Source organism: Balaenoptera ricei, chromosome 8 (genome assembly GCF_028023285.1).
Source record: "Balaenoptera ricei isolate mBalRic1 chromosome 8, mBalRic1.hap2, whole genome shotgun sequence".
NCBI classification, from domain to species: domain Eukaryota; kingdom Metazoa; phylum Chordata; class Mammalia; order Artiodactyla; family Balaenopteridae; genus Balaenoptera; species Balaenoptera ricei.
The window spans coordinates 82,633,256-82,755,151 of NC_082646.1; the positions used below are offsets into that span (position 1 = coordinate 82,633,256).

Below are 121,896 nucleotides of genomic sequence, written 5' to 3' on the forward strand. Positions count from 1 at the left end.
GCTTCTTCCTAAGAAAATGCTCTGGCCGCCCTATTACAGTGAGTAGAGTGGCCACCAATATCAGGAATTTAAAGACCACTATTGATTTGGAATGAGAAAGAGTTACCACAGGGGAAAGAGAGACTAAGGCATTACCATCCATAAACTCCTTAAACCAAATGATTTCTGATGTGTGTTTATGTGTGTGTGTGTGTGTGTGTGTGTGTGTGTGTGTGTATTTTTTTTTAATAGAGGGACCCTTTCTGGGTGATTGAGCAATGAGTGATGTTTTCCTTCTTTATATTTTTCTGAACTTTATAGATTTTTATAATGATCAATAATCTTTTGGCGTTGAGGAAATATGCATAATGAGACAGAGATAGATGCTGTGAGGTTTAAGGGCACTCAGGACAGGTAAGCTTTGGTACAGGTCAGGAGAAGGAAGAGGAGGTCTGGAAATGAAATCAGTGGCTCTGGTAGGGACAGTGTGATGTCATTACCTGAGGCCAGAGAAAAGGTCAAAGGAAAAGGGGAATTAAAAAAAAAAAAACTTTACCTGTTTCACATCTTTTTCCTAAAAATAAGCTGCATAGAAAAACAGTGTCAGAACCATTCAAAAGAAAGAAACCACAGACTTAGAAAACGAGACACAAACATGTTTTTAAGCCCTCTGAGTGATAAGATAGAAGGGGTTTGATTCTGCCAGTTGTATGTACAGAACATCTCCTAATCCCTATTTCTGTGAGAAAGCCAGGTTCTTTAATATAAAGCACTGAATTTTATGAGAGGAATGTAAGTAAAGCCTTTGTCTAAATGTATGTTTTTCATTATAAATGAGAAAGCCACATATTTCAAGATAGAGAAGAAAATTTGCTCATAACATAATTTTGCATTGTGCTCTTGCCATTTACCATATATCACATAGCAGAATCATTATTCTATGTTGCGACATAGTCTGCAAAACCACCATTTAAATGACCACCTACTATTGTGTATCATAATTTATAACTTTCCTTTCAAATATGTTCAGTGTGTGAAGTAGGCAATGCGTCCAGCTGGAAATGTTACCTAGACAGCTATAGACAGATTTTGTTTCTTAGTTGAAGCATTTAACTCTTGGCTTTCTATTTAATGGAAATGTCTCTAATTTTTTCCATGGGCTCATTAAGTTATTAATGCCTGAAGAAAGGGCTCTCCCTAAGGACAGTCAACATACTTTCTTAGCTAGCATATTTATCAAATGTGTGAATGGCCCAGGAGGTGGCAAGCATAGCCACTATGGTAGATGACAGGTTCTGAATCCAAAAAGAATTTGATAGGCTGAAAGAACAATAAGATGCATCAAAGAAGATAGCACATTATAGGGTAAGAATTGAAAGAACTAGGGATTTTTTTTTTCTATGGTAGTGTGCATCTGTTAAACCCTTATCCTCAATTTATCCCTAGCCCCCTTCCCCTTTGGTAAAGTTTGTTTTCTATGTCTGTGAGTCTATTTCTGTTTTGTAAATAAGTTCATTTGTACTATTTTTTAGATTCCACATATAAGTGATATCATATAATCGTCTTTGTCTGACTTACTTCACTTAGTATGATAACCTCTAAGTCCATCCATGTTGCTGCAAATGGCATTATTTCATTCTTTTTTATGGCTGAGTAATATTGCATTGTATATATGTACCACATCTTCTTTATCCATTCATCTTTTGATGAACACTTAGGTTACTTCCATGTCTTGGCTATTGTGAATAGTGGTGCTGTGAACATTGCGGTGCCTGTATCTTTTTGAATTAGACCTTTTGTCTTTTTTCAGATATATGCCCAGGAGTGGGATTGCTGGCTCGTATGGTAACTTCAGATCTAGGGATTTTCTGAAGAGAGAAAAGAAACCTTAGAATGGACAAGACAATGGTCTTCAAATATGGGGGCAGGAAGGGGCTTCATTAGGAAAAGGGAATTCTAAAGAGAACTGTAATCAAAGGTAACCATGAATATAAGGTTCTAATAAGAAATTACTTCGTTTTTAAAAAAGAAAGAAATTACTTCATAGCAAATGGAGCTGTTAAACAAAAAGTAATCCACTGTCATTTGTTCATTTATTCCACAAATATTTACTGAGCACACCTACTACATGCTAGCACCGTGCTGGGTACTGAGGATACAGCCGTGAACAAGGCAGTCGTGGTCCCTGCCCTCAGAGACAGGCTGAAGCAAAACAAACAATGAAACTAACAAAAAATTACAAGTTGTATGTCATAAACAATAAAAGGACAAAGATGAGTAAGAGGGACCTGCTATAAGCAAACAGCCAGGAGAAACCTTTCCATGTAGGTGCCGTTTCGTGGAGGCCTAAGGAATAAGGAGCCAGTTTCATAGTCATGGAAAGAGTGTTCCAGGCAACAGCTCTGGGGCAAAAAAACGAGTTTGTGTGTCTGAAAAAACGAAAGAAGGCATTGGGGCTGGAACACAGTGTGTGAGGGGGATAACAATGAGAGAGAAGTTTGGAGAAATAGGTAGAAAGCAGAGCTTTGTGGGGAGAATAAGAAGAGTGGATTTTAATCAGAAGGCAATGAGAAGCTGTTAAGAGGCTTAAACAGGGACCAACCTGACTGATGTTTGTTTTTAAAAGAGCCCTCTGGCCACGGTGTGGAGAATAGATCGGAGAGAGGCTGCAGCAGAAGCAGGGAGACCAGTGGAGGCCACTGCAGTGGTCCAGGTGAGAGAAGATGGCAGCTCAGGCTGGAAGGGTGGAAATGGAGAGAGAGGGGAGTGAGCAAAGCCAGGCCAGCATCCTAGGAGGGGACACGCTCCAGGTCCCCAGAAGAGCTCAGTCAGAGCTGGAACAACCACTCCCCAGTGAGCCTAAGAAGGAATTCAGATCTCTTAAATCCCCCTTTAATTCTGCCACTCTACAAAAGACAGAGAAGAAATTCAAGAAGAGACGTCCGCATGTGAATAAAGCCCCTTGTGGGTTCAAGACATTGTTCCCATTGATTTACATGCACAGGCCCCATTTTTCTGAAACTTTTAGCCATGAAAAGACACTAGGTTGGACCAAATTCTTCCAAAGAGTTAATTACTGGCCTGACCCCAGGAGGGTCAGAATAAAACAGGAGCATGTGGAAGGCATCAAGCTTACAACGTGAACATGAGCAGCCCTAATGGGAGCACTCCATCGCCAGGCACCGTCCACATCATTCTACAAATTAGGCGGGGCCTCTGGAAACCCAGCTTTGCAGCTGCTGCACAGATGTGTGCTGAGCACGGGGATGAGAGCAGAGAAGGGAGGTTGGAGCATCAAGATTTATCCAAATCAAACCAGGACTCTTGGTAATTAAGGAAATGACCGCCATTCCTGTCCTGACCATGTAACCTGGAAGATCTTTTCGAAATGCGATCCTGCCCTCATTCTCATCCCCAAACTTAAACCCTGTTTAACACTGCTTTTGGGATGACGACCAAAATCCCTAGCATGGTCTTTAAGTAAGAGGAGCATATGTCCTGGTTTGCCCAGAATAGTTGGAATTTATGCCTATTCGGGTCATTATCAATAGCCCTTCATGTTACGTTCACGAGTGTTTTGGTCTAGACAATAAATCACGGGGTCCCCATGCCTATAAGGTCCCGTGTGGTCTCTCCATTGCTGGTGTCTCCATCCTCATTTCCTGCCATGCTCTGAGCAGCAACCACGCTGTACTTCTTTCTGTTCTTCCAATGCTCCATCATCTCTCCTGCTGTGGGAGGTGTACATAAGCTGTCCTCTACCTGGAAAGCTCCTACACTCCCCTCCCCTTCACCAAATCACTGCCCCTCCTCCTTCAGATCCTTCCTGTCTAGGCACGTTCTCCTTTAGACTATCTTTAGCTCCATGTATGTTCCTCTCCTCCACAACACTTATCACAGTGGGTCTTATTTTATTTACATTTATTTGGGTGATTCTTTCATTAATGTTCAACTGTCTCTCCTATTGGAATCAGGTCAGTGACCATGTCTTTTTGTGCTATTGAAAGTTGAATGCCAAGCAGATTTTGACTGACTGACTGAATCAATGAATAAATAATGAATGAGTTAATGAACAAGTTACTGATTACTTTCTGGCTACTCTTGCCCAAACAAAACAAAACAAGACAAATAACAAATAATTGTATATTAATACACTAGGGAAATGGTAAGAGGTGACATGATTAAGATCTTTGTAATATATTTATTGGTCTGTGAGTGTGTGTGTGTGTGTGTGTGTCTGTGTGTGTTCCAAATAAGTATTGACTTCCACACTGGTCATCTCTTAAAGCTGGACCCTTGTCCCAAAGACATAGCTTAAAATTCAGTGAATTTCTGAAACTCCCCTTTGGAACTTGCCTGAAAAGTCTTAGTAATACTCTATTAAATCTCCTCAATAATGGCAAGACTCCAACCTATGGAGGGAAGTTTTGATTTCTGCAAAAGCCAACTGACATCTTGTACCAAGTCTGATGAATGAGCGTGGAGACCAAGCCAGACAGGGGTGTTTAGGTCAAAAATGAGGTAAAACTTAACGGGAACCAAATCTCTCATGTGTCTCCAAAACTGGCTCTAAAGGTAATTCCAAATGCTCTCTGAGCCCTTGCATTTGCAGCAAATGTTGAGAAAGGAGACAAGCCTCCAATGGGACTGTTTTGAAAGATAAGTTTAGTTGGTTATTCAAAAACATTTGTGGAAAATCAACCTCCACAAACAAATTCCTCAGAATGACAATCCCACCTCCCAACAAGGTGGTGCTTTTGAGTTTGTAAAGGGCTTCCCTCTAATTGATCAAGAGACATCCCTTTCAACAAGTACCCACTCTAAGAGATTTTGCTATTTTCATTTTGAAGAGCAAGGCAAATGGGGTTGAGAAGGTGAGGAAATGAAATCCAAGCTCTCCTGGGGTCATGAGTCATGAAGGCTTTAATGAAATCTAACACCTCCCAGCACTAAGCATGACTGGAAAAATAAATACCAACTCCCCGAGACAGCATCACAATGTGTTCCAGCCAAGAGTAGACGTCCCTCAGAGCCCACCTGTTTGTGCTTCCTCATCTCGGATCTGCCGGGGCCTGCCCCAGGATTGAGAAACAAAACTCAGCTCTGAAATTCCATTGGCACCACCAGAATGTTCGCCTAGTGGCTTCTGGGTGGGACGGGAAGAGAAAAAGTATTTTCTGAGCCCCACCTTAAATATGCAGGAGCCAAGTGCAAGGAGCTTCAGAGCCTAGAGCACTGGATCATGTGATCTGCTTTATGGCCCTTCAAATGCATCAGGAAGAATCGAAAATGAATACGCTGGGGAGTCCTGGGAAGCTTGTGTCTTGAGGGCTCTCCATCTTACCACTCATAACCATCTGGTGTCGAATCTAGTTTCCGTTTCAGAATTTCAGTGCCATAAATTGGTCTAAACATGTTTTGCCTCCTTGCTAGCACTTATAAATTAGCTTTTGACTCCCAATCTAGAGTGTAAAGCATTTCAGCTCTTTGGAGCACTCTCTCCTCTATTGTTAGTGTGAATCAGGAGACACAAAGACCAAAGAAGCCATCTAAGATTCACAGAAATGCGTTCTTCGCTGTGGTGGCAACAGAAGTTCAAGGGAGTCAAAAACATGGTGTGGTCCTAGGTGGAGGCAGCCTAGCCAGAAAGACAACCAAACCAGGAGAAGTCAGAAGTTAGACCAAGATGATAAAGCAAAATCTTAGAAGTAGCATTAATCTGGGAATTGCTCAAAACACTCCAACTAACCAAAACGCCCTCAAATGTCTAGTATCAGGGCCATTGACTGAAGGGAAATCTTTTTTCTGGTCTTGGGCCTTGGCAACCAATAGAATCAGGGGTGTTTCTCTCTCCCATTTGTTAGATTCATTTTTACCCTGTCCCTTAGAGAGGTCTGCTTCCTTCTGGAATCTATTATAACTGGTGTGACCACAATTTATTGGAGACACATTGGAACATAAAAGTGGCCACTATTAATAATTTTTTTCTGGGAAGTGGGTGTCAACCTGCGACCGTCCCAAGAAATCTAGGACTTGCCACCCTCCTTGTAACAGATGCATCCTCAGTGGATGCATCTGTTGTTCCATGTTTCCCAGGGAAGGAAAACAAGTAGAATGATACCCCTTTCTGAGCCAAATGAAACCAACTACCATGTGCTCAGGCTGGTGTCTAACATACAACAGGTCGTGAAATCACAAACCACGTCACCCACCATGCCTTGACAAACAAGAAAAGACTTGATATTTATCAAGACAGCCAGACGTTTGCCTCCATAAGTAAACATCCTTTGTCCAGAGGCCCAGGGAAAGCCACCACCTTCCCTATGTAGACATCCAAACCCCCATTTCTCCACACCTGCCCCACCCCTAAACCCATCTATTTTCCAAGGGAGTGGAGCACCTTCCGTGACCATGATGATGGGAAGCATCTGTGGATAATTGGGTTTAAGGATGTGATGACAGATTTTCTGATGTTCGTTTAGTTTAACAAGATGGTCAATGCTATAGCAGTGTTTCTCATACTTGAATGTTCATAAGACTCACAGTGTTTTGTGAAAATGCAGATTCTATTGCAGGGAGTCTGGGGCAGGACCTGAGGTACTGCCTTCTAACAGGCTCCCAGGAGATGCTGAGGCAGCTGGCCAATGGCCCACACTGAGTAGAAAGGGTCTGCAGCATTTATTGTAAAGGCTTAACTATATCTTAGATGTCTTTAGTGCTGACATGAGGGAAAGCATGTCAATGAAATCTGTACCCACAAGGCAACATGGTGGAAGGAAAGGGGGGGGGGGAATAGAGGAGAAATAGAGGGGGAAAGAAAGAAGGAAGAGAGGGAAGAGGGAAACAGAAGAGAGAAAAAAGAAGAGAATAAAAATATACAAAATTAAGTTAGGCTAGAGAAGAAGAAATAACTGAGGGTTAAGTGGGTTCCTTTGGCATAAGTGGGAAGAAGCAGCTCGATCCTCATAGCCTATAGCACCAGCGGGCCACAGCTATAAAACTCTCAAAATCTTTTATTTTCACAATTGTTGGCCAATTACTTACACACCTATAGGATAGTGTCCTCTAGTCCAGTGACCTCCAAACTTTCTGATCACGGCTCCCCTGAGAAATACACTTTACGCTGTGACTCACCACACACATACACACACACACACACACACACTCATTCTACAAATACCTTACAGAATAATACTTAACCATTAATATTAGCAAAAGGATATTTCCTATTCAATTCAATGTCATACTCTAACCTATTCATGTTTCAATTGATCAAATTGCAGTCTGATAGAGGGAGACACTTGCCTAAGGTCATAGGGCTGGTTGTGAGCAAGGCGGAGACTGGGACCCAGGCTCCAACCTCACTTTCCATCTGTTTCACAGGCACTGTGCCTTGACTGAGTGCACTTGACAACACAAACTCCAGAAATGGATTTCAAGGCAAGTTAACAAGCTGAGATTTAGGCTATGTGTTAGGATAATATTTTTTTATATTAACAGTTTCTCTTTTTATTTTATGCTTCATTATCCCCAGGCCTCACCACCTAAGTAATAGTAATCTCCATAATCATTGCCTTCTAGAAAGGATGAGATAGTGCAGAAAAGTAGAAATCGTCTTTAGGTCTCTTCTTGGCTTTAGTATGTAAAAACTTAAGCCAATAAGAGAAGATTTAGAGTTTAGCCAGAAAGGATAACTGTATTTGAAGAGAGATCTCCCAGCCCCCAGCCACAAGTCATGAAAAAGATATCCCAGGTGAGGGTGAGGTAGAGGGATGAGATACAAGAAAGGGTTAATGATATAGGAAGTGTCCAATGGAAGGGTCTGTCTCATCTTTCCGGTATAGGTTCTCAAGGGGGCATCCAAACTCTAGACACTTTGGAAGGAGACAGGAATATCCCACGACAGAATGACAACAAGCCATGTGCAGGCAGGAGGACCCCTTCCAGCCTTGCCCTGTGGCCCAGAGAAGCGTGCAAAAGGTGGAAAATAGCACTGACCCAAAAGGGCAAGGCAGATAGGAAAAAGAATGTCTCAACGATAGTCAAGGTGCATGGAAAACCAGCCAATGGCACCAGATGATATAGGTCCCAGTGCCTTGGTACTTTGTAAGCTCACTCAGAATTTAAATACAATGTTGAAGAAAGTGGCAGGTCCCCACATTGGCTGAGATTTTGTTTCTACTCCCTATGCAAAGTGATGGCCCAGAAAAAGTTCAACTAGTGAGCAGAAACTAAGAAAGTCTTATTTCTTGAATGCATGAGTTGATGAACCAAGTCTTTTCTTTTTTTCTGTTTCTATGATGGCATGTGGATACAGTTTTTTTAAGAAAGAAACAATAAACAACAACAGTTACTTCTGAGAAGAGGCTTTGACTTTCACTGAATAAATTTTTATATCATTTGCATTTTCTAAATATGCATAAATCTTAGCTTTGTAGTTTTTAAGTTCTTCTGGAGTTAACATAAGCAATAGAAATTATGTATTAAAATTGGAATTTAAAACAAGGGTAATATTTATGGAATATATATAGTCTCAAGAATGTATGAAAATTTTCTAGAAGAATGCACGAGAAACTGTTAACACCTGTTGAGACAATAGGTTGGTGGTAGGAAAGAGACTTACTATTAATGTACGATTTGAATGTGTTTTACCATGTTATATATTTATTTATTTTTTTTAATTTTTTTAACATCTTTATTGGAGTATAATTGCTTTACAATGGTGTGTTAGTTTCTGCTGTATAACAAAGTGAATCAGCTATACATACACATATATCCCTATTATTTATTACTTTTTCAAATTAAAAACGATGTGCTCCAACATTGGCTTCTTCTTTTGCTGACCTCCCATCATACCACATCTGCACTACACAGATGGGCACTTGTGGTCCTTCGTCACTTCAGAGAGCACAAGCTTCTCCAGTTGGATGGTAATGATGTTGAGAATGAACGTCATCTAAGCCCTCTTGGTAGTTCCCACAGCACTAAGCACAAGGATGAGTATATAGTAAGCATTTAATAGCTACTCGTTGATGGACTTTTTGTCATGGCATTTATATATGTATTTGTGTAAGTATTTGCTTAATGATTTGCCCCCACTCACTGAACAAATTGGGGAATTAATGACCATTTTGCTTACCATTGGATCCCTGGTACTTACCTCGGGACCTGGTATATGGTAGGTGCTCAATAAATATTTCCTGAATTTTCTGCCTTTCCTTCCTGAAGCGCAAGCATGGCGGTAATGCCTTGACTATTCTCAGCAACTAAGCTTGTTCCCGCAGTAGCAAGCGCCCGCAGCCTCTCCGGATGCATGTCATGTTCACAGCGAAGGTACTCCCTGCAGCCCATCTGAGAGAGGAGGATTCCAAACCGATACTTAGGCCAGCCCAGGCCCTTTACACACCCACACCTCCTCAGACCAGGGGAGGTGACGCCAGGACTATCCCAGGTGGAATATACACTTCGTAGACACAAACTAATATCTCTGATCCCCAAGGAAGCACAAGGGCAGAGTGGTACAGACCACACAGTGGTACTGCTGTCCAACCCTACATACTATATGAGCGATGATATCCCCTATACTTTCCACCAAGACAACAATTTCCTGTACCTGTGTGGATTCCAAGAGCCTGATAGCATTCTGGTCCTTCAAAGCCTCCCCGGCAAGCAGTTACCAGCACACAAGGCCATGCTTTTTGTGCCTCAGAGAGATCCCAGTCAAGAACTTTGGGATGGCCCCCGATCTGGTACTGATGGAGCAACAGCTCTAACTGGAGGGGACGAAGCCTATACGCTGGAAGAATTTCAACATCTTGGACCGAAACTGAAAGCTGAGACACTGTGGTATGACTGGATGAGGCCCGCTCACACACAGCTCCACTGTGACTGCATGCAGCGGTTGGCAGAGCGCAAAGCCAGGAGCAAGAACAAGGTTTGGGCTGTGCAGCAGCTGGTACAGCGTCTCAGGCTGATCAAATCTCCTGCAGAGACACAGAGAATGGACTTGAGGACACGGCGAGGGGGAGTGGTAAGCTGGGACGAAGTGAGAGAGTGGCATGGACATATATATACTACCAAGTGTAAAACAGATAGCTAGTGGGAAGCAGCTGCATAGCACAGGGAGATCAGCTCGGTGCTTTGTGACCACCTAGAGGGGTGGGATAGGGAGGATGGGAGAGAGATGCAAGAGGGAGGAGATATGGGGATATATGTTTATGTATAGCTGATTCACTTTGTTATACAGCAGGAACTAACACACCATTGTAAAGCAATTATACTCCAATAAAGATGTTAAATATATATATATATATATATATATATATGAATGCCCCCCCAAAAAAATCTCCTGCAGAAATTTAACGAATGCAGATTGCTAGGAAGCTGACATCACAGGCTTTCATAGAGACCATGTTTGCCAGTAAAGCCCCTGTAGAGGAAGGCTTTCTTTTTTTTTTTTTTTTTTTTTTTGTTAGCTTCTGCTTTATAACAAAGTGAATCAGTTATACATATACAATATGTTCCCATTTATCTTCCCTCTTGCATCTCCCTCCCTCCCACCCTCCCCATCCCACCCCTCTAGGTGGTCACAAAGCACCGAGCTGATCTCCCTGTGCTATGCGGCTGCTTCCCACTAGTTATCTATTTTACATTTGGTAGTGTATATATGTCCATGACACTCTCTTACCCTGTCACATCTCACCCCACCCCCTCCCCATATCCTCAAGTCCATTCTCTAGTAGGTCTGTGTCCTTATTCCCGTCTTGCCACTAGGTTCTTCATGGCCTTTTTTTTTTTTTTTTTCCCTTAGATTCCATATATATGTGTTAGCATACTGTATTTGTTTTTCTCTTTCTGACTTACTTCACTCTGTATGACAGACTCTAACTCCATCCACCTCATTACAAATACCTCCATGTCATTTCTTTTTATGGCTGAGTAATATTCCATTGTATATATGTGCCACATCTTCTTTATCCATTCATCTGTCGATGGACATTTAGGTTGCTTCCATGTCCTGGCTATTGTAAATAGAGCTGCAATGAACATTTTGGTACATGACTCTTTTTGACCTATGGTTTTCTCAGGGTATATGCCCAGTAGTGGGATTGCTGGGTCGTATGGTAGTTCTATTTGTAGTTTTTTAAGGAACCTCCATACTGTTCTCCATAGTGGCTGTATCAATTTACATTCCCACCAACAGTGCAAGAGTGTTCCCTTTCCTCCACACCCTCTCCAGCATTTATTGTTTCTAGATTTTTTGATGAACTACAATGAGATATCTCACACCAGTCAGAGGAAGGCTTTCTTTATGCTAAGTTTGAATTTGAATGCCGGGCCCGTGGTGCAGACATCTTAGCCTACCCACCTGTGGTTGCTGGAGGTAATGGGTCAAACACTCTGCACCATGTGAAGAACAATCAACGCATCGAGGATGGGGAAATGGTGCTGCTGGATGGAGGTTGTGAGTCTTCTTGATATGTGAGTGACATCACTCGTACCTGGCCTGTCAATGGCAGGTTCACGGCACCTCAGGCAGAACGTTATGAAGCTGTTCTAGAAGTCCAGAGAGATTGTCTGACCCTCCGCTCCCCTGGAACAAGCTTGGATAACGTCTACAGCATGATGCTAACACTGATAGGACAGAAGCTTAAAGAGTTGGGGATCATGAAGAACATTAAGAAAAATAATGCCTTCAAGGCTGCTCGAAAATACTGCCCGCATCACGTTGGCCATTACCTCGGGATGGATGTCCACGACACCCCAGATGTGCCCCGCTCCCTCCCTCTGCAGCCTGGTATGGTAATCACAGTGGAGCCAGGTATTTATATTCCGGAGGATGACAAAGATGCCCCTGAGAAGTTCCATGGTCTTGGTGTACGAATTGAGGATGATGTAGTGGTAACTGAGGACTCGCCTCTCATCCTTTCTGCAGATTGTCCCAAAGAGATGAATGACATCGAACAGATATGCAGTAGGGCGACCTACTTCATGGCGACCCACATGCATACCAGGTTCAGGAGGGGTGGACATTGGCCTCTGTGCACGTGTGCTTTCTGGGGGTCTCTGTGTGGACATTTATATATGTGTTCCACTGGGGAGTGCAGCAGCTATATGAGTGTATGTAATTGTGTATATGGTCTTTTCTGTTTTATGTAGCTAGAAAGCTGGGAAAATGAATTTTTGGATTGTATATTACTGCAACTTTAGTAACATTAATTCTGTAGAATTAGTGACTCAGACAAGTTTAGTTTTAAGATGTAAAGAAAGATCTTGGTTACATATGTCCATGCATTCCAGTTAACACATGGATAAATTCTCTCCTTCTCTCCAGGTCCTTCCCCTTCTGCACTTTTCCTGAGATCCATGTAATATCATAAGATTTTTGGATAATGCTTATGTATTTTGAGCCAATCACCAAGGTCTTTGCCTACACTGAAAACCACCCATCAGTGATTGTGGGTGGCCAGTACGTACTTTCCATAACACCTGCCTACGTATCCAGGAGCCCACATATCTACCGGAGCCACGTGAGCCCTCAGGGCATTGGTGTCCTACAGTCACACCATTCAGCCACAGTCCAGATTCCAGCAACACTAGCTATTGAACAAAACATCTTTGAGCCTTTCTTACTATTTGGTTGCCTGGGACCTGGAAGGTGTTTAGATTCTTGATAAGGAAGGAAATGAAAGAAAGAAAAGTATATCTGTGTCTGCTATAGATCCAGACCGCCATCCATCTGTTCTCAATCTAAAGATGATTCCTTTCCCAGACATCCATGCTTTCTTTATAGATTCTTAATGCATTGACCCTCAGAGCACACCCTTGAAGCTGCTTCCCTGGCCAAGGGCAGATCCTCTACTTACCCTATTAAAGTCAGAGGAATGGCATCCAGTATTCAGACAGACACCCTGGTTATCATTCTGTGATTTCCTCTAGTGCCAATAAAAACAAAATATGCAACCTACCCAGTACCTGTAAACACCCTGTGATCCTTTTCTTCCTTGGACGTTAGCACTAGAAAGACAATGGTAAAGACTCATGTTTCCCTCAACACAGCACTGGATGCAATTATATAAAACTCACTTTGCAAAGTGAACAGGGCTAGACTACTGCAGATAGGTTATTTGGGAGCTTCTGTCATAAGGGGAAGCTTTAAGAACTAGTGTGTTCCCCTCCTTTAAACCTGAATATGAGCCCAAGATGTATAAAACATGCTGATTGTTAGAACATAAATTCGAAAATTTTTAAGAGAATATTTGCTTTAGGGAAGAACGGGCTAGGAGATTAATACTCCTTGCAGAAAGAGAAAAGCAAATACAGTATGCTAACACATATATATGGAATCTAAGGAAGAAAAAAAAAAAGAGGTTATGAAGAACCTAGGGGCAAGACGGGAATAAAGACACAGACCTACTAGAGAATGGACTTGAGGATATGGGGAGGGGGAAGGGTAAGCTGGGACAAAGTGAGAGAGTGGCATGGACATATATACACTACCAAACGTAAAATAGATAGCTAGTGGGAAGCAGCCGCATAGCACAGGGAGATCAGCTAGGTGGTTTGTGACCACCTAGAGGGGTGGGATAGGGAGGGCGGGAGGGAGGGAGATGCAAGAGGGAAGAGATATGGGAACATATGTATATGTATAACTGATTCACTTTGTTATAAAGCAGAAACTAACACACCATTGTAAAGCAATTATACTCCAATAAAGATGTTAAAAAAAACAAAACAAAACACTCCTTGCAGTGCTAGAGGTTTGCCCGTCTTGTCAGAGAAACCCAAGGTACAGAGCCCAAAGCAGACAGGCAGTGACTTCATCAGGAGACAAAGATAATGTTAGTGACCAAAGTGATGCAAATTGTGTCCTGACAGCGCTCACCCGCAAATGCTCGGCTTTGCTCAGCAGCTGTGGGGATGGCTGGCTGCACAGCTGGAGTCATCATCCCTGCGCCCGCCCCCCTCACCCCCCTCCAACTTCTCAGTCCTGGGCTTGTGACTTTCTAAGAGGGGACTGAAAAGAAACCCACAACTCTGGCTTCTCACTCCCTCGGCCTCTATGGCCTCAACAACCTTTCTCTGGAATTGGGTTTCCTTTGTTCACTTATAATCCTGGAATAAGGAATTTCCTCTTCTTCCTATAAATCATCTTCTGTAGTCTTCAACTTTCTAGCTAAAAGCTTAGGTGGCTCTTATGAACAGCAGCCTACTTGGACATGAAACAGACTTCTTCCGGCTGGATTCCTGGCAAGTTCTACAGGTGTTGCAAGTCACACGTAGGACGACCGTTGTGGAATTCTTCTGGTGATTTATAGTCCCTGACCCAGACATACTGTCCTTTGAGTCCCCAATTCACCGCAGCAGCTAACGTTTGCATCAGACGATCAGGACCTTCAAGAAATGACACAGTGAACGTCTCAGAGCAGTGGTTTAGGGACTGTCTGATCGATTCAGGATCGGTTGAGCAGATAATTGTGCACAGTGCCGGAATCTTGTTCATTCTTAGCCTTACCACAGACATGCCACACATTTCCCTCCATGTTTCAGTATAATAAATACTTCATATATACACCAAGCTCTTCTAATGAAAACCTTAATTTTTAAAAACATGCTTCAAATGTTACATTGGAATTTTTCTCCCTGAATTGAAGAGATACAGCTGAAATATTAACAAAAATATTAACAATAATCTAAAGGAAAGAAGTATATCTAGATGGCCTCTGCCACATAATTTTATGGTTTTACTTCAGGAATTGTTGTTTTTCTCTACAATTAAACTGGGACTGGGTTTTTTATTTGAAACACAGCAGTAGAAATAGAATAATAGCTCTCCTCTTCCCATAGTCATACCCAAGTTAGGAAGGTGCTTCTCATGGTGACTTAAAATTCTCTTTGTGTGTCTTCTTTCAAAATATTGTTATCTTTTTTATTAATTTTTGTAAGGTCAGAAAAGGAAAACTCCTACTATAGACATTATATCTTAATTGGGTTTAAGATCCATAAAATTAGTTAAATCCCCAGATAAAGACATTGCAACTCATTAAAATAGAAAAATTGGGCTTTGTTATGTTTTTCAAAACAGACATAACCAACATCCTCCTTAGCTTTCTTAATAATAGAAAGATTGCAAATATGATGCATGAGTGCTGCCTTTCCCTGTCCTGTGTCCATGTCACATAAGTACAGCATAGTGGCTGTCCCACCAGTTTCAGCTGTGACCTCAGAGTCCTTTGTAACACAGTGTTTCCAGTAACTGCTATCCATAAAACAAGAGCTGGGATTTGAGTGAGACTCTGTCTACCATCCCTCAACTGGCATATGATCAATGATAAGGTAACTTATTTGTGTGTGTATGTTAGAAACTAAGTGAGGGCCCAGGATGGTGGCCCAAGAGGTTTCCAAGCAACCTCTTGCTTGGAAGAGGTTTTTACGGTGTGTTTTTTGTTTTGTTTTGTTTTTTTTAACTTTAGTTTCCTGAAGTGGGATCTGTATCCCAAAACTTAAGCTGATAGGGTTAAGTTTTAAGCCTGGACAAATATACTTCCAGCTGAAGTGTTTACTAATCCTAATATGAGAAGGTGAATACATCATTAAACCCTAATTGTAGAGCAGAATTCCACTGTCACAAAGCACATGTGTCTTCCTGGCTCCTCTCACCTCTGCCTATGTGTCACTGGGGAACTTGGGGTAAGCATCAGTATTATGCAGATCAGGGGTCCCCACTGAAACCAAGGCCTCTTGGGGTGTGCTTCATGAGAAGCTGAGAAAACTGCAGTCTTTGTGAGCATTTCTTAATGCTTTGTATGACTTTTGTGCAATTATGTAAGTTCAATTTGGACAAAATGCTGTTACTTTTTAAGGCCCTATTGACTGAAAGTAGATATGTCATTCCCCAACAAGGGAAGACCATTTGTTACTGTCATTTTAAAAATAAACTATAAAACAATGTAAAAAATTAAATAAATATTTCCTGAAGAATAAAATAATAAATGAAGGAATAAATAGACCATAGCACACCAGAGATTCATACCACTTCCCTGAGTGTCTCCAAGTGCATTTTACTCTTTCCATTTGGACTGTGTAGACAAATCATTACCCAGTGAATTTAGTTTCTTGTAAGCACTGAAAGCATAACCTCATCTGCCCCTTGAGTCACAGGCCAGGAATTCTGTCACAGGGATGAATGTCCAGGATTTCCCTGAAGACTTAGCCCTGGTGGAAACAGTAAGTTGTTTTTCCAAAACAAATAATTCCCAACAGCAACATTTATTTCATTTATTTTTATTTGAAATTTTACAGAAGGAAGCCAGAGTTACCGTTAGAGGTTCATGTTAGATTTTTTCGGTCCAAGATCTTGAGTTAAATAAATCCTCTCCAGAAAGGTTGCCAGATTGGTATGTTTTAGGATAGTTGGGGGAAAATTGCTCCGGCAATTCTATAAGAAACAAAGAACAAACAACGCTAAAGGGAACTACAATAAATAAAGGGAATGGTTATGTCTATGTGGTAGTATTCAAGTGATTTTTTATTATCTATTAATTCTAAAATTGATATATATTATTAGGATAATCATGAAAAACATTTATTTCTTCCTGCCCTCCCATTCCCAAACTGCTCCTCCTCCTAGTCTTCCCAGTTTGGTGAGTAGGACCATGGGCCCCACACTCGTTTTTGTTTTTTTTAATTTTTTTTTTTAACAGTTTTACTGGAGTATAATTGCTTTACAATAGTATGTTAGTTTCTGCTTTATAACAAAGTGAATCAGTTATTCATATACATATATTCCCATACCTCTTCCCTCTTGCGTCTCCCTCCCTTCTAGCTGGTCACAAAACACCGAGTTGATCTCCCTGTGCTATGCGACGGCTTCCCACTAGCTATCTGTTTTACATTTGGTAGTGTATATATGTCCAAATATACACTACCACTCTCTGACTTTGTCCCAGCTTACCCTTCCCCCTCCCTGTGTCTTCAAGTCCATTCTCTAGTAGGTCTGTGTCTTTATTCTCATCTTGCCCCTAGGTTCTTCATGATCACTTTTTTTTTTTTTTAGATTCCATATATACGTGTTAGCATACGGTATTTGTTTTTCTCTTTTGGACTTACTTCACTCTGTATGACAGACTCTAGGTCCATCCACCTCACTACAAATAACTCAATTTCGTTTCTTTTTATGGCTGAGTAATATTCCATCATATATATGTGCCACATCTCCTTTATCCATTCATCTGTCGATGGACACTTAGGTTGCTTCCATGTCCTGGCTATTGTAAATAGAGCTGCAATGAACATTGTGGTACATGACTCTTTTTGAATTATGGTTTTCTCAGTGTATATGCCCAGTAGTGGGATTGCTGGGTCATATGGTAGTTCTATATTTGGTTTTTTAAGGAACCTCCATAATGTTCTCCATAGTGGCTGTATTAATTTACTTGCCACCAACAGTGCAAGAGGGTTCCCTTTTCTCCACACCCTCTCCAGCATTTATTGTTTGTAGATTTTTTGATGATGGCCTTTCTGACTGGTGTGAGGTGATACCTCATTGTAGTTTTGATTTGCATTTCTCTAATGATTAATGATGTTGAGCATTCTTTCATGTGTTTGTTGGCAATCTGTTTATCTTCTTTGGAGAAATGTCTATTTAGGTCTTCTGCCTATTTTTGGATTGGGTTATTTGTTTTTTTAATATTGAGCTGCATGAGCTGCTTGTAAATTTTGGAGATTAATCCTTTGTCAGTTGCTTCGTTTGCAAATATTTTCTCCCATTCTGAGGGTTGTCTTTTCGTCTTGTTTATGGTTTCCTTTGCTGTGCAAAAGTTTTTAAATTTCATTAGCTCCCATTTGTTTATTTTTGTTTTTACATCCATTTCTCTAGGAGGTGGGTCAAAAAGGATCTTGCTGTGATTTATGTCATAGAGTGTTCTGCCTATGTCTTCCTCGAAGAGTTTGATAGTGTCTGGCCTTACATTTAGGTCTTTAATCCACTTTGAGTTTATTTTTGTGTATGGCATTAGGAGTGTTCTAATTTCATTCTTTTACATGTAGTTGTCCAGTTTTCCCAGCACCATTTATTGAAGAGGCTGTCTTTTCTCCATTGTATATTCTTGCCTCCTTTATCAAAGATAAGGTGACTGTATGTGCGTGGGTTTATCTCTGGGCTTTCTATCCTGTTCCATTGATCTATATTTCTGTTTTTGTGCCAGTACCTTACTGTCTTAATTACTGTAGCTTAGTAGTATAGTCTGAATTCCGGGAGCCTGATTCCTCCAGCTCTGTTTTTCTTTCTCAAGATTGCTTTGACTACTCAGGGTCTTTTGTGTTTCCATACAAATTGTGAAATTTTTTTGCAAGGATTCTTCAATATACTCAAATCAATCAATATGATACACCATATTAACAAATTGAAGGAGAAAAACCATATGATCATCTCAATAGATGCAGAGAAAGCTTTCAACAAAATTCAACACCCATTTATGATAAAAACCCTCCAGAAAGTAGGCATACAGGGAACTTACCTCAACATAATAAAGGCCATATATGACAAACCCACAGCCAACATCATCCTCAGTGGTGAAAAACTGAAAACATTTTCACTAAGATGAGGAAAAAGACAAGGTTGCTCACTCTCACCATTATTATTCAACATAGTTTTGGAAGTTTTAGCCACAGCAATCAGAGAAGAAAAAGAAATAAAAAGAATCCAAATCAGAAAAGAAATAAAGCTGTCACTGTTTGCAGATGCCATGATACTATACCTAAAGAATCCTGAAGATGCTCCCAGAAAACTACTAGAGCCAATCAATGAATTTGGTAACATAGCAGGATACAAAATTAATGCACAGAAATCTCTTGCATTCCTATACACTAATGATGAAAAATCTGAAAATGAAATTAAGAAAACACTCCTATTTATCATTGCAACAAAAAGAATAAAATACCTAGGAATAAATCTACCTAAGGAGACAAAAGACCTGTATGCAGAAAATTATAAGACACTGATGAAAGAAATTAAAGATGATACAAATAGATGGAGAGATATACCATGTTCTTGGATTGGAAGAATCAACATTGTGAAAATGACTATACTACCCAAAGCAATCTACAGATTCAATGCAATCCCTATCAAACTACCACTGGCATTTTTCACAGAGCTAGCACACACTCTCTTAAGACCAAAACCTGGGATGATCTTAGTTTCTTCACTTTGCCTCATCTTCCACAGCCAATGGAGCACTGCTTACTGATCTTATTGTTGGTATTTGCCTTCATCAGCTCAGGCTGCTATAACAAAGTGCTGTATGCTAGATGTTAAAGCAGACATTTATTTCTCAAAATTCTGGAGACTGGGAAGGCCAAGATCAAGGTATCAGCAAATTCGGTTCCTGGTGAGAACCTACTTTCTGGCTTGTGCAGCCACCGTCTTGCTGTGTCTTCACATGACAGAGAGAGAGAAGGAGCTCTACTCTCTCTTCCTCTTCTTTTTTTAATTAATTGAAACATAGCTGATTTACAATGTTGTGTTAATTTCTGCTGTACAACAAAGTGATTCAGATTATATATATATACATATTTTTTAGTATTTTTTTCCATTATGGCTTATCACAGGATATTGAATATAGTTCCCTGTGCTATACAGTAAGAGCTTGTTGTTTCTCTTCTCCTTCTTATGAGAACACCAATTCCCTCATGGGAACCACACCCTCATAACCTCATCTCAACCTAATTATAGCTCAAAGGCCCCACCTCCTAATACCATCACATTGGACGTTAGGGCTTCAACATGTGAACTTGGGCAGAGGGGACATTCAGTCCCTAACACTACTTAGCAAATCATTCCAAAACTTAGTGCCTCAAAGCAGTTATTATGAATTCTCTTGGTTCTGTGGTTTAACAGGGATCAGTTGAGTAGTCCACATTGGGGGTCTCTCATGCAGTTGTAGTCATGTGTCAGCTGGATGTCCAAGATGTCTGGACATTCACATGGTGACAGCTAATGACAGCTACCAGCTGGGAGCTCAGCTGGGGCTGTCAACCAAAGTGACTATGAGTAGATTTTCCATGTGACTGGAGCTTCTCCACGCATGGCAGCTGGATTCCAAGACAGACTGACCCAAGAGTAAGCATTCCAAATGGCCCAGGTGACAGTTACGTGACCTCTGTATTACCTGTACCTTGGTAATTAGGTACAGAATCTTGATGAGATTCAGCTCCTGTCTTTTGGTAAGAATATTTCTTGGGTGGGGCTGTGTACTTCTAGTGGAAAGGATATAATTCCTGGTTGTTTGTCTTTTTATAATAACAGTCATTGATGATCAAATGTCTAGATAAAGTAATTCATCAGGAGTTCAAATCTGCACTTTTCAAAGATCATTCTGGCTATAGCATAAGTTATCTTTAAAAAGGAATAAATGTCACAGTTATGTACAGCTTCATGAGGATGGCAATCAAAGTCAAGTCATAATTATATGAAGATTTATTGGGTACTTCATGCTGGTTTGATCATTTTAATAGTCTAAAAATAAGTTCAAAGGGGAGTGGAAAAGAAAGGAATAAATTGTTTTGGCATACTCTTTCACTGATACTGATCAGTTATTTCAAAAAAGATCCTCATTTTTTTAAAAAAAAATTTTCTAATTAAAACATCAGCCCTTAAAGGTTAACAAACAATTTATTCACCCCCACAGCCAGGATGGATAACTGTAACCTGAAACATTGGGTTTCCTCAAATGCTTACTTTTTCTTTCCTTTCTCCTCTTTTTTTTCTTCTCTCTTTTCTTTCTCTACTTCCCACCTCCCTCCTCCACCCTACCTTGATTTCTCACTTTTTTTCTCAGGCAAGGAAATATCTTGAGCTTTTTTTTTTTTTTAAAGGCAGCCAATCACAAATGTAACAAAATTATAAACACTGTGGTAAAAGCTGCTTTCCTCCAGGAGTTTCCCGAACTGAGGAGTAGGTACCCCACTGTAGTAGCCACGGTCAGATGTTTTCCCGGAAGGTCCGAAGGCATTTCAGCAAGAAATCAAACCCTATCTGTATCCCTTGAGAGGAAGCAGAGCAGAGGAGAGGATAGAACACAGGCTTTGGAGCCCGATAAACCTTGACTGCGTGGATTCCCAGCTCCACCACAAAGCGCGTCATGGCTGTTACAGTTCCAAGAGAAGATATGCTTCTCAAGCTTTAATGAGCCTTCCAAACACCTGTGGATTTTGTTAGAATGCAGAATCCGAGGCAGTAGTCTTGGAGTCAGGCCTGAGATTCTGCGTTTCTGACAAGCTCCCAAGTGATACCTATGCTCCTAGACTGTGCACCACAGGGGCCAGTGTTTCTGCCCCGAAAGAAAGGCAATCCCGCGTGTTTGCTCTGTGGAACAGGATTCCCGCCACTGGGTCCCGAGCACATCAAGTGACATTGTCACAGCCTTCGTGACCCACACTAGTGGGAAATGTCTCCCACATAACTTTGTAATAAGCAGTAACACTTACCCCTTGACCACAGGGTATGGATGGCAACTTACTCCAAGTAACGCTGTGTGTGAAGAAGACCAGGCACTGCCCTTTCGCAAAGAGAAGACAGCAAGAGGGTTTGGAAGCCCAGCAAGAAGCAATACTCTTGTCTCTGTCCAAGAGAAGCCAAGATTTTACCACAGGGCTGAAGCCTGGGTGGCCCTTTGGGTTTCCAGTCTGCACACAAAAAACGACATTATGATCATTAGTCTCCACAACATGATTTCAAGGGAGGCATTATTAGACCCATGTTATAGGTGGAGAAACTACAGACATGGGGAAGTTATTTTTCCCATCCAAGGCCACCCAAAGTGTCAGGGATGAAAATGAGGTCAAGAACCAAAAACCATGGGCAAGCTGTCCTCAGCATAAGCCATGAGACATTTTCTGCAAGGAATATTTAGGCCCTCGTTAAAAAGTCTATATTAAAAGTGAGGGGTAGAAAAGCACAAAAGAGCTCTAGATAAAATATGTTGTTGTTATAATCTGTTATGATTTTGAATGTATTCGTCGCCACAAATGTTTTTCACAATCACCATTTCTCGAATGTCTTCTATTATTATGTCTGTGTGACTTTGGACATGTTATTTAATCTCTCTGTGCCTCCATTTCCTCACCTGTGGAAAACTGGGATAATAATTTCCTCCCCTGTGAAAAATTGGGATCTCGCCAAGAATGAAATGAGAGCAAGCGTGTAAGGAACTTTAGCAGGGTCTGTTTTGTGGTAGGTATCATGTAAGTGTTAGTTATTCCTACACAGATAGCGTGACACATCTCCTCAACAATAACACAAGTTTGCCTGTGGTGGGAGCCATGAGATTCACTGTTCTCTGTTCTCCATGATGCTGGAGTGGTAGTGAACTTGGAGTAGGCTTTAAAAAGTAATTTTCTGTCTGAATCCCAAAGGACAAGGGTTTCTCTATGTGACTCAATTCCCTTCCCAAGTTTCATATTGTGCAGATATACCCCTCTAACCTTCCCAGAATAAATATTTGTCATTATATACATGAGATGCCCAGTTTCTAAGAATGTTTTTGTTATCATGATTTCCTCATATTTTATAACCTTCAAAGTGATTTCACAAACGTCATCTCACTGAAAACTTATAGCAATTCTATGAAGAAGACAAAATCTTAATGTGTCCATTTTATGGATGGGGAAACTGAGACACTCTGAAATAAAGTAATTCCCTCCAGGTCATATTGATTAATAGTAATAATACTAGTTACTAATACTAACATTTCTGAAAACTCAGTATTAGGTTAAACACATGAAAATGCTGATATTCTACCTCTTTAAAGCTACAAAATAGTAATTTCATATTGTCCTACATAAATGCTAAGTGTATCTGTCATTAATCCTCATATCAACTCTATAAGGTAAGAACAAATCCCCATTTTATCGACAAGGGGAGTGAAGATTTAGAGATAAAAACATTTGCCCAGGAATTCCCTGGCAGTCCAGTGGTTAAGACTCCACGCTGCCAACACACAGGGCACGGGTTCAATCCCTGGTCTGGGAACTAAGATCCCACATACCCTGCGGTGCAGCCAAAAGATAAATTAAAAAAAAAAAAGACATTTGCCCAAGGTCGAACAGTGGAGCCAGGATTCAAACCCAGGCCGGTATGACTCGAAGCCCAAACTTTTTTTTTTTTTTTTTTTTTTAATTTATGGCTGTGCTGGGTCTTCGTTTCTGTGCGAGGGCTTTCTCTAGTTGTGGCAAGTGGGGGCCACTCTTCATCGCAGTGCGCGGGCCTCTCATTATCGCGGCCTCTCTTGTTGCGGAGCGCAGGCTTCAGACGCGCAGGCTCAGTAGTTGTGGCTCACGGGCCTAGTTGCTCCGCGGCATGTGGGATCTTCCCAGACCAGGGCTCGAACCCGTGTCCCCTGCATTGGCAGGCAGATTCTCAACCACTGCGCCACCAGGGAGGCCCCCTCGAAGCCCAAACTATTAACAACTCCACCATATGGCCTAGGAAATGGCAGAGCTTGATGACTCTATTGATGCAACATTTTTAGTATTAAAAACATAACACGTTTATACTCACTCTCCATAACAACCACATAAGGGAGAAAAGATCACCCCCATATTGAAAATGAGAAAGCTGAGATTCAGAAAGTTTTATGGCTTGGTCAAAGTCACATAGCCCTTAAGGCCCTTTTAAAATTGCCAGAGCCCATATGCCTCTGCAGACCAATTGAATCACAACCTCTTGAGGTGGAACACAGGTATGGATAGTTTTTGAAACTCCCCAGGTGACCCCCATGTGCAGACAAGCTTGGGAACCACTGTACTACGCTCCAACCCTTCCCACCCCGCCTACTTCCTTTTCTACTCTATGGCACCTACAGGCAGATAAAATCTGGCCCTGAGGGTTCTGCTGTTAGTTTAACCCCACGGCGGTGATCTTAACTGTGTTTTATACAGCATGATTGCCTATTTCCCAGACACACATTCTGCAGAGAGCTCCCAGCAGCAACTAAACCAAGCCACAGCAATGGGCCAATCTGAGTATCTTCCCACTGACAACAGTCAGCTGTCACTGAGGCTAAAATGGACAACGGTTCATCGAGGGAGGCCCTCCACCCTCCTGAGTGTTTAGCTTTGGTCTCAATAGGTACCCTGAATGGGGACAGCTGAGCATCAGTGGAGTCTGGCTGGGGAGCAAGGATGAGGCTCTGGCCAGCCCTGCGGAGTGGGGCAGCCCCCCACCTTCTCCATCACTCGCATTCACCATATGCAGGGTCAGGGCCACGCTAGGCCACGCTACTGGATGTAAGTGGGGGAGGCACGTATTGCCTCCCACTGGGTCCAGTCACCACCAGTTCAGAATACTTCATCTGTCCGGACTTCGCTTATTGTCAAAAATATGCTTCTTTGATTCCTGCAAGCCAAACCCATGGAAAAATAACAGAAACCAAATGCCAGGGACATGGTGCCAAGGCAAACACATGTGAGCCCTGAAATAACAGGAGATACTGTGGTCACGTCTGACCTTCTGAACTGTGCTATGGGTTGAAGCAAAAACAGCTCTTGCTGCTGCTTACAGGGTGCGTGGTAATACCAGTTTATTTGTAGTGCGAAAGAACCTGGATTTAGAGAGATTGCCTTTTGAAACTTGGACTCGGCCAAGGGGCCAGAAATAATACCATTTTGAGGAATGACTTTTTTTAAAAGAAGACCACTTCACCTCTGTAATCAACATAAGCCCAGAATCTCCTGATTTTTATCTGTCAAATGATTAATATCTAAGACTCCTAGAGCTTCTACAAATGTTTCTCTTCTCATTATAGCAATATTTTGGTGCAGGCTAACGTAGAAGCAATGCAAGTTCACTTGTTGATTTCAGCAGCCTGCAAGAGATAAATGTGGAAGGGCCCAGATGGAAAAGTAAAATGATGATTCAGGGTCAAAAGTGAATACACAGAAGGCTCCTGGATTCCACACTAACCAGTTCGGGCCCCAGTAGTAAGGCCTGCTAGGGGGCTGCCAATACTTGCATTCCCAGTAGCTATATTCTGGGCACACAAAACAAGTTACTGGGAGGAATTTGCTGGACATTAACATTACCAAGAAAAGACCACAAGTTACAGAGTTCACGCAAATGAAGACTGGTTCCCATGGAAGAGATTAAAACAATCGCCAAGCTTGCCTAAAAATGAAATACACATTCTCATATAGTTTTTCGGGTAATATTCTCTTCCTTTAGTTACATCATTTGCTGCATATCCAGAAGATGTGTGTCTTAAAGAGAAAGAAAAATACATGGTAAAACTAGCTTTATTCTAATTATTGTGAGGGGAAATACCCTATAAAAGAAGTAATACTACAAATAATTTGCAGTGCTTACTATGTGTTCAGGTACACGGTAAAACTTAACTACTTTTCTTGTTAATATATTTAATCCTCACAAACAGTGATTGCCAGAAGTTCTATTTTTATTTTAATGGAGTTATATTTATCAATCTTCTCATCTATTCCTTCTCTTGTTTTAGGGATCAAAAAGTCAAAACACTGTTTAAGAATTAAAAAATCCCCCGAATCATAAAAATATTTATCCTGTATTTTCTTCTACAAAGTTCCAATACTCAATTGTCATATTTAGGTTTATAATTTATTGGGATTTTTTTTTTTTTTTTTTTTTTTTTTTTTTTTGGCTGCATTGGGTCTTCGTTGCTGCGCACAGGTTTTCTCTAGTTGCGGTGAGCGGGGGCTACTCTTGGTTGCGGTGTGTGGGCTTCTCATTGTGGTGGCTTCTCTTGTTGCAGAGCATGGCCTCTAGGTGTGTGGGCTTCAGTAGTTGTGACACACTGGCTCAGTATTTGTGGCTCACGGGCTTAGTTGCTCCGTGGCATGTGGGATCTTCCCGGACCAGGGCTCGAACCCATGTCCCCTGCATTGGCAGGCAGACTCTTAACCACCATGCCACCAGGGAAGTCCCCTATCAGGAATTTATTTTGGATGAAGATGTGCGGTAGGAATCAAATATATTTTCTTCCAAATGGATAACCAATTTTCCTAGTATCACTCATCCCCAGTACCACCATCCTTTCCACATCAGTAATGTCACATTCCTCATATGTCAGGTTTACATATCTTGTGTGGGTTGGCTTCTGGGCTTCGTTCTGTCTATTCCTGTCATGACACCACACAATCTTAATTACTACAGCTTTATAGTAAGTTTATATCTGGCAGAAGAATTACAACACCCTCCCCACCCATCTTGTCTATTCTTTTTTGATACTGAACTTTGCCCTTTTCTTTCAATTTTAGGAACACTTGGTTAAGTTTCAGGAAAAACTCTGTTGAGGTTTTTGCTGTAATCTGCAAGTTAATTTGGGAGAATTGGTATCTTCTTGATACTGTCCTTCCATCAATGAACATGGTATGTTTCTCCATTCTGTTGCCTTTTTTTTTTCTATTGACAGAAAGAGTCTTTGTCTTATCCCTGATTTTAAAGAAAAAGATTTTAACATGTCATCCTTAAAAATGTTTGCTGTAGGTTTTTAGTAGATTCCCTTATTAATTGAGCAAGTTTCCTTCTATTCCTATTTGCCTAATAGTTGGCTGACAGTTTTTAATCATGAATAGGTATTGAATTTTATCACACACTGTTGAGACAATCACATGTTTTTCTCCTTTCATCCTCTTAATGTCAACTCATCTTTGCATTCCTATGATAAATCCAACTTTATTTTAATATGTCCATTAATATTCTAGTATTTTGCTTACTTAGGCACATGTATTTATAAATATGGCTGGTTTATAATCTTCCTTTCTTATACTCTCTTTGAGTTGGAAAATGTTCCCTTCCCTGCTATTCTTTGATAAAATTGTCATCAGCATGCAGTTATCTGTTCCTTGAGTGATTAGCCAAACTCTTCTGGTCCTATGGTGGGTTAGGGGGTTAACTTTTAACAACTGATTCCGTTTCTCTAGTGGTGAAGTTCGTACTCTTGTTTCCATTTCTTCTTGACATAGTGTTGATGTCATATTTTTTTAAGACGGTGATCATTTCTATCTTTTCAAATTTATGGGCCTATATCTTCTTTTTATCTTTATGATGTCTGTAGTTATGACTCCTTTTTCATTTCTAATATTGTTTGTGAATGCTGTCTTTCTTTTTTTAAAGTTTTGATAAATTAGTTTTATTTCAAAGCATCAATCGGAGTGGACACTGTGCTCCACCCAGATTCGCTAGCGTCCTGTCACCTCTCTTCCAGATTCAGAGTGGTTTTACTTCCGATGGCTACTCTTCTTCAGAGGACTGTCCTCAGGCTACTGGACCCACTTTGCCCACCTATGCAGAATGACAAAAATGTCTGGGAATTCACATCCACTCCAATTAACCCTTAGCCAATAACTGACAGCTATGGGGATATGGAACCCCTCCTCATACAACCAAGAGGAACAGCTCTGAAGTATAATACATACTTCAGAAGCCCACTGTGGGATCAGGCTGAAGCTCTTTTCTGTGGGACCTGGCCGAGATTGTACCTTGCTTAGCTTCTTTTCCCCAACTGGGCTTCACTACCCCCTCACATGCTTCTCTAGTTGCATTTCTGTAGTTGATCAAGGACACACTCATCTTCATCTCTAAGTTTGTTTTGGAGGCACACAATAAGACAGCAGTTTTATTTTTTCAATTCTCTATATTGTGTTTTGTTTTCTGTGACTTTCATTAATGCATTTCATCTTTATTATTTTCTTTTTTTCTGTTATTTTTGGTATAACTTATTTTCTTGAATGGATGGTTAACTCCTTCATTATTAGTCTCCTTTTTCTAATAGTATCATTTAAGGCTATAAATTTTACTCTAAGTACTCCTTTAGCTACCTCCCACAAGTTTTCATACATTGCATTTTCATTATTTTTTAGGTGTAAATGTTTCCTCATTTTCATGCTTATTTCCTCTTTGTGATAATCATTAGTGCTGGTCACTGACACATCCAGTTCTCCTCTTTTGGTCAGGTCCCCATCCCAAAGTCAGCCATGGCAATAGATGTGCTTTGGCCAACATAAGATGAGTGGAAGTGATGTGTGTAATTTGGGGGCAGAAAACTTTAAAAGCCACATACTCTTCCCTCCACCACTGCAACTAGTTGCCAAGTTGCAGAAGTTCCATCAGCTTGGGTCTCAGAGGGAGGAAAACTGGGAATGGAGCTCCCAACTGACTTACACTAGAAATACACCATATATGGGAAATAAACTTCCATTGCTTTAAGATCTTGAGATATTTTAGGTCTGTGCACTATTGCAGCATAATTTACACTAATCTGACTGTTGCATCTACCATAGTCTGTAGAAATGCTTTTCCTTCTCTATTTCTAATCTTCAACTGTATAGAGTAGTTCCAGGTATTCTTTTCAAGTTTACATTTTATTGGAGGGTGGTCAGAGAATATATCCTATATATTACTAAGTCTTTAGTATTTGATGAGATTTCCTTTGTGGGCTAGCAAGCAGTTATTGAGTCATATATGTGTACACTCGATTAAGCTAATTAATTGGGTTATTCAAACCTTCAATCTCTTTACTAATTTTTGACTTTTTCATCTATCAATTACTAAAAGATGTTTTTAAAAACCTACTACATACAGGTTTTCAAATGTTTCTTTATAAGGCAATTGATTTGTGCATTAAATATATTTGAGGCCGTATTATTAAGTACATACAAGGGGTGAACTGTTTTTGTTTGATTATGAAATGAACTTCTTTATCTCTAATAATGCATTTTGTCTTAAAATCTACTTGTCAGAATGGTTGCTTCTGCCAAGGGCTCTGAAGTTATCCCTGCCTGGGATATCACTGGGTTGAGGGCACTTTTTATAATGATTTCTAAGCTGGGCAGGTGTGGCAGGCCATTCTAGGATCACACACATTGATAAATTCAAGTTCTAACCCCATGTGAGATAGGCCTCTCTTCCTTGTCATCTTGCTGTACTGAGGTTAGATTTTTTTCTAGTCTCCAGTTAGTGATGGTATAACTCTCCAACAGTTCCATCTTTAGGAAGGGGGATAAGTTCTACCTCTTCAGCTCAGGCAGGCCCACCACAGCCCCGTCTCCCATCCCTATATGTAGCCGAAACATCAGCCCATAATCTTTCTCCTTTGGTTTTCATAGCCCCCACCCTTTTTTTTTTTTTTTTTTTTTTTTTTTTGCCCCTGGGGACTTTACTTACTGCAACTAGCACTTTTAAAAGGAGTTTTCCGTTAGGAGGATTTTAGGTTATCTAGTACCAGCAGCACCAGATGTTGTCTCAATTATATTTTATAACTGTGTGTCACTAACACTTTTGCCTATCTAAGGTCAGTGGGCTGAAAGCAAGATTTGTGATAGGATGGAGAAAAGAGCATAATGTTCCTGTTCTTTGGAGGATTTTTTATTTTACCAACTCTGAACAAGAGGATGGTAATCACCCTCACACCCTAATTTTTTTCTCTTTGTTTTATGTTTCCCTGTCCCTCTGTTTTTCCCTGGAGGCAATATCAGGAATAGGAGATTCAGGGAGCTTAGAAGGGTAATCAGTGAAAGAACACGGCTGATGATAATAACAGAATTAATAATGAATTGACATTTATTAACATTTAAATAAGCCAGACCTGAGCAAATGCTTTACACGTGTTCTCTCATTGAAACCTGGAAACCCTATGAACAACTGGACCTTAGGATGCTAAGCAACTTGCTCAGATCCCCACACCTAGGAAGTGGTTGAGATCCCAACCTTAGTCATCCGAAGCTAGAACCCTCAAAGGCCTGCACTCTCCCTCCAACATTCCAGTTTGAATGTTGAAATTGCTATTCTTTACTTAACACCCCTTCATCTCCTTCCCCCAGCACAACATCTCCTTAGCCTTTTCATCCCTTCTCATGTTAGAATGGCAAAGGAATATTATTCAAATATAGATTTCTGGAGGATAACTCCTGACTGTGCAGCAAGACCCAGCTCAGGTGACACCTCCCCCAGGAGGTGTCCGCGGTTGCCTGCAGGGTAGTTCAGTGACCCTCCCAGGGTTCCTGTAAGCACGCTGAACCACAATTATTTCATTCTATGAGTCTCTCCTACTGGTCTATGAGCTTCTTGATTGTCAAGACAGTCTCCTGTTCCTTTCTGTATCTCAAGCACATAGCACAGGTCCTGGCACATAGGAGACACTTGGTAAACATTTGATGAGTGAATGAATGAATGAATGAATGATTGGAAATTGTTTTTCATGGAGATCAGGACCTCAGCTAAATATATTTCCAAGGATGTAGATGTTTCTTTCTTATTCTTAAAAAAATTTATTCTCCTCATGTCTTGAAAACATGCAACAATCTCTCTAGAGATGCATATTTTTCTGATTTATATGTTAAGTCTGTTTCAGAATCGCTAAGGTGTCACAGAACAAGTATGGATGCACCTAGGGTCTATGACCGTATTCAGCGCAGTGTTGTGCTGGGCCTGGGGAGGTCTGCTGCCTCCTGGCTTCAGTCTAACTGTGAGTCTTCCGTCCAGTTCTGAGGAACATTCTGTTTTGCCCTGTGCCCAAGCATTGCTCTCCCCTGTTGTGACAGCATGACGACCAGATGGTGCTTCCTCTGTGGGTGGCCACTCTGGGAAACCCTGGGAGTTTTTGCAAACTGATGCACTTATCCTGAAAGCAGCATTTTGGCATCTTTTTATTCTCTTTGTTCCAAAATACGACTTTCACGTGGATGCCCTTCTTTAACAAATGTAACAAACCCAGGCACAGGTATAAATTCAACTGCCCATGGCTGACCCTGTAGGCAACTTCATTTCCCACTCATTAAAGGTGATGAACCATCTTGCTTTCTCAGAAATAGCATTAGATGTCTCAGTCACCCGACTCTTATTAAACCATGCCAAGCTTCATGTGCCAAAGCTTGACTGGAACTGTTCCTCGTCTGAAAAAAAGAAAAACCACATATACTCAGGAACACAGTTCTTTTTAATTGGCCCCAGATGGGATGTGTTAGTATCCCTCCTCTCGTTCCATAATAAATCCTTGTAATTAAATATCAAATACTTATTACTCTTGTGCACGCAGGAGCCAGAAGAAGCTTTTCTCAGCGTAGGAAAGTGAGGGGTGAGAGCCGAGAAGATAGAGATGAGCAAAGTGGTAGATTTTTCGCACTTAGGTGAAGTAGGAAGGCTACAGTCGAGGTGAGCACAGCAGGGCTTGTCTGAGGAAACTCACTGATCTTAGGCTTCTTCTCCGTTGGTTGATCAGAAAAAAGGAAGCTGCATGGTTAAGAGCATGGGCCTCAGTCAGACAGACCTTGGTTTGAACCCTACCTCTGCCATGCAGTAGCTGTGTGATGCTAGGCAAATTGCCTAACCTCTCTGAACTTCAGTTTGCTCATGAATAGAATGAAAATAATTCTTCCTACATCACAAGGTTGTTATGAACATTAAATGAGAAATCTGTTAAGCCATAGGCACAGTACCTGGAACACAGTAAGTAACTATAATTAGTCATCCCATGCAATAAGAGCTATTGCTATTATTGTTTATGGAAAACAGAACTAGTCCCATATAGTGAGGTGATGGATGATGTGAAGTTGTGCTAGGGAGTCCACAGACCAAAACAGTTTCTCATCCATGATCTTATCATGATGCCTGTCCCTCCCCACTAAAAAACCACCACCTGAGGGCCTTTTGGAGACATGTCTTTGACTGCATTAAGAAATTACGATACCAAGGCAGGCAGACGAAACAAGAGCTATCTTACACATTATCAAGGATTTGTTAAGGGGACCAAAACCCGTTAAACAGCCAGGGTCGCATTGGAGAAAACCAGCTGTTGAGAGACCCAGACAGAGGAAAGGTAAGGTTCCATGAGGGAAAAGGACCAGAAAAAAGTAATCAATGGCCCAAGGCATAGAACAATACTGCAAAGGGGAAACCTTGGGGATCAGGTCACCCATGGAGCATAAAATTAAAAGGGTAGAATGGTGCTGAAAGGGGGGAATGGGAGAGAAGACTGGAGTCCGTCTTTGCCAGTTTAAAAATTTTGCTTTAGGTGAGAACTACAGAAAAGATAAATATTTGGGAAATCAGAGCCATTTCTAAGATTCCTGTTGAATGATCTGATTGTGTAAAAATTCATGAGTAATCATGAATCCTCATCCTGCGTTTCATTTCAGGCTTAAGTCAGGCTGTATTTAAGAAAGAAATGCGGGAAATCTTAAGCCCCTATAATGAAGTGGGCTAAAGTCCTTATAAGCAGTGACTGCCCTGCTTTACCACAGCCCATCCAATCTCTGGCGGCACAGCTCTGGACCTCGCCCCAAGTTTACTCCTCAAGTCAGGAGTTGGAGGCTACTCTTATGCAGGAAGAACTACCGAAGGCACAGAGAACCCCCAAGTCCCAGGCCTTAACAAGTCAGTTGCCCAACAATATGTATTGTGTTCATATTCTATTCAAGACAAAGGAATTATCCACAATGAGTAAAACTGGGCTAGTGGGCAAAAGCCACTGGGAGATGACTTGACCCAATATCAGGAAAGGCATCCTAACGGTCAGAAATGTTCTAAGGATAGACTATAAAGTAGTAAGATCCCCATCATCAAGTGTGTTTCAAGCAGAGGCTGGCTTGTAGAAATTCAGATTTTAAAGAGGAAACTGGACTCAATGAATTTAAAGTTCCCTCCCAATTTCCCAGCCCTATAAAATAGAAGGTATGGCCTCCAATTATAACAAACTTACAGATTAACCAAGAAGACAGAAACTGTGGAAATGATAAGAGATCCAAAGCAATATGCAATAAGCCAAACTGAAGGTCTAAAAACTCAGGACAGCAATTCCTAAAAGCAGGTCTCCTGAGAATATTCAAGACAAACCTGAAATTCCTTCACACCCGAAGAAGAGTCATCCTTTTGCATAAGCAATAATTAGACTGGGCTCCTGGTAGTGAGGATAAAGATGAAGTACATATATGATTTAGAGTCAGAGAAATTAGTTCACAAACTCTTAGGCAGTGCCCACCAGATTCCTATGTAAATGAAGTACAGAGCATAATGCTTGCCAGTAAAAAAACAATAACCTCAAATAAACAGTTGCTTTGTCATCTCATGAGAAAAAGCAGATCTGCTTGGATTCTGTTTTCTGTGTTTGTGCACACTACGAGTCTATTCTCAATATTTTGCTTTGCAAGAAATTAGAATTCAAAGTCATGGCTTTCCAAACAATTATTAATTCAGAAGATGGAATCTGTGACCTCACGAGTTCCCTTGGGCTTTGAAATCATTACTTATTCATTCTTTATTTCTGACAGTGTCTGAGGAGTAGAAAAAGCATCCTTTAACAGCATGAAACAGGAGCTAGAGATAAAAATTAACTAGGGCCTTGTTACTCAGCGTGGTCCACAGACCAGCAGCCTTGGTATCATGAGCTCCTCCTCCCCTCGCCCTGACCTCCAGATCTGCTGAATCAGAATCTGCGTTGTAACACGGTCCAGGTGATTTGTATGGACCTGAAAATTTGAGAAGCCCTCAACTAGGGAACAGTGATTCTGTTGCCCACCTTCTGACCTTCACCAGCTGAAAGCTTGAAGAAGAAAAGGCAGCCTCTGGAAAACAAAAAGGGGAGAAAATTACTCCGATTCTAATCATTAATGGAATGACTGATCAAGCCGTTTGCATTGTTTTAGCAAATTTCCTATCACTAACGTGATACAGTCATGCTTAAAGTGGGCTGGCAGAGACACTGGCTTGTTCTGACCCAAATCAGCTAATTAGTCTCAGTTAGTGATTAGACTTCAGTGGAAAGGAGAGAAAAGCCTTCATCGAGGGCCTTGACAAGGAAATGCAGCTGTTTCTCATAAACTGCAATGAATGAGCCTATAATAAGGCTTCATCCTTTATAACCTGCAACCTCTTGCCTCTCTGTCACCAGAGAGGCAACCCCTTCCCGCGAGGGTTACTCCTGAGGTGCCAAGAGTTGCAAGGAGGGCACAGTTGTGCCAGCGAAGGGCAGCTTTTTGAGCTTCCAGGTAAGAGAAATATACAAAACCAAATAAAGTATTTCCTAGACTCCTTCCTCAATTCTAAAAGGCCACTGATTGCAGAAACGCCTTAGGCCTAACAGGAGCTTTTCAGGAGGGATTATCAAGACTTGCCTGTATAAGTCACAGACATGTCCGCATTTTTAAAATGTGAAATTGAGGAAGGCAGGATTATGGGGACACATCTTAGAGTCCAGAGAACTTGGCAGACCAGTGCTTGACAGCTTCATTGGCCGGGTTTGCTGATGGAGATTAGCAGTTCAGTCTCTACATGGGTCCCTGAAAATGTATACGAAAATACAATGTCCACTGTTTTCTGCAGGCATCTATTTTGCTGTGGAACTGAAATACAACCCAAAGAACTGCAAGGAAGAGAAATATCAAGACTACTTTCTCCAAAGAAATCTGGATTGAAAATCAGGTAAGTCTCAGTTTTGTGCTCCTGCAAAACTTTGCCTTTCCTGACCTGGGGCCTGAGTCTGGTCACCTAAGGATCCATTCTTGATGAAGAAAGACCATCCGACCATGGGTGTGTATGTGTGGCGCTGGGGGGATGGTCAGAAGCAGAGAGAGAAGCAGAGAGAGGTTCTAAAAGGGGACAAAAATTGTCCCCCAAATACATAGTGAGTCCATGACATTCTGATTCCCTAACACACAAAGTCAGTGTCTTTCACTCTATCGTACCTCCTCCTTCAAATTATCCTAGGTTTTCTGGTGTAACCGTCAAGCCTCTTTAAATGAGTAAGAGTCCTCTCTCTCTAGCCCTAGCCTGAGAACAGCACACCAATTAAAAACTGCAGGGAGTGCCAACAGAAAATCCAAAGTCAGAGTTCTTAACGCACGCCAAAGTTAGACAATTCACTTCCCCATCCTGCTCGCCATTGCCACATGCCATGGAATGGCAATGAATCACCTTTGGCTAAGGGAAGAGCGCTTTCTTCCTATGGCCCTCTCGAAAGTTGTTTTCTGCCTTTTTTTTTTTTTTCACTTTTGAATTGATTGTGGAAAACTCTTGTGTTTACGTAGAAACTAAATTTACCAGAGAAAAAGTCAGAAGGAAGAATCCTAAATGTTAAGAGTAGAAAAATCTGTGTCACCAGAAAACAAGGTCATGTTTGCTTTTATAGGCATTTATCTGAATTTTAAAAAAGGAAAAGAAAGAAGGAAAAATCTAAGTGGCTATTTATAAAAGGCAAAAGCTTTTTGAAGAATTCCTCATAGAGGCCTCAAGGCTTTCCAGGAGCTACATCACTGGCTGTTCCTTCCCCTGAATCCTAAAGCTCCCTCTAGTGACCAACAACATAACACTGCCTACAGGTGCAGAGAGTAAACATTTTCTAAAGCCTCTCACTCTTAGATATAGTACCTGGAGGTTTCTATAGCGTTATTCACATACGTCTGATCATTTGCCATGAAAACTGTAGGAAGTAAGAAGTAAACATGCTCTTTTCCCCCATTTAACAGATAAGTAAACTGAGGCTCAAATGGGGCCGAGACTTGTGCAAGGTCACATGGCTGATAATAAGGGGACCTGGCCTCCATTTCCAGTTCCCTGGGGTTCTGCTGCACTCCTCACATTCTGGGACAATTGTGTAAACTTAAAATCCATGAATATCCTCATAGAAAGCACTCATGGAAGTATTTTCGAAGGATTTATAGAAGTATTCTTGACTTTCCAGGCTCCCTTTGAGAATCTGAGGAGAGCTATGGGCCCAAACCTACATTTTTCCATACAACATCAGGAGATCTTTGGACCACCCAGAAGGGTATCACCTGACCCTCTAGGACTCCAAGGATCCCATTAAAAAGCCATCAACATCTCTTGGATATAATCTTGAGATATCAAGAACTCAAGGCATATGAACTTTGAAGTTCTTGGCTCTTTCCCTTCATTATGATGTTTTCCATGCTCATCCAGTTATCTCTTCAGCATTGTTCAGAGTATTTAAAAGTATTGAAAAAAATTAGTATATATTTGCTAACATTTAAGGAAAAGCCTGTGGATGTTGCCATCAACGCATTCTAGCATTCCCACAGGTATGCCTGGGATTAGTGGCAAACTGAGATGTTTCTAGGAAAGTAGCAATTTGAAAGCATTTTTTCAAATGTAAGAGCATACCACAGTCTCACCGGCTGGCTCTGTGGAGAGCCTAAAGCAGCAACACAGTAAATATACAAAGAGTTTCTTCTGTGAACAGAAACCAGTAGTGCCTCTAAATTTTTAGCTCTTTTCATCCTGGCATTTCCAATGGCTTTGCTAGTTCACCTAAGTCTCTTCCAGTTAAGCTCCGTAAGGGTGGGGACCATTCTCTTCTCTGAGAATCAATCATATTCTCAGCATCCAACATGGTCCCCGGTTCTAGTATACACTCAACAGATAGTTAATGAATGAATATGTGAATGGTCCTCATTGAGTCAGCCCCTCTGGGAAAGTGCTCATTTCCCTCCCTAGTGAATCAGTTTCCTGATTTCCAGGCCTCTGGTTTCCTGGGACATTCACTAGAACACTCCACACAGGCAACCTCAGATTCCAGATACCTGGCTGCTCTTATGAAAAGTTCTGTTCTCTATTCTGGGATCCACACCCACAGGCTAGATTGGGCTACAAACAAACCTAAGCAATGATAACAGCTTCCTGCCTTAGCCCTCCTAGAAAAGGTATCACAGTTTTGAAGGGATGTATTAAAATTTGAGTAAAAATGCAGTGCCCTAGTGGCCAGAAGAAAATTCAGCCATCAAGGCTAGTAAGAGTTCATCTGAGTTAGGAAGGCCTTTTGGATCATCTCACACATACTCCACTCCTCTGAGCTTTTATCATGTAACTTCCCTCAGCTTCTCGTCGACCCTGCCCACCTGGTGAAATGTCACCTCAAAAGTGTCTTCTCCAATGAACTTATGGTTACTGGGGGTGGAGGGGGAAGGGTGGAGGGAAGGGATAGTTAGGGAGTTTGGGATTGACATGTACACACTGCTATATTTTAAAAAGATAACAAACAAGACCTACTGTATAGCACAGGGAACTCTGTGTTATACGGCAGTTTGGATGGGAGGGGAATCTGGGGGAGAATGGATACGTGTATATGTATGGCTGAGTCTCTTTGCTGTGCACCTGAAACTATCACAGCATTGTTAATCGGCTATACTCTAATATAAAATAAAAAGGTAAAAAAAAATGTAATAAAAAAAGTGTCTTCCCCAGCTCTCCTGGTAAGCAACTCTCACCTGTTTCCATAGCAAAGTTCCTCCCTTTACGACTGTGCTGTGATCATAATTATATATATCCCCTCCTCTCCCATATGCATTAAGCCCAACAAGAGGGGCAGGAGTTGCTGAATTCAAGAATGGACTAAGGGTGGGAATTCCCTGGCAGTCCAGTGATTAGGACTCTGTGTTTCCACTGCTGGGGGCCCAGGTTTCATCCCTGGTCAGGGAACTAAGATCCCGCAAGCCATGCGGTGCAGCAAAAAAAAAAAGAAAGAAAGAAAGAGAAAAGAAATGGAGTAGGGAAATAAGGAGGCAAGAGAGAAGCAGAGAAATGGCAACAGAAGAAGGACTCAGCTGGCGTTGCTGGCTTTGAAGATGGAAGGGGCCACGGGCCAAGAAATGCAGGTGACCTCTAGAAGCTGAAAAGGCGAAGAAATAGATCCTCCCCTAGAGTTTTCAGAAAAGGTTTGCCCTGCCAACGCCTTGATTTTAGCCCAGTGAGATCCATGTCAGACTTCTGATGACCTCCAGAATTGTAAAATAATAAGTCTGTGTTGTTTTAAACCGAAAAAAAACCCCAAAAGAATGGACTGTTTTACTCTTCAGTTTGTTTCTTACCTTGATTCTGGCAAATCCTATCTATCTATCTATCTATCTATCTATTTATTTATGGCTGTGTTGGGTCTTCGTTTCTGTGCGAGTGCTTTCTCTAGTTGCAGCGAGCGGGGGCCACTCTTCATCGCGGTGCGCGGGCCTCTCACTATCGTGGCCTCTCTTGTTGCGGAGCACAGGCTCCAGACGCGCAGGCTCAGTAGTTGTGGCTCACGGGCCCAGTTGCTCCGCGGCATGTGGGATCTTCCCAGACCAGGGCTCGAACCCGTGTTCCCTGCCTTGGCAGGCAGATTCTCAACCACTGCACCACCAGGGAAGCCCCTAATCCTATTTTTTCAGTGGTTACTGGTAACAACCCCATGAAAGCATGGGGGCTTCTCAGTGAAGAATTATGGTCTGAGCCACAGCTAAAAGCTGGGATTTCAGGTGGCTGGGGTCTTAGTACCACTCACCAGTCTTTTTACCCACAGTGCTCCTCTTTTCCCAGGTGCCCTATTAGCTATCTTATTTAAATCAAAGTTTCCCAAATTTTTGAGCACCACCTTCAGGAATTTTGCCATATCAAAGTTAACACCTAAGCTAATATTTACTGAATCTCTTCCTTCAAATTAACTGAATTTTTAAGCAGCACTTTTGCTTTATAAGTAATATCCATAAAACATTAGGTTTGTTTTTTATTAATATGCATTAAAACAAAAGCAAAACTATTAAAATTTTTAAAAACCTTTGCATTAAAATAAACTCATAACTCTTACAATCTTAAAAATGACTTTGCCTACGTACCCACAGCCGTACCCAAAATCGCCTTCGAGTATCATCAGTGGCATAGCTGCTCCACTTTGTGAAACACTTTCCAAAGCCTTCACTACCCTCCCCAGGCCTTCTACCGAGACCTACCCCTTCACCCCCAGGAGGCTCCCCAACTTCCTACGTTTTTAGAAAGAGTCCATCAGATCTGAATTCCATCAAGCATCTCCACATACCTTCCCACTCCATACACACCCCTGAAATCACACCTGCATGCGCTCTCATCCATCCTTCTTCCCGCTTTGCTCCCAGATAAGGAACTGCCCTTCTTTCTATTTAAGAAATGTCTGCTCACTTGTGTGCTGAAGCCCATCCCGATGCATTGCCTCAAGGATCTTACCCCAACAATTAACTTCTCTTTTGCTTATATCTAAATTATTTTAATTTGGAAATATATCATGCATATGAAAGCACATAAGCACATCTGTTCAGATTAAATAGTAATAAGCATACAAGCATGTGTGTGCCCATCACTCAGGTTAATAGAGCACTGCTATTAGTACCTTCAAACATGCTCTATCTCTATTGTATCTCCTACTCAGGAGTAAGCTCTGGCCTTTCTTTATGGTTTTAATGCCTATGTATGCAAACTTAACATATTTAGTTTTGCTTAGTTTTAAGTCTCATGTAATACAATCATACTGACATATTCTGTGACTCACTTCTTGTATTCAATATTATGTTTTGAGATTTACCCATTTTGGTGTGCATAGCGCTAGCTCTTTATTTTCATTTCTGTTGTGTATTTCATTTCATGACTAACCTGCAAGCTTCCTTCATTTTGTTTTATTTCTGTAGAATATTCCATTACATGACTAATCCACAATTTATTTATCGTGTTACTGTTGTTGGATATCTGAGCTGTTTTCAGCTTTTTGTTATTATAAGCGATACTATTTAGACATTCTTGTAATTGTGTCCTATTGCATATTAAGGATTTTTTTTAGGGCAGTGGCTTTCAAACAATTTAATACAACTCATAATAAATACATTTTACATGTAAAATAGATAGCTAGTGGGAAGCAGCCACATAGCACAGGGAGATCAGCTCGGTGCTTTGTGACCACCTAGAGGGGTAGGATAGGGAGGGTGGGAGGGAGACGCAAGAGGGAGGAGATATGGGGATATATGTATATGTATAGCTGATTCACTTTGTTATAAAGTAGAAACTAACACACCATGGTAAAGCAATTATATTCCAATAAAGATGTTACAAAAAAAAAAAGAAATACCTTTTACAACACAACCCAAAATGATTAACAGAATGCAAAACCTTACTATTAGCAATCCAAAACAAATTAACTAAACAATCCATAACCTTACTATCAGCAATGCATTCTGATTATTTCTATTCTGTTCTGTTTAAGTCTATCATATTCTGCTCTAGTTTGTTTGCTTGTTTTTAAAAAGACTGGTTCACATCAAATCCTCTGGGATTGAGACACATAGTTTTTCAAGGCAGAAGCCTGGTGCATCCCCCTTTGCCTGGCAAAGCAATAAAGCTACACTTTTCTACTTCACCCAAAAAAATAAAAGACTCATTCACCCACCAATGTGGTCTGACCTCGATCAAGAAAAATTCAACTGCCTTATGACACATACCTAGGAGTAACATTGCTGGGTTGCAAAGTATGTACACGTTTTAACTTTCCTACATAATGATAAACCACACTCTCTCAATTTATAGACCAATAGGACATGTAAGTTACATTGCTCCCTGGCCTTGCTAACTTGGTGACAAATGAACTTTTAAAATGCTTTCTAATTTGTTGACATTCCATGGTAGCTCACTGTGGTTTTAATTTGCATTTCCAAGGTTACTAATGAGCATATTCCCTATACTAATGGACAATTTGTGTTTCCTCTTCCATGAAATGCCTGTTTATATATTTTGGCCATTTTTCTATTAGGATACCTACATCTTATATATTTATAAAAGTCCTTTTTATTTTTGAGGTGCTGATCATTTGTTGGAAATGAGTTACAAATATCATCTCCCACTCCATAGCTTGTCTTTTGACTTTCTTTAATGTGTTTTTCGATGAACCGAAGTTATGTAATATAGTTGAATTTATCAATCTTTTCCTCTCTGATTTGCATTTTATTGTTTAATGCCTTAAGATCTCCTGTATCAGGAAATTGTATTAAACTACACAGTCTTCTAAAAGTTCTATGATAATGCTTTCACAATTTGTCTTTCATCCACTAAAAGTTGACTTTCAGTATGGTACAAGGTAGGGAACACACTGTATTTTTTTAATCTACATGGATCATGCCAGCAGCATGTACTGAATGGTTGATCTTTTCTTCAGTGGTCTGCAATGACTTCATCATGAATCAAGCTTGCGTGCATGATTGGTTTGTTTCTACACTCTATTCTGATCCACAGATCTATTTATACAATGTCTTGATCATCATAGCTTCAGTCCTAAGTCTGAGTAAAGCAAGCCCCTCCACATCTTGTTCTTCCTAAGTTTCTGGTCTATTTTGGGACTTGTTTCTCTTCCACATCATTTTAGAGTCACCTTTTCAAGTTTCTCGTAAAACCTCTTTGGATTTTGATTGGAATTACATTGAATCTATCAATAAATCTGGAGATAACCTGGCATCTTTACTGCACTGAGTTTTTCTATTCAAGATTATGGTATATCTCTCCCTTCATTTAGGCTGTCTTTAATGGTGTTCAGTAATGTTTTATCATTTCCTCCACGAAAGGGTTTACATTCCTTAGAAATTTATACTTTATGTTGATGTTATAAAAAGGCAACTAACTGATCACTGCTAGTAAGTAGAAATGCATCTGACTTTCCTACATTGATACCATATTCAGCCACTTTTCCTAACTCTCTCATTAAGTAAAATGATTTATCTGTAGAAACTTTTAGAATTAGTTAAAATCAATAATGATCTTTTTTCTTTCTAGTCTTTATCATTTTTATGTCTTTTTCTTATTTTCCTCTACTGGCCTAAACATGCAGTGGATTCAGGTGCTAGCCAACCTCTCTGTTTTCTTCCTAATCTTAAAGGAAATACTTTTAACATTTCATCATAAGATGTATTTGCTTTATGTTTTTGTAGTTGCCTTCATCAAATTAAGTTTATTTCTATAGTAAGAGTTATTATTTCAGCTGTCATTTCTCATAATTCTTACTTGTAGTTCATTTTTTCCTTGTGTGTGTGTTTTTTTTTTAATGTAAGACACTATTGAAGTATAGCTGAGATCCTATAAACTGCACATATTTAAGATGTACAATGTGATAAATTTTGACATATGTACAGTTGATCCTTGAACAACACAGGGGTTCGGGTGCTGACCTTCCACTCAGTTTTCCACTCGGAAAAACACCTATAACTTGCAGTCAACTCTCCGTGTCCACTGTTCCACATCTGCAGATTTAACCAGTTGTGCATCCATGTAGGACTGTAGTATTAACAGTACTTACTGGAAAAAATCCCCCTATAAGTGGACCCATGCATGTTCAAACCCAGTGTTGTTCAAGGGTCCACTGTATACATCTGTGAAACATCACCACAGTCAAGATAGTGGACACATCCATTACCCCCTCAAATTTTCTCTTGGATCCTTGTGAATCCTCCCTCAAAACTTCCCTGCCAATCCTGACACCCCTCTCTCCAAGCAACCACTGCTTTTTGTCAGTAATGATTAGCTCGCATTTCCTAGAAGTGTACATAAACAAAATCGTACAGCGTGTATCCTTTTTGGTCTGGCTCCTTTAACTCAGTATAATTATGTTGTGATTCATCCATGGTGTACGTCTATAGTACGTTCTTTTTTTTATTACTGAGTAATGTTCCATCGTATGATATACCACATTTATTTATTATGCAGTGACGGACATTGAGTCGTTTCCAGGTTTTGGCTATTAAATCCCCTTTAGCCACCTTCTGGGGTGCAAGTAAGTTACTTGAGAACTATTTGATTCTGTTGGTCTTGCTCTTAAGCTTTGCTACGTGAGACTACAGAAGCATTCATTCTTGGACTAATTGTGTCCCACTACTGAGGCAAAACTCTTCTGAGTACTCTCCCGGATGACTAGGCTTATGAGGCTTGAACTCTGTCTGGCGGAAGCAGGAAATATTACTGGCACTACGTGAGCCTTGGGGATTGTATCCTCTAATCATTGTAGGTAGCTCTTTCCCCAGCATCAGGTAGTTTCCTCACAGGTATGCACTGATCAGTACTTAGCTGACAACTTTAGGAGGACTCTCTGCACACCTCCAGAGTCCTCTTTCTGTGCAGCTCTCCCCTCTAGTATGCTGTCCTGTGTTGTCCATAATGATGGCTCCAGCATCCATCTTGGAACAAGAGGTGACTTTGAGGTTGGAAGCTATGCAGTAAGAGAATAGAGCAGAAAGATAGGTGCATAGGTCCCTACTGACCCATGGAACCCTATCAGCCTAAACCATCCATCTCTCGACTCCTTTTATGAGAGAGAAGTAAATCTCTGTGTTCAATCCTCCATTATTCTGTAGGACAGGGGGAGTGTTACAAACAGCATATCTAGACCTAAGTAATACATCTGCCAACTCTGAAACCTCAGTTATTCGAAATTCTTTTCTTGCCTTTCACATCGAACAAATTCTGCTGATTTTGACCCGTAAGTATCTCCCAAGTCTTCCTTTACCTCTCATTTTATACTACCCAAGTCTAAGTTCAAGCCCTCAATGTTTTTTGCTTAGACAAACACAGTGACTATTGAAGTAAGTTTTCTAAAACGTAAGCCCATCTTGTCTCTGAACCATTTTAAAACCTACACAAGTTCATTATCTATGGAATAAACTCTAAACCCCTTACTTAGCATTTCTTCCTTGGCCCTTCACAGTCAGATACCTACCTTCTTTTCCTTCTCTTCTACTTCAAACTTTACTGCTGACATATATGATGGATTCGTATATATTATACATACCGAGTGGTTCCATGCCTTTATGCCTTTGTTCACATTATACATGTGGGATGCCTTTCCCCTTTTCCTCATCTATTTCTTTTTGTCCTTTAATTCCCAATTGGTATATAAGCTCATTCAGCCCCTCTTGTTTGAGGCCCTGCATCCCTCTCCCACGTTTCCTCCTCTCTGCCATCTCTGTATCTTGCACATATCTCTGTCACTGTATTTATTACGCAATAATTTTTTGTTTATGTTTTTACCTTCCCTCCTATGCAATGAGTTCTGAAGATGGGGAAAATACCCTACTGACCTCTGTATGCCCAGCAAACAGTATAGTGAAATTCCTAGCTCGTAACATTGGTCAAAAACTAGGTACTGAAGTAATGAAAGTGTTTTATGAAAGTTAGCAGAAATTAATAAGCAAAACATAATAATTATGATAACTCTCAAGAAAAGATGTTTTCTCTAAAAACTAAAGAGGTGGGTCATGGTGTTTCAATGAATTTGATACAAACAAAAATCTCCAGTAAGATGAGTATAATAAAAGCATCTACCTAGAAGTGGCGTTGAATGAATTCTGTCAGCTGTGCTCATAAAGGACTTAGCATGGTGCTTGGAACACAGTAAGCTCCCACTAGTTTGAGCTATCATGATTGTGATTATTATTAATGTGTAATTCTGTCATAGAGCACCAAAAAATATTATGAATGTTAGAGAAATCTTCATAGGGTAGGAAGACATCTAAGACACCTTTATGACTCTGTTGGGAAATGAGTTTCACAAATGTCAAAAATAGGGGCTTTCCTTCCTCCAGAGAGTTTACTACATAGCTTCTTGAAGTAGTAGTTATTGCTTGGGAATAGAAAGTAACCATCTATTTGCATGAGACCATTTGGTTGTTGAAATCGAAGCCCTAAAACTAGTTATGTGATCGCCTTTGTTTTTCAATCTTCATGAGGAGCCAAAACTCTGAATCGACTTTAAGAACTCAAACCATACTTCCAAGAAGATGAGCTTGGGTGTTTGCTTGTGTTTTATATAAATGTATGTATAAACAAAGCAATGTTTTAACAGGATACGGGAGGAGTGTGAGACGGAATTTAAACAACGGACACATTGTCTAGGTTTTCTCTGGTATGAGAGATTAAAGAAATGATCATAGCTTCACACATACTACATGTTTGTGCAGTAATTATGCTTTACAATTGGTTCTGGTTTCCCCATTAATGCCAAAGGTTCTTTTTTTGAACGTGATAAACCTTTTTGGCTCCAGCATACCAGTTCCAAACATTCCTTGGCCTTTTTATGCTTAATGATGGAGTTTTAAAAGCTATACTTTGTATAACTCTGGTGTGTGTGTGTGTGTGTGTGTGTGTGTGTGTATGTTAGAGCCACAGATAGGGCTGAGGAGACAGAAGAGGAAAAGAGAAAATGGGGCTTGGAGGACTGACTATATTTTAAAAGTCAACTCATACGGCAATCATTCATAGTCAAAAAAAAGGTAGATTAAAAAACGTACGAAAGAGGGACTTCCCTGGCGGTCCAGTGGTTAAGACTCTGTGCTCCCAATGCAGGGGGCTCGGGTTCAATCCCTGGTCAGGGAAGAAAGATCCCACATGCTGCACGTTGCAGCCAAAAAAAAAAAAAAAACGTGCAAAAGAAAAACAGTCGCAAAACATAATTTTAAGGTTCGTACTTACTAAATTTATTTAGGTGACAACAAAATCTGGTTACACACAAACATGTGGATACATGTCTAGGTCTGATTGTCTGTTATTCTCCATACTTTGCCTAGGTACGTCCATTTGATTGGCCCCGATAAGGAAAAAGTAGCAGCAATTTTTTTCATGTACCGTATGCAACAGAGTTAAAATAGAATTTGCTCAAAATTAGTTTACTCCTATTTTATTTCACTTTGATGCTTAGGTTTAGGTTACCCTAAATAGGCCCCACGAACCTGGCATTTTTTAACTCTTGTCCTTCTCCAACATTTATTAGTAAAGGCATCACGATAAATGGGAAACATCACTGATATTCTGATTTTTTGCCAGTATTTCCCTTTCTCTAGGTACCAATATCTTAATATCATCAACGCCTATTTTATATCAGGTGTTATGCTAGGTATTTTGAAACCCAGTTCACCTATTAACTAGCAAATTAGCTTCTCTACACTAATGTTTTCTTGAGCATAAAATTGGAGATAATAAAAGTACCTACATAATGGAGTTGTAAAAATTAACATGAAGTGCTTAGAATAATGCCTGGTACATGGTAAATACTCAATACATGTTCATCACTATTATTATTTACTATTATTTAAATTAATCCTCAAAACCACCTTTTGAAGCAGAAATTATAATCCCATTTTACAGATGAGGACATTGTGACTCAGAAGCTAACAAATGTGCTCAAAGTTTCTCAGTTAATAAGCCTCAGAGCTGGAATGTGAACCCATTTCTGCATGCTTTTGAAGCCCATGCTCCACATTATGCTACCTTGCCTCCTCAATCTGCTAACTTTTTATTCTTCCCTTGGGCATATGGTCTTAACCCCTCTGTGCCTCAGTTTCCTCATCTGTAAAATGGGGGATAAAATAGTACCTACTTCCCACGGTTGTTAAAGTAAGCCCTCAATAAACATTGTGATACCAATGTTTGTCCTAGTGATGACATTCCTTTCTAAAACCTAAGGCTACCTTGAGACTTTCTATGCAAGTTAAGGAAAAAAACATGACTGGTTACATAGTAAAGCAGTGGCCAATTTTAACCTCATCTTTCACTCAGTGACATGATCGTTACTAAACGTCCCTTTAATCCGCTTAACATTTTATTCCTAAATTTCTCTTTGAACCTCTCTTGGAAGAACCTTAACATCTTTATGTAAGAATAACAGACTCAAACCACCTGAAATAACAAAAGGAGGGATTTTTTTAAAGGGGATCTGTTTGTTCTGGAATACCATGAAAGAAGTCTGCTAATTCAGCAGATTACTAGCTTCAAAGCAGTTCATCTTGACCAACTTGGAAGCCCAAATACTCCTCATGGTCCGCATACAAATGTGAATTTAACGACTGGCCTGACAAGCGCATTATAAAAGTTGTATGAAAGAGAAAAGAGTAAAGTGAGGGGCCCAGGAAAGAGTGAGGGTTTCGTTCTGACGGGAGTCTAGTTTATGATTGCTAACTTGTTATTTCAACAGCCATAGTTAACACTTTCTGCTGTCTAGTCTGGCTTAAGTTGTTACTCCTGGTTGGATTTTTTTTTTTTTTCCCTGAAGCATGACGTCGTCTTCCTTTTTCTTAAATGGCTAAAAGTATTTCAAATGACATTCTAAAACCCAGGGGACCGAACAGGGCATTTTTCAAAAATAGGCTAGTCAGAACTAAAACTTCCAAAAACAAAAACTAAACTCCTATGAGAAATTAAGTATCAAATTTTTCGTCAAAGAATTGCTTATCATATGTGGCATCATCAGCTCTTGATTATTATTTTTGTTTTTTGTGGGGTTTTTTTGGTATTTACATTTGATCTTGGGTATCTCTGGAGTTCTTGGGATTAGAAATGGAAACAAAATAAGGAGGTCACACTGTTTGACTCAGAGAACCAGGAAAAGCCATCCAGATTCTTGACCTTGAACTTGTTCCCAGCTCTGCTTTCAGTTCTACCAGGAGTTAAGACTTCTTTGCCAGACTACCGACTTTCTCTTTTTCAGCCTGCAATATTTGTGGCTTATATCTTTCATTAAGTGAAAGAGAAAATAGTGTTTGGAAGTAGAAAAGCCTACTTTCTAGGGCCAAGAGGAGGACCACATGATGCATGAAATAAGAAAAAAACAGGTACTGGATGATCTTAAATGGGTTACTGCACTCTGTACCCTCATTTTCTTTCCTGCACAAGCTGATTCTAATGAGGGTTAAATGCAGTGCTGGGACAAAGCCCTCAGCCTTGTCCTTGGTACGTATTTAGTTTTGTATAAATGACAGCTCCGTTTTATTAGCTTCAGGTTGAGGAAGCTTTACTGCTGCCAAATCACATGGTGAATTATCAATCTGTAAGAGAAGAATTAAATACAATCCTACAGGAAAAATATATTGTAAACATCTTTGCAGAATAAATGAAAAACAGCATTGCTCCACTACCCAAGTGAAACATTTAAAAGTGATACATTTAAAAAGTGCAAATGTCAAAAGGTCAAGAGGGAGGAAAACATTGTAATGCAGATAAAAAACACAGCCAGAAAACTCCTGATTTTTCTAACAAAAAGCCCTCCCTCAGTTGCTTGAAATTATTCCCTTTTATTACCCAAAATATAACAAACTTGTTTCATTTTAATTACTTGCTAGGGGCAAAGCAAGCAATGTTCTGTGTCACTTTTGTTTGGTGATCCTTTCATTATACTGCTGGATTACTTATTAATGGTTTGTTTATTTAACTCCCAGGACACAAATGTCTGCATTATCTGAATGCAATACCTCTGCTCAACCCATCCTAGAACTTCTTCACAATAGCAATAAATGATGCAAGGTTTTTAAAATATCCGTAAACACTAACTATAAATTGGAGGGTGTCATGCAGTAATTGTTCAACTGCATTTTCTGCTTTTGGAAGAGAAAGTAGCATTTCATTATCTAATTGTCCTAGGAGTAATGTAAGTGTTAATCATAGACAGTGGTGTTTTTCGATGATTTTATTCTGTTTCACCTCAGTAATTCTCAGGTTAGTCGGGATTTGTTAAACTTCAAGGATTTTAATTCCATACTATTAAAACTATACAACATCTGTAATACTCATTTGTAGACTCATACCAAAAAAATTAACTTCCCAAATATTAAAATTGAAATGATCACTCATTAATGATGTGATTTCACTGTGTATTGTCCCTGTGTCCAACTTAGGTTGAACTTCCAAATCAACTTGAATTATTCCAAATGAAGATATTAGCTTCTTCTCAAACAATCCCAGTAGTTCTCAAAATTTAGAGTACATAACACTCCAGGAGAGTTTTTTTAAATGCGGATTCCTGGGCTCATCCATCAGACCATATTAGTATATAAATTCAGGGGTGGGGATCAAGGGTCTCTGTTTTTAACCAACACAATAGTCAATTCTCATTCAGACGGTTTGCAACACACATTTTTAGAATCACCAACTTATACTAATACATTGATTAAATGTGAAAAGGAATTTAGTTGCCATAACTATAACACAAAACTTTTTTGACTTGCTGTCTATTAATCCTAAGGATAAGTATTATACTGAAAAATGAATTTAAACACATTTAAACTTGTTCAACTTAATAATAGTGAGAAGTTAGCTATACTTAAAGGGGCATTTTTTTTTTTTTTTTTTTTTTTACTTTGTGAGTCACTACTTCAAATATTTACTGCACGCTTATTACATACGCTCTGCACTGAAGCATATAAAAAATAAACAAAACTAGATTCCATTCAGCAGGGCTTTAAAATCTAGTTACGGAGGCAAGATACAACCATAAAGTAGTTAAGTTACTTAAAGTGAATGATTAAACGGCAAATAAGGGGAAATCAGAGGGACACTGATAGGGACTGAAGTGAAAAAAAGGCCTTCCCATGAGTGCAGGGGCAGAGAGAGGGAGGTAACACAGACCCTGAGGTTAAAGAAAGTCAAAGGGGGACTTCCCTAGCAGTCCAGTGGTTGAGATTCCCCCTTCCACTGCAGGGGGTGCAGGTTCGATCCCTGGTTGGGGAGCTAAGATCCCACATGCCTTGCAACCAAAAAATCAAAACATAAAACAGAAGCAATATTGTAACAAATTCAGTAAAGACTTTAAAAATGGTCTACATCAAAAAAAATCTTAAAAAAAAAGTCAGAGGAGTGACTATACATTGGAGTAATTATACTCTTGCACTGCCAGAAACACATGACATCTCAGCAATACGTATTTTGCTTCAGAGTTCAGAGATGCCAACCATAATTAAACCCAGATGCGTATATCAAGTCACTGCTTACTGTAAAAGGGGCAAAGCTCTAGCCCCAATTTTAAATTTTCTCCAACTGGCCAATTTTTTAATGTCAAAAATGGAAGAAAATGAAAACAACCCTCATCCATAATCAATATTTATCAGAGAATGAACAAAATTGAGGAAGAAAAGGCCAGGAAGTCTAGTGTAGAGGCACATTTTTAAGAAAAATGAAGAGAGGTTTTTATTAATTAGTTCAAGTTTCATGCTGGAACAAAGTGCAAAAGTGGAAGGGAGACAGATATGCCCAACCCCAAGACATAGACCAGAAAAGATAAATGCAGAAGTCAGTGGGGGCAGCGTGAGAAAGCAAATGCATGAAGCAGGGCAGGGTGGGAGGCAACAGGCAGTGTTAAGACCTGTGACTGAAACAACGCTAATGTCCATAGAAAATATCAAAAATATAATATTCATTCAAACAAAACCCTGTACACAAAGGGTCATAGCAGCACTATTCATAATAGCCAAAAGATTAGAAATAGGCAAATGTCCACAACCTATGAATGGATAAACAAAATGTGGTATGCCCATACAATGGAATATTATTCAGCCAGAAAAAGGAAAGAAGCACTGATGCATGCTACAACATTGAGGAACCTTGAAAAATTATGCAACATGAAAGAAGCCAGACATAAAAGGCCATATATCATATGATTCCATTTATACGAAATATCCAGAATAGGTAAATCCAAGGAGACAGAAGGCAGATTGGCAGATGCTGGGGGCTGAGGGAAGGGGAGAATGGAGAGTGACTGCTTAACTGGAACAGTTTTACTTTGGGGTGATGATGCTTTTTGGAAACAGAGGTGGTGGTTGCACACCATTATGAATTTGGCACGTTGCAAACGTATTAAATGCCACTGACTTGTTCACTTTGAAATGGTTAATTCTGTCATGTGAATTTCATCTGAATTTTTAAAGGTCTGTATACAACCACGACAACCAGCTAGGAACTGTGGCCTACCTCACAATAGGCATCTACCTTCCAGTCCTTGCCAAGAGCTGCCATGCCGCCACAAAGTCTGCTTGGTGCTGTCAGACCTTACTGTTTGAAAGAGAATGAAAACTCAGATTTTTATATAAAAACTCACTATTTTAAATATTGGCAGCTAATTCAAAAAACTTAAACTGTGTCGGCCAATGAAAACATACCCCAGGGCTAAATGCAGTCCGTGGACCATCAATTTGTAAATTCTGGCATTGCCCACCCCAAATTAAATCAGGATATTTTTAATAGTCTATAAACTCACTACATTGTTTCATGATTTAAATTATTAGAGATGGATTAATTTAAAAAACAATTTGGTTTCCTGAATACACATATAAATATACATGGACTTTTTTGATAGAAGACACTATGACATAAAAAAGGCTGTTTTTTCTCCCCATGACGCCATGAAATGACAGTTCCCTTTCATGTATTTAATCTGAAATTACGCATTTTTTTCCTCTGTGGATGATATTTTGTTGGAATTATTTCAAACACAAGTTCTTCTCTGCTCAGCAAAAGCATTATGTTGAATGAAATGCAACCATCCATGTGCACTCTTAAACTAACTTCCTTAGCCTTGATCATTATTCAATTTGATCTTAGTTCTGTTTAAGACCTACAAATAAAGTGGAGTAAAGCCCTTATATTAAATAAATTCCAGGTACTTATAACTATGTTTAAATGCTCTCCTACCAAATGACAAGTTATCATGTTAAAATAGAAGAATAGCAAATCATACAATATTTATAAGAATAAACCAAAAAACTCAAAAGCTCTGAATTTATAAGTATGAATTTTGGGGCAGCATATATTTTAACTTTTTATGTTAAAACAATTTCAGGTTGACAAAAGAGTTGAAAACATAGCATTGAGCGTTTCCATATACCCTTCACCCATCTTTTCCTTAGATATAATCAGGGTATATTTATCCAACCATTTTAAACATTTATATAACCATGGTACATTTACCAAAACTAAAATATTAACATTGGTACAATACCATGAACTCAACTATAGATTTTATTCAGATTTCTGTTCCAGGATCCAATCCATGATACTGCATTGCATTTAGTTTTTTCCTTAGTCTCCTCAGTCTGTGATGGTTTCTCTGTCTTTCCTTGTCTTTTATAACTTTGACTGTTTTGAGAAGTGGTCAGGTTTTTGTACCATATCCCTCCATGAAGGTTTGTCTGATGTTTTATCATGAATAGACTGCAGTTATGGGTTTGGGGGGAGAATCCCACAGAGGTGAAGTGCCCTCCCAGTTGCATCATACCAGGGAGTCCATGTTGTCAAACCGTATTATTACTGGTGATATTAACCTTGATCACTTGGTTAAGGTGCTATCTGTCAGATGTCTTTATATTCTCTTCCTCAAAAGTAAGACACTAAGTCCAGCTCACACTCAGTGGGAGAGGAATTAAGCTCCACTTCCTGGAGGGAAGAGCATCAAAACATTTATAACTATGTGAAACCACTACAGTAATGAATAACGGTTTGGGAGGAGATAGTGTGAAACTATGCAAATATCCTGTTCCTCCTTAAAGTTTCATCTGCTGACATTAGAACTCAGCAGTAGATCTTGCCTGCAGCAATGACTACTGTGGTGTTCTAAGGGGGATTTTCTGTTTCCTTCACTCCTTCTACATTTATTAACTGGCATTCTTTTTTCTTTTTCTAGCACTTTTTTTTAAATTGAAGTGTATTTGACACATAAATATTATATGTTATAGGTGTGCAATATAGTGATCACAATTTTTAAAGGTTATACTCCATTTATAGTTATTATAAAAGATTTGCTATATTCCCTGTGTTGTCCCCATGTTTTATCCTTGTAGCTTATTTTATACCTAACAGTTTGTACCTCTTAATCCTCTACCCTTATATTGCCCTCCCAGCTTCCCTCTCCCCACTAGGAACCACTAGTTTGTTCTCTATATCTGTGAGTCTGCTTCTTTTTTGTTACATTCACTGATTTGTTGTATTTTTTAGATTCCACATATAAGTGATATCATACAGTATTTGTCTTTGTCTGACTTATTTCACTTAGCATAATGCCCTCCAAATCTATCCATGGACACTTAGGTTGCTTCCATATCTTGGCAATTATAAATAATGCTGCTGTGAACATTGGGGTGCATGTATATTTTCAAATTAGTGTTTTTGTTTTTTTCTGATATATACACAGGAGTGGAATTGCTGGGTCATATGGTAGTCCTATTTTTAATTTTTTGAGAAACCTCCATACTGTTTTCCACAGTGGCTGCACTAATTTACATTCCCACAAACAGTGTATGAGGGTTCCCTTTTCTCCACATCCTCACCAACGTTTGTTAGTTGTGTTCTTTTGAGGATGGCTATTCAGACAGGTGTGAGGTGATATCTCATTGTGGTTTTGATTTGCATTTCCCTGATGATGAGTGATGTTGAGCATCTTTTCATGTCCATAAATGTTTATTCAGTTCTTCTGCCCATTTTTAAATCAGGTTGTTTGTTTTTTGATGTTGAGTTGTATGAGCTGTTTACATATGTTGGATATTAACCCCTTATTGGTCATATCTTTGCAAATATTTTCTCCCATTTGGTAGGTTGTCTTTTCATTTTGTCAATGGTTTCCTTTGCCATGCAAAAGCTTTGAAGTTTAGTTAGGTCCCATTTGTTTACTTTTGCTTTTGTTTCATTTGTTTTAGGAGATGGACCCAAAAAAATATTGTTACAGCTTATGTCAAAGTGTGTTCTGCCTATGTTTTCCTCTAAGAGTTTTATGGTTTCCAGTCTTACACTTAGGTCTTTAATCCATTTGAGCTTATTTTTGTATATAGTGTTAGAGAATGTTTTAATTTCATTCTTCTACATGTAGCTGTCCAGTTTTCCCAGCACCACTTATTGAAGAGACTGTGTTTTCTCCATTGTATATTCTTGCCTCCTTTGTCATAGATTAATTTACCGTGTGTGGGTTTATTTCTGGGCTCTCTATTCTGTTCCATTGATCTATGTGTCTGTTTTTGTGCCAGTACCATACTGTTTTGATTACTGTAACTTTGTAGTATAGTCTGAAGTCAGGGAACTTTTTCTTCCAGCTCTGTTCTTCTTTCTCAAGATTGATTTGACTATTTGGGGCCTTTGTGTTTCCATACAAATTTTAAAATTGTTTGTTCTAGTTCTGTGAAAAATGCCATTGTTATTTTGATAGGGATTGCATTGAATCTGTAGATTGCCATGGGTAGTATGGTTATTTTAACAATATTAATTCTTCTAATCCAAGAACATGGTATAGCTTTCCATATGTCTGTGTCATCTTCAATTTCTTCCATCAGTATCTTATAGTTTTCCGAGCACAGGACTTTTACCTCCTTGGGTAGGCTTGTTCCTAGGTATTTTATTCTTTTTGATGTGATGGTAAATGGGATTGTTTCCTTACTTTCTCTTTCTGATAGTTTGTTGTTAGTGTATAGAAATGCGACAGATTTCTGTATATTAATTTTTTATCCTGCAAACTTTACTGAATTCATTGATGAGCTCTAGTAGTTTTTCTGGTGGCCTCTTTAAGATTTTCTAGGTATAGTATCATGCCATCTACAAAGAGTGACAATTTTGCTTCTTCCTTTCCAGTTTGGATTCCTCATTTCTTTCTCTTGTCTGATTGCTGTGACTAGGACTTCCAAAACTATGTTGAATTAAAGTGGTGAGAGTGGGCATCTTTGTCCTGTTCCTGATCTTAGAAGGAATGCTTTCAGCTTTTCAATGTTGAGTATGATGTCAGTTGTGGGTTTCTCATATATGGCCTTTATTATGTTGAGGTGTGTTCCCTCCATGCCCACTTTCTGGAGTTTTTGTCATAAATGGATGTTGAATTTTGCAAAAGCTTTTTCTGCATCTATTGAGATGATCATATCGTTTTTATTCTTCAATTTGTTAATGTGGTGTGTCACATTGATTGATTTGCAGACATTGAAAAATCCTTGGATCTCTGGGATAAATCCCACTTGATCATGGTGTATGATCCTCCTAACGTATTGTTGGATTTGGTTTGCTAATATTTTGTTGAGGATTTCAGCATTTGTGTTAGTCAGTTATATTGGCCTGTAATTTTCTCTCTTTTTTTTTTTTGATATCTTTGACTGGTTTTGCTATCAGTGTGATACAGGCTTCATAGAATATGCTCAGAAGTGTTTCTTTCTCTGCAGTTTTTGGAATAGTTTGAGAAGGATAGGTTTTAACTCTTCTCTAAATGTTTTGTAGAATTCATCTGTGAAACCATCTGGTCCTGGACTTTTGTTTGTTGGGAGTTTTTAAAGTACTGATTCAATTTCATTACTGGTAATTTGTCTGTTCATATTTTCTATTTCTTCCTGATACAGTCTTGGAATATTTTACCTTTCTAAGAGTTTGTCCATTTCTTCTGGGTTATCCAGTTTATTGGCTTATAGTTGTTCATAGTAGTCTCTTGCGATCCTTTGTATTTCTGAGGTGTTGGTTGTAACTTCTCCTTTTTCATTTCTGATTTTATTGGTTTGGGTCCTCTCCCATTTTTTCGTGATGATTATGGCTAAAGGTTTATCAATTTTCTTTATCTTTTCAAAGAACTGGCTTTTAGTTTCATTGATCTTTTCTGGGTTTTTTTTAAACCTCTTTCATTTATTTCTGCTCTGATCTTTATGGTTTCTTTCCTTTACTAACTTTGGGTTTTGTTTGTTCTTCTTTCTCTAGTTCCTTCAACTGTAAGTTTAGGTTGTTTGTTTGAGATTTTCTTGTTTCCTGAGCTAAGCTTGTATTGCTATAATCTTCCCTCTTAGAACTGCTTTTGCTGCATCCCATAGGTTTTGGATCATTGTGTTTTTGTTTTCATTTGTCCTTAGGTATTTTTTTACTTCCTCTTCGATTTCTTCAGTGATCCATTTGCTGTTTAGTAACATATTGTTTAGCCTCCATGTGTTGGTGTTTTCTTGAAGTTATTTTCTTGTAGTTTATATCTCGTCTCATAGCACTGTGGTTGGAAATGATGCTTGATATAGTTTCAGTTTTCTTAAATTTACAGAGACTTGTTTTATGGCCTAGCATGTGACCTCTCCTGGATAATGTTCCATGTGTACTGGAAAAGAATGTGTATTCTGCTGCTCTTGGATAGAATGCTCTATTATATATCAATTAAGTCTATCTGATCTAATGTGTCATTTAAGGCCAGTGTTTCCTTATTGATTTTCTGTCTGGATGATCAGTCCATTGGTGTAAGTGGGGTGTTAAAGTCCCCTACTATTATTGTGTTACTTTCAATTTCTCCTTTATGTCTGTTAATACTTATTTGTAACTGAAATTCTTTTATAAGGAAGATTTGTCCCTCCCCACCCTACACATTTATTTATTTACTTAGTAATTTAATCTGTTATGTATATGAATCCATGGATATTTATTTTATTCTTTAGATCATAATCCAATGTTATTTTTATTTATTTTGTCATTCACATTGTTCCAGTCTTGGCTATCAGCAGCTCTTTTAGGTTGGCCCCTGTGTCCTTTTGACATGCTCTCATCTCCTCCTCACTCCCTTACTTTCTGATAGTATATGGTGTTCCAGGCTTATCTTATATTTTTCCTGCCCCAACCCTTGAATTAAACAGCCATTTCTCCAAGGAATTCTGGCTCTTTTTATTGTAGAATGGCATTTAGAAACCAAGATCTTGGGTGTGTTCATCACTACTTGGTGCCAGTGCTTCTCAGTCCTCTCAAGGAACAGGGCTGGAAATTACATGTATTATACTAACCATTGTAAACACACCTATCTACATTTATATCTGTACCTACCTGTTTGTATAGTAAACCCTAATTCCCACCTTCATTCCACTTATTTGTCACTTCTTTCTCTGATGGTGAAAAACCTGGCACCTGGCTCCCATTATCTACAATATATTTACTTATTGGTCCAACCCTGGCAAATATATAAAGTGTCAGAATTGCTAAACTGTACCCCTTGAGAGAAAAAAATTTTACTAGTGTTTTTGTACAGTTCTTTTTGTCTTTATCCTTACAGGATCTAGGCAAAACACTGTTTTCCATAATTATTTAGGTCAACTCCTTTCTTTCCCCTCCCCTTCAGAGAGACTCTGCCTAGTATTTGTAATATAGTTAGATTCATTTGTCACAGTCTGCATTCCATCCTGGATTCCCCTGGCATCCTGAGTTTTTTGTTTTGGGGGTTTTTTTGTTTGTTGGTTTTTTGGTTTTTTGCATGCAGTAAAAGTTATTCTTGTGGTGTATGAGTTTTGAGTTCAAAACTATGAGTTTTGAAAAATTCATAGAATTATATAACCCAACACCATAGTACCATACAGACCAGGCCCATCATCCTAAAAATACTGTTGTGCTGTGGGGACAGCATTTTGAAATCTTTATTCAGACTCATACATGTTTAACAATCAAATATGCAATTGACTAAAATAGTCATTTTTAGACTAATATTCTTTCACACTATTTTTACTTTTTTTTAACTTTTTTTCAAAGTTCATGTTATACTTTAAGAAATCTCCATTATTTATCAAACTCTAAAATTCTCTCTTTAAGAGATATCAAGCCTCAATTACTAATGACATGTATGGGTCAACCAAAGCACATTCTGTAGCCCAAGTCCATTTCCCAATATGCCTGGTCCATTCTCCATACAGTCATAGCAAAAACATTTCCACAGTAAGTCAAAGAAAATCAGAAAAATAAGTACAAAAATAACTTTATAAATTACAAATACAGTATTTTTTTTAATTCTCCAATGCTTTGAATTTGAAGTTTCCATGTTGCTGCTCTTCTTTTGGGCTGAGATTGGCAAAAGTTGACTATAACTCTGCTCCCTTTTCCCATAAACATTTAACAACCATTTTTCTATTTCTGAAAGTCAGAATATTTTCATTGCTTTCCTAAATTCTTTAATTTGAAAAAGGAATAAATGAGGGTGAGTCATGTAACAGAAGTAGAAGTCAGAAGCCAGACAGGTGGAAATGAGGTTAAGTCATGGTTCCTGGTTAAAATTCTGAAGGAGGCCTTTTCAGAAGCCAAGGCACAGAGAAACAGAGTGGCTAGCAGGCCTAAATTAGTGACTTGGTTAGTCAACAGACAGGGATCCAGAAAATATTCAATTTTTTAGACTGGGCAAATTGAAAGCACCAAGGAATACCTCTACTCAGCCTATTGTTCCTTTTTTTTTTTTTTTTTTTGGCCTCACCACGCAGCATGCGGGATCTTAGTTCTCCAACCAGGGATCAAACCTGTGCCCCCTGCAGTGGAAGCTAGGAGTCTTAATCACTGGACCATCAGGGAAGTCCCAGCCTATTGCTCCTTAGAAGGGTAAAGTAAAGTAGAAGATTTCTACTAGAAATCTTAAACCAGCTAAGATTTGAGCAGGGGGGAAGAGCTCTTAATCCTCAAGTATATCACCTGTCCTCGTCACCTAAGCCAGCTTTGGTACCTGACAGTGGAACTATGCATGCTAATCTGGAGGTTCATGTAGAGGCTTGAGTGGGGATGGGTGTGGGAGGTGGTAGAGTGAACTAGGAGAAATTGTATGTAAAATTGTATGTGCCTGTGCACATTTTTCTGAGGACAGAATCAATAGATTTCAACAGATTATCAAAAGTTTCTGAGTTGTATAAAAAAGATCAAGAACTACATGGATTTAGGTTCTGGCTGGAGGGGTCGACGTCTCCATAAATGTGTCCAATCTGATTCCTCCTGGGTTGCTGCTTCCCAGGAGGAGGTGTCCCACCTGGGAGGAACATCACAGGACCACTGCTGTTTGAGCCTCCCTGGAGTACTGGCCCCACGGTCACTCCCTGCTTCTTAAAACACTTCTGGCTCTGATTTTTATAACATTCCTTCTACAAGCGTTCTGTCTCCTGAACTGGCACCTCTTAATCACCTCATGTTTCCTGAAGGCTGATGTTGTCTAGTGATGGGTTGTCTGTCCTTTGTTTTCTTTCTACACTCTTTCCCTTGGAGGCTTTATCTATCCTTTTCTGTCAATTTCTCCAGCATGTGCTATAATTTTGTATTTCCAAAACATGCTGGGATGTTTCCATTTAGATACATCACACCTTCCTCAAATTCACTAAATGTAAAACTACAAAAAAACCTTTTGTGATTGAATAAAATTACCTTTAAAAGTCTCTCCCAATATTGATATTATATGATCCTAGCTTCTGTTAATCATAATGCCCTACTCCAAATGACTTGGGTTCAAAATCTTAGTGAATGACATCAAAGTATTATAAGAATTTTAAATCTAGAAAACGTAGAGAACAGTGAATCGAGACCCCTTAAAACACCTAATGACAGCACAGCATTGCGAGATTAATGAGACAAGTACACAGGGTCCTTGACGATGAAAGAAGGGTCCCAACCCGGCCAGAATAGGGGGTCAGAGGAGGCTTTGCTGATGTAGAGTTTAGACTTAATGGCTGCCTTCAAAACTTCAAGTTAGTTTAAAGGACAGCATTGCAGGAGAAACTAAAAGGTGAGGCATTCTAGAAAAAGGAGACAGATATAAGCAAAGGCATAAAAGATGGGAATAATATGGTTTACACTGGGAACTTTCAGAAGTTGGGAGGATAAGGAGTAAAAGTAAGGTGAAAGATGAGATTAGGGATATGGGGCCAGATGAAAAGGCGGTCCCGTATTCTGTATTAAGGGTTAAGCCCCTTGGTTGGAGAGCACACATCAGAATGGGGGAAGTGGGCAGAGAGAAAAAGCAGTGGTGGGGAGAAAGTATTTTTCACATTGCCCAGGCTGAGTCCTTTTCCAATATCCTGACACTCTTCTCACAGGAGGAACATGTCCGAATAGGTTGACGATCACCATGTATAATGCTCACTGAAGGACATGTGTCATGCTGGTGAACACTGTGGAGGTGGTGGGGGGAAGGGGTGAGAAGCAATGCTGGAGGTGTGGGGAGCATGGGAGGGCTGGAAGCAGAGTGGTGACATGGTCAGATTTGCATTTCCGGGAGGTCAACTGTCACTGTGGACAGGATAAACAGGAGGGGATAAGATTAGAAGCACCATGGCCAGGTAGGGAGCTGGTGGGTGCAGTCATCCAAGTGAGAAGTGACTGGGACCATGGGAATAGGGATGGAGAGAAGTCAGATTTGAAAAATATTTAAGACAGTGGTTTCCAAACTTGTCTGCACGTTGGAATCACTGGGGGAGCTTCAAAAAGAGCTTGTGATTCCATTGATCTGGGATGTGGCCTGGCCTTTGGAATTTTTAAAAGATCCCCAGATGATTCTAATGTGCAGACACGTGGAGAGAATCACTGATTTAGGGAATAAAATCAGCAGCAATCGGTGACTGATTAGATGGAGTTGAGAATGTGGGAGAGGCATGTGAAGGATGGCTAAGCCCAGGTTGCTAGCACTGGACACTTGGCAGAGCTGATAGAACAGGACAGAGGCCTGATCTCTACCCTAGCCTTTTAGAATATTGTCAAGTGTGTCTCAATGCAGCAATCTATGCTCCTTTTCAAATATGTTGTGACACTGATACTTGAGGAAAACCACCGCCGAGGCCACTCTTCCCACATGCTGGCCGCTCCTGACTGAGCACGGCGGGGGCTCTACGGCAGATCAGTAACTGCAGATGTGGACTCCTCTGGTGGGCAGCTTGGAGTGAGGGACTCACTAGCCTCACTGAACTTTTCTTAGAACCGCACTGCAACCTAAGTTTCTTCCTCCTCAACTTCCTTCCTTCCCTCTCTCCTCCACAGGGGTCAGACCTACATCATGGTCTGGTGGTCCTCCTGGCCTCCTCTGGCTCCCTCCCTGTTTTCCCTCATAGGCTATTACTCAAGTAATCTCTTGCGTGACTAATTATGTCTTGGTGTCTGTTTCTCAGAGAATCCAAACTAATGTAAGTTTTTAACTTTCTTAAATTTTAATTTTTCTCTTTGATTCTTATGAATTATGGGAAACAACTCTCCATCATTTCAGCCAAAGACAACTTAAATGAGTTTCCAAGGTGCACATTGGCAAAGCTTCAAATTTAATTAGGCAAACCAACCTAGGCAGAGAAAAGCCAAAATATGCCAGGACTTTCCCTCATCAAATTCACATGGACAATTTCTGCAAAGTCTTAACAAAGAAACCAATTACATTAAAGTCTCCACATCTTGAAAAGACTGACATCACATAAAGCATTCACTATCCGAAAGTGCCTTTGTAACTTTCAAAGACCAAATGTTTCATAAAACAATTACAAAAAAATGGCACCACAATGCAGAAAACATCACAGTGGCAACCATGAGGAATTCCCCTTAATTATACAACTTGTTGGAAAATTTGTAGCCTCATACAATCTACTGCCAGGAAGTATAATGTTACTTGCATCAATAAATAAATATACAAAATAATATATGAAGCATCTTCCATGGGTCAAACATTGTATGAGGTACTTTACATGGTATGCTAATCTTTGCAACCATCTTATGGAGAAAAGATTATTAAGTCCATTTTTTAGAAGAATAAACTGAGGCTTAGAGAGGTGGAGACATGTCTAGTTCCCACAGCCTAGGTAGCAGAGTACATATTCAAACTCAGGTGAATTTCTACTGCTCCCCTGAGGTAGGCTGCCTTCTGGCAGAAGCTGGGCATAGCCCATCGGAAGGCTTCCTGAAGTCAGATGTTTTTATGTCACACTCTAAGAGGAAAGGGACATTGCCCTCACTATCCTTACTAGGGAATAAGCAGTGACCTAAGTCCACATTCTAAAAATACAAAAATGAACCACACAGAAAAATAGAAACTTAGAGCAGAAAGGAGCCTTCAAGATCATCTAGTCTAACACTGCACAGGTAAAGAATTTGGTGAGAATTTCTTCTAGTTTATTGAGAGACAGACACCTTTTAGATTTACCTATGTGGGCACTTTGTATCTCGACCTACACCCAGAGAGGAAAGCCCTTGGCCTAGGGAGTGGGAGTTATAAAGAGGTAGGTGCTGGGTGGTTGTTTTGGTAAATTTATTCAAACTAAGAAAACATTCCACTCCCACGCTACCCTGTGCAGTGGCCACCAAAGAGAAACAAAGATCGCTCCCATCTCCCTCTGGCCCTCAGGTGGTTCCCAGGACCCTGAAGTTGGTGGCAAGGGACCAGTTCCTCCTTTTTGCCGGGTTCCTATGCTAGTTCTATCAGCTTAGAGCATAGGAGTGAGAAAGGCAAGGGAAGTGGCGCTGTGGTTTCTGGGAAAGAAAAGGACTGTGTTCCTTCCCAACTTTTTTGTCCTGTAAGGTACAGCTTTCTCCCTACTGACAGATAATTGAATGTTTTCTCTTCTCCAGTGTTCCTACCCACTTCCAGTTTTAAGAGGAAATTCAAGATACCACTTCCCTTTCTGAAAAATTTTCTCTCTCAGGCAGGCTGCCATTATCAACCGTAGTATGTAAATATTCACTATAAATCTACTTTGTACATTTTATTTTTTCTCAAGCCAACATATGAATTTAATTTACAATATTAATGGACACAGTAAATACTTGAATATTATTTGCTGTGTTTTCTTTTTTGGATAAAGAAAAAATTTTTAGTTTAAGTCATAAAGTATAATTTGTGAGCATAAACTACTCGAAGTTTTGTTATCCACCTGGGCCATGGGTAGCATAAGAAGAAAGTCTGAAAGTCCAACCTTTGAATTGCTAATAAGATCACCAGCAATTTATTTTTTAAATAAATAGCCCCATCTGTATTACTTCAGATGCTGAGGCCACAGATGGTCTATTTTTATCATCAAACTTCAAGGTGTACTTTCCCATGGAAGCCTAAATATTTTCTTTAGCAATGACTAAGATTTTAGAAATTTCCCTTGTAACGTTGTAGCAGTGTGTCCATGTATACAAGCGGTCTGAAAGTCACATTGATGTTCAAGAGCTGTCATATCACCTATCCTTGGTCTTGGAAAGAAAGGTTGCACATGGAATCACCATTGTTCTAAGCCCTTTCTTTACTCTTCAGCCACCAAAATGATTAAATGCTAAGCTTTGTTTATTCGGATCATTTATTTGAGGCTGCAGGTCAAAACTGAGTCTCAGCTTAATCACTCCCTCCTGGAAGCTTTTTCTGACCCCAACAAAGGTTAGCTTCCTCCTAAGGTGGCCTCATAACTTGTGCTTCGGTGTAAGGACTGGTTTAATGGTCATCTCCACCAGAATGTAAGCTCTAACAGGTTCAAGATTAGGTCAGTGTTGTTGACCACTGCACCCCCAGAATATAGCACAGTGCTAGAAATGCAATAAGTACCAGTGGAATAAGCAAATAGCAGGTTTCCCTCGTTCTATCTGAAACTTTATACAACATTTGATATTATAGAACCATCAACTCCCCCTTCAAACTTCCCTGTGTCACAGCGAGAGCATCTCCTTGCACCCTCTTCCCACCTTCCACATTGCTTTTCCAGTGGCTTCTCTCCCTCTTTATATCCTTATCCCTACATTTTTAAATTGAAGTATAGTTGATGCATAATGTTATTTAAATTACAGGTGTACAGTACAGTGATTCATAATTTTTAAAGTTTATATTCCATTTACAGTTATTATAAAATATATGCTATATTCCCCATGCTGTACAATTTATCCTTGTAGCTTATTTTATACCTAATAGTTTATACCTCTTGCTCCCCTCCCCCTAAGTTGTCCTTCCCCCCTTCCCTCTTCCTACTGGTAACCACTAATTTGTTCTCTATATCTCTGAGTCTGCTTCTTTTTTGTTATAGTCACTAGTTTGTTGTATATTTTAGATTCCACATATAAGTGATATCATACAGTATGTGTCTTTCTTTGACTTATTTCACTTAGCATAATGCCCCCCAATTCCATCCATGTTGCTACAAATGGCAAAATATCATTCATTTTTTATGGTTAAGTACTATTCCATTGTACATATATACCACAACTTTACCCATTCATTGCTTGATGGACACTTAGGTTGCTTCCATATCTTGGCAACTGTAAATAATGCTGCTATAAACATTGAGGGGCATGTATCTTTTCGAATTAGTGGAGTTTTTAAAAAAATATATACCCAGGGGTAGAATTTCTGGGTCATATAGTAGTTCTATTTTTAGTTTTTTGAGAAACCTCCATACTGTCTTCCACAGTGGCTGCACCAATTTACATTCCCACAAACAGTGTACTAGGGTTCCCTTTTCTCCACATCCTTGCCAATGTTTGTTATTTGTGTTCTTTTTGATAATAGCCATTCTGATTGATGAGAGGTGATATTTCATTGTGGTTTTGATCTGCATTTCCCTGATGATGAATGATGTTGAGCATCTTTTCATGTGCATGTTAGCCATCTACATTTCCTCTCAGGAAAAATGTCTATTCCATTCTTCTGTCCTTTTTTTTTTTAACATTGAGTGCATATTTTGTTTTTTAATTTAATTTTTATTTTATATTGGAGTATAGTTGATTTACAATACTGTGTTAGTTTCAGGTGTACAACAAAGAGATTCAGTTATACATATACATATATTCATTCTCTTTCAGGTTCTTTTCCCATATAGGTTATTACAGAATACTGAGCAGAGTTCCCTGTGCTATACAGTAGGTCCTTGTTGATTATCTATATTATATATAGTAGTGTGTATATATTAATCACAAACTCCTGACTTATCCCTCCCCCTTCCCCTCCCCCAGGTTTCACCTTTGGTAACCATAAGTTTGTTTCCGTTATCTGTAAGTCTGTTTCTGTTTTGTAAATAAGTTAATTTGTATTATTTTTTAAAAATTTGATTCCACATAGGAGTGATATCAGATGATATATGTCTTTCTCTGTCTGACTTACTTCACTTAGTATGACAATCTCTAGGTCCATCCATGTTGCTGCAAATGGCATTATTTTGTTCTTTTTTATGGCTCAGTAATATTCCATTATATATAGGTACCACATCTTCTTTATCTATTCCTCTGTTGATGGACATTTACGTTGCTTCCATGTCTTTAGTATTGTAAATAGTGCTGCAATGAACATTGTGGTGCATATATCTTCTTGAATTATGTTTTTCTCCAGGTATATGCCTAGGAGTAGGATTGCTGGGTCATGTGGTATTTCTATTTTTAGTTTTTTAAGGAACCTCCATAATGTTCTCCATAGTGGTTTTACCAATTTACATTCCCACCAAAAGTGTAGGAGGGTTCCCTTTTCTCCACACCCTCTCCGGCATTTGTTGTTTGTAGACTTTTTCATGAAGACCATTTGCGTTTCTCTGATAATTTGTGATGTTGAACATCTTTTCATGTGCTTCTTGGCCATCTGTATGTGTTCTTTGGAGAAATGTCTATTTAGGTTTTCTTCCCATTTTTGGATTGGCATGTTTGTTTTTTTAATATTGAGCTGCATGAGCTGTTTATATATTTTGGTGATTAATCCTTTGTCCGTTGATTCATTTGCAAATATTTTCTCCCATTCTGAGGGTTGTATTTTCGTCTTGTTTATGGTTTCCTTTGCTGTGCAAAACCTTTTAAGTTTCATTAGGTCCCCTTTGTTTATTTTTGTTTTTATTTCCATTACTCTAGGAGGTGGATCGAAGATCTTGCTGTGATTTATGTCAAAGAGTGTTCTTCCAATGTTTTCCTCTAAGAGTTTTATAGTGTCTGGTCTTACATTTAGGTCTCTAATCCATTTTGAGTTTATTTTTGTGTATGCTGCTGGGGAGTGTTCTAATTTCATTCTTTTACATGTAGCTGTCCAGTTTTCCCAGCATCACTTATTGAAGAGACTGTCTTTTCTTCATTGCATATCCTTGCCTCCTTTGTCATAGATTAGTTGACCATAGGTGCGTGGGTTAATGTCTGGGCTTTCTATCTTGTTCCATTGATCTATGTTTCTGTTTTTGTGCCAGTACCATATTGTCTTGATTACTGTAGCTTTGTAGTATAGTCTGAAGTCAGGGAGTCTGATTCCTCCAGCTCTGTTTTATTCCCTCAAGACTGCATTGGCTATTCGGGGTCTTTTGTGTCTCCATACAAATTTTAAGATTTTTTGTTCTAGTTCTGTAAAAATTGCCATTGGTAATTTGATAGGGATTGCATTGAATCTGTAGATTGCTTTGGGTAGTATAGTCATTTTCACAATACTGATTCTTCCAATCCAAGAACATGGTATATCTCTCCACCTGTTGGTATCATCTTGAATTTCTTTCATCAGTGTCTTATAGTTTTCTGCATACAGGTCTTTGGTCTCCCTAGGTAGGTTTATTCCTAGGTATTTTATTCTTTTTGTCGCAATGGTAAGTGGGAGTGTTTCCTTAATTTCTCTTTCAGATTTTTCATCATTAGTGTATAGGAATGCAAGAGATTTCTGTGCATTAATTTTGTATCCTGCAACTTTACCAAATTCATTGATTAGCTCTAGTAGTTTTCTGGTGGCATTTTTAGGATTCTCTATGTATAGTATCATGTCATCCGCAAACAGTGACAGTTTTACTTCTTCTTCTCCAATTTGTATTCCTTTTATTTATTTTTCTTCTCTGATTGCCGTGGCTAGGACTTCCAAAACTATGTTGAATAATAATGGTGAGAGTGGACATACTTGTCTTGTTCCTGATCTTAGAGGAAATGCTTTCAGTTTTTCACCATTGAGAATGACGTTTGCTGTGGGTTTGTCGTATATGGCCTTTATTATGTTGAGGTAGGTTCCCTCTATGCCCACTTTCTGGAGAGTTTTTATCATAAATGGGTGTTGAATTTTGTCAAAAGCTTTTTCTCCATCTATTGAGATGATCATATGGTATTTATTCTTCAATTTGTTAATATGGTGTATCACATTGATTGATTTGCGTATATTGAAGAATCCTTGCATCCCTGGGATAAATCCCACTTGATCATGGTGTATGATCCTTTTAATGTGTTGTTGGATTCTGTTTGCTAGTATTTTGTTGAGGATTTTTGCATCTGTATTCATCAGGGATATTGGTCTGTAATTTTCTTTTTTTGTAGTATCTTTGTCTGGTTTTGGTATCAGAGTGATGGTGGCCTCATAAAATGAGTTTGGAGTGTTCCTTCCTCTGCAATTTTTTGGAAGAGTTTGAGAAGGATGGGTGTTAGCTCTTCTCTATGTGTTTCACAGAATTCACCTGTGAAGCCGTCTGGTCCTGGACTTTTTTTTGTTGGAGGATTTTTAATCACAATTTCAATTTCCTTACTTGTGTTTGGTCTGTTCATATTTTCTATTTCTTCCTGGTTCAGCCTTGGAAGGTTATACCTTTCAAGAATTTGTCCATTTCTTCCACGTTGTCCATTTTATTGGCATAGAGTTGCTTGTAGCAGTCTCTTAGGATGCTTTGTATTTCTGTGATGTCTGTTGTAACTTCTTTTTCATTTCTAATTGTATTGATTTGAGTCCTCTCCCTCTTTTTCTTGATGGGGCTGGCTAATGGTTTATCAATTTATCTTCTCAAAGAACCAGCTTTCAGTTTTATTGATCTTTGCTCTTGTTTTCTTTGTTTCTATTTCATTTATTTCTGCTCTGATCTTTATGATTTCTTTCCTTCTGCTAACTTTGGGTTTTGTTTGTTCTTCTTTCTCTAGTTTCTTTAGGTGTAAGGTTAGATTGTTTACTTGAGATTTTTCTTGTTTCTTTAGGTAGGCTTGTATAGCTGTAAAGTTCCCTCTTAGAACTGCTTTTGCTGCATCCCATAGGTTTTGGATCGTCGGCTTTCATTGTCATTTGTCTCTAGGTATTTTTTGATTTCCTCTTTGATTTCTTCAGTGATCTCTTGGTTATTTAGTAACGTATTGTTTAGCCTCCATGTGTTTGTGTTTTTTACGTTTTTTCCCCTGTAATTCATTTCTAATCTCATAGCGTTGTGGTCAGAAAACATGCTTGATATGATTTCAATTTTCTTAAATTTACTGAGGTTTGATTTGTTACCCAAGATGTCATCTATCATGGAGAATGTTCCATGCACACTTGAGAAGAAAGTGTAATCTGCTGTTTTTGGATGGAATGTCCTATAAATATCAATTAAATCTACCTGGTCTATTGTGTCATTTAAAGCTTCTGTTTCCTTATTTATTTTCATTTTGGATGATCAGTCCATTGGTGTAAGTGAGGTGTTAACGTCCCCCACTATTATTGTGTTACTGTCGATTTCCTCTTTTATAGCTGTTAGCAGTTGCCTTATGTATTGAGGTGCTCCTATGTTGGGTGCATATATATTTATAATTGTTATATCTTCTTCTTGGATTGATCCCTTGATCATTATGTAGTGTCCTTCCTTGTCTCTTGTAACATTCTTTATTTTAAAATCTATTTTATCTGATATGAGTATAGCTACTCCAGCTTTCTTTTGATTTCCATTTGCATGGAATATCTTTTTCCATCCCCTCACTTTCAGTCTGTATGTGTCCCTAGGTCTGAAGTAGGTCTCTTGTAGACAGCGTATATATGGATCTTGTTTTTGTATCCATTCGTCAAGCCTGTGTCTTTTGGTTGGAGCATTTAATCCATTCACGTTTAAGGTAATTATCAATATGTATGTTCCTATGACCATTTTCTTAATTGTTTTGGGTTTGTTTTTGTAGGTCTTTTTCTTCTCTTGTGTTTCCCACTTAGAGAAGTTCCTTTAGCATTTGTTGTAGAGCTGGTTTGGTGGTGCTGAATTTTCTTAGCTTTTGTTTGTCTGTAAAGCTTTTGATTTCTCCATCGAATCTGAATGAGATCCTTGCCGGGTAGAGTAATCTTGGTTGTAGGTTCTTCCCTTTCATCACTTTAAGTATATCATGCCACTCCTTTCTGGCTTGTAGAGTTTCTGCTGAGAAATCAGCTCTTAACCTCATGGGAGTTCCCTTGTATGTTATTTGTTGTTTTTCCCTTGCTGCTTTCAATAATTTTTCTTTGTCTTTAATTTTTGCCAATTTGATTACTATGTGTCTCGGCATGTTTCTCCTTGGGTTTATCCTGTATGGGACTCGCTGCGCTTCCTGGATTTGGGTGGCTATTTCCTTTCCCATGTTAGGGAAATTTTCGACTATAATCTCTTCAAATATTTTCTCTGGTCCTTTCTCTCTCTCTTCTCCTTCTGGGACCCCTATAATGTGAATGTTGTTGCGTTTAATGTTGTCCCAGTGGTCTCTTTGGCTGTCTTCATTTCTTTCCATTCTTTTTTCTTTATTCTGTTCTGCAGTAGTGAACTCCACCATTCTGTCTTCCAGGTCACTTATCCGTTCTTCTGCCTCAGTTATTCTGCTATTGATTCCTTCTAGTGTAGTTTTCATTTCAGTTATTGTATTGTTCATCTCTGTTTGTTTGTTCTTTAATTCTTCTAGGTCTTTGTTAAACATTTCTTGCATCTTCTCGATCTTTGCCTCCATCCTTTTTCCGAGGTCCTGGATCATCTTCACTATCATTGTTCTGAATTCTTTTTCCAGAAGATTGCCTATCTCCACTTCATTTAGTTGTTTTTCTGGGGTTTTATCTTGTTTCTTCATCTGGTACATAGTCCTCTGCCTTTTCACTTTGTCTATCTTTCTGTGAATGTGGTTTTTGTTACACAGGATGCAGGTTTGTAGTTCTTCTTGCTTCTCCTGTCTGTCCTCTGGTGGATGAGGCTATCTAAGAGGTCTGTGCAAGCATCCTGATGGTAGGGATGTAGTGTCCTTGTCTCTTGTAACAGTCTTTATTTTAAAGTCTATTTTGTCTGATATGTGTATTACTACTCCATCTTTCTTTTGATTTCCATTCTCATGGAATACATTTTCCATCCCCTCACTTTCAGTCTGTTTGTGGCTCTAGATCTGAAGTGGGTCTCTTTTAGACAGCATATATACGGGTCTTGTTTTTGTACCCATTCAGCCAGTCTGTGTCTTTTGGTTGGAGCATTTAATCCATTTACATTTAAGGTAATTATTGATATACGTATTCTTATTGCCACTTTGTTAATTGTTTTGGCTTTGTTTCTGTTGGTCTTTTCATTCCCTTCTTTTGTTCTAGTCTCTTATGATTTGATGACTATCTTTAGTGTTGTGTTTGGATTGTTTTTTATTTTGTGTGTTTGCATCTATTGTAGATTTTTGTTTGCAGTTACCATGAGGTATATATATTCCATTGAATATATATACCACATCTTTATCTATTCATCGCTTGATATACATTTAGGTTTCTTCCATATCTTGGCACTTGTAAATAACGCTGCTATGAACATTGGGGTGCATGTATCTTTTCCAATTAATTTTTTTTATATACATATATACACAGGAGTGTAATTGCTGGTCTCATTGTAGTTCTATTTTAGTTTTTTGAGAAACCTCCATACTGTTTTCCACAGTGGCGGCACCAGTTTACATTCCCACAAACAGTGTACAAGGGTTCTTTTTTCTCCAGTGTTTGTTATTTGCGATTCTTTTTGATAATAGCCATTCTGCCAGATGTGAGGTGATATTTCATTGTGGTTTTGATCTACATTTCTCTGATGATGAATGAGGTTGAGCATCTTTTCATGTGCTTTCTGGCCATCTGTATGTCTTCTTTGGAGAAATGTCTATTTAGTGCTTCTGCCCATTTTTTAATTGGGTTGCTTATTTTTTTTGATGTGAAGTTTTTAGTTTTAACTAGATCCCATTTGTCTATTTTTGTTTTTATTTCCTTCCTTTTAGGTGATAGAATAAAAAAATTTTGCTGTGATTTATGTCAAAGAGTGTTCTGCCTATTTTTTAATGGGATTGTTTCATTTCTCTTTCTGATAGTTCATTGTTAGTATAGAGAAATGGAACAGATTTCTGTTTATTAATTTTGTATCCTGAAACTTCACTGAACTCATTGATGAGCTCTAGTAATTTTCTGGTGGCCTCTTTAGGATTTTCCATATATCATGCCATCTGCAAACAGTGACAGTTTTACTTCTTCTTTTCCAATTTGGATTCCTTTTATTTCTTTTTCTTCTCTGATTGCTGTGGCTAGGACTTCCAAAACTATGTTGAGTAAAAGTGGCGAGAGTGGGCATCTTTGTCTTGTTCCTGATCTCAGAGGAAATGCTTTCAGCTTTTCTCCATTGAGTATGATGTTAGCAGTGGGTTTGTCATATATGGCCTTCATTATGTTGAGGTATTTTCCCTCTATGGCCACTTTCTGGGGACTTTTTAGTGTAAACGGATGTTGAATTTTATCAAAAGCTTTTTTCTGTATCTATTGAGATGATCATATGGTTCTTCTTCTTCAATTTGTTAAAGTGGTGTATCACTTTGATTGATTTGTGGACACTGAAAAATCCTTGGATCCCTGGAATAAATCCCACGTGATCATGGTGTATGATCCTTTTAATATATTGTTGGATTTGGTTTGGTAATATTTTGTTGAGGATTTTAGCATTTATGTTCATCAGTTATATTGGGCTCTAATTTCTCTTTCTCTCTCTCTTTTTTTTTTTTAAACATCTTTATTGAAGTATAATTGCCTTACAATGTTGTGTTAGCTTCTGCTTTATAACAAAGTGAATCAGTTATACACATACAATATGTTCCCATATCTCTTCCCTCTTGCATCTCCCTCCCTCCCACCCTCCCACCCCCCTTTTTTTTTTTTTTTTGATGTCTTTGTCTGGTATCAGGTTGATGCTGACCTCAGAGAATGAGTCCAGAAGTGTTCCTTCCTCTGCAGTTAACTGCAAAAATTTGAGAAGGATAAGTATTAACTCGTCTCTAAATGTTTGGTAGAATTCACCTGTGAAGCCATCTGGTCCTGGGCTTTTGTTTGTTGGGAGTTTTTAAAGTACTGATTAATTTCATTACTGGAAATTGGTCTGTTCATATTTTCTATTTCTTCCTAGTATGGTCTTGTGATATTGTACCTCTCTAAGAATGTGTCCATTTCTTCTAGGTTGTCCATTTTATTGGTGTATAGTTTTTCATTGTAGTCTCCTATGATCCTTTGTATTTCTGTGATGTTGGTTGTGACTTCTCCTTTTTCATTTCTAATTTTATGGATTTGGTTCCTCTCCAATTTTTCCTTGGCAAATCTAGCTAAGGGTTTATCAGTTTTGTTTATCTTTCCAAAGAACCAGCTTTTAGTTACATTGCTCCTTTCTGTTTTTTGTTTTCGTGTCTATTTCATTTATTTCTGCTCTGATCTTTATGATATCTTTCTATCTACTAACTTTGGCTTTTGTTTGTTCTGTCTCTAGTTTCTTTAGGTGTAAGATTAGGTTGTTTATTTGAGATTTTTATTATTCCCTGAAGTAAGCTTGTATTGCTATAAAGTTCTCTCTTAGAACTTCTTTTGCTGCATCCCATGGGTTTTGGATCATCATCTTTCTGTTTTCATTTCCTCTAGGCATGTTTTAATTTCCTCTTTGATTTCTTCAGTGATCCATCTGTTGATTAGTAGCATATGGTGTAGCCTCCACGTGTTTGTGATTTTTGCACTTTTTTTCTTGTGGTTGATATCTAGTCTCATGACATTCTGGTTGATATCTAGTCTCATCTTTTTCTGGTAGGAAAAGGTGCTTGATATGATTTCAGTTTTCTTAAATTTACCAAGGCTGGTTTTGCGGCCTAGCATGTGATCTATCCTGGAGAATGTTCCATGTGCACTTGAAATGAATGTGAATTTGCTGCTTTGGGATGGAATGCTCTCTATCAATTAAGTGCATCTGGTCTAATGTGTTATTTATGGTCCGTGTTTATTGATTTTCTGTCTGAATGATTGGTCCCTTGGTGTAAGTAAGGTTTTAAAGTCCCCTACTATTATTGTGTTACTGTCAATTTCTCCTTTTATTTCTGTTAATATTTGCCTTATACATTGAGGTGCTCCTATGTTGGGTGCATATATATATACATATACACTATTGTTATATATATATCTTATTTCTTGGATTGCGTCCTTAATCATGATGTAGTATCATTCTTTGTCTCTTGTAACAGCCGTATTTTAAAGTCTATTTTTTCAGATATAAGTATTGCTACTCTGGATTTTTTTAAAAATTTCAATTTGCATGGAATAGCTTTTTCCATCCCCTCACTTTCAGTCTCTGTGTGGCAGTAGATCTGATGTGAGTCTCTTGTAGGCAGCATATATACAGGTCTTGTTTTTTTATCCATTCAGCCACTCTGTCTTTTGGTTGGAGCATTTAGTCCATTTATATTTAAGGTAATATTTGATATGTCTCTTCTTATTGCCACTTTGTTAATTGTTTTGGTTTTTGTAGGTCTTTTTTTGTTTTGGCTTTTGTAGGTCTTTTTTTCCTCTTCTGTTCTTTTGTGATTTGATGACTATCTTTAGTGTTTTGTTTGGGTTCCTTTTTCTTTCTTGTGTGTATATCTATTATGGATTTTTGGTTTGCAGTTACCATGAGGTTTTTGTATAAGAGTATATATATACATACACATATATATACATATATAATATATATTATTTAATATATATTAATTATATATTATAATTATATATTGTTTAATATAAATTATATTGTAATTATATATTATTTAATATATATTAATTATATATAGGATTGTTTTATGTTGCTGATCTCTTAATTTCAAATGCATTTTAAAAACCCTGCATTTGTAGTTTCCTCCCCTCACTATTACTGTTTTTGATATTATATTTCACATCTAACTGTTTTGTTATCCCTTAACTGCTTATTGTGGATACAGATGATTTTAGTAGTTTTGTCTTTTAACCACCCTACTACTTTTGTGTGTGGATGATTTACTACCTTTACTGTATGTTTGTCTTTACCGGTGAGCTTTTTCATTTCATAATTTTCTTGTTTCTAGTTGTGACCTTTTGTTTTGCACCTAGAGAAATTCCTTTAACATTTGTTGTGAAGCTGGTTTGGTGGTGCTTAACTCTTTTAGCTTTTGCTTGTCTGAAAAGCTTTTGATTTCTCCATCAAATCTGAATGAGAGCCTCACTGGGTATAACATTATAGGTTGTAGGTTTTTCCCTTCCATCAATTTAAAGATACTGTGTCACTCCCTTCTGGTCTGCAGAGTTTCTGCTGAAAACTCAGCTGATAGCCTTATGGGAGTTCCCTTGTATGTTATTTGTTGCTTTTCCCTTGCTGCTTTTAATATTCTCTCTTTATCTTCAATGTTTGTCATTTTGATTACAATGTGTCTTGATGTGTTCCTCTTTGGGTTCATCCTGTATGGGACTCTCTGTACTTCCTGGCCTTAGGTGACTTTTTCCTTTCCCAGGTTAGGGAAGTTTTCAGCTCTTATGTCTTCAAATATTTTCTCAGACCCTTTCTCTCTCTTCTCCTTCTGGGACCCCTATAATGTGAATATTAGTGTACTTGATGTTGTCCCAGATGTCTCTTGAACTGTCCTCATTTCTTCTCATTCTTTTTTCTGTTCAGTGGCAATGATTTCCACTACTTTGTCTTCCAGCTCACTGATCCGTTCTTCTGCCTCATTTAGTCTACTACTGATTCCTACTAGTGTATTTTTCATTTTAATTACTGTATTGTTCATATCTCTTTGCTTGTTCTTTGTATTTTCTAACTCTTTGTTAAAAACTTCTAACTTCTCACTCTTCATCCATTCTCCTCCCAAGTTCTTTCATCATCTTTATGATCATTACTCTGAACTCTTTCTCTGGTAGAGTGCCTGTCTCCACTTCACTTAGTTCTTCTTGGGTTTTACCTTGTTCATTTGTTGTTGTTGTTGTTTTTGCCTAGGCTGCACGGTTTGTGGGATCTTAGTTCCCCAACCAGGGATTGAACCCACACCCTCGGCAGTAAAAGCACAGAGTCCAAACCACTGGATCACCAGGGAATTCCCACTGTTCCTTCTTCTTGAACATGCTCCTCTGCTGCTTAATTTTGTCCAAGTTGGTGTTTGTACTTTTATGTATGTGGTAGATTGATTACGTTTCTCAACCTTGGAGGTGTGGCCTTCTGTAGGAGATGTCCTGTGCATCCCAGCAAGCTCCCGTTTTGTCACCCAAGCTATATGTTCTAGGTGTTTCCCCTAAGAGGGCTGCATGTTTCCTTCTATTGTGTCAGGCTATGTGGGCAGTCTGGTAGGCTTGGTTGGTCCCTAGCCTGGTTAGTTTCCAGGCCCTGCCTTGTGCACATGCTGCTGGCTGCTGGCTAGTGGGGCCTGGCCACAAGGCAGCTACCTGCAGAACCCCAGTGGGCCCCAGGTCTAGTGCTGGCTCTCTGTTGGGCAGAGTCAGGGTCTAGAAGACTCCGAGGGTGTTGCCCCTTAACTGGTGGGTGAAGCCAGGTCCTGGAGTTAGTACCAGACTTTTATCAGGCACAGCCAGGTCCTGGAGTGTGGCTGCAGGGCCCAGGGTTCCCAGAGCTGGTGTCAGATAACGGGTGGAGGGAGGACTGGTTCCTGACACAGTTGGATATGAGGCCTAGAGTGTCCTGAAACTTGTGTTGACCTGCTGATCAGCAAGACAAGGGCCCAACTGTTCCCAGGGTAGGGTCTGGCTTGCTGTGGGTGGGCTGGGTCTGCAAGCTAAGGATTGTGGTTTTCTTAAGTCTTGTGTCTGCCCCATGGTGGGTGAGGCTGGTCTAGAGGCTTGTGCAGGCTTCCTGGGGGCCATGGCCGGTGCCTGCCCACTGGTGGGTGGAGCTGGGTCTTGGCCCTCTGGTGGGCAGAGCTGTGTCTAGGACTGTGTCTAGAGGTGACTGTTGGCTTGGGAGGTCTTTAGGCAGCCTGTCTGCTGATGGGTGAGGCTGTGTCCCTGACCAGTTAGTTGTTTGGCCTGAGGTGTCCCAGCACTGGTGCTTACAGGCTGTTGGGTGGGGCCAGATCTTGGTGCTAATGAGCTAGAGGGAGGATCCCACAATAGCAGCCACCAGCAGATGTACCCATGTGGTAGAAAGCTCCCAAATATGGCTGGCACCAGTGTTTATGTCCCAAGGGTGAGTTGCAGGGGCCCCCTGCCCCCACCTCTCCAAGAGACTCTCCAAGACCAGTAGGTAGGTCTGGCCCAGGCTCCTATCAAATTACTGCTTTTGCCCTGGGTCCCAGTGCACATGAGATTTTGTGTGCACGTTTTAAGAGTGAAGTCTCTATTTCCCACAGTCCTGTGGGGCTCCCAAAATAAGCCCTGCTGGGCTTCAAAGCCAAATGCTGTAGGGGCTCATCTTCCTGGTACAGGACACCCAGGCTGGGGAGCCTGACGTGGTGCTCAGAACTCTCACTCCTGTGGGAAAACCTCTGCAATATAATTATTCTCCAGTCTGTGGGTCACCCACCCAAAGGTATAGGACTTGATATCACAAGTCCATCATTCCTGCCCATCTTGTTGTGGTTCCTTCTTTATGTCTTCAGTTGTAGAAAATCTTTTCTGTTAGATTCTGGTCTGTTTCATAGATAGTTGTTCTGCAGACAGTTGTGATTTTGGTGTGCTCAAGGTCTTTCTACTCCACTGTCTTGGCCCCTCTCTCCCTATCCCTACGTTCTTTATGTCCTTTCTCTATATTCCAGCCTAGTCCATTTTCTCCCTGTCAGCATACGGTAGGCATTTGATAAATATGTGTTGAATGAATGAATGAATATCATGCTTCAAACTTCTCCTGGGAAATGTGATCCATCCCCATAGCTTCAATAATTAGGTCAAACTGATGAGGTCTAAATATCTATCCCTAAACTGTATTTCTCACCTGGGCAATAAACTTTCATCTCCACAAGTACCCCATGTCAATATGTTTACAACTAAAGATTTCCAATTAAATACAACAGAATAATCATACACAATTATCTCCTTTCCCTCCCCAATCTCTGCTAAAATGATGGCAAAGGAATTTCTTTAAGAAAGAAAGGGGGAAAAAAAGGTACAAATCCACAAGGGTAAAGAGGACAGAAGAGAACAGCTAACTAAAGATTTCAACAAATTTCTGGAAGGTGGAAAATGGACAGAGGTGAAAATAACTGAGTTAGGAGAGTAGGGGGGTTAGGACAGTAGGGATGTGGTGTTTTATCTCATCACTAATAATATTAATAAGAGTTACAATTTTTTTCTGCTTTTTAAATTGGCTCTGTTTCTCCCAGGTGCCTTTTTTCCCCTTCCGTTTCTCTTTTCCTTTTAAAGGTTTCTAAATGATAAAATAGATACTGGGTGGGGGCAGGGTGTGAAGAGGGGAAAGAAAGCTGATTCAGCCTACAGAACCCTGGAAGGGCTCAGCATATGGAGAGCCCAGGTACCACGGAGAACAGAGCTTATGCGCTATCTGAACTGAAACACAGGTAAAGTGACAGTTTCATAATGAAATGTGATATACAGAGCCACCTTCTCAGATGCTACACAGGAAAACTGCAGCTGGTTTGTATTCACCAGGAAGATTAGAAGAATCTTCTCTGAGAAACTAAATAGCCTAAGGGGAAGCCTTCCAGGTATTTGGAGGTTCCCTCAACAACAAAATCCACCATCAACAAGCCCTGCTTATGCCGACATAGCTTCCATTCAGGTTTCTTAATGCCCCATTCTTCAGTATGAACAGACAGAAATTCACATTGTGAACATAAATGTCGGACGGGGATTAACAAACATTTGAGAACTGAAAAAGAGAAAATGAAGGGGGAAAAAAGGCACCCGGAAGAAACAGAGCCAATTAAGTACGAAGAAAAAAAATGGCAATTGATGTACTTAGAGATGAGAAAAGATATTACAACAATAAAGTAAGTACAGGATGTTATGAAAAAGGGAATAAGCAGAAAAAACAAAGAGTGCTTGGAATTTAAAATAAGATAGCCATAAAAAATTATTCAAAAATTAGAAGATAACATCAAAGAAATCTCACAAAAAGTAGTCCCTCTCACCAGGGAAAAGAAAAAAAAAAGTAAGATTAGAGGGGAAAAAACACTTTAAAAAATAATTAGAGAATTGATTCAGGAAGACAATAATTGCCTAAACAAATTGCAGAAAAAGACAACAGAGAATTCTGTGGGGAGGAAATTATCAAAGAAGTAATACAAGTAAATATCCCCCTGGAAGCAGGACTGTGAGGTAGCGAGAAGTGAGGCAAAGCTTTTATTACTTTTTTATTTTTACACCGTGTGCATTTACTACCATGACAAACAATTTAAAAGAAAACAAACAAAAAAACCCTGCAGTTTCTTACCCCCAAATCTGTCCTTCTTTTCTGTATTCCCTTTCTCTGCTAATATTATCATCACCAGTCAGCTCTAAAACAAGTTCTACTTTGGACAGATTTTTCACACATCTCTTCTCTATCTCTACTGTCCTCATCTGATCCTGTCGCCTCTCCCTGGAATAGTTCCACAATATCATTACTGCTAGCTCTGTCTTTGGCCTCTACCTCCCTGTACCGCCCCCATCCTGCTCTTGAAACTTTTTTTTTTTTTTTTTTTTGGCTACACGGCACGTGGGATCTTAGTTCCTTGACCAGGGATTGAACCCGCACCCCCTACATTGGAAGTGTGGAGACTTAACCACTGGACCACCAGGGAAGTCCCCCCTTTTTTTTTTTTTGAAATACTTTTAAAAGTTTTTCATGCCTGCAATGGACCCCTGACAATGCTCTTCTTTTGCAGTCCCCTACTTCTGGGATATATAAACCTTGAGGCTTAGAGTTGGTAGGGAGGTACTATCCCTACCTACCTTATTCACCACGGCCACTTCTAAACCTCTCTACCTTCTTCAAAACTCCAAGTTCTTCTGAAGAATATTTCATCTGACCATACTAGCCAATATTGCTCTTTTTGACTATTACCTGGCTAATAAGTTACATTGGTTCACTGAAACTCTAGCACCCGGCTCACCAACTTTCTTTCTACCACTACTTCTATCATAATCCTTGACAATTTCAACATCCATATTCAAAAAAAAAAATCCTTCCAATACTCTGGCCTCTTACTTTTTAAATTTCCTCAACTTCATTGATATACTCCATCTGGGTCACCACTGCTGTGGTCATACTCTGGATCTTGTCACCACCTTCTAACTACAAGCTCCTTCCTCTCCAGTTTCCCTCAAGCACCCCCGACCCAACATTCTCCAACAGCACTGGAAACACTCATCAACTGAAAACTCTTCCTCACCACCCATCACTCAGCCCTTGTTAAATACCGTATTTCAGTGTTATGATCACCCCCTTGAGATCAGTTTGCTCCTTTCTCTCCATCCTACTTGCCTTGCTTGTCCAACCCTAATTAAGCCTTACTCTGCTCCTAAACCCAAGTAGCTAAACTTTCCTCCAGAAATGGAGAAAACCATGACAGAATCCTGCTAATTGGTCCCTTTTTGGACCAAAAGTATCAAATGGCAAATAACATTGCCCATCGGTCAGTCCCACTAATTTCCCTGGTAAATGTGTCTTACGCTCTCCAAAATGCTCACCTCTCTGTAACCTTTTCCCCTTCCTACTTGCAACAACATATGCCATCCCTTGGCTGACGGCCTTGCCTCCCTTTCAGGCCTCATTGAAAAACCAGAAGCTATCAGACAAGAACTGCCCATATCTTCCTCCTTCCACCAATGCTATTAACTCAAGCTACATCTGAGCCTACGTACTATGCATTCTCTCCTGAAAAAATGGAAGAAATTTCCGTGCTCCCACATAAGCCATCATTTTTGGGGTTTTTTTGCTATTTAAGAATTGCACTGCTTAAACTGTCCTTGATTTCTCCTAAATCTTCAAGTACCCTCCTTCACCTAGATCATCAACATCAGCAGGGACACCTGTTTATTATCACCTATTGTAAGCAAAACAAACAGAAAATGTCCTTGACCTATGCCCTCTTCCAGCTCCCACCTCACTTATCTTCTCGTCACTCTAAAACTTCTCCCAAGAGTTGTCTTCAGATATGGTCTCCACTTTGTTACCTCCCATTCTCTCTTCAACTTACTTTGCACTTTCATACTAGTTTTTCATATCATATATATATTACATAGGAGGGAAATAGAACATGGTTGTTAAGCTTCGACTTTGAACTTAGTTCTTATCCCTATTCTGTGACTCACTTTTTTGTATAAAAGCAGCATAGCTTCTCGGTGCCTCAGTTTCCTCAACTATAAGATGGGGATGATAAAAGTATCTCATAGGGTTGTTGTGAGGATTAATGAGTTAGCACATATAAAAGCACACAGAATACTGCCAGGCATATAGAAAGTATTCAATACATGTTTGCTACTGAGGTCAACAATGACCTTCCTTCATCTTACCATATGCCGATGACCTTCCTTCATATCTTACCATACCTTCATCTTCCACAAGGAGGGCTCTTCCCTGGTCCTCCTCATCCCTCAGGTAGCACTGGACACACTGCACAGTTCCCTGCTTCTAACACTGCTACTCGTGGCTTCTGTGCCATCACACTCTACTGGGTCTCCTTCTACTTCATGGCTGCTCCTTCTCAGCGTCCTTGCGAGCTGCTCAATTTCTAAATATCTGAATACTCACCCTCTTGTTACTATCTAAACTCTTCCTAGGTAACCTGATCCAGTCCCATGCTTTTAAATACCACCTACATACTGATGTTGCTTAAATTTGTATCTCCATTCCTGGCTCTCCCCTGAGCATCAGACAAATATCTAACTGCCATTTCTACCAGGATATTAAGTTGTACCACGAATCTAACAGACCTAGGACAGAATTCTGAAGGACTCCCCTCTTTCCAGTCTCAGCCTATACATCTGCTCCTATCACACATTCTAATTCTGTGATAGTTATCACCATTCACCCAGTGGATCAGACCTAAAAACTAGAAGTCATATCTGATTTTTCCTCCTTCCCTCAACCAGACACCCAAATGTTAGCGGTCCTGTTTGCCTCACCTCCAAAATACATCCCCAATCCACCTCTACTTCTTATCATGTCGCTGCTGCCACGTTAACACAAACTGTCACAATTTCTTTCCTGAATGCTGCAAATCCTCCCAATGAGTCTCCCTGCTTTGATTCTTTGTCCCCAGCAAGCCAGTTTCCTCACACAGCCAGAGTAATCTCAAAGTATAAAACAGATCACATCAATTCCCTGCTTAAAAACTTTCAAGGGCTTCCCAATACAATTATGACACAATCTGAACTACTGAACTCAGGATTATATATGATCTGGCCCTGCCTGACTCTCCAACCTTCACTCCTACTATTTTCCCCTTTGCTTTCTCCACTCCAGCCACACCAACCTTTCTTCAAACACATCAGATTCATTTCTGCATTGGAGCCTTTGTACTGGCTGTTTCCTCTGACCGGCTACCTCTTTCTCCAGATTTTAGCAAGGCAAGGCTAGTTCAGCAGCATGTTGCCACTTCAGAGATGCCCATCCACCTAAAAGAGCGGACCCGCTTCTCCACCCAGTCACTATTTATCCCAATAGTACCCTGTTTTATTTTCTTTATAGCACCTAGAGCCACATAAATTATTTGTTTACACGTTTAATATCTGTTTCCTATCACTGTCATGTAAGATCCCATGTGGGCAGCAGGGACCCTCTCTTATTCACAGATGAATCTCCAGCATCTAGAATACTCACTCGCACATAGTAGGTATTCAGTAAACATTGATTCAATTTGAAGAAAATGAAAACAACAGTATTCACTTTTTGCCCTTAGCACAGGGGTAAATGAAGATCCACTCCAAGTACTGACAAGTTAACTTATTTTTGATATATCACCAGTCAAGATTGGTATGTTAAACAAAGTTAGTTATTATGTAAATCAATTATCACTAAAGAAAGAATATTGGTACATCTTATCAGAATTATCACCATACAAAAAAGAAACAAACTTGCATTTTTTGGTACTTCCATGTATTACTTTACATCCCCACAATAAGTTTCTAAATTAGATAAGGTATTGAACATTGAAAAAAATGAGGCACCTTCCAGATAAGTAGACATAAAGCTAGGTCTATAATACCTGTGTTCTTTCTTTCAGATCATGAATTTGTTGACATTATAGGTTGCCTAGATATTTTAGAGCAGTTCCAATCAAGTAGCAGTAGAGTCAAAGAGATATTTTTAAAACCTCAATAGAAATTTCAAACAGTTAATATAGTTTACAATGCCTATAATACCAAGTATCTTGACTTTAAGAAAAATTGATTCAGGTTAAAAACACTAATCTCCTAGTAACAGGTGTATTGATTGGTTTGAAGAAGTCTTTGATGAATAAAAATGGAATTTTAGTAATAAATGTTTGGTAGTCAAAATCTTTTAAGAATGCACCATTGGGGTAGTAAAACAGGGTATCACAAGCCCACAGGATCAAGCCCAAATTCTGCAGTATACAGAACCTTTTCACTCCGACCCCTGTTTCTCTCCCAGCTACTTCTCACCACATGTTCATGATGGTTATGGTCAGCCTCATAACCATCTAGAAAATTCCTGCTTATCTTTCACCAACTCAAATGTCACCTCCTCTTTGTAACCTTTCTTAACCCCTTCTCAGGCTGAGCTATCTCTTATCTATGTTCCCAGATGAACTCTGGGTATGATTTTAAGTATAATGTATTACAGCATTTATTCTATGTTTTCCTGGCTAGGCTGTAAATGTTTACTGAATTAAAGAAATATATCATTCAAATTCCTAAATTAATATGCAAAACATGTCTCACAGAGTAAATGTTCAACTAACATTGGTCAAACTAATTAATTACTGATTGAATGAAAAGTCTTATTAGTATTACGGTTATAGCCAAAAGTTGCCTAGATGACTTAATCTGTGTGAAATTGAAGATTTTTTAGATATAACAACTATATCTAAAATGCCCAGGAACACAAGCCTATACAGGCTGTTTTTTACACACAAGTTTATTGCTACCCTGGCAAATTCTACATTCTCTCTACATAAGAGAATTTGCTCACGTAGAATGATCACCTGTAAATTTCACCGCATCTAAGAGGTTCCAAGAAGGATGGTCAGGCCACAAAAATCTCACCAATATTTTGACCCAACAAACTCTGACTCCTCCCAAACTGTTCTCTGCTTAGAAGTGAAAAAAATAAAATAAAACCAAATGAAGATGCCTGAATTGAGTGCTCAGTCCTTATGGGGCTCACAGACCCCCATGAGCAGGAAAAAAAAATGAATTTTTCTAGATTTCTGACAATATGAATATTCTTCAAAGATCCCATTGCTGTTTCCTGCAGTTGATCAACACCATTGCAGGTTAATCACTAGAAACTTGACAGCTGACTAACCTAGCAGAAACATGAAATACAGTCCAAATAGGAATCACTTTTAAATGAATTTACTGAACTTTATATTGCCCCAACAAATTTTCATTTCTTCGTAGCCCACTAAAAAAAGATACAGACTTTTAAAACTTAATAAAAAGCGTTCAGTGCTACTTTAGTAATCCGTTGATACACTATCCTTAACATGTATTTATTAAGATTTTTGATTTCAACTTCAGTAAAATATCACTCAACATTTAACATTAAAAAATAATGCATTGATATTTCTAATTTCAAAATTAACAACGTAACTAATTATAATGTATAACTATTTGTACAAAGTATAGCAAAGTATAGCAAAATATTAGTGTCTCAAGATTACTACATACCAATCTAAGATTGAGCCCAAAACAGTGTTTTTAAATTTTCCTTTCAAAACCCAAACTTCATTTCTCTGTTACCAAACATGACTTCAGTTAGCGATTTACAAATATTTACACAGGGAAAGATACACCAAAAGCCATCAACAAAGACTGTTCTTGATTACTCTGGGATTCTAACCCATTTAGATTCTTCTAAGAATTATCTTGAGCATGCAGTTTAGAAATGCTTGTTTGAACGACTTAATCTTACTATGTTCATAAACATAAATACACAACATATAGTATGAAAGAACACATGAAAAATTGTTGCTTTTATTAATATTAGAGGGTAGTTTTAATACAAGCTAAATACAAACACAATTGTTAGATTCAGTCACTTATCCTGCAAAACAATATGCCAAGATCAACCTTGAAGCGTTTATAAAAATGAAAATGTATAAAATTTCTTCCTCAATTAACTCTAAGGACTCTGTATACAAATGCAAAAATTTGAACATATCAATAATACATCAAATGTTGAGCTACTAATTGAGCAGTAAAAAAACAATTTCTGATTTTAAAATTAAATAGCTCCAGGTAAAAGCATGTAATTTCCCACGTCTACTATCTTTGTATTCTGCACAGAGTTCCAAGGCAAAGAGTGCTTCTGGCTTTATGCATTACCAGAGAGGATGACCTGTTTGGCTGGCTTATCACAGGCCTTTTAGTCTTCTTTCCTGATAGATCCTTCACTTCTTTGGGAGGAGGCACAGGAACTGGTTTCCATGGAATTGGGTTATAAAAGGCTGGTTCTGGATAAGAATTTCCACTGTAAAAACCTAAAATTATTAAAAATTCAGAACAAAACAAGAAGAAAACTTTTTGAGATCAAAGAAACTACATATTTTAAAATTCATAGAAAAATGTTAAAATATTAAAAGGGCAAAAATATCATTGATTAAACCAATCTGACTCATTTAAAACTTGAACTCTCAAATATTTTCAAACACAGTAAGTATTGAAGTAAAAATTAAAATATAAATAATTCTAAGCATTCAAAGAACATTAATGTTCAAATCTATATAAATAAAAACTCATAAAAGTTCTCCTAAGAATTAATTTTAGAACCCTTAAATTGAACAAAATCTTCATTTTTAACTCAGTCTGGGAAACCGCTGATTGTGTACATGTTTCCCCTAGTCGGACACTAAAGTTTGCAGAAAAACATGTATGTTGCATATATAGCTAAAGTGATCAAGATTCTTGTTTAGAACCACTGAAATTCTAAATCACTGTCACTTAATCAGATTTCACAATATCACTGTAATTTTGATAATTAAGAGCAGTAGAGCATTTGCAAAGATGTTTATTAGAACAAAACTTATTTAAATGCAAAAAAGTTAGTAAAATAATACATTATTTCACCAATTAACTTCTAGTCAATATGTATATTCCACCTAAGTTTTAACTTTACTATCCAATCATTTGGTTAAAACCACTGCTTATTACTCTTATTTCAAACAAGAGAACAAAAAAACAGAGCAGACACTGCTCAGTAGCTGTAATGGATGACCTCTGTGACGTGCAGGAGAGGCCTAAATCCTGACAGCAGGAATGTGTCATTCAGACATTGGCAACCCACTTTGACTGCATAGATATGTCAACACACACTTCACCACGATGGTCAAAACAAAGTCTGGAATATGTCCTATTGTGTGAACAAAACAGAATGGGAGTATTTTTAATAATAAATCACTTAAACAAGTGAAGGCAGCTGTCAGCAAGGCATGAGCTTCCAACATGAAGTACAAAGAAAAACATGCATTGCCATTTATAATCAGACCAAGCCTAAAGGCCAACCAGGTCTGTGTCTGGTTCATGTGCTGTCTAGTATTCCACCCTGCAAAAACAATGTGCCAAAGACACTGGAAGCTCTGCCTCAGAGAGGGTTAGAAAAGGGGAAGAAAATGACCCCTTCAGTATATCCTGATTAAGGCTTTAAAATCCGAGGAATGTACGAAAATTTTACTTGTGTCTTAACGTTAGAAATCATTACTTTGCAGTTTTGCCACTATTGCCTTTAAAATGTATCTGGTTTTAGAGAATGACAACAAATTTGTAGTATCTCCACAGGAACACAGTATGTTATAATCTTCCAGAAAATAGTAATTTGAAAGAAAAATGATTTTTACACATTTCTATTTCTGTCAAAAGGAAACATAATATATAATATTCGCTCCTGCAAGCCATATTTATGTAACCCACATAACACAAAAACCAACCTGTGAGTTTTCCATTGGCATAACCATAGCTCTTTGCAGCTGGACGAGGTTTATTTTTTGCATTTTCCAACCATTCCTTAAACTTTTTTTCTGCTATTTCCTTTTTTTCCTGTAATTCAGCCTGCCGTTGTTTTTCTTTTTCCTTAAAATGACAAGACCAAAGAATCTCCAGGGATATTCTGTAACTAAAAATTCTATTCAAATTCTACTGACTCTTTTCCCCAGTAGCTCCCCATCCCAATGGCTTTCTGATCAGAAATACTGAATCATAACTCTATAGAGAGCAAAATTTAACGTGATCAGGGATGTGATATGAAGGTGGCTGCCTCTAAACAATAAGACATTAAACCCAAGAAGAAAAAAGCAATTTGCTGTTTTAAAATAGAATAGCAATTTATAATAATGTAATAAAACTGTCCATAAAAGTGCACTGAATAATATTTAAAAGCATAAACAACAATAAAAAGTTTGAACTTGACTGCAGAAATATCAATAGGCTTATTAATACTTCTCAACCTAAGAAAACCACAAATGCATAATCATTTCTGAAGCTTAATCACAGTATAACAAGTAGGGGTAGCTACATGTATTTATATTATGATAAGATAGTGCCAATTTTCTATTAGAAACTCTTTATACAATATAGTTGGCACATGTCAACACGAAAGTCATGTATTCTAACTGATCACTTTACTGAAAATACCTTTTCTTTCTTCTTCTTCTCACATTCTTCAGCATTTTTTTTCTTTAACCATTCTTCATATTTTTCTTTTGCTTTTTCTTGTAAATGTTCTTTCTCCAGTTCCTTTGCTGCTTTTTCCTCCCTTTCTTTATTAATTTTTTGTTCCCTTTCTTTTCTTTTCTTAAATAAAAATGAAGGAATTTTAGTTAGAATATCTGTAATCATCCTCATACAAGAAAGAAGTGTTATACGCAGTAATTTTCTAAACTTCAGTTATTTCTTAAGATAGGTGGTAAAACAGTGGTTGACACAGTGTGGCTTATGAAAATATGTAACATACCTGCACTTACCTGATCAATTTTAGTCTACCAGCTTGAGTATACGTTTCATGATGGCCATAACAAAGGTCTTGCTTGACAAAGTACACTCAGAGCCTGGGACAGTGTTAAGTAAATAGTAGGTGTTCTATAAAGATTTGCTGAGTAAATTACTGGACAGAAATTATGACCTATTAGACTGTCCTGAATCTTAATATTTTTTGATGGATGTTTACCCCCACTCTAAAATAGGAGCCACATATGTACACATTCCCCAGACAATTTGCCAATACAAATACTTGGATAAATTTTCACCATCAAAGAGTTACAGAGCACAAATTTTGGCCCATTAAGTACTGCTATAAGGGCATATACAGACAAATCTCTGGCTATGTAATTCTTATAGGCCTTACACAGACCAAAGATTGGCAAACTATGGCCTGCAGGCCAAATATGGTCCATCAACCACCTGTATTTGTAAATAAAGTTTTACTGAAATGTGGCCACACATTTATTTGCATATTTATTGTCTATGCTGCTTTTGCACCACAACAGCAAAGTTAAATAGTTGCAACAGAGATTGTATGGTCCACAAAGCCTAAAATTTTATCTAGCCCCTTGAAGAAAAAACTTGACACAGACTATAAGTCAATGTTTCTTCCTTTTCTCACTCAAAAGATAATCTACCAACACAGCTAAATTCTAAATAACCAATGACATGGCTAGCTCTCTTTATCAAAGGTTTAGAAAATAATCTGCAAACATGAAGTATATGCAATACAAATGCCATATACATCACCCTTCATCGAGCAAAGAAATATGAGCCAAGAAATTCTTCCCTTAAAAGCATCTTGTAGAATACTTTAATACAAGCAGTTCAAATAAGACCCAAGTAACAAACATCAGTTACATACAACATATGTCCAGTGCTGTGCAGGAAAGGCGGGTCCTAAAAATCAAAGCACGGGAATTCCCTGGTGGTCCAATGGTTAGGACTCTGTGCTTTAACTGCCAAGGGCACAGGTTCAATCCCTCGTCAGGGAACTAAGATCCCACAAGCCTCAAGGCGAGGCCAAAAAAAATAAAAAATAAAAAAATTAAAGCCCCTGTCATTCCCCAAGTTGCTATATTTCCTTATTGTTGGTCTGCCAATAGCTGCAAAAGGAAATCCTGTCTTGCTGAGAACTCAATATCCATTGAAATAATGCTGGAATTTAACTATTGGGTTAAATCCCACAAAGAAGTTAAGTAATCTGCCCAAGGTCACACAGATGGTAAATGACAGATCACTACGTATCTCTTATATACATATGAGAGAATGTTGAAAACAATTTTTTGCCACTAAATTCAATTTAAATAAAATGTCAAAATTCCTTAAAAATATACCACTTTCCAAAACCGATTCAAGAAGAAATAGAGTAACTGAATGAGCCTCTACTTGTAAAAACAATTCAGAATTTAAAACTTTCCCACAAAGAAAACTCTCGCCTCCAATTGCTTCACTTGTAGAGTCTATCACATTTCTAAGGAAGCAACAGTACCAATTACTACACGAATTGTTTTAAAAAACAGAGAAAAAGAGAACACTTCCAAGCTCATTTTAGGAGCCCACTATTTCTCTAAAGTCCAAACCAAATATGAAAATTATAAGATAATATTAGGAATAAGTCAAGATAACTGCTCTCACCAGAAACATGAAATACTTAGGGATACATTTAAAAAAGACGTATAATACCCCTGTACACTGAAAACAAAAAAAAAGAAGAAAAAAACTGAGATAAATATGGCCTAAATAAATAGAAAAAAAAATCATGTTTATAGATTTATAATTTGATATTATTAAATAGCAATTTTCTCCAGAATGATCTATGTATTTAATGCAATCCCAATAGTATCAGGCACTATTCAAGCAAGCATGATTAGGGAAATTGATAAGCTAATTCTAAATGGAAAGGGTGCAGAGCGGCTAAAACAATTCTGAAATAGAAGAAAAAAGCTGGAAGACTTACACTATTTGATTAGAAGACTTTTAAATTCAAGAATTACTATATAAAGCTATAGTAAGCAGATAGTGTAGTACTGGCATAGGACATAGATCAATTGAACAGAATACAGTCCAGAAATAGACCCAGACATATTTGGTCAATGGATTTGAAATAAAAATGTGAGGGTAACTGAGTAGGGAAAATATTATCTTTCAACACAGTGTTGGAACAACTGTATATCCATACTCCAAAAAAATGAACCTTGACCCTTAACACATAACCAACATTAAAATTAACTCAAAATGCAAATAGGTAAAAGCTGAAATTATAAAACTTCTAGAAAAAAACAATGGAGAATATTTTTACAAACTTGGCATAGGCAAACGTTTCTTTAATAGAACACAAAACCCACAAACTATAAAAGAAAAAACAGAAATATGGAACTTAACCAAAATTTTAAATTTCTGCTCTTTAAATATATCATAAACAAATTAAAAGGAGGAAATATTTATAATACATGTTACAGGACTTAAAGGAACATAAAAAGAATTCTTACAACTTACTATTAAGACACACAAAATGGGAAAAATTTAAACACTAAACTAAACAAACAAACAAACAAAAAAACAAGAGATGTAGAAATGGTCAATAGTGCTAAGGATTGAATTCTGTCCCACCAAAATTCATATATTGAAGCCCTGATCCTCAATGTAACTTTTTTTTCTTTTTTTTAAATTGGAGTATAGGTGGTTTACAATGTTGTGTTTAGTTTCAGGTGTACAGCAAAGTGATTCAGTTATACACAGACATATTCATTACTTTTCAGATTCTTTTCTCATATAGGTTATCACAGAATATTGAGTAGAGTTCCCTGTGCTATACAGTAGGTCCTTGTTGTATATAGTAGTGTGCGTATGTTAATCACAAGGCTCCTGATTTATCACCCCACCCCCCATGTTTCACCTTTGGTAACCATAACTTTGTTTTCAATATGGGTAAGTCTGTTTCTGCTTTGTAAATAAGTTCATTTGTATCATTTTTTAAAAATTTGATACCACATATGAATGACATCATATGATATTTCTCTTTCTCTGACTTACTTCCCTAAGTATGATAATCTCTTGGTCCATCCATGTTGCTGCAAATGGCATTTTGTTCTTTTTTATGGCTGAGTAATATTCCATTGTAAGTATGTACCAACTCTTCTTTATCCATTCCTCTGTCAATGGACACTAGGTTGCTTCCATGTCTTGTCTACTGTAAACAGTGCTGCAATGAACATTGGGGTACACCTATCTTTTTGAATTATGGTTTTCTCCAGATATATGCCCAGGAGTGGGATTGCTGGATCATATGGTAGTTCTAGTTTTAGTTTTTTAAGGAACCTCTATAATGTTCTCCATACTGGTTCTACCAATTTACATTCCCACCAACAGTGTAGGAGAGTTCCCTTTTCTCCACACCCTATCCAGCATTTATTCTTTGTAGACTTTTTATGATGGCCATTCTGACCGGTGTGAGGTGATACCTCATTGTAGTTTTGATTTGCATTTCAATGATAATTGGTTATGTTGAGCATCTTTCCATGTGCTTTTTGGCCATCTGTATGTCTTCTTTGGAGAAATGTCTATTTAGATCTTCTGCATACTTTTTTTTCTTTTTTCAATTTTATTTTATTTACTTTTTTATACAGTAGGTTCTTATTAGTCATCAATTTTATACACATCAGTGTATACATGTCAACCCCAATCGCCCAATTCATCACACCACCATCCCCACACCCCCACGGCTTTGCCCCCTTGGTGTCCATACGTTTGTTCTCTACATCTGTGTCTCAACTTCTGCCCTGCAAACCAGTTCATCTGTACCATTTTTCTAGCTTCCACATACATGTGTTAATATACGATATTTGTTTTTCTTTCTGACTTACTTCACTCTGTATGACAGTCTCTAGATCCATCCATGTCTCAACAATGACCCAATTTCGTTCCTTTTTATGGCTGAGTAATATTCCATTGTATTTATGTACCACATCTTCTTTATCCATTCGTCTGTCAATGCTCATTTAGGTTGCTTCCATGACCTGGCTATTGTAAATAGTGCTGCAAAGAACATTGGGGTGCATGTGTCTTTTTGAATTATGGTTTTCTCTGGGTATATGCCCAGTAGCGGGATTGCTGGATCATATGGTAATTCTATTTTTAGTTTTTTAAGGAAACTCCATACTGTTCTCCATAGTGGCTATATCAATTTACATTCCCATCAACAGTGCAAGAGGGTTCCCTTTTCTCCACACCCTCTCCAGCATTTGTTGTTTGTAGATTTTCTGATGATGCCCATTCTAACTGGTGTGAGGTGATACCTCATTGTAGTTTTGATTTGCATTTCTCTAATAATTAGTGATGTTGAGCAGCTTTTCATGTGCTTCTTGGCCATCTGTATCTGTTCTTTGGAGAAATGTCTATTTAGGTCTTCTGACCATTTTTGGATTGGGTTGTTTGTTTCTTTAATATTGAGCTGCATGAGCTCTTTATATATTTTGGAGATTGATCCTTTGTCTGTTGATTCGTTTGCAAATATTTTCTCCCATTCTGACAGTTGTCTTGTTTATGGTTTCCTTTGTTGTGCAAAAGCTTTGAAGTTTCATTACGTCCCATTTGTTTATTTTTGTTTTTATTTCCATTACTCTAGGAGGTGGATCAAAAAAGACCTTGCTGTGATTTATGTCAAAGAGTTTTCTTCCTACATTTTCCTCTAAGAGTGTTATAGTGTCCGGTCTTACATTTACGTCACTAATCCATTTTGAGTTTATTGTTGTGTTTGGTGTTAGGGAGTGTTCTAATTTCATTCTTTCTCATGTAGCTGTCCAGTTTTCACAGCACCACTTATTGAAGAGACTGTCCTTTCTCCATTGTATATCCTTGCCTCCTTTGTCATAGATTAGTTGACCATAGGTGCGTGGGTTTATCTCTGGGCTTTCTATCTTGTTCCATTGATCTATGTTTCTGTTTTTGTGCCAGTACCATATTGTCTTGATTACTGTAGCTTTGTAGTATAGTCTGAAGTCAGGGAGTCTGATTCCTCCAGTTGTTTTTTTCCCCTCAAGACTGCATTGGCTATTCGGGGTCTTTTGTGCCTCCATACAAATTTTAAGATTTTTTGTTCTAGTTCCTTAAAAAATGCCATCGCTAATTTGATAGGGATTGCACTGAATCTGTAGATTGCTTTGGGTAGTATAGTCATTTTCACAATATTGATTCTTCCAATCCAAGAACATGGTATATCTCTCCACCTGTTGGTATCATCTTTAATTTCTTTCATCAGTGTCTTATAGTTTTCTGCATACAGGTCTTTGGTCTCCCTAGGTAGGTTTATTCCTAGGTATTTTATTCTTTTAGTTGCAGTGGTAAAAGGGAGTGTTTCCTTAATTTCTCTTTCAGATTTTTCATCATTAGTGTATAGGAATGCAAGAGATTTCTGTGCATTAATTTTGTATCCTGCAACTTTACCAAATTCATTGATTAGCTCTGGCAGTTTTCTGGTGGCATTTTTAGGATTCTCCATGTACAGTATCATGGCATCTGCAAACAGTGACAGTTTTACTTCTACACTTCCAATTTGTATTCTTTTTATTTCTTTTTCTTCTCTGATTGCCGTGGCTAGGACTTCCAAAATTATGTTGAATAACAGTGGTGAGAGTGGGCATCCTTGTCTTGTTCCTGATCTTAGAGGAAATGCTTTCAGTTTTTCACCATTGAGAATGATGTTTGCTGTGGGTGTGTCGTATACGGCCTTTATTATGTTGAGGTAGGTTCCCTCTATGCCCACCTTCTGAAGTTTTTTATCATAAATGGGTGTTGAATTTTGTCAAAAGCTTTTTCTGCATCTATTGAGATGATCATATGGTTTTTATTCTTCAATTTGTTAATATGGTGTATCACATTGATTGATTTTCGTACACCGAAGAATCCTTGCATCCCTGGGATAAATCCCACTTGATCATGGTGTATGATCCTTTTAATGTGTTGTTGGATTCTGTTTGCTAGTACGTTGCTGAAGATTTCTGCATCTATATTCATCTGTGATATTGGTCTGTAACTTTCTTTCTTTGTAGTATCTTTGTCTGGTTTTGGTATCAGGGTGATGGTGGCCTCATATAATGAGTTTGGGAGTGTTCCTTCCTCTGCAATTTTTTGGAAGAGTTTGAGAAGGATGGGTGTTAGCTCTTCTCTAAATGTTTGATAGAATTCACCTGTGAAGCCATCTGGTCCTGGACTTTTGCTTGTTGGAAGATTTTTAATCACAGTTTCAATTTCATTACTTGTGATTGGTCTGTTCATATTTTCTATTTCTTCCTGATTAGTCTTGGAAGGTTATACCTTTCTAAGAATTTGTCCATTCCTTCCAGGTTGTCCATTTTATTGGCATAGAGTTGCTCGTAGTAGTCTCTTAGGATGCTTTGTATTTCTGCGGTGTCTGTTGTAACTTCTCCTTTTTCATTTCTAATTTTATTGATTTGAGTCCTCTCCCTCTTTTTCTTGATGAGTCTGGCTAATTGTTTATCAATTTTGTTTATCTTCTCAAAGAACCAGCTTTTAGTTTTATTGATCTTTGCTCTTGTTTTCTTTGTTTCTATTTCATTTATTTCTGCTCTGATCTTTATGATTTCTTTCCTTCTGCTAGCTTTGGGTTTTGTTTGTTCTTCTTTCTCTAGTTCCTTTAGGTGTAAGGTTAGATTGTTTATTTGAGATTCTTCTTGTTTCTTGAGGTAGGCTTGCATAGCTATAAAGTTCCCTCTTAGAACTGCTTTTGCTGCATCCCATAGGTTTTGGATCGTCGTGTTTTCATTGTCATTTGTCTCTAGGTATTTTTTGATTTCCTCTTTGATTTCTTCAGTGATCTCTTGGTTATTTAGTAACGTATTGTTTAGCCTCCATGTGTTTGTGTTTTTAAAGTTTTTTCCCCTGTGATTCATTTCTAATCTCATAGCATTGTGGTCAGAAAAGATGCTTGATATAATTTCAATTTTCTTAAATTTACTGAGGCTTGATTTGTGACCCAAGATGTGATCTATCCTGGAGAATGTTCCAAGCGCACTTGAGAAGAACGTGTAAACTGCTGTTTTTGGATGGAATGTCCTATAAATATCAATTAAATCTACCTGGTCTATTGTGTCATTTAAAGCTTCTGTTTCCTTATGTATTTTCATTTTGGATGATCTGTCCATTGGTGTAAGTGAGGTGTTAAAGTCCCCCACTATTATTGTGTTACTGTCGATTTCCTTTTTCATAGCAGTTAGCAGTTGCCTTATGTATTGAGGTGCTCCTATGTTGGGTGCATATATATTTATAATTGTTATATCTTCTTCTTGGATTGATCCATTGATCATTATGTAGTGGCCTTCCTTGTCTGTTCTAACATTCTTTATTTTAAAGTCTATTTTATCTCATATGAGTATAGCTACTCCAGCTTTCTTTTGATTTCCATTTGCATGGGATACCATTTTCCGTCCCCTCACATTCACTCTGTGTGTCCCTAGGGCTAAAGTGGGTCTCTTGTAGACAGCATATATATGGGTCTTGTTTTTGTATACATTCAGCCTGTCTGTGTCTTTTGGTTGGAGCATTTAATCCATTTACATTTAAGGTAATTATCGATATGTGTGTTCTTACTGACATTTTGTTAACTGTTTAGGATTTGTTTTTGTAGGTCTTTTTTCTTCCCTTCCTCTTCTCTTGTGATTTGATGTTTATCTTTTAGCATTGTGATTGGGTTGCTTTTTCTTTTTCATGTGTGTATCTATTGTAGATATTTGGTTTGTGGTTCCCAAAAGGTTTTGACATAGCAGTCTATATATGTACAAGACTGTGTTAATTTGCTGGTCTCTTAATTTCCAATGCATTATCAATATCCTGCATTTGTACTCTCTTCTCACGACTGCTGGTTTTAATATCATATTTGTGTGTGGATGATTTCCTACCTTTGCTTTATGTTTTTCTTAACTGGTGAGCTTTCCCATTCATAATTATCTTGATTCTAGTTGTGGTCTTTTCTGCCTACAGAAATTCTTTTAGCATTTGTTTCAAAGCTGGTTTGGTGGTGCTGAATTCTCTTAGGTTTTGTTTGTCTGTAAAGCTTTTGATTTCTCCGTCAAATTTGAATGAGAGTCTGCTGGGTAGAGTATTCTTGGTAGTAGGTTTGTCCCTTTCGTCACTTTAAAAACATCAGCCACTCCCTTCTGGCCTGCAGATTTTCTGCTGAAAAATCAGCAGATACCTTATGGGGATTCCCTTGTATGTTATTTGTTTCTCTTCCCTGTTGTTTTTAATAGTTTTTCTTTGTCTTTAATTTTTGTCAGTTTGATTAGTATGTGTCTCATCATGTTCCTCCTTAGGTTTATCTTGTATGGGACTCTCTGTGCTTCCCAGACTTGAGTGTTTCCTTTCTAATGTTAAGGTTGTTTTCAGCTATAATCTCTTCAAATATTTTCTCAGGCTTTCTCTCTTCTCCTTCTGGGACCCTATAGTGCTAATGTTGGTGCATTTAATGTTGTCCCAGAGGTCTCCAAGACTGTCCTCATTTCTTTTCATTCTTTTTTTTTATTTTGTTCTGCAGCAGTGATTTCCAACATTCTGTCTTCCAGCTCACTTATTCATTCTTCTGCCTCAATTCTTGTGCTATTGATTCCTTCTAGTGTATTTTTCATTCCAGTTATTGTATTGTTCATCTGTTTGTTTATTCTTTAGATATTCTCTTTGTTAAACATCTTTTGTATCTCTCAATCTGTGCCTCCATTCTTTTTAGAAATTTTGGATCATCTTTACTATCATTACTCTAAATTCTTTTTCAGGTAGTTTGCCTATCTCCACTTGTTTCAGTTGTTCTTGTGGGTTTTTATCTTGTTCCTTCGTCTGGAACATATTTCTCTGCCATCTCATTTTGTCTAACTTTCTGTGTTTGTGGTCTTCTTTCCACTGGCTGCAGGATCGTAGCTCCTCTTGCTTCTGGTGTCTGCCCTCTGGTAGGTGAGGTTGGTCCTGGGGCTTGTGCAGGCTTCCTGGTGGGACTGGTCCCTACCCACTGGTGTGTGGAGCTGGGTCTTCTCCCTCTGGTGGGCAGACCATGTCAAAGGGTGTGTATAGAGGTGGCTGTAAGCTCAGCACGGCTTTAGGCAGCTTGTCTGCTGATGGGTGGGGCTGTGTTTCTATCCTGCTGGTTGTTTGGCCTAAGGCATTCCCGCACTGGAGCCTGTAGGCTGCTGGGTAGCACCAGGTCTTGGTGCCAAAATGGCAACCTCTGGGAGAGCTCAAGCCAATCAATATTCTCTGGGTCCTCTGCCACCAGTGTCCTTGCCCCCCCCCCATAGTGATCCAGAGCCAATCCCAACCTCCCCAGGAGACCCTCCAAGACTCATAAGTAGGTTCAGCCCAAGCTCCTATGGAATTACTGCTTTGTGCTGGGTCCCAGTGTACATGAAACCTTGTGTGTGCCCTCCAAGAGTGGAATCTCTGTTTCCCTCAGTCCTGTGGAGCTCCTGCACTCAAGCCCCACTGGTCTTCAAAGCCAAGTGCTCTGGGATTCCTCCTCCTGATGCCAGACCCTCAGCCTGGGGAGCCTGAAGTGGGGCTCAGGACTTTCACTCTTGTGGGAGAACCTCTTCGATATAATTATTTTCCAGTCTCTGGGTCGCCCACCTGGCGGGTATGGGATTTGATTATGTTATGAAAGCGCCTCTCCTACCATCTCATTGCAGCTTCTTCTTTGTCTTTGAATGTAAACTATGTTTTTAGGTAGGTTCCAGTCTTCTTTGTCGATGGCTGTTCAGCAGTTTGTTGTGATTATGGTGTTTTCATGAGAGGAGGTGAGCTCAAGGCCTTCTACTCCACCATCTTTTCCAGAATCAAGGGGCTGCTTTTAGTTTGGATGCTTACTGTCTCTTTCCTCAGCATGGGCTGGCTGTTATCCCCTTGATATGGGGTGTGCAGGTGCAGCAGCCCTTGTGCACTCCCAAGACAGTGTGGGCAGCGCTTGGCAACTTCTTGCAGATCTCGTAGTGGTGGCCCGTGCCTGCCTATGGAGCCCATGATTGCAGTGGTGACTTGAGCCCACCCCCAGAGCTTCTGTAGGCAGTGTCCCGTTGCCTGGGAGCACTTACAGGGAAAGAAGCACTTATGGTGGTCCTGCCCCTCTCCTCATGTGCCCCTAATAGTGGCACCTTGCTTTTCTGGCAGGCGCCAGCTTCTTCTGAGTACACCCTCAGGTGCCACAAGCTAGCCTCTGCAGACTGTCTCTGCACAACCAACCCCAGTCCTTTCCCTGGGTCTGACCTCTGAGCATCCAGTCCCCACCTGCATCAACAGAGGAGCATCTCAGTCTGGAGAACGCAAGGTGGTGGTGCCGACCTTCTGTGCAGGTTACTCTCCATTTTGCCTTCTGCAAACCGGTTGCTGTGCTCTCCTCCTAGGCTCTGAAGCTCCCCCTCCCTCCAGGCTGATCCCCCACCGGTGAAGGGACTCCCAGGGTGCGGGAACCTTTTCTCCTTCACAGCTCCCTCCCTGTGGTGCAGGCCCGTCCCGATTCCTTTCTATTTCCTTTTGTCCTACCCAGTACTTGGAGGTTTTCTTGTCTTTTCAGAAGTTTGAGGTCTTCTGCTGGCGTTCAGTAGATGTTCTATGTGAATCGTTCCACTTGCAGATGTGTTCTGAATGTTTTTGTGGGAGTAGGTGAGCTCCCTGTCCTACTCCTCCACCATCTTGATCCCCCAGCCTGTAACTGTATTTTGAGATAGGACTTTTAAAGAGGTAATCAAGTTCATAAAGGTGGGGCCCTAATCCAAAAGGACTGGTGTCCTTACAAAAGGAAGAAGAGACATCGTGGATGGGCACGCACACAGAAAAGGCCATGTGAGGGTATGGAGAGAAGGCAGTCATCTGCAATCCAAAGAGAGAGGCTGCAAGAGAAACCAAACCTTACAGACACCTTCATTTTGGACTGTCAGCCTACAGATCTGTAAGAAAATAAATTTCTGTTGTTTAAGCCACTCAATCTGTGGTATTCAGTATTTTGTCACGGCAGCCCTAGTAGACAAAGAGAATAAGTTTATGAAAAGATGGCAAATATCATTAGATCTCAGGAAAATGGAAATTAAAACAACAATGATATACTACTACACACTTAATAGAATGACAACGTTAAAAAGACTGAGAATCTGGCAAGGATGTGGCGCACTTGGAACTTTCAGACAATAGTGGCAGGAATGTAGAAATGGCACAAGCACTTTATAAGAAATTGCCGAACTGTTTTTTAAAGTTAAACACACACTTACCATACAACCCAGCAATTCAGTCCCTAGGCATTTAACCAAGAGCAATGAAAACAAGTATCCACAAAAAGACTTGTACATAAGTGGTCACAGAATTTTATTCATAATATCCCAAAACTGGAAGCAACCCAATTATCCATCAACTAGTGAATGGATAGACAATTTGTGGTATTCCACAGAATAGACTATCACTCAGCAATAAAAAGGAACAATCTTAATACATGAAATATCGGCAATTTTTAAAAACAAAAGAAGCCCGACACAAAGGAATATATATTGAATGATTCTACCTATAGGAAATTCTAGAAAAGGCAAATCTAGTCTACAGGAACAGAAAGCAGACTTATCCTTCCTTGGAGCTGGGGTTAGTTGGTGGGAAGCAGGGGCTGAATGCAAGGGAGCACAAGGTAACTATTTGGAGTGAAGGAAATGTTCTCTACCTTGACTATAATGTCGGTTTCACAGGTACATAAGCTTGTCAAACCTCATCAAACTTAAAATAGGTGTGTTTTATTGTATGTAAATTATTGCTCAATGAAGTTGATTTTAAAACATCAGACAGGCCCTCTGCAGCATTTAAACTACAGAAGAGAGGATAAAATGCCTTTAGTTAGCAAAAGGAGACCAGAGCAGACATTCAGAGAGAAGTACTGAGAGAGAGTAGCCAGCCACTAAGTGGCTTCAGATTTTCTGGCACTGCAGTTCTGTACCACACAGAGAATAACAATAAACCTTCTTTTTTTTTTTTTTTAAGATGATGGTGCCCTGAGAGAACCTTTGTTTCTTCAAACTAAAGGAAACTAACAAACCAACTGACTGACTACTCAAAGTTTCTGAATTTCTATTTTGGTTCCTTCAATAGTATCTGGCACATAATAAACGTGCTGAATGCATGAATGATGCACTGATGACAGTGTTATCAATCATACACTTTGCTGATTGGAATTAATGTTTTACATTAAAAAAGCAGTTCCATGGTTTAAAAAAACTTTAAAAATAAACTTATTTTTAATTCTCAAACAATGAAGGCAAATGCCCTTTTGCAAAATATGTGGTAACACACTGTAAAAAACAAATCTAAAAAATGAATTAGCATGGCAACACAAACGTCAGAGTACCAGCTGAGATAAGCCATTTATTTGAAAAGGATTTAACAATTTATAGCACAATATAAGAAATTAGCTTTGCTAATGGATACATAAATTCTTTTTGTCTGATTTTTTGATAGAACACAGTGAAAATGACTTAGAGAAAATAATGCCACAGATATATCTAAAATGTGAATGAAGCTGGAAGCAGCAGAGGACCACACACCATGAAATGTAAACAGAGGAGAAAAAAGCTAGATGCCAGACAGGAAGAGAAGAACCAGAAGAGCAGTCTCTACAAATAGAGGTAAGTATAACCAAGACTGAAATAAGAAATCTGATAGTTCTTAAGGCAAAAAAAAAAAAAAAAAATTAGAGTGATCAATTATTCCTTAATATGCACAGGAATTCTGCAGAATAAGTAAATTTCTCAAGGTTCATTTTTAAACTCTTCTCAACCTTATGGAATCTTGCTTTCGATAATTAGTGATTTATGTCAGGGCAAGCCACTTCCCTCCAAAAGAAAGAAATAATTTTTCTCAAATAATTGGATTAGACCTACTGCCACTAATTAAAACAGAGAATATATCATCTCTACATTCTTAGACAAACAACAACTATGTTTGATTAGCATGGTAAAATGAGCTTAATGGAGTCAGAAGATAAGAGAAGCTTTTAGAGGAGAGAGCATACTCTTCAATACATGCAAAACTTTTATTTTCTAGCTATAAACTTCAAAAAAGTATCACTCAAAGCTTGGTTGTAGTCACACAGGCTTATTTTGATTTTGGCATTTATTCACAAAGAACTCTTTCTTGTATTATGGGATGTAGCAAACTTAAAAAAAATAATTTACTTCTGAAGTAAAGAACAAATATATTTATGGTTACAACATACACATGCCTAGCCAATTTCCTTCTTATAATACTTGGATGAAGAAAGCTATGTCATCTTCAATTTACTGGAATTATTTACTAGGTACTATTATTAATACCACTAGGCATTACATTCAATAATAGTTAGGACCCAAAAGTTAGAAGTAAAACTTTTGTCTTACAACTTAAACAAACATTTGACTGAATTCATAAAATTGGATATTAATAATAAAAGTACCATTCTAAATGTGTAGAAAAATCACAACAGAAAACAAAGTGACAAGATAAATATTTTTAAAATTTCTAATTTGAGGTTTAATACAAGACTGTATTAAAACTGAAAGGAAAATGATATGTTTATTCATTCACTCATTTATTCCAAAAACAAATGCTTACTATATTACAAAGCATTATGTTAGTTAGATCTTGTAATCGATAAAAATATAAAAAATAACTCTTAAAAAAAACACAAATATCAAAAAAATCCTATCCTTAAGAGTCTTAAAATTACAAGGGGGCTTCCCTGGTGGTGCAGTGGTTGAGAATCCACCTGCCAATGCAGGGGACATGGGTTCGAGCCCTGGTCCAGGAAGATCCCACATGCCGCGGAGCAACTAAGCCCGTGCGCCACAACTACTGAGCCTGCGCTCTAGAGTCCGCAAGCCACAACTACTGAAGCCCGCATGCCTAGAGCCCATGCTCCACAACAAGAGAAGCCACCACAATGAGAAGCCCCGCGCACCACAACAAAGAGTAGCCCCTGTGAGCCACAACTAGAAAAAAGCCTGAGTGCAGCAACGAAGACCCAACGCAGCCAAAAATAAATAAATTTATTAAAAAAAACAAAAAATTTACAAGGGAAGTAAAGACATGTGCATAATACAACTAGCAACAAAATATATCATATACTGCACTGTATTTTGTATAAAGTGATATAAATTAAACAAAGACTCAGAGAAGAAAAGAATTTCCAGCATGTGATCAGCTTCATGTAGGAAATACTTTGAGTTGGATAATAAAAGGAAAGGTAGGGTGGAAAATGTGATGAGATCCCATACTGAGGAGATAGATACCATATAAAAAAAAAAAAAAGGAAGTGTTCTCAAAACTTCTCATGAACATATATTCCTAGGGGCTGGGGAGCACAGTCCAAAGCCCAAGATTTCTTTGAAATCTACTGTGTATTTTAAAAATAATATAAAATTTATGTTCTACTCTATTAAATATCTGTGCTTGCTTTAACATAAAACTAACATTTTTCCTCTCAAAATTTTCCAGCAACACTAATACTCCAAGAAGATGGGCCATGCTTATCCTGAGTGTGCTCCCCAAAGATGCCAGTCAGAAGCCGACAGTATGGAATGAAGGGCAGCACAGGTGGAAGGAGATGTGGCTCGGAGAGCAGAGAGTAGAAGGTATTTAACCAGCCAGGCTAGAACAGTTCAAATGTTATTCAGAGGACAGTGGGGAATCATGAAAGATGTATTTTGAACTGAGGATGACACTTGACTTTTTGGCAAGATTAGTCTGGCAAGACAAAGAGGATGAAATCATATTTTGGGGCATTTTTAAGCATCAGGTACTGATCTAGCTGCTGGGTAACTGAACAAAAAGGCAGAAATCCCTGCCCTTATGGGGCTTACATTTCAGTATGGGGAAATAAACAATAAATAAGTTGAAAAATGTAATGAGACCTGACAGGAAGAGATCACAAACAGGAGAGTGGTGACTGTAAAGGAAAGGTGAGGATGATTAGAAACAAAAGAATTCTGATTATGCCTAGGTGATTGAGATGAGAGTAGTACTAATATCAGAAATCAAGGAGTCAGAATGATGGTTCTATCAGAGGAGAATGGATAAAAATGGGTTGTTTTAGATTTGCAGGTCAAGAGGTGCCTACCGACCTAACAGATGAAAATCCAAGGTTCTGGGAGGTCAGGTCTGGAGACACAAACTTCATGACTACTTGCAGTCAGATACGAGTGGAAGCCACATGAGGGAAAAGGGAGAGAAGCAGAGAGCAAAGGGCAAAAGATCTGATAAATGTCCCTGAGGGGAGAAAAAAAAAATCAGGTCAGAGAAGAAAGAAAGAATCTAAGAGAAAATGAGAAAACATAGGTAATGACAAGGAGTAACAGGACGAAGACTTTGCAAAGGAGACGTCAGTATGTGTGCACACTTTTTTCTCCTTACCTGTTCATTCTTTTTCTGAACCCATTCCTTGTGCTTTTCTTCAGCAATTATCTTTCTCTTTTCACGTTTTTCCACTTCTTTCTTTTTCTCTAGCTGTTGATTTAATTCCTGTGAATTTTATTCAAGCAAAAGGCAACATTTAATAGAAGTACTCAACCTCACATATTTTTTTTAAAAAGTCTGAGGTTAACCAAATTAAACAAGAATATAGTTTCCTTTATAGAAAATATACCATTAGTGACAATAACTAACTTACTTAAGCAACTAGTCTATGGTGAAAGGAAGGCATTGGTAAAAAGTGTAAGTCATTTTTTAGAAATGCAAATAATTGCTTGGCAGCAAAACACTAGTTTCTTAGACTAAACTTCAGCTAAATTACCCTCATTGAAATCAACTTTCCTACACATAAATTTTGGCATCACTGTACACTACTGGCAGAAGCTCAAGAAAATTGCAACTTTTTTACAGTTATAAAAAGCTTCTAGGTTCTTGATGAAGATAAAGGGTAGGAATTAAATAATCCCTAAATTAAACTTTTAATTCAGAGTTACACCAAAGAAGAAATGTAGGGAAAAAAAGGATCCAGATTTTTCTTTGCTGATTTTATAGCTGCTGGAGTGTAAAACAAAACCACATTCATATCCTAGATTATTTAACTGCCTTGCTGTCACTCGAATCTACACGTTTGGGCATTTCCTCAGGAGAAAGAATGTGGAAAGTATGGCCAAATAAAACTACAAACTGAATGCCACCACTCTGTCACTCACCAGTTAAATTACTGCATTAGTTGAGAATGCTGTTCAAACTAGACTCCTAGGACTCTACTACCATAATTACTGGTTATTTTTTTTCTCTCTCCTTAGATACCAGAAATCGGATACTTTTATATGTCTTCCACTGGACCTCACTCCTCATCCCCATGCCTCCCTTTCCCAAGGACCTACCTACCTCAGCATGGGTGGCAGTGAGAAAGACAATTTTTCAACTCTCAGAGAATTCCACTGTGTTAAATGAAATGAAGATAAAACTTGACACCAAGAACATATCTTGTGTACTTGAGAACAACTGGTCTAAGAATACCTGTCTTCTGTGATCTCTCATCCTAAAATTCTGCTGCATCAGAAATAGCTTCCCTCACTCATTCAGAGTCTTCCAACTTTTAAACACTATATTCCCCCCATCCCCCCAAAGTAAAATATCCATCTTGGTTTTAAAAGGACTCTTCATTACCTCTGCAGCTGCTCTCCCTTGATTACTCACTTAATACTTTTTTTTTTTTTTAAATGGAGCACTTACTATAAAGATAGCAAGAACTGAGATGCAGGGATGAAATTCTAGAAGTCTCTGATGTAATCTAATTCCATATACACAAAATAATGAAGTGCTGCATTGCGAGATACTGTGTAGAATAAGAGCTCAGAAAAGATAACGGAAAGGAAGGTAAGATGAAAGGAGAAAGAGTATGGTCCAGGGTAGTAAAAATGAGCACCATGAGAGGACCAGTGAGGAGATGGCTTGACTAGAACGGGGAGGGGAGGTGACTAGAAAGTCAGACTGTGGTACCAACTAGATGGAAGAAGGTCTTTTGAGACAGGCAGAGTAAATTAAACACTATGAAGCAGGAATACATAGCAAAAGGGATGATTTAAAACTCTTAATGATAAAGGTTGAAAACTGCATTTGAAGGGATCAGAACTATTACGAGGGAGACGGACTAGGAGGTTGCCACAGCACATGAGGTGGAAGGGGACAAAAGTCTGGACTTGTGTCACAAAACAAGGGGGACTATGTGCATGTGCATGACAGACTAGATATAGATTTGACAACCACATTTTCCAAAATAGTCCTAAATTTGATCATCAAGAAAAGTAATTATTTAAATATATAACTAAAGATAGGACTGGTTACATTTATGTACCCTTTAAGATTCTTCATATAATTAAACTCAAAAGTCAGAAAAAAAATCAGACATTGTATTCCTATTTTATGGTTCACAAATTTTAGTTAATGCTGACATAAGAGTTAAAGATGAAGGAAGGGTCAAAAGTAGCTAGAAAATGCTACCACTGACCCAAACAGTGCTCTAATCTCAGGATGTCTGTTCAAGTACTTTGCAACCTCAGAATATACATCACATTCTGAGAAACAACCCTCCCTTCCAAGGCTGGCCCCTCTCAGAATTTCCCACCCTAAATGCCTCCATCTTTTTGCCACCAAGGCCAGCCTCTTCCAGACACAGCTGGAGTCTTCTCTCACAAGGCCCCTATGTCATCTTCTGGTACACCACTGAATTTCAACAGAATTATATATCTTCCCACAGAGTAAACACTTGATTATAGAAAACCAAAATCCAAAGAGGATCCTAAACATGCATTTTTAATTTCAATAGCTTTTGCTGACTTCCAAAGAAAGTTTTACCACTAAAGGTAACAATCAGAAAAACTCAATATCTGAGTTCCACCAACTTTATATCCTGCCCTATTCCTTCTTTAAGGGCTGATGAATGAAAAGGCCAAAGCATGATGGTGAAAAAAAAAAGCACCTGGATTATTCACAAATTAGATAATTTTTGATAATTTTTATAATTTAGAATAGACGATACTAAAATGTTAAAGCAAATGTTAAAAATTAAAATTAGCCAAAGGCCATAGAGAATTTAAGGCAGTCTGCTAAAGAATTTTTTTAAATAATAAAAATTTAAGTAAAATTTACATGCCCTACAAAACCAATATGCTAGCTTTTCACAATACTAATGTTCAATATTTACCACATTTTATCACCTCAACATAGTTACAAATGTAAAAAAAAATTGTAAGCATAATTTTGATGAGTTAAAATAATTTTTAACTCAATCTTACAGGGATATCTGAAACAAATCTAAATGTTGCTGAAATCAAATTTATGACGGGGGATGATCTTTTTAATGACCCAATTACCTTTAAATTTTCCTTCAAGATTTCAAGGAAGAATATAAGAAAGCCAGGGTAAATTTAAAATTAAATACTAAGTCTGACCCCTTTATTTCTAAAATGCATCTTGGTATTGTAGAAAAAAACACTTATTAAATTGGAAGTCAAAAAAACTAGGATCCAGTCCCAGCTTTGCCACTAACTGAAAAAACCTTGGCAAAGCTACTCTCTGGCCCTCATGTTTTAATAGGGATCTGAGATGAATTGTTCCTTGTGGTTAAAAATCTGTGCTTTTAATGATATGATTTATAAATAAATTAGAGAATACAGTAAATAAGGACAGAAAATAAGGAAAACATGACTTAGAAAATAAAACAAAGGGAAAGGCATGAAAAAAATGTGAATACCGCAATAGCTCAAAATAAGTTTATACCAAAGTGAGTAGTTTACCCATATGTTATGATATCCCTGGCATAACTGATATGGTTAAGACTCATGCTAAACTATTTTAACTGCTTCAGAGTTAAGTAATGACAGATATAAGAAATGTCCAATTACTAAATATATGAAAAGGTTTAAATCATTCAATTATACTCTGCTACCTGCTTAATCATTGAGGTGGGGACTTTATATTCATTATTTTAATCTGTTCTCAAAATAAATCTTCAGTAGTTATTATCATCTCCTTTAACACGTAACAACAACTAACTTTTACTAAGTGCTTCCTATATAATAGGCCACATCCTGCTGTTCACTTAGTCCCCAAAACACTATGAGGTGAATGTTATTCTCCCCTTTCACTGATAATCCAGGCAGAGAGAGGTTAAAGATCCAAGGTCTCAGTTTTGAATCCAGGATGTATGACTCAAGAACTTATGCTTTTAACCTCTCTACTACTGCCTCTCTAACATCTGGCTTATAGATGAAGAGACTGAGGCTCAGAGAAGTTAAGTAACTTTTCCAAGATCACAGATTTAGAACAGCAAGACTAGAATTTGAGCCTAGTTCCATGTTACTCCAAAGCCCAGGGTTCCTTATAATTTAGTGTAATTTAACTAACTTTATGGTAATGCTGACTCTAAAAATGACTTGAAGTGACCCTCCTTTTCTTAGTGTAACAAGTGACTTCTAGTGAGGCTGGAGATAAAGCTAAATACCATAAACTGAGCTCCACAATACCACTGATTCACTAGATCAGTGTTTTCCAAACTGTGAGTCTAAAACCAATGTCTGGGTTATGACTAGCCTTTAAAAAAAAAAGAAAAGAAAGAAAAATTAGAATAGAATAGAATATTGCCAGGTTCTGCACAAAATTAAGATATTTCAGATACATATGTAAGCAGGCATTACATATATGTATGCATTTGTGTGTGACATGAAGCAAAGTAGATTTCTCACTGTGAACAAATATTTTGAAAGTTACTAAACTAAATAATGGAATTAGTAATGTTAAAACTTGAGGTTGAAGTAAGAGAAGTAAGAGTCTGGGGTCTCAACAACACACTAATTCTGAAAATAAATGTAAAAGTATTTAGAAGGCTATGACCAAAGAGAGTGGCCAAGACGATGGAGGAGAGAGACCCTGAGCTCACCTCCTCTCAAAAGCACAACCAAAAAATCACAACTATCTACAGAACAACAATCAATGAAAAAGACTGGAACCTACCAGAAAAGATCTTCTACCACTAGAGACATAAAGAAGGAACCACAATGACGGGTAGGAGGGACAGACTCACATTACCCGCAAGGGTGGGCAACCCACAAAGTAGAGAATAAATACAATGCAGAGGCTCTCCCACAGGAATGAGAGTTCTGAGCCCCAGGTGAGGCTCCCCAGCCCTGGGGTCCAGCACTGGGAATACGAGTTCCCAGAGCATTTGGCTTTGAAGGTCAGCGGGGCTTAACTGCAGGAGACCCACAGAATTGGGGGAAAAGAGATTTCAAACTTAAAGGGTGCATACAAAATATTATGCATACTGGGACCCAGGGCAAAAGCAGTAATTTGATAGGAGCCTGGGCCAGACCTACCTACTGGTTTTGGAGAGTCTCCTAGGGAGGCATGAGGTGGCTGCGACGCACCCTGGGGACGTGGACACTGGTGACATGCACATTTGAGGGCATTCAGCTGTGTGAGCTGATGGAGGCTGCCATCTTGGCTCACTATCACCGAGACCTGGACCCACCCAAAACCCTGTAGGTGCCAGTGCTGGGATGCCTCCGGCCAAACAACTAACTGAACAGAGACACAGCCTCACCTACCAACAGACAGGCTGCCTAAAGACTTCCTGAACAAACAGCCACCTCCAGACAAGGCCCTAAACACAGCTTTCCCCATCAGAGGGCCAAGACCCAGCTTTACCCACGAGTGGGCAGGCACCAGCCCTTCCCACCAGAAAGCCTGCACAAGCTTCCGGACCACCTCATCCACCAGGGGGCAGACCAGAAGCAAGAAAACTACAATACCACAGCTCGCACACCGAGTCCAGCAACAGCAGGCCAGGCCCTACTCTGGGACCGCCTGGGCCCTGGCCCTGCCCACTAGAAGGCTAACACAACCTTTGGGACACCCTGGGATACCCAGGGATACCACAGTTGGGATCACAGTTGGGATACCCAACTGTGTCAGGAACCAGCCCCCCAACACCAGATTTAAAACAAGCTCTGGGATCCCTGGGCCCTGAAGCCAGGCTCCAGGACCCAGCTCTGCCAGTAGTCCTGCACTAACTCCAGGATTTGGCTTCACCTGCCAGTAGGTGGGCAACACTCCAGAGTCTTCAGGATCCTGACTCCAGCCACCAGTGAGCCAGCACTACCCCCAGGACCCCTTAAGGTTCTGCAACAGCTGCCTCACGACCAGGCCCCACTAAACAACAGCCAGCAGAGTTCACATAAGGCAGTGCCTGGCAACCAAATAGACTAGTGGCCAACCAAGCCTACTAGACCACCCACACAGTCAGCCTGCCAGAACAGAAGGACCCATGAAGGCATATAGCTTGGGTGACGAGACAGAAGTGCACTGCCGGAACACATAGGACGTCTCCTATAGAAGACTACTTCTGCAAGGTCGAGAAAGGTAACTACCCTGCCACATACGTAAAAATACAAATACCAACACAGACAGCAAATGAATATGTTCCAGATGAAGAAACAAGATAAAACCCAAAAAGAACTAAGTGAAGTGGAGATAGGCAATCTACCTGAGAAAGAGTTCAGAGTAATGATCATAAAGATGAGGAAAGAACTTGAGAGGAGAATGGATGCCAGAGCGAGAAGTTAGAAGTTTTTAACAAAGAATTAGAAAATATAAAGAACAGCCAAACAGAGATGAATACAATAACTGAAATGAAAAATACCCTAGAAGGAATCAATAGTAGACTAAATGAGGCAGAAGAACGGATCAGTGAGCTAGAAGATAGAGTAGTAGAAATCACTGCCACTGAAGAGAAAACAGAATGAAAACAAATGAGGACAGTATAAGAGACATCTGGGACAACATCAAGCATACAAATACTTGCATTATAGGGGTGACAGAAGGATAAGAGAGAGAGAAAGGGCCAGAGAAAATACTGAAAGACATAATAGCTGAAAACTCCCCTGACCTGGGAAAGGAGAATGTTACCCAAGGCCAGGAAGCACAGAGTGTCCCATACAGGATGAACCTAAAGACGAACACACCAAGACACACTGTAACCAAAATGACAAAAATTAAAGATAAAGAGAGAATATTAAAAGCAGCTAGGGAAAAGCAACAAATAACATACAAGGGAACTCCCTTAAGGCTATCCACTGAGTTTTCAGCAGAAATTCTGCAGGCCAGAAGGGAGTGGCATGATATATTTAAAGTGATGAAAGGGAAAAACCTACAACCAAGAATGCTCTACCCAGCGAGGCTCTCATTCAGATTAGATGGAGAAATCAAAAACTTTTCAGACAAGCAAAAGCTAAAAGAATTCAGCACCACCAAACCAGTGTTACAACAAATGTAAAAGAAACTTCTCTAGGCGAAAAAAAAAGGCCACAACTAGAAACAAGAAAATTACAAAATGAAAAAGCTCCCTGGTAAAGGCAAACATACAGTAAAGGTAGGAAAATATCCACACACAAACATGATATCAAAACCAGCAATCGTGAGAAGAAATTACAAATGCAAGATATTGGAAATGCATTTGAAATTAAGAGACCAGCAACTTAAACCTTGTGTATACATACAGAATGCTATATCAAAGCCTCATGGGAACCACTAACAAAAAATCTACAACAGATACACACACAAAATAGAAAAAGTAACCAAACACACCTCTAAAGATAGTCATCAAATCAGGAGAAGAGAACAAAAGAGAAAGGGAAGAAAAAAACCTACAAAAACAAATCCTAAACAATTAACAAGATGGCAAGAAGAACATACATATTGATAATTACATTAAATGCAGATGAACTAAATGCTCCAACCAAAAGACACAGACTGGCTGAATGCATACAAAAACAAGACCCATATATGTGCTGTCTACAAGAGACCCACTTCAGATCTAGGGACACACACAGACTAAAAGTGAGGGGATGGAAAAAGGTATTCCATGCAAACGGAAATCAAAAGAAAGCTGTAGCAGCAAAACTCATATCAGACAAAATAGACTTTAAGATAAAGACTGTTACAAGAGACAAGGACACTACATAATGATCAAGGGATCAATCCGCGAAGAAGATATAACAATGGTAAATATATATGCACCCAACACAGGAGCACCACAATATATAAGGCAACTGGTAACAGCCATAAAAGGAGAAATCGACAGGAACACAATAATAGTAGGGGACTTTAAAATCCCACTTACATCACTGGACAGATCATCCAGACAGAAAATCAGTAAGGAAACACGGGCCTTAAATGACACTTTAGACCGGATAGACTTAATTGATATTTATAGAACATTCCATCGAGAGCAGCAGACTACATATTCTTCTCAAGTGCACATGGAACATTCTCCAGGACAGATCACATGCTGGGCCACAAAGCAAACCTTGGTAAATTTAAGAAAGCTGAAATCATATCAATCATCTTTTCTGACCACAACACTATGAGATGAGAAATCAACTGCAAGAACAAAAAGTGTAAAAAACACAAACATGTGGAGGCTAAGCAATATGTTACTCAACATAGATCACTGAAGAAATTAAAGAGGAAATAAAAAAAAAAACCTAGAGACAAACAAAAATGAAAACACAATGATCCAAAAGCTTTGAGATGTAACAAAAGCAGTTCTAAGAGGAAAGTTTATGTCAATACAATCTTACCTCAGGAAACAAGAAAATCTCAAATAAACAACCTAACCTTACACCTAAAGCAACTAGAGAAAGAAGAACAAACAAAACCCAAAGTTAGTAGAAGGAAAGAAATCATAAAGATCAGAGCATAAATAAAGGAAATAGACACAAAGAAAACAATAGAAAAGATCAATGAAAGTAAAAACTGGTTCTCTGAAAAGATAAACAAAATTGATAAACCTTTAGCCAGACTCATCAAGAAAAAAAGGGAGAGGGCTGAAATTAATAAAATTAGAAATGAAAATGAGAAGCTACAACTGACACCACAGAAATACAAAGGATCATAAGAGACTACTACAAGCAACTGTATGTCAATAAATGGACAACCTAGAAGAAATGGACAAACTCTTAGAAAGGTACAATCTTCCAAGACTGAACCAGAAGAAATAGAAAATATGAACAGACCAATCACAAGTACTGAAACTGAAACTGTGATTAAAAAATTCCCAACAAACAGAAGTCCGGACCAGATGACTTCACAGGTGAATTTTATAAAACATTTAGAGAAGAGTTAACACCTATCCTTCTGAAGCTATTCCAAAAAAAACTGGAGAGAAAGGAACACTCCCAAACTCATTCTATGAGGCCACCACCACCCTGATACCAAAACCAGACAATGATACCACAAAAAAAGAAAATTACAGGCCAGTATCACTGATGAACATAGATGCAAAAATCCTCAACAAAATACTAGCAAACAGAATCCAACAATACATTAAAAGGATCATACACCATGATCAAGTGGAATTTATCCCAGGGATGCAAGGATTCTTCAATATCCACAAATCAATCAGTGTGATACACCACATTAACAAATTGAAGACTAACAACCGTATCACCATCTCAATAGATGCAGAAAAAACATTTGACAAAATTCTACATCCATTTATGATAAAAACTCTTCAGAAAGTGGGCTTAGAGGGAACCTACCTCAACAAACTAAAGGCCATATATGATAAACCCACAGCTAACATCATACTCAATGGTGAAAAGCTGAAAGCATTTCTTCTAGGATTTAGGAATAAGACAAGGATGTCCACGTCGCCACTTTTATTCAGCATAGTTCTGGAAGTCCCAGCCACAGCAATCAGAGAAGAAAAAGAAATAAGAGGAATCCAAATTGGAAAAGAAGAAGTGAAACGGTCACTGTTTGCAGATGACATGATACTACACATAGAAAATCCTAATGATGCTATCAGAAAACTACTAGAGCTCATCAATGAATTCAGTAAATTGCAGGATACAAAATTAATACACAGAAATCTGCTGCATGTCTATACACTAACAATGAAAGAGCAGAAAGAGAAATTAAGGAAACAATTTCATTTACCATCACATCAAAAAGAGTAAAATACCTAGGAATAAACCTACCTAAGGAGCCAAAAGACCTGTACTCAGAAAACTATAAGACCTTGATGAAAGAAACCGAAGACGACACACACAGATGGAAAGATATACCATGTTCCTGGATTGGAAGAATCAATATTGTCTAAATGACTACACTACCCAAGGCAATCTACAGATTCAGTGTAATCCCTATCAAATTACCAATGGCATTTTTCATAGAACTAGAACAAAAGAATCTTAAAATTTGTAAGGAAATACAGAAGACCCCAAATAGCCAAAAGACCCCAATAGCAGTCCTGAGAAAGAAAAATAGTGCAAGAGGAAATCTGGTTCCCTGACTTAAGGCTATACTACAAAGCTACAGTAATCAAAACAGTATGGTATTGGTGCAAAAACCAGAAATATAGTTCAATGGAACAGGATAGAAAGCCCAGAAATAAACCCACGCACCTATGGTCAATCAATCTTTGACAAAACAGGCAAGAATATACAATGGAGAAAAGACAGTCTCTTCAATAAGTGGTGCTGGGAAAACTGGACAGCTACATGTAAATGAATAATATTAGACTATTCTCTAACACCATATACAAAAATGAACTCAAAATGGATTAAAGCCCAAAATGTAAAGCCAGATACTATAAAACTCTTAGAGGAAAACATAGGCAGGACACTCTTTGACATAAACTGCAGCAATATTTTTTTGGATCTGTCTTTTATAGTAATGGAAATAAAAGCAAAAACAAATAAATGGGACCTAATTAAACTTAAAAGCTTATATAAACAGCAAAGGAAACCACAAACAAAATGAAAAGACAACCTATGGAATGGGAGAAAACATTTGCAAATGATACAACGAACAAGGGATTAATTTCCAAAATATACAAAAAGCTCATACAGCTTAATATCAAAAAAAACAAACAACAGAATCAAAAAATAGGCAGAAAATGTAAATAGACATTTCTCCAAAGACATACAGATGGCCCACAGGCACATGAAAAGATGCTCAACATCGCTAATTACAGAGAAATGCAAATCAAAACTACAATAAACTATCATCTCATGCTGGTCAGAATGGCCATCATCACAAATAATCTACAAATAATAAATGGTGGAGAGGGTGAGGAGGAAAGGGAACCCTCCTACACTGTTGGTGGGAATATAAATTGGTGTACCCACTATGGAGAACAGTATGGAGGTTCCTTAAAAAATTAAAAATTGAGTTACCCTATGATCCAACAATTCCACTCCTGGGTATATATCCAGAACAGATGAAAACTCTAATTTGAAAAGATACATGCATCCCAATGTTCACAGCACCACTATTTCAAACAGCCAAGACATGGAAGCAACCTAAATGTTCATCAACAGATGAATGGATAAAAAAGATGTGGGATATATACACACACACACACACACACACACACAATGGACTATTGCTCAGCCATAAAAATGAATGAAATAATGCCATTTGTAGCAACATGGATGGACCTAGAAATTATCAGACTGAAGTAAGTCAGACTGAGAAAGACAAATATCATATGGTATCACTTATATGTGGAATCTACAAAAATGATACAAATGAATGTATTTACAAAGCAGAAATAGACTCACAGACATAGAAAACAAACTTACGGTTACCAAAGGGGAAAGATGGGGGAGGGAAAAATTAGGAGCTTGGGATTAACAGATACACACTACTGTATATAAAATACATAAGCAACAAGGATTTACTGTATAGCACAGGTAACTATATTCAGTATCTTGTAATAACCTATAATGGAAAAGAATCTGAAAATGTGTATATATATGTGTGCATATGTATATATAAAACTGAATCAGCTTGCTATACATCTGAAACTAATACAACATTGTAAATCAACCATAATTCAATAAAAAAGAGAAAGAAAAAGACTGTGACTAGCAATGATATCAACAACAATACCAATAAAAACACCAGCCACCTTTATAATTTGTCTCATTTAATCCTCTAAACCAGGGGTCCCCCAACCCCTGGGCTGTGGACTAGTACTGGTCCGCGGCCTGTTAGGAACCGGGCGCAACAGCAGGAGGTGAGTGGTGGGCGAGTGAGCAAAGCTTCATCTGCCGCTCTCTATCGCTCGCATTACCGCCTGCACCATCCCCCCCTCCCCAAATCCGTGGAAAAACTGTCTTCCATGAAACTGGCCCCTGGTGCCAAAAAGGCTGGGGACCGCTGCTCTAAAAAACCCTGTGACCAGATAGCATTATTTTATCCTTACTGTAGAGATGAGGAAATGGAAGTGTAAAAGTTTAAATAAGCCTGCCTGACATCAAGCCATAAGGTCTTTCTCAAGTCCTGTGCCCTTCTAAGTAGAAACAAGTACTACTGTGTACTTTTCCAGGAATAAATTTGTATTTAGAATACAAAGTACACTGCAATAGGGAAATTGCAGAATGTACTGGTTTCTACAATCATTTGAATCATGCCAAGACTGCCTACCTGGCTAGAAAGCCATCACAGAAAGAACAACTAGTTTCAAAACTGAAATGGAAAATTTACTCCAAGAAGATCATGGAGGGCAAAGTTTCAATTCCAAGGATTTTACAGTAACAGGGATAGTAACAGATTAGAGTAAACTTAAATATGCAACAATAGTGAACTGGTTAACTATATTCTATTATATATTCAATACATTCTAAATATATTTTAATAATCTTAGCCATTTTTAAGTGATGCTATAAAAATATTTAATGATACAGAAACATATTAATAATGCAATAAGCAGAAAAAAGCAGGTTACAAAAGAGTGATCCTATTTATTAAAAACAAGACATATCCCTCACCACTCAAATCTACCTGGTTTCTGTGTCTGGATAGAGAGAATTCAGTTGGTCTAGATACTGGAGGATGTCAAACTATCCAAATCTATTTGGCTGCTAGGTTCTAAACAGCAAATGATAAGAGTTCAAAGAATGACGGATTCATGTGAAAATGTATCTCAAACTATTTTTTGAGTTTGGACAGAGTTCAGAGAGAATCACAAATACAAAAATGTCCACAAGTGAGGCAGGGAGGCAAAGAGAAACTGAAAAAACCTGAAAGCCCAGAAGATTCCCATCTCCCAGCACAAACTCACTCTGGGGCACATGCTCTGAGTGATATGGGGGTAGATTTCCAGCCTCTACTTCAATTTTTATTTCTCTTAAAAATTTTACCAAGTATATGCAGCTGACTTTAGTTAAATGTACATATGGTGACACTATATGAATATACATTTGCACATATGTTTTTTAAAATTTACATAGAAGAAAATGTGGAAGGCTATATGCCATAATATTAAGAATAGTTATGGGGACTTCCCTGGTGGCGCAGTGGCTGGGAGTCTGCCTGCCAATGCAGGGGACACAGGTTCGAGCCCTGGTCCGGGAAGATCCCACATGCCGCGGAGCAACTAAGCCCATGCGCCACAACTACTGAGCCTGCGCTCTAGAGCCCGCGTGCCACAACTACTGAAGCCCACGTGCCTAGAACCCATGGTCCATCCGCAACAAGAGAAGCCACTGCAAGAAGAAGCCTGCGCACCGCAACAAAGAGTAGCCCCCGCTTACCACAACTAGAAAAAGCCCAAGTGCAGCAATGAAGATTCATTGCAGCCAAAAATAAATAAATAAATTTATTTAAAAAAAAAAAACAAAAACAAACCATAGTTATCTTCAGGGGACAATTTTCATTTTCCCCTGAAAATATTATAAATAAAATAAAATTTCATAGAGATTTTCATTTTCCTAATTATGCTTAGCTGTATTTTCCAAATGTTCTTATAATGAACATGTATTATTTCTCCAGTAAGTTATTAATATCAATATAGCAAACTGATACAAGAAAATGCGAAAAGTCTGTTGTGAGGGATAATAACACTAACATTTTAATTTCGACAGCAGCTCTACTTTGTGAGCTCATGGATTAAATAGAAAGAATACTGTCTAGTTTTACCTCTAGAGCCTTCTGTTGCAGACGGTCACGTTCTACTTTTTCTTTGCCAACAAACCACACTTCCCACGGTGTCAGGCTGCTTTCTGGTAACTGCACCTGTTTCTGTTCTTCTTGGTTATCTTCGGATCCAACCACACTATTGCAAAAGAGAGGATACTACAGCACTTGTACTCAAAACTCTTTGGCTTAGCAGTCAAAATCACTTAGCTGTACAATGAAAGGAGAATTCCACGACATATTTACAATACTGTGATTTTTATATATAAATATGCTGAATTAATCATATATAAATATACACTTGAAAAACCATGAACAGAAAGTCCAATGTTTGAATTAGTTTATCCTTCAGACTGCCTTTGAATTCTCTCATCTTCTAAAATCACACCCAGTCCATTTGCCTCAATTACAACAATTTTTTTTATTCTTAAAAATCTTATATCTGGACTACTAATTACAACACATGATTCTAACCAGATCCTGAAGCAGACTTTTCCCTTTTCCTCCTTTAAATATTTCACGAAGGGAAGAATACATACCTACATAGCGAGGATGGTAAAGCTAATGTGGTAACAATTAAGGTTTTGGTGTGAAGGGTAGACAGAGTTCTTTACACTCTCAACTTTTCTGTAAGTTTGAAATTGTTTTGAAATAAAAAGGTATCAAAAATATATGGTCCTTGTATTCTTTCGTGTTTTGGGGGACTCCCTTTTGCCAGTTCTCGGGTAGGGTGTCCACAGCTCCCCAGAGTTGGGTTACCTCCTACCATAGTCTCCACCACGAACCTCTGTCCGTCTGTCTCTTCTGGGTATGTGGAAAAGTAAGCACTCACTCAAGCTCAAAAGAAGAGGGGAGGAGAAGTACTGCGAGTACATATGTACATAAAGAACACAGTGCCTTGGCCAGATACACAAGCCCCATAAAACAGGAAAAGCTGAACCATGAGCGCCCATGGAAAGAAAGCTTGTTCAGGACCCGAGGCAGCTCCAAACACTATGTTATTATAGACTCAGCCCCTCTTTGTCTCTAACATTCCTGCTTCAGGCAACCAATTGCCTCACCCACTGCCATGCTCAGCTTTTTCTGCCTTGTAGCTTCCATTTACTGGTTTTTTTCTGCTATTTCTTCATTCATCCATGTCATTATGGAATTTGTATTCTAGTGGGAAAGGAACACTGTTGATGTGTCGTTTATTTCCCATACATCGTTCCTTCTCAGTCTTGCAGACCACCTCATCCTCCCATAGCTTCAACTGTCACTAGGTGTTGATGAGGCCTGGATCAGGCATTCCTCAGCTCCAATCTTTCATTTTCAACCATTTGATAGACAGCTCCACTTAAATACCAAACTCAGTCAGTCTAAAGCAAGTCTAATCATCTACCACCCACTCACCACCCGCCCCGGCAAGAAGAATCTCACTCCTCCTCTTATAATCCTACCTCGGTGAAGAGTGCCAACATCCACCCAGTCAGCCAAGCCAGAAGCCACATCTCTGACTCCTGCTCCCCATCCACATCTGGTACCTCTAGGTCCCACACCCATATAATAACCTCATCCCGTCTATTTTACTTCTTTCAGTTTTCTCAAGCCATTCTTCTCTTCTACAACCTCACAACTGCTGTCTGGTCATAACTGGCCTTTCTCCCTCCATTTCAAACTATTCTCCACTGTTGCCAGATTCATCCTTCAAACGCATCCTTCCGACACGTCACTCCCCATCTCAAAATTCTTCAGTGCTCCTCTGCCCACAGGATGAAATCCACACTCCATAGCCTGACACCCATGAATCGGCCCTGCTTATCTTCCAGCTTCTTCTTCCACCAATAGCTGACCTGGAGTCTACATTTCAGTCTTATTGAACTTAGGCACGTTGATGAATATGCCACGCCCTTGTGCTCTGCAGCTTTGCTTAAAATTCTGAAATTCTTTTCCTCCACCTCCACACACGGCCAAAGTAAGAGTTTAGATTTGGGAGTAAAACATTTCGGTGAATCTCTACCTGCTGCTTCCTAGCTATGTACATGTTTTAACCTCTTTAAGCCTCTGTTTCTCATCTGTTAAGTGGAGAAAATAGTAGTGGCTACCTCACAGGTACTGTGGCATGAACAATCCACACTAAAGCACGTAGCTCAGTTCCGGGCACTCAGGAAGCATTTTGGAACGTGTCAGTTAGTAGTACTAGGAGGAGTATAGCTAATGCCTACTCTCCCTTTAAGATTTAACTCAGGTTTTAATCTTTATTGCCTCATTCTGCAAAAAATCTGGACTTGGTGCCTTAGGCTTTCTGTCACTTGTCCATCTCTGCCAGAAACCATGAATTCCTAACAGACGGAAAACATGTCTTAACTCATTTTTTATTTCAAGAGTCTAGCTTAGAGCCTAGAATATAGCAGCCTCCTGAGAAATGTTTGTTGAAAGAAGAAATCAGTGAGATCAGTGTTTTCTTTTTAAAATGACACTTTAAATATTACATTTCTTGCCTCATCAGTTTTAACAAATATATTCAAAATGTGTGGCATATATACTACAGCTCTACTCATAATCAAGAGAGGCTTGATAAGCAGCTGTTTATGACCAAGACGTTTATTAAGGCACGGGTTTCCTAATGGGTTTCCAGGATAAAGCTGAACAAACAGCAGGCCCAATGCATATTATAAAAGACTCCAGGAAAATATTTCTCATTATCTTGTCTGAAGTCACCTGTGAGCTTTATCTCAGTGCTATCCAACACACTTGAAGGTCAGTGCATCCTCTAAGCACAGCTCTATACACCTAAAATACCTGCAGCTCAACCCCATCACATGCAGCTGGTGCCTGAGTCTATCCCAAAAAAGCCTCAACCCTATTAGTTTTGCCACAGTCAGATCCCTGTGGCAGGTGAAGGATGGAAAAAAAAAAAAAAAAAGGCATAAAATTCCACGCTCTGGTCCACAAGAGGCTGCTCACCGCCCAGAACTGTGGCTGGACTACGGCTCAGGCACCTGCTCTCTTCATCCCATCACCCCCAAACTGCCAGGGCACCAACTAAAGGCCAGAGGTAGGGAGGAGGAACAAGGCAATGTTCTAAACACTTCTCTTTCCTGAAAAGAAGTGCTGGGTTTTCTGAAGCATTTGAAAACAATCACCACAACTATCTGTTCTCTAGGAGGTGGGAAATAGGCATTCCTTCAGCACATGTTTATTGAACACCTAATAAGCATCTGACACTTGCCACACACAGGCTTGACAATTCCTGCATTCTCTCCAGACCACATCTTACCTACCGCCTTGATTCAGAGGGGATGAACTGTGATAAGGAAGACAGCTATGGCCCTGGGGTGTTACCAGCTCACTCGGGCTTTGGCCGAGGTTTGACATAAATATGACTGGCTCCTCTTGTAGTGAGCTCCATTTGGTCAGGGCTTTGGCTCTTGGAAGCTAATGCAAGGTCCCAGTAGCTGAGCTGTAGTTTTGATGGCCATCATTCCTTGGGTTGCTAAATTGTCTACATTGCTTAGTCCTGCTGATTAGGCTTAGAAGGTATTTTCCAAAGCCTTAACATTTATTTTAAAAATCATTGAGACCAACTCAATCCTGAAGAATCTGTACAAAGGCCCACATGAAAATGGACTCCTGAAACTGTTTCTTGTTGTTACAACCAGTCTGGACAAGTGAATTGCTTGGTTACTCTTACTGATCTCCATTCCTACCAAAGTACTAATGTTTACTTTTCATTCTTAAGAGACTCACTGTTGTAACTGTGTATGTGAGTCACTTCATATGGTTCCATATTCCATTTACTCATTCTTTGTATGCATGTCTTATAGCAAAGGGGTTTAACTGGTTGCTTACACATAAAGCATGGGTTCTTTGGTCTGTATTTCTTAGATCTCCTGTATTGTGCCTTGTGCAGCTTGACAATCAGAAACTTGTAAATGTTTCCTTTACATGACATAATGAGTCTACCTCAGAATGGACCTCCATCACTAAGTCTGTCCCAGAAAAAGATATTCCTGCAGGGATAGGCCCATTGCTCCTATTTCTTTATGCCCAACAACAGGCACGTAGCATAGGAAAGAGAAAACATGATCAATATACCTTGGGACTAGGCCCAGCTTTGCTAATAACTAGGTGTATGCCTTTGAATTAGACTTTTCATTTGTATTCTGAGCCAGTTTTGTTACCTGTAAAATGAGTGGCTGGATGTAGGCTTTAATTCCATGAGAGTAGAGACAATGCCTATCTTGTTTATGGGCCCCATATGGCACAAACTAAATGTTTGCCTAATGAACTGCAAAAATAAATAAATTAAGGTGGCTTTAATAATCCCTTTGATTCTAACATTCTCTGATTCAATGACTTCTTTTCTACTGTTAAGTGCTCAGAGCAGACCCAACATTGTCTCTGGATGCTGAAGTTGACATTGCTAGCCTCCAACCTTCAGCTCTTAATCTATGACGTAAAAAGTATACTGCTTACTAAAACATACTTCACTGACAATCAGATTTTTTTCAAAATAGCTCCAGGTATCACTAAGGTGCAGTAAACCACATTTTGGTGTTAAGGGTTTGGACAAGAGTTCTAGTGTCCCCAGTCTGTTTTCTGAGTTTTCATAAAACTCCTGAAATTGTAGCAAGATTTTATGTTTAAGACTAGGTGCGTTTCTCTGGGGAGCGAGACTGTAGGAATCATCACATTCTCAGGAAAAAGGATTAAGAACGATGATAAATCTGTGGTCACGTGTAAGAACCGGCCCAGACTCTATGTGCCAAAAGGAGCAGCACCTGTAGATGCAGGTGCCCGTGCAGCCTTTGAGCGGGAAGACAAGAGGGTGTTTGGCCGCCAGAGGAAAGTACTTAGAAGGGTCTAAGGAATCTTGAGAGGGGCTGAATCGGCCGGCGGCCTCGGGTTTACCTGGAGCACCCCTGTAACTCCATTCCTCTCAGGCTCTCCACCTTGGCCTCTGAGTCATGAGCATCTTCGTCCACATCTACCTCCTCCTCCCCGTCACCGTCGTCGTCGTCAAACGGGAAGCTCTGGTGGCCGAGGGGAGACAACAGCGACATGGTGGAACAGCCGCAGCTCAGCGGCGGCGACAGCGAGCGCACCTCTACCGCCTCTAGCCCCTGCCCCCGGGCGCCCGCCATGAGGACGGAGAAGGAGCCCGAGGAGGGCCGAGGCCTGGACCTGCAGTCGGCCAAGAACCGGGAGTCGGGAAGGGGCCCCCACCGCCCCACAGCCCACATGGAGCCCGCCAAGTTCAAACCGGCAGGGCGGCGGCGGCGGGGACGTGCTCTCCCAGCAGGCCCCGCGCGCGGCGGCGCGGCCAATCCGGGCGGGCGCTGACTTCGCGTTGCCATGGCGACGCGTAGAGGCCGCCTGGGCTTTGTCCAGCTCTGTGGACGGCGGCTTCCTGCGCTCTGCAGTCTCTTGGCCGCCCTCCTTCCTCCCCTGCCTGGACCTGCGCTGCTTCTTCTGACTTAACCCCGCGCTCCGCTCACGGATAAGGTCCCGCTCCCGGCTGACAGCTTGGAGGGCCCGTCCCTTGTTTGCTCTGGTTCATTTGGTACAGGAAATGTGCTATCACTGAGTAAGGCAGATTCTTTTGGGGGGAAAAAGCAGAAGCCAAAACTAACCCCGTATCATTGCAAGGTCAGGGTTACAAGGATCAGCCGTGATTTCTCTCAGCACACGGCCACACACGGCTGTATTTTAGGGTGTGGGGGGCAAACTTTATCCAAGTTTACAGGTGTATCTAAGAATGCACTTTTGGTACAATCTTTCATTGTTTTTGGTAGCCCTTCGTCTGCCTAGCATCTTACAGGAACTCGTTTGTTTAGTGCATGTGAATATCGGGGCCTTTCTGAAGGCTCTAGTGTACTACGGTCTGTGCTAAGCACTGGAGATATATAAAATACAAGCCTTGCCGTTACAAGCTCCTCATTCTTTTGTGGTGAAGAGTCATACCGTTAAAATATTCTGTTATATGCATTTTGTGAGGAATGAAAAAATTTTGTGGGACTTCGGAAGGAGCACTCTTCTCAGGGATTGGGGATGGGGATGAAGGTAGTAAGGAAGAGGTGATAGGTACGAAAAAGCTGGTTCCTTCCTGCATGCTGACAAAACTGTGTACACTTCTAAATAAATGGGCTTTATCCAGCTCATAATGCATATTGCTGTAGAAATATCACACAATGAAAACTGACCATGACTAAAACAGCACACAGGATTTGTCATTGACCAAAGAGTGATATGAAATCTTAGATGAAATTCAGATCTGCAAAATTTGACACCAAAGAATCAGATACAATAGAAATAATAGTAATCAAGGGCAATCCAGAAGACAGAAGCTATGGTTAATAAAATATGACATGGTTAAAACTATTTAAATGGAATGTAAATTTTGTTAAAATTTTCAGTAAAAACAATGAAAATGGAAGAAAACTAGAGCAATTTAAATGAGTGATAGAATTGATGGAGGAATAAAATGGCTTGAGTTTTCATTCTCTATCCCAATTACTCAATATTGGTGTATCTGGTTAAAACCTTTTAGGAGAGCATCTCTCAAATCAATAACAACAGCATCACCCTGGGCCACTTTAGGGCTTCATAAGGGGGTAAACTTGAGAAGCTATTCCCAACAAACATCACCCCACATTACTGAAGCATAGTAGGGGAAAAA

At 39.0% G+C, this 121,896-nt stretch overlaps 2 protein-coding genes and 1 long non-coding RNA gene across 3 annotated transcripts; 2 read left to right on the top strand and 1 right to left on the bottom strand.

Annotated features, from left to right (window-relative positions):
* The first annotated feature begins 9,223 nt into the window (after positions 1-9,223).
* On the top strand, positions 9,224-27,302 carry LOC132370194 (xaa-Pro aminopeptidase 3-like). The gene is given in 6 exon segments (XM_059929935.1): positions 9,224-9,974; positions 10,340-10,420; positions 11,282-11,993; positions 24,107-24,264; positions 25,199-25,257; positions 27,213-27,302. Coding segments are annotated over 6 exon segments (1,851 nt in total).
* A 7,069-nt stretch (positions 27,303-34,371) lies between these two features.
* Positions 34,372-100,867, top strand: LOC132369906 (uncharacterized). Its single transcript, XR_009504486.1, has 3 exons — positions 34,372-34,420; positions 98,760-98,926; positions 100,773-100,867. It is a non-coding gene; the product is annotated as an uncharacterized LOC132369906 (long non-coding RNA).
* CCDC34 (coiled-coil domain containing 34) lies at positions 83,283-120,539 on the bottom strand. The gene is made up of 6 exons (XM_059929617.1): positions 120,129-120,539; positions 115,239-115,374; positions 101,688-101,795; positions 85,929-86,087; positions 85,226-85,367; positions 83,283-83,782 (listed from the first exon to the last, which is right to left on the bottom strand). Exons 1-6 carry the CDS (start codon positions 120,458-120,460, stop codon positions 83,568-83,570), a joined length of 1,092 nt encoding a protein of 363 aa, XP_059785600.1. The 5' UTR covers positions 120,461-120,539; the 3' UTR covers positions 83,283-83,567.
* Positions 120,540-121,896: the final 1,357 nt, after the last annotated feature.

Coding starts and splice junctions, on each gene's coding strand:
- CCDC34 (XM_059929617.1), bottom strand. CDS start 120,460: ATGTGGGCTGTGGGGCGGTGGGGGCCCCTTCCCGACTCCCGGTTCTTG. Junction 115,375..120,128: donor GAGTTACAGGGGTGCTCCAG/GTAAACCCGAGG, acceptor CTTTTGCAATAG/TGTGGTTGGATCCGAAGATA. Junction 85,368..85,928: donor AGAAGAAGAAGAAAGAAAAG/GTATTTTCAGTA, acceptor TGTCATTTTAAG/GAAAAAGAAAAACAACGGCA.